Consider the following 142,072-nt stretch of genomic DNA (forward strand, 5'->3'; position numbering starts at 1 on the left):
CAGACTGTGCAAAACAAATAAGGACAGTTTACTATGGGACATCAACAACCAGAGACTAAGCTGCCCCCACAAAATTTGTGCATAAATACATTACACCCAGAAGTCTCACATTTACCTGTAGAAACAGGAAATTGCATGTGTAACTACTCAGTCACTTGTGCAAGTGCAGATTTCTGCACGCAAATCCAGGATAGTGTGCCTTTTCCAGGTACAGCGGCGGTGCTGGAACTAGGGGTGCCGGGGGTGCTGCCACACCTCCTGGCTTGAATTGTTTTCCATCAAATGCAGGGTTTACAGTTTGGTTCAGTGGTTCTCTGCACCACCACTATTCAAATTGTCCCAGGACCCCTGATGCTGGCCAATGAAAATCTGACCCTGTTTGCTCCAAAGGGATTATAGTCCCCAAAACTGAGGCAAGCAAACTTAGTGGACATTTGAAAACTTTGCCCCCATGTAAATAGGGCTTCTGAAATAGTAGATTTTAACAAGTATGTCTTTCATCTTGAAACAACCATATTCCATTTGCCTGGTGCTTTGGTATTTCAGACAATAGCTGTATTTCAAATCAGGTCATAAAAGTAACAATCGTATTTTTTGATCTTCTATAGCACCCTCTAGCTAATGCTCTCAAAGCGCCACATTCTGATACCTTTACTGAGACTGAATGACAGTGGAGTCAGTTGGACTACTCATGGAATGTTTAGACTTTTTTTTCCCATTCCTGCTGCTTCCAACTTCTCTGGCCTCTCCCTTCCCACTGCCCCATCTTTTGAGCAGCACCGCATCTGATGCTCCTCTACCTTCTCCCTCCATGTTGCTGTCATCTACTGTCCATCCAACTCCTCCCCATCAGCCTCTCTCTCCTGCCCCAGCTCCTGGCTCCCTCTCCTTGCAATCTCCCTCACTCATCCTCTGTCTCTTTGGCTTCCATGTCGATGGCCCACCTGACCCCTTCGTTGCATGTTTCCTCACTCTTACCTCTTCTCTTGACCTGCAGCCCTGCTTCAATTTTCCCACTCACCAAAATGGTCAGCCGATTATTTGAACTTCAGCAAGCACTGCTCTCTCTCTTTGATTGTTCTATTGCCAAGCTCCCCCTTTCCAACCATCACTTGGTCTTTTTCAGCATCGCCCAGCAGCCCCTATCCCTCATGCCCTGAGACATTACCCAAGGTAAAAATCTGGACTGATGAACAGCTGTGTCCCCTCAATCCTCCAGAATGGGGTGCTTTTTACACTGCTTTGCTATGAGAGTTACCACTTCTGGTCTGCTCCCACACGGCCTCCAGCATGTAAATTACTCCCAATTACACTGCATGAATGCTATTGCCAGCCACTCATGAATTACACTGCAGAACACCACCAGCAAACTCTCCAGTCCCAGATTTCCTCCAGAAATGTGCATCCTGTACTGCCCAGCCCTCTCCTGGACAATAATACAAGCTCATATAAAGTCTGCCATGTATTAATAGAAAATGATACACAAGAGCCTTATTATCCCAAATGGAGTTTCCGAAACACTTCAATCCAAACACACTGATTTAGATAAAACAATAAAACAAATTTATTAACTAGAAAATTATAGATTTTAAGTGATTAGAAGTAATGAGGCATAAACCTTAGAATTGGTTACCAAGAAATAAAAAATAAAATGGCACAAAATTAGGCAACTAATACCTAACTTAATAGCTACATGAATTCAAAGCAAAAATCTCTCTCATCACATGTCCCAACAGTCTCACTGACTGATCCCCTTTCATACAAGAGCTCTCTCTCACTCCAGTGCTGCTTTCTTTGTTTTTCAGGTGTTGCTGATGCAGTGGGTAGAGAGATAAGGAGGGAGATATTTTGGAAAGTCTGCCTGCCCCATTTATAGCCCTTTCTCTTGCACAAGAATCATCTCCCACTGAGGTTCAGGAGACAGAAGGGAACCTCAAGCTGGTCCTTTGTTCAAGTTGTAGATTTTCTGCACACACCCTTTTTCCTGCCCAAGAGTGGCCACTTCCCTAGGTGATTATCCATTTGATCTTGTCTTAACACTATACAGAGGAATCATATATCTTTTCATGCAATGTTGCTTCACATATTTCACCAGGACAATAATGATCAGCAAATCATGAGCTTTCAAATGATACCTCACAAGGCATACTTTGTACAACACTTCCCATGGTCCTATAAAAAGGGGTGCATGTCGGAGTACAGACCATCACTCTGCCTTTCTGTGTCTTCCAGTCCATCAGCACTGATGACTTTGCTCTCAGCCTTCTCCTCCCTTTCTTTCATTGCCATTGTTGTTGATTCTCCCCATGCTTCACTTTCCTCCACCCTTGACTTTTTTGTCCCTCTCACTCATCACAAAGTCTATCCTGCCAACCCACAGCCCTGGCTCATTCCCTTCAATTTTTCTCTCACGTTGCGAAGCATCACTGGCAGAAATCCTGTGACCAGGCTGACTTCCTCCACTGCACAGTCTTTCTCCTCTCCTTCAGTTCTGCCATCATCCTACCTAAACAACTCTGTCAACTTAACTGAATCCCATTCCCGCCTTAATTCAATCCCAGCTACCTTTGACTCACTTCTCAAACTCTTCCCTCGTCCTGTCTTTGCTTCTGTCTCTACACAGGATCTTGCCAATTTATTCCAAGAGAAAGTTGACAAAATACCGTGTAACTTTCCGTCTCCCCTCAGCTTGCTTTCCCTTTCTCCCCTGTCACAGAAGTTTCTCGTCTGCTCTTCTCTAAACCCTCCACTTTCCTCAGTGACCCCATCCCATCTCCTGATCTCCCTCGATTCCCCTCTCATCCCCTCCCTTGCTCTTCTCCTCACTCTCCTCTAGCTCCTTCCCCTCATAATGCAAACACACTTTATTCTTTCCCACTTTAAAAAAACCCACCCATGACCCCATTTGTGTCTCCAACTACTGGCCCATCTCCCTTTCAGATGTAAGCTTATTGAATGTACTGTCTACAATTGTTGTCTGAGGTCTCATAGAATCATAGAATATCAGGGTTGGAAGGGACCTCAGGAGGTCATCTAGTCCAACCCCCTGCTCAAAGCAGGACCAATCCCCAATTAAGTCATCCCAGCCAGAGCTTTGTCAAGCCTGACTGTAAAAACTTCTAAGGAAGGAGATTCTACCACCTCCCTAGGTAACGCATTCCAGCGTTTCACCACGCTCCTAGTGAAAAGGTTTTTCCTAATATCCAACATAAACCTCCCCCACTGCAACTTGAGACCATTACTCCTTGTCCTGTCATCTTCTACCACTGAGAATAGTCTAGAACCATCCTCTTTGGAACCACCTCTCAGGTAGTTGAAAGCAGCTATCAAATCCCCACTCATTCTTCTCTTCTGCAGAGTAAACAATCCCAGTTCCCTCAGCCTCTCCTCATAAGTCATGTGTTCCAGACCCCTAATCATTTTTGTTGCCCTTCGCTGGACTCTCTCCAATTTCTCCACATCCTTCTTGTAGCGTGGGGCCCAAAACTGGACACAGTACTCCAGATGAGGCCTCACCAATGTTGAATAGAGGGGAACGATCACGTCCCTCGATCTGCTGGCTATGCCCCTACTTATACATCCCAAAATGCCATTGGCCTTCTTGGCAACAAGGGCACACTGTTGACTCATATCCAGCTTCTCGTCCACTGTCACCCCTAGGTCCTTTTCCGCAGAACTGCTGCCTAGCCATTCGGTCCCTAGTCTGTAGCGGTGCATTGGATTCTTCCGTCCTAAGTGGAGGACCCTGCACTTATCCTTGTTGAACCTCATCAGATTTCTTTTGGCCCAATCCTCCAATTTGTCTAGGTCCCTCTGTATCCTATCCCTACCTGCCACCGTATCTACCACTCCTCCTAGTTTAGTGTCATCTGCAAACTTGCTGAGAGTGCAATCCACACCATCCTCCAGATCATTAATGAAGATATTGAACAAAACCAGCCCCAGGACCGACCCTGGGGCACTCCACTTGATACCGGCTGCCAACTAGATATGGAGCCATTGATCACTACCCATTGAGCCCGACAGTCTAGCCAACTTTCTACCCACCTTATAGTGTCTCCTCCAGTTCCAGCCTAGAACTTCTCTAATCCAGCTTCTTCTCCTTGCACTCCACTGAAACCACTGCTACCAAGGCCTGGATAACCTCTTCCTACGGACAGCTCAGAACTCTTACTCCATCCTCACGGTCTTAGACTTGTCAATCACCAACAAGGCCATCAACCATGCTCTTTCTTTCTTGAAATCTTGTCCTCCCTTAGCTTCTATGATTCTGTCCTCTCCTGGTTTTCCTCCTACCTCACAAGTTGCCCCTTCAGATGTCCTCTGGAGGATCCTCCTCATCCCCCCACTCCAACTTTCTGTGGGGGTTCCACACAGGTCAGTCCTTAGTTCCTTTCTCTTCACCCTTTACACTGGATCTCCGAGTAATCTCATCTATTAACACAAATCAATTACCATCTGTAATGACTCACAGATCTCTATTGCTACTACAGACCAGTCTCCTTTTGTCCAAACTAATATCTTGGCCTGTCTCTCAGACATCTACTCATAGATGCCTAACTGTCACCTCAAGATCAGTATGGCTCAAACAGAACTCTTAATCACCCCCCAGTCCCTCCCTGCTACCTCCTTTCTTGATTACTGTGGACAATATCACCATCCTACCTGTCACTAAGGTCCAAAACCTGGGCACCACATTAGACTCCAATTTTTGTCTAGATCTTCACATCCAGGCTAAGTCTAAATCCTGCTGATTGTTTCTGCACAATATCTCTTAAATACGGCCTTCCTATCCATGCACGCACCTAAAACTCTCTTGAAGTCTCTCATGTCTTGATTACCACATCTTTCTCGCTTGCCTTGCTCAAGCTTCCTTGCCTTGCTCATTTCCATTCTGAATGCTGCTGAAAAGATCATTCTCCTAGCCCATCATTTTGACCACCTCATCCCTCTTTTGCATCCCCCCAGTGGCTTTCCCTTTTCTATTACAACAAACATTAGCTCCACGTCTTCATTTTCAAATCTTTTCATACCTATGCATACCCCACCTATCATTTCTCCTTCACTATCAAGAGGTTGACTTCTGCCTTCTATTAGCCCATGATGGGCTTCCATCACCCACTTGTTAAATTTTCAAGCACCCTTCTGCATTCTCCCATGCTGCCCCTTATGCTTGTGAGGATTTCCCCATAATCATCCATAATGCTGCCTCATTATATTCCTTCAAATCTTCCTTAAAACTCTCCTTTGCTGTGAAGCCTATAGAAACCTTGTCAACGATTGGGCCACGGGTGTGCTGAGATGACTGCCTGGCATGCTGACCAATAATGTCTCATTGTTTCCTTGTACTCCCCCATCCGTCTGGTGACTTAGATTATAAATACTTTGGGATAGGGATTGTCTTTTTGTTCTGTTTGTACAGTGCCTGGCATAATGGGGTCCTGGAACATGACTAGGTCTTGTAGGCCCTATCATCATTGCTATGAGCCAGTATGTCAGAATCTGGCCCCAAGTGCTCTGCAAACTTTAATGAATTTAGCCTCCACCTCTTAGCAAGTTGTTAAATGTCATCACTTCATTTTTCAGTTGGAGAAACAGAGACATAATTTAAAGGATTTGCTCAGGATCACACAGGGAGACCATTTCAGAGATAAAAACGCAGCCTAGCAGAAAGGTGCCCTAGCCATAAAATGTGGATCTACAGTTCAATCTAAATATCTCAGAGTTGGAGGGGGGACGAGTGTTTGTATCTACAACTCTGCTTTACTCAGAGTCAAGATTTTCACACTTGGCTGCCTATAGTTAGGGTCCTAAGGCTGTGATTTTCAAGGGGGCCAAATGGCATTAGGAGCCCAAATCTCACAGAAAGTCAATGGGAGCTGGGCACCCAACTCTCCTGGGCACCTTTTAAAATCCCAGCCTAAGATCATTTTTAAGTAGCTGACTAACTAGCCTGAATTTCACTGGTTTCAATTGGTGCTGCAGGGTGCTCAGCATTTTGAAAATTCCACCCTTAAATAAATGGCTTGATTTTTAAATGGAACCTAAGAGAATTAGGTGCCCCAAAAATCCCAATTTAGATGCCTAAATATGGATTTAGGAGCCTAATTTTAGGCAGCCAAGTTTGAAAATCTTGATCCAGCTGTTCCAATTCACTGTCCTGTGCTTTAATTACTAGCCCACGCATCTTGTGCTTAATGATTCAAACTTACACTGGAGGTTACCAAGAATAATTAATAAACGTGAGTGCTATTTATACTGGAAGAACTGATTTAACATTTATCATTAATGAAGCCTGGGACTGGCCCAAACTGAATGTAAAAAGAAATCTGACGCAGCCGAACCTAAATAAAATGTTGCATTTTGTGCTGATAATGCTGGCAGAGCAGATCAGCTGAACTCTATGCTGGCAGTAATAACACACATTGCAGCATATGGGAGCTGCAATCTGTCAATGTTAAATTAGAAGCACCAGCCTGTATTCTTTTTTTAGGTTTTAATTTTAACTTAGAGCAAACACTGCCTAGGATGATACAGTCAATCTATTCAGAAAGCCATAATTATACCATCGTAGCAATGTCAACACAAAAGTGTTTATCACGAACCTGATCACAATTTGAGAGAAACAGCTTCTTTGCACTTCAGTTTTCAACCAAGGAGAAATCTATCCATTTGCTGCTCATAAAGCAAAATAATGCACAACCTAAAATAACTGCTTACCTGAGTGGAAAGACTGGTGCCACAAGGAAACTAAAACATAAGGTTACAAGAAAGCTGCTCAGAGTCCCTTCAGGCAGCAGATAGCTATACTGGAAATCCTTTGCATTCTATTCCAATTTAGAAGAGGCTTGAGCAGAGCTACAGTGTGTGTAATGCAGCTTATTCGAGGCTTGCAGCAGGGAGTACAGTCAGTTCTCTTGGGCTGCATGCAGTCTTAATAAAGTAGCTCAGAACGCCAGGGCAGGAGGAATTCTCCCACATCCCACCCACTTTCATTTAGCTGCTGCTACAGCAGCCCGTACCTTTATGGTCACTCTTGATTGCTAAAGAACTTCATGCACCTTTCAAAGGGCTTCACTGCATAAACTCTGTGGGGGCTGACAGGAGGCCTTTGGCTGTGATGTCAGAGTGAAGAAGGGCAGTGAACTTCTCTTGCTTAACCTCTTTGCTGCTGTTGGATACTTGTATCTTCTCATGCTGCGAGAATTGTATGATATCAATACGTGACCCAATGCTGGGGGCAGACTTAGGGTTACTATAGCCCTGGCAGCTGTCGTGGATGTGGGATACCATTCATGTGGGGTGCAAGGGTTTTGAGTGCAGTCAGGATGGAGTGCTAGGGAGTGGCACGCATGAGGGTGGGCTGCCAGGTACCTCATGTGCACCCCACCCATCCCTCCCTCCAGAAATAGGGTTTCATGTTTTTTGTTTTTTACTGCTCCCCCCGTATATTGTATTTTTCATCCCTCTCCACAGATCTATTGATTGTTTTTAATGCCTCAAATATGTGTTTTCCCCCCCTACTCCCACTTTAGATACCAGGATTTTGTTGCTTTCCCTGATGTATGACATTTTCCAGTTGCCCTTAATACATGAGATTATTTTAATCATATGGAGGGGGGTTGTTTGGATTTTTGGGGGGAGGTCTTACTATCTCCTGCTCTATGGAGTTTTTATAATCCCCTGAAATGTGGGTTTTTTTTTAATTCCTCTTGATATATGGATTGATTTGACTCCTTCTGGATATAGGTTTTTTTTTCATTGATATATGGCTTTTATTACTTCCCAATGATATACAAGTTTATTTATTCCCCTTTCATATAGGGGTTCATTGTATCCCCTGATATATGGGATCTTTTATTGAGATGCTAAAACATCATTTTTACCACATCTGCAAGAGGCTAGTGGGTCAAGCAACCATTTGCACATAAAACAGGAAGCTTTTCACAAGACCAACCAAGTCACTGCACACGCTGCATCTGCTGCCACATGGGAAGAACCGTAACTCCTGATGTGGTACTTAAATGTAAAGAGAAGAACCTTTTTACCAATTCTGCAAGAGGTGGAGGAAAGGGAATTTGAACCTATGGTTACATACAACTTTGCAAACAGCAAATGTTCCCACTAGTCAATGGTATCCCTAGCTCGGGGTAGTGCACACAGACCATGTACATCAGGGAATCCCCTACTCGTACAACACCCACAGTAAGGGATTCCTCCATAGACACACTAACCACCCATTTACACATCCCACTAGAGCAAACGCCCTCTCCACTTCCACAGCAAATTAAATCTTTGACCTCTTGCATACAGAACAAGAACCATACCACTCTGACACCAGCCACCAGACACTCAAGCCATGATTGGATATGTGAGAAGTGTGGTGTTAGTTTTGAGAGTCACTATTAGGCTGGCCACTAGGAGGCACTGTACAAGGAGATGTGCCTATGTAAACAGGAAATAAAGCCATTCACTCAAACCATGATGTCCTGGCTTCCTAGGTCTCTGTAATCACTATCTGGTGGTAGTGTGGGATCAGATGAAGATCCAACAGATCACAGAACACCCCCGTGAAAAGGGAAACAGAAAAACAACCCCTTCATCCCGGCCAGAACACACAAAAATCTATACAGAACATGCAGTAAAACACAGAAGAACCTAAAAACAGAGGCCCCAGAAAGAACCACTAAGGGAGTCCAGGCTCAACAGGGTGTCAGGACAGGAAAGTAAGGAACACTGAAGCTAAGACTAGCACTCCAGCAACCCCAGTTTGCCTCTTTAGAGGGTCACACCACCTTGAAACATGCAAAAAGGCAGGGGCAGGAATCTATAGTCTTAAAATAGTAGAGGCGGTTACTTCTGACCCAGCCTTTTGCTGGTTACAACAGGAAGAACTAAATAAATCATGGCGTCTCTCTCTCTATATATACATACACAAGAGGTTACGGAATGTGTCTGTAAGAGCTGAGCTGGGATGGGAATCTGGGGTATTGTAAACAAAACAGGAAGCTTCGCCTCGAGACCAGCCAAGCCACTATACAATAGAAGTCATCATGGGGCTGTGTAAAATTTGAAAGGAAAAAAGCTGGGAAGAGGGCATCAGTTTTGGTTTTTTTAAAATCACTTCTGAGAGATTGGATCTGAGACTGGTCCCTTGCACATGAATCAGTGGCCTTTCCAGTGGTCCATCAACCAATTGCACCCTGTCCCGTGGCATTCTCACATGGATAGAACTGTGCAACACACACACACACACACACACACACAGAGCTTTGAGCCATGACATAAAACCCTACAGACACTGCTGCTGCCCTGTAGGGGTTAGACACATGCAAGAGGTGCACAGACCCTGCCATCCTGTGGTGAGTTAGGGATATAACATCAGTGTCTCTGTGGAAGCGATGCTGCAGGTGGGATGGGCTGTGGGCAGTCAGTTTCTCTGGGAATATGGCTATGTGCGGGATTTGTTTTTTCCATAGACTCATTTATTAGAAGGCCAGAAGGGACCATTGATCACCTAGTCTGAACTTCTACATAACACCAGGCCACAGAATTTCCCTGAATTAATTCCTGTTTGAGCAAGAGCATAACTTGTAGAAAAACATCCAATCTCAATTTAAAAATCAGCGATGACAGAGAATGGGATATTCTGAAGCAGGGACCCCTTAGTCTCTCCTTTTGAAGTAGTCCTCTGTGGCTAAATAATTAAAGTCATTAGGAGAGAAAGGAGGAGAGAGTGTGAGAGTGCACAAACACAAGAATAACCTTATAGCGTGGGGGCTAGCACACTGATGTGGGAGACCCAGCATCCAGTTCCCCTGCTCCATTGACTTTTTAAAAATGAGTTATTGTCGCTTTCTGGGGTGTAATACTGACCAGTGAGGAGTTGTCACTGCCTGGCCTGTAACCCTAAGTGCCTCGGAAGGCTCAGTCGCTGTAGCGGCCTTTGTCTGGATGTTCCCAGCCAGACACAAGCCTGCACTGAGTGTCTGTGAGCTAAGCAGCTCTGATTCAACAATTCTCATTCCAGTACATGCCTGCTTGTTTCCCGCCGGCCACACACTGGTTACACCTGGCAAGATGACGCCAACACACTCCGAGTCCCAGATTTTCCCCAAACCATGGACTCTGCAATGTCCAACCCTCTCCTGGACCAGAGAGAGAGATTAAGGTTTGTTTGTTCCTTTAAAGATACAGTACCCAGCAGCTTGCCACATTAACTGGAGTGAACATTCACTTTCAATCAAACAGAGCATTGGGTTGGTTTAGATTAAAAGTAAAACGAGTTTATTAACAAAAAGGATAGGATTTTAAGTGAGTTCAAAAAAGAGTTAGAAATGGGCACAAGCAAATAAAATGCTTTCTAGAGGCTGACTTAACAAAACTACAGTCTTATGTTTCTCTTCCCCTCTCTTTATAGTCCAGTGAACCTTGAAAATGGATTCTTCTGAAGGTCACCCCCCCACACACACCCAAAGCAAAGTTCATTCAAGCTGTGGGGAAGGTGACATGAAACACAACATAGTGCACCCGCGGAGAGAGGTTCACAGTCAATGAAAACAGCCCCATCCCCTGCATCGCTTCCAAAGGAACCAAACCCAAGTCCACAATCCAATGAGGAACTGATGTCTCCAGAATCAAGGGAACAGTTCCAGGCTGAGCAGAAAGCAGGTAAAAGCCTCCAGTGAGCTTGGACGGCGACACGGAGCAACCCACCGCCTCTCAGCTCTTCTAATCAATCCAGGTTTGTTGTAGAAAGAGGACTTTTATTCAAGGAAACTCTTTCTGGTGGTCACGAGGAGGACTGGCATCCTCAAAGACAGGTAGTAGTTCCAACTAAGTATCGGGCCAAGCTCTTGAGCTTAGCCCACGATCATCCTACTGGCCATGCTGGGGTGAACAGGACCAAAGACCGTTGTGGGGGCTTCATTCCACTGGGAGGGAATGGGCAAGGACATTTCTACTTATGTTTGGTCTTGTGAGGTTTGCCAAAAAGTGAAAAAAAAACCAAAACCACGTCAAAGCCCCTCTCCAGCCACTCTGCATCATTGAGGTTCCCTTTCAGCAAGTAGCTGTGGATATTTTGGGTCCTTTTCCAAAAAAGACACCCAGAGGAAAGCAGTACATACTGACTTTCATGGATTTTGCCACCCGATGGCCGGAAGCAGTAGCTCTAAGCAACACCAGGGCTAAAAGGTGTGCCAGGCATTAACAGACATTTTTGCCAGGGTAGGTTGGCCCTCTGACATCCTTACAAATTCGGAAACTAATTTCCTGGCAGGGACCATAAAAAGCCTGTGGGAAGCTCATGGGGTGAACCACTTGGTTGCCACCCCTTACCACCATGAAATAAATGGCCTGGTGAAGAAGTTTAATGAAACTTCGGGGGCCATGATACATAAATTTGTAAATAAGCACTCCAATAATTGGGACCTAGTGTTGCAGCAGTTGCTCTTTGCCTACAAAGCTGTACCACATCCCAGTTTAGGGTTTTCACCGTTTGAACTTGTGTATGGCCACGAGGTTAAGGGGCCATTACAGTTGGTGAAACAGCAATGTGAGGGGTTTACGCCTTCTCCAGGAACTAACATTCTGGACTTTGTAAACAACCTACAAAACACCCTCCAAACCTCTTTAACTCTTGCTAAAGAAAACCTAAAAAATGTTCAAAAAGAGCAAAAAGCCTGGTATGATAAACATGCCAGAAAGCATTCCGTCAAAGTAGGGAACTAGGTCATGGTCTTGAAGGCACTCCAGGCCCATAAAATGGAAGCATCATGGGAAGGGCCATTCACGGTCCAAGAGCACCCGGAAGCTGTTAACTATCTCATAGCATCCCCCACCTCAAACCTAAAGCCTAAAGTGTACCATGTTAATTCTCTAAAGCCCTTTTATTCCAGAGAATTTGTTAGTGTACAGCCCAGGGAGGAGATGACGCTGAGTGGCCTGAAGGTGTCTACTACAAAGAAAATAGTAATGGTGGCGTGGAAGAGGTAAACCTCTCCATAACCCTTGAACGTATGCAGCAACAGCAAATCATGAAGCTGTGCACTAGCTTCGCGCCGATGTTCTCAGCCACCCCAGAATGGACCAAACAGGCATACCACTCCATTGACACAGGTAATGCTTGCCCAATTAGAGCCAAACCTTACTGGGTGTCTCCTCAAGCCAAAACTGCTATAGAACTGGAGATCCATGACATGCTACAGATGGGTGTAATCCTCCCCTCTAACAGTGCATGGGCATCTCCAGTGGTTCTAGTTACCAACCAAATGGAGAGATACGCTTTTGTGTGGACTACTGTAAGCTAAATGATGTAACTCACCCAAACAACTATCCAATGCCACGCACAGATGAGCTATTGGAGAAACTGGGACGTGCCCAGTTCATCTCTACCTTAAACTTAACCAAGGGGTACTGGCAAGTACTGCTGAATAAATCTGCCAAGATAAGGTCAGCCTTCCTCACCCATGTAGGGCTGTATAAATTTAATGTGCTCCCTTTTTGGGCTGCAAAATGCACCCTCCACTTTCCAAAAACTGGTAAATAGTCTCCTAGTGGAATTGGAAAAATCTGCAGTTGCCTACCTTAATGATGTGGCCATCTTTTGTAATTCATGGACAAAACACCTGAAGCATCTAAAAAAAGTCTTTAAGTGCACAAGGAAGGCAGGACTAACTGTTAAGGCTAAAAAGTGCCAAATAGGCCTAAACAAAGTAACTTATCTTGAACACCAGGTGAGTCAAAAAACTATCTACCCCCCTACAGACCAAAGTAAATGCTATCCAAAAGTGGCTTGTCCCAAAGTCAAAGAAACGGGTCCAATCCTTTTTAGGCTTGGCCAAATATTACAGGTGATTTGTACCGCACTACAGCCAAATCACCACCCCACTGACAAACCTAACCAAAAAAACCCAAAAACAGCCAAATGCAGTGCAGTGGACTAAACAGTGTCAGAAGGCCTTTAACCAGCTTAAAGCAACACTCATGTCTGACCCAGTGCTAAGGGCCCCAGACTTTAACAAACCCTTCCTAGTAACCACAAATGCGTCCGAGCATGGTATGGAAGCAGTTTTAATGCAGAAAGGACCGAATCAAGAATTCCATCCTGCTGTGTTTCTCAGCAAAAAAAACTGTCTAAGAGGAAAAGCCACTGGTCAATCAGCAAAAAGAAATGCTACGCCATTGTGTATGTGCTAAAAAAGCTATGCCCATACGTTTGGGGATGGCATTTCCACCTACAAACCGACCATGCTGTGCTAAAGTGGCTTCGTACCGTCAAGAACAATAACAAAAAACTTCTTTGGTGGAGTTTAGCTCTTCAAAATTTTAATTTTAAAATACAACACATTTCAGAAGCTTCTAACAAAGTGGCTTAATGCCCTCTCCCGTAAAAGTTTCTCGGAATCAACTGGTTAAAATCGTCCTTAAAATGTAAAAAATATTGTTAGTTTTTATATAATCAGTAGTATATCTAAAGGTGCATGTGTTTTATTAATTGTTTTCTCCTAAAGCTCCAGAAAGAAATCACAGCCAGTGTGGAGCAGGCTGTCCAGCACTGTTTATGATTTGGGGGGAGGTGTCAAAAACATACAGCTAAGGGTAGCATAAAATCCCTCCTTTACCTGTAAAGGGGTTAAGAAGCTTAAATAACCTGGTTGGCACCTAACCAAAAAAACCAATAAGGGGAGAAGATACTTTCCAATCTGTGGGGGAAGGTTTTTGTTTTGTGTTTCTCTGTGTTCTCTCTCAGTGAGGAACCAGGGCAGGAAAAATACATCTCCTAAAGCCATACCTAAACTAAGCATCTAAAATTACAAATTGTAAGTAATAAAAAAAAAAGTGTTAAATTATCATTTGTTTTAGCTTGTAAATTTTCCCTGTGCTAAAAGGGACATTTATCCCTGTTTTTTGTAACTTTAAAGTTTTGCCAAGAGGGAAATCCTCTGTGTTTTAAATCTAATTACCCTGTAAAGTTACCTTCCGTTCTAATTTTACAAACGTGCTATTTTACTTCTTTTTCTTTATAATAAAGTTCTGTTTTTTAAAAATCTAATTGGTTTTTAGTGTCCTAAAAACCCAAGGGTCTGGTCTGTGCTCACCTGGTTTACCTATTTGGTTGGTAAATTAGTCTCAAGCCTCCCCAGGAAAGGGGCTGAAGGGGCTTGGGGGGATATTTTAGGGAAACAAAAACTCCAAGTGGTCCTTTTCCTAAATCTTTGTCTAACTCACTTGGTGGTGGCAGCAGTACACATCCAAAAACAAGGATGGATTTGTGCCTTGGGAAAGTTTTTAACCTAAGCTGGTCAAAATAAGTTCAGGGGGGTCTTTCATGTGGGTCCCCAGATCTGTATCCCAAAGTTCAAAGTGGAGAGGGAACCCTAACAGGAGCTGTCCTGGGCTCCACTGGCCTCTGCTCCCCCCCAAATAGAAGTCAAACTACTCCTATGCCCAAGGCCCCCCCCCTCCCCGACATAGAGCCCTGAGTCTCCCTCCTCACCTGGCTGGGCCATGGAGATTTTAACAGCATGTTGAGGGGTGCCTCAGAAAGAAAAAGGTTGACAGCCCCTGCGCTAGATAGCCTTGAGGCAAACTACAAGGGAGCGAGGGTGCACGTGGGGGCTGAACGGAGACTAAAATCTCCCAGTAGAGGTGCAGGGGTGCAGATACACCTACCCATAGGGACACTCATCTCGCAGAGCCATCATTACTGCAGAAAGTGAGTAACTTCCTCTTTTTCTTGTAACCATTCCTGACTTTTATGCCGCATTACTTGTGTTCACTTAAAATCTCTCTTTATAGTTAATAAACTTGTTTTACTGGTTTATCCTAAACCAGTGTGCTTGGAGAATTCCACCTGTGGTAACAAGATTTGTGCATACAATTTCTGTTAATAAAATGACAGACTTTATAGGAGCTTGTATTGTCCAGGCGAGGGCTGGGCAGTATAAGACGTACAGTTCTGGGCAAAGTCTGAGACTGGGAGCATGCTGGGGTCACCCTGCAGTGCAATTCTGGCTAGTGAAAGCCTGAGTGTGACTGGCAGGCTGCAATTGCACACACACATAGCTGGGAGTGACTTACATGCTAGAAGGGGTGTGTGAGCAATCCAGGAGTGCAGGCAACAATAGCAAAGCAGTGTAACACGACCCGCCGGATCGGCAGGCAGCGATTGATCCAGCGGGGATCGATTTATTGCATCTAGTCTAGACGCAATAAATCGACCCCCGACTGCTCTCCCGTCAACTCCTGTACTCCAGCGCCGCAAGAGGCAAAGGCAGAGTTGACTGGGGAGCAGCAGCAGTCGACTCACCGTAGTGAAGACATCGCGGTGAGTAGGTCTAAGTACGTCGACTTCAGCTATGTTATTCAAGTAGCTGAAGTTGCGTAACTTAGGTCGATTTCCCCCCCACCCCCAGTGTAGACCAGGGCTAAAGGACACCCCAAGTTAGAGGGCAGAGGTGACACAGCTACTACCTAGTCTAGATTGTACTTTGGATATGTCACATGGGACCATTGCTGGGGTCTGTACTGGGAGCGGTGCTGGGGTCAGTGAGAATTTTGCCATTAACCTCAGGAGGAACTGGAGTGGGCCCTAAGTGATTTGTACAAGGTTGCACAGTGCATGTGTGGTAGAGCTGGGGATGGAAACCAGGAGTCCCAGCTCCCAGTCCAGTGCCTTAACTACAAGATCATCCTTCTTCTCTTAAATTCAGACCAAAAGCAATTAAAATATCCCACCTGGAAGTCTAACATGTTGGCTGACATTTATTTATGACAGAATCATTTTTACGTGCCAGATTTGTGTATATACAAACCATAGACATCCTGGAGAGGTTGTTTGTCTGGTTGAAGTGAAGACACCCTAGATAGCTGAGGTCCAAAGAGAAATGTCTACAATGCTGGGAAGAGAGAGCAAGGGGAAAGCATGGAACTAATTTATTTCTTGCTCTTCTTGCCTTTTCCCTTCTTCTTTCTCTTTGACTTTAACAGTGACCTGACCAAGTAGCCCTTCCAGAAGGCCTGAATGTGGATGGCAGCACGGACCATGATAGCCAGTTCCCTCTCAGCTCTTTCCTTCTTCTCTTGGGATAGCCTCCTCTCCTCCTTGATCTGGGAATACTCTTGTTCAAGCACAGCATACTTCTTCTTCAGCTCAGCAAGCTGGGCCTTCTCTTCAGTATAGACAGCATCGACTTCCTCATACTCAGTCTGGTAGGACAGCAAACACCAGACTTATAAATGACATTCATAATATCACCCTACATTTAGTATAGGTAGCATTTTTCCAGAAGGGTTCCAAAGAGCTTTACAGACCCTATACGAATAGGGATTGTTTCATCCATCATAAATGCGTGAGGGTCACTTGCAGCCCTTATTCTTTTCATCTCTTGGGATGGAATTTTCAAAGAGGTCTAAAAGGAGGTGCCCAACTCCAGTGGGAGCTGGGTTCCCAATTCCTTTAAGCTTCTTTAAAAACTGCAGGCATGGTTCCAATTGTTACCATCCATTGCCTTGCAGGCCAGGCAACAATACTCTCAACTTATTAAGCAACTTTTTATCTATGGTATAAACACAATCATCTGGATGATGGTGGTTTATTGTCATTATAACCCATCTGTAGGGATGAAAATAAGCAGTATGGAGATAGCCTGCTTGCATGACAGGGTAAGGGGAATCAGCAACATTTGTGTGTCAGACCTACCAACCCCAATTTATCAAATTCTGCCTCTGCTCTCATGATGATGGCTTCATGAGCAGCCAGGAACCAGCAGGGCTTGGTGCCACAAGCCATCATGTTCTGAGCTCATTTCTGCTTCCGATTACAAGGTTGACAAGGCAGGGACCTACTATTAAGGCCAATCAGCAACAATTTTCCAGGTCCCTCTCCTTAGGCCCTTGCTTTGCTGTTAACCAAGCACCCTGTCTTGATCTGGATAATGAAGCAAACATCCACTAAAATGCCAGGAACATGAGAGGAAATAGTGGATTCTGGGAGGAGTTAGGCAGTGTGGACGTGATTCTAAGACTGTTAAGCTTAATATGGAAGATAGACGATGGATTTGCTGTCACTCTCCAGACTCTGAACTACTTGACTAACAAGTTAGTAGAGATGTGGAAAGAGCACTTGGTTTGTACACTAGGTGGAGCCAGTAGGGCTGAGGAAACAAACATAACAATTCCATCCAACACACTGAGGAAACAATCATCCAGTGCTAGAACAGGATAGGATTTTGCAGCTGACATGACCCTTCTCAATAATGCCTATACAGCAGAGAGCAGCTGAACACAAAAGCAGGGCAGAAAAATGGTTACTTGCCTGATAGTAACTGTGGTTCTTCTTTGAAATGGCTTGTCTGGGTACATCACATGCACCCCTTGCGTGGGATCCACATGGACAAGCCCTCTCGAAGAAGAACCAACTGTCTTGACTGAGAGTACCTGTTTTTCTCCCATGTCAGCATCATATTTCTGGATCCAGTTCTCGATTTCCATCTCCACTTTGTATTTCTTCTAAAATAAATGACACAGGAAAAAATGACATTTACAGGCAGCTGAATATAGAAAAATAACATGCAGTATGCTGGGATGAAAGGAGCTGTTCATTTGAATCCCAGCAGCTAGTATGCTTGTGATGCCTGCTCCTTTTGGAAAGGTTCTTCAGTCCGAGATGTCTTTGACTCTGGGCCTCTAATGGAGAGCAGACATCATTCACCTATAGAATATGGGCATGCTTGGTCTACAGCAAATGGCTGGGATTCAGTTGCAGCACAGAGAGACTATACTGACTATAATGATGGGTGCGGTTAAAATACAGAAATATTTTGGACTGTTGGAAAATGAGCTAAAAATGACTTAACCTCACTGTTTGGTGGAATCCTAGAGAGTTACTGAACGGTTTCCTTCAAGCTGATGGTACCTGCACTCTGTAGAACCGCTCAGATTTTAAGGCCAGAAGATTATCTAGTCTGACCTCCTGTATATTACAGGGCAGAGAATTTCACACAGTTAAGCTTACCCAGTCACTGTTGAGAGACCCAGTTCCCTATTTGACCACCACCTCTTCTGATGGATGGGATAAGAGCCAGGTTTTTGACAGGCCCTGATGACCAGCTCCTGCCTTCATGTGAGGTGGACTGGCCTATGACTGGTCCAAGTTCTTCACACATGAATTCCTCAATCCAATTAAAACATTGGTCATAGGAGAATAGAGCACATAGGAAGGGAAAGGAGACTTCAGTGGTGAGAAAGTGTGTTCTTTGTCTTCCCCTACTCTCTCAGCATGTATAATTGATTGAGCTGAGCAGCTTTTAACAGAAAGCAGAGAAATGACCTGCAGTGAATTTGAGCTGGATGACAACGCAGGCCTAATAATGGATGGGGCTGCTTGGATTTCATACTGCTTTGTAAACTTTCATTTGACACTGCCCCTACACTATAAAACCTTATTCTACCTTGGACTGTACAGTGTTTTGAAAGAGCTAGAGAAGATATATAACGTAAACATCCTTTAAGTAGATGTGTTCTGCCTGCAAATTGGTCTCTGCCCATTTGGACTGAGAACTGATTAGAAAAGAAAAGGTGACGTTTTTAACGCTATAGATTTTTCCTGCACAATTCTGCCACTCTCCAGCAGGAACATTTTGGGACTATGAATTCTGACTGCTTCATTAACCTACTAGAGCACTATCTCACCTGTGCTATATATTGAAAGTGTTTTCAGAGGCAGGCTGGCATCCAGTATGTACATGTCTGGTGGGAGCTATAGGTGACTACGAATAAGACCCTTTGCTGGTGGGTTGCTGTGATGCTGCTTTCCAGTGAAATCAGTGGCATGTTAGATCATAGCTGATATGCTCAGCAGCACAGCAGATACATTCTGCCAGGAATGTCTGTTAGCAGTTAAGTGGTTAAGGTTAGCAGACAATATGAAGAACTCACAGCACTTTAACAGGTCTGCTTGCTTCTCTAGAACTCCCCTCCCTTGGTACCTTTCTGAGAGCCAGCTCTGAGTCTCTATTGTCTATGATGAGAACATTGAGCTGTGCTCTTAGCTGATGTATATCTTGCTGTATCTTGGCACACTTTCCCTGGGAACTTCGCAGCTCCCCTTTTTGGAGTTTCTCTGCTTCCTGCTTGGTGCGTTGGATGTGGCTTTCAGAGTACTTCTCCAGATGAAGTAAGTGGCTTTTGAGATCCTTGATTGCAGCATTCTTTTTCATAATCTAAACCCAGGAAAAAGAAGCACCATAAGGAACTGCAGGGTAGGTCAAGGGGTTTTCAGATCAAACCTACAGGAGAATTAAGGCTTAGTTACAAAGACGCCAGTGTCCTAAAATAAGTAACTGCATTCCAGTGACAGCGAGCACACTGCATTTGCACAGAACTCTGAAATCATTACTGGTGCAACTCCCAATGACTTCAAAGGGAGCAGAGTTAGGCCAATACTGAGGCTCAGTCTACACTAGAGCTTACTACAGTCTAACTTACGTTGTTCAGGGGCGTGAACAATCCACACACCTGAGCGATGTAAATTACACCATCCTAAGTGCTGGTGTGGACAAGCATAACTACCACCTCTCACGGAGGTGGATTTATTTTGCCAGTTGGAGAGTTCCCTCTGGTTGGCAATGAGTGTCTTCACCAGATGTTCTGCAGCTGCGCCGCTGTAGTGCTTCTAGTGTAGACAAGCGCTGAGTGAAATCCCCACCCTCACTGACTCTTTTGTTGGTAGTTTAGCAGACAGGCCAAGGAGTGAATGGGCAGCACTGAAGAACACTGGCTGTGCATCACAGGGAAGCTGGCACAGCTGCTATCCATGCTGGACATGATCCAAAGCCCTTTGAAGTCAGTGGAAAGACTCCTACTGAATTCAATGAGCTTGGGATCAGGCTTATTGTGCCTGTTCTGTGGCCAGACCGGGCAACTAGTCCTATTGGCTGTCTAGAACAGATGAAAATACATCACAGACAAGTGAAATGTATTTCCTTGCTAGCACTGGGCAAACTGCTAAACTGCACTTAAAAATCATGAGTGTATTGAATTACCAGCATGCCTGACCTGAGCTTGAAAATTAGAACCCATCCCCTGATGCCTCAGTTCCTCTGTAGATACCCCCCAAGTGCAAAAAAAGGATGATTATCTTGCCTGACCTACTGCCTTGCTAAGTACACTTTGTCCCCAATCATTCAATTGGACTATTTCCAGTGGACCTTGTGGCTTGTGCAGAGCCCCACTGAAGTTAATGGGGCTCTAAATGCACGCAGGGTCTGCGCACATGGATCCGATTGCAGGATTGTAGCCTTAAATTGTAAAAGAAAAATAACTAGGTACTACTCCTAATAGATCCCTATCAAATCATCACAGAAATGTACCAATTCAAGCCCAAAAGCTACTCAGCTATGCTTCCCTGCAATGATGATAATGAAAAATCTGACCTATCACTTATCCCACAAATATATTTCTCACTCCAGATGAGTGGTTGGATATACTTTTGCAAGGCTCTATTAACAGATTACACTGGATGTCAGATCATTATGGATTAATAGATTACGCTGGATCTTAACTGGTTTTGGTCTAATTAAAGACTACAAGAGTATTGCTATTTTTATTGTACTCTTAATTAATTTTAAAAGAAAGAGATTAAAATTACTTTTTAATTAATCCCTTCTCTGAGCAATGAGAATCATGAGTGCTGCATAATGAACATCCTCATGTCAAACAGCCTGGCTAGAATAGCTGCTCAATGTTCTTCCTCAGAGCTTGTGTATTTACCTTATATTTGGAAAGTCAAGCAGAAAGAGAAGTGATTTTGGTTGGCATGCACGTGTGTGTGTGTGTGTGTTGTCACCCACTGATTGGAATGCAGTAATGGACATTTAGATTGTGGTTTTAAATAGTCACTGTGGAAGTCTTTTGGACAGAAAGGAGTAATTTGGAAACTGCTCCCAGCATTAAAACAAACTAATATACATATATGTTCCAGAAGTTTAGTAGAAATGTTGGGATTTTTCTCCGAGGCCCTTTCCACTTGGTTCCCAAGAAATTAACTCAAATCTGGACTCATCACTGAGGGTTTTTTTTAACTGACACACAGCAACACTACGCTGAAGTGATCAAGCTCAAATGCAGTGGGGTAGGTATGGAGGTTTACCACAGCTTCAAAGCACATAATAATCAATCACATTATACACATATTTGAAAACAAACTAACGAATGTGCATTACATTTTACATTGCATCATGATTTATAATTGGCTTACTAATTTTTGTAACCAGCCCCTGTACAGATCCAGAACTGCTAGTAAGCAAAGCTGCAGCTGTAACATAATGACAGGTTTCAGAGTAACAGCCGTGTTAGTCTGTATTCGCAAAAAGGAGTACTTGTGGCACCTTAGAGACTAACCAATTTATTTGAGCATAAGCTTTCGTGAGCTACAGCTCACTTCATCGAAAGCTTATGCTCAAATAAATTGGTTAGTCTCTAAGGTGCCACAAGTACTCCTTTTCTTTTAGCTGTAAACTTATCACACATCACTCTTCTTACTATGTCTTTATCTACTAACTACATGTTGTTTACAAAAAGAAAAGGAGTACTAGTAGCACCTTAGAGACTAACCAATTTATCTGAGCATAAGCTGTAGCTCACGAAAGCTTATGCTCAAATAAATTGGTTAGTCTCTAAGGTGCCACAAGTCCTCCTTTTCTTTTTGCGAATACAGACTAACACGGCTGCTACTCTGAAACATGTTGTTTACAAGCCCACTTGTGAACTTATGCTTTGTCCATTGCTAATCTGTTTCCTTACTTCAGTTTTCTTTCATTGTTTATGCAAGGCCTACAAGATAGACTGGTACTTAGGGTTGCCAGGCATCCGTTTTTGACCGGAATGCCCGGTCAAAACGGGACTCTGGCGACTCCGGTCAGCACCGCTGACCAGGCTGTTAAAAGTGGTTGGTGGTGCAGAGGGGCTAAGACAGGCTCCCTCTGTCTCCCAGAAGAAGCTGGCATGTCCCTATGGCCCCTAGGTGCAGGGCTGATCAGGGAAGCTCCGTGCACTGCCCCCACCCCGAGCCCTGGGTCTGCAGCATCAATTGGCTGGGAACCTGAGCCCGCTCCTGCACTCCGAACCTCTCGGCTCCAAGTCTGGAGCCCCCTCCTGCATCCCAAATCCCTCATCCCCGGCCCCACCCCACAGCCTGCACCCCCAGCCGGAGCCCTCACCCCCTCCCATACTCCAACCCCCTGCCCCAACCTGGAGCCCCCTCCTGGACCCTGAACCCCACATTTCTGGCCCTACCCTGGAGCCTGCACCCCCAGCTGGAGACCTCACCCCCTCCTGCACCCCAACTCCCTGCCCCAGTCCAGTGAAAGTGAGTGAGGGTGGAGGAGAGCGAGCGACGGAGGGAGGGGGGATGGAGTGAGTGGGGGTGGGGCCTCGGAGAAGGGGTGGGGTGGGGGCAGGGCCTCTGGGGAGGGGTGGGGCAGGGCAGGGCTGGGGCAGGGACTTTTGGTTTTGTGCGATTAGAAAGTTGGCAACCCTACCAGTATCCCATATGAAAATGGAAATGACTAGTTAAATAATTAGGGAGGAAGGAATAGTTTGTGTATACGGCAACGATGGACTGCAAGTCAGGAGATCGGGGTTCTTGTCTTGGCTCTGCCCACCAACCTGTAGTGTAATCTGAGCCTCATTTTCCACAGCTGTAAAATGAAGAAACAATACTGCCTCAGAAGAAGATTGTGAGCCTTAGGGCCAGATCCTTGTAGGTATTTTGGGGAATATCCAGGGGTGAAAGTAACTTAAGGGACTTACCGGTACGCAGGACTGGGGTCCTGAGCAAGATTGGCGGGGGGAGCTCAACCAGAATGGGCAGCGGATTGGGCAGAAGGGGTGAGGCCTTTAAATCCCTGGGTCCTTTAAATCACCGCCAGAGCCCTGGGTCTCCTGGCTGCTGCTGCTACCCTGGGGCTCTGGCGGTGATTTAAAGGGCCCCAGGCTCTGCCTGCGTTAGCAACAGCCGGGAGACCCGGGCCCTTTAAATCACCGCCGGAACCCCATGGTAGTGGTAGCGGCGGCTGGGAGCCCCGGGGCTCTGGCGGCGATTTAAAGGGCCCGGGGCTCCGGCTGCTGCCAGGAGCCCAGGGCCTTTTTAAATTGCCAGCTGGGGAAGCTGCCTCCTGCCGGTACAGTTTACTTTCACCTGAATACCTTTGGGGATGTGGGCCTTAGTTCATTAATGTTCATGAGGTAGAGAGATACTATGATGAAGGCCATAGAAAATGCCTGTAACGAATATGTTAAATAGTGAATGTGGAGTCAGTATTAAAAATGGATTTTTTAAAACAGTTTTTTAGAACTGCCTGTCACTGTTTCACTATCCAGTTACAGGGAATGGTGCTAGTGCTTCTCAGTGAGAGCTGACATTATGGCCGTGACTACGAGGGGCCTTTGTGACTCCTTCTTTGCCACGGTGGCCAATTAGAAGATATAGACCACATATCAGCAGGCCGCACGCTGGTTCCCTTATGGATTTGCACAATGCCCTTCCTTTAGCTATTGAATGGTTCAGACACATTGACTAACATGCTTGACTTCACTGTCACTTTAACTTCAATCGCAATTGAGCTGGCCAATGAAGATGGCATCAAAACATGCTAGAACCATGTTTGAAACCCTCTATCTAAATATGCAGTGATTCATTTTAATTATATTTAGAATGTAACATCTATTTCTAATTCAGAAAATGTTTTAAGAAATATTTCAGCGACTTCCACTTTATGAGAGGCAACAGATTATATTTTAGTTTACTTGCCTTTCCTTCAATGATCTTCCCCTCTAGCCTGAAATGTTTAGTCTTACTACCACTGTACCTCATCGTCTCGACTTTGGATTGCCGCTGCAAGTTCTGTCTCTAAAGCTGCGATGGTTTCAGTGTTTTTCTTATCCCGGAGGGAGATTTCTTCCATGAATTGAATCTTTTCTTGTTCTTCTAAGGGACTAGTCAGGAGTTTCTCAAACAAGAATCCCCGGAACGCTGAAAGGTTTTTAATAAACATTTCAGCTGATAAATCCCTAGCATAGGCCTCATCTCTCACGGCTTGAGAAGCTAGCGGGTCAGCCTGAAAGAGTCTCAGAATATTTCTGATAGAGCTTTTTACAGCTTGCTGATGCAATTGAAGACGGTGGATTTGTTCCTCAGTTCCTACAAGGTCCCCTCTTCCATCTTCCTGCTTCAGGAGACCTTTGCTTTGTAACTGGGTAAGTAGCGCTTCCATGTTGTTTGAAAGTTGCTCATGCTCCTTAAAGGTATCCATGAGCTCAGATCCCAGTATAGTGCTTAAGCCATCCAGAAATTCAGTAATGTGAGTGATCAGACTGATCAGTTCTATCTTAAAGATGGTCTCATCCAAAACAGATATGATCCTCTTCGTCTCAACAGTGGTAAGTTTTGAACGACCTGGATCCAAGAGCTTTAGGGGGCTTGTTTTGATCGCTGACTTTTTTGGAGTCTGACTGTTTCCCACGGAGGACTTGCTGCTTGAATCAGTAGACTCATACGGCAACTGAAGCACGGTAGCTACCTCTGTTGCCATGTTCTCAGCCAAATACTTACAAGTTGAGGGTTCTAAAGTGAAAGGGAGCAAAAATCTTCTATATGGGTAGAGTCACAGAGGACATCTCAATCAAACAACATCTAGATCCCCCCAGTGCTTCAACTGCATACTCTTCTTTTGCAAAACTTATCTTAAAAAAAGTTTGATTTCAGCATTAGCAACACAATATAATTTGGTAAAAATTGAGAATGTTACATTATAGTGGAGCTGTCTCTAGGTTTAAAAGCACATTCAGGATATTGGGTCCTTACACCTAAGACAGCCTGTCTCTGTGTTGGAGGTGAAACTGTATGTTAAGCCTCAGTGGCACTGAGACAGAGTGATGAGCTATTTGTTCCCCATGCTGAAAGGTGGAGGGAAAGCTCCTGAGAAGAGACTGGGATGGTGGTGGGGATCCCTGGTTTCTAGGAGATGGGGGGAAGCTCTTCAGTCTCTCGGAGTCTGGATAAAGAGGCTCCCCTGGTCTCTCTGAAGGTGGGCTGAACAGGGGCTTGACTTTCTGAGCACATGGCCAAGTTGGGCTGTGTGTGGGTCTCTCTTGGGGGGGCGCTGGCCTCTCTGGGGGTGGGATCAGACTGTGGCGAGGGGCTCCCCAGTCTCTTTGGAGAGGGAAGGGGGAGAAGGGTGAAAGGGCTTCCCTGTCCTCCTGGGGGTCCCTCAAGGAGCGGGGGGGAGGCTCCCCGGTCTCTGGGGGGGTCGGGCTGGGGATAAGAGGCTTCGGTTGGGGGCCGAGCTCGCCATCTCCCGGGGGAGGTTCTGCTCACATCAAAGCTGCCGCCGCCGCCTCCCTTCCCATCTGTTTTCAGCGTGTCTCTGTTGCTATGTTACCCATTCACTAACCTTTAACCCCAAACACGGAAGGTGGGGACAGATCCTTACGGATTCTCTCCCCCCTCCGTAACCAATCGCCGCCCTTGCTAGGCACGCTTAGTCCCGCCCCTTCCTTCTCCAGAGAAAGGCGGGGTCTCCAGTATGTGCCTAGCCTTCTGACCAATCAAAAACATCACCGCTCACCTCTACTTTGATGGGCGAGACCTCCGTCCAATGGGAGGACAAAAAGGGAGAAACCCCCGGATCCCCTTCCATGCACCGCGATAGTTGAAGGGCGGGGCAGAGAGGGTGCCAAGGGGCGATTGGCGGCTCTCTGGGATGGGGGAGCTATCAGAAGGCAGCCTGACGGGTGGCGGCCAATGGGCGGTGCCGATGGGCGGGGCTTGGCTTGGCTTGGCTCTCAGTCAGCGGCTGACTGAGGCGAGTTGTCGCAGCGGCTGGGGGTAGTTTGGCGGGTTCGGTTCTGTTGCTGGACTCGCCGGCTGACGCTCGGGGCTCCCCGGGCGGCGGGGGCGTGAACCTTGGCTCCCACGCGCGGGGCTCGCTTGGGCTGGGCGCGGCGTGAAAAGTCCTCGTGAAAAGTGCACAAGGGTCGCCGGGGCGCGCGGGGAGGGCGTCGCTGAGGAGGGGCTCCCGCCAGGTGTGTGTGTGTGACAGAGGGGGGGCCCTGTAGGGCGCGCGCAGGGCGCGAGGGAGTTGCTGGGGCTGGTGCGGAGTCAGCTCGGTGGAGGTGATCCCTGTGACTCTCCTCGGCAAGGTGCAAAGTAGCACACCCCACCCCCCGTACCGTGCGCTGTCTTGCTGGTGCACAGCTACCCGGAAATGCACATTTGCACTTTTTGTCCTGGGAACATGTTACTGTTTGCGTGAGCTGACCCGGCCTTTCCTCTACCGCAGCCCCAGCCGTCACTGTGACTTACCCGCAGCCTCAAAAAAAGAAACAAACCGTAACAACGTTGAGGGGCGGCATCATTAGTAAGGCACTTTTAGGGTAACTTCTGGATTCTTCTTAGGAATTCACAAGTGTTGTAGTAGAGGAAAAGTGTGCGTGCACACTCATCGGACTCCAGTTTTCCCATTCCCCCCTTGGAGTCCAGAGCTTTGAGATGGAAGAACAGAATAGTTTTGGATTTGAAGCCATGTGTGACAGTGTTATATTAACTATATATATGTAGCTCCTGCCTGTTCTTTATTATTAATAAACATTGTGGGATTCACCTAGAATTATTTTCCTTCTGTTCTAAATTAAATCATGAGTATTGCAGCTAAGATCATGAGTATTGTGGTTACGGATAAGTAGCTCAAGTTAGATAAAGTTTTTTTGTTTTAATAGCTAGTGGCTGGATATAAGCTTATGTTGTTAGTGCATTTACTGTTCTGCACCACTCTTTGCAAACAGCTTGATAGATTCTTTTTGGCCTGAGATCCCCTGGAAATGGGTGTATCTTTCTACATATTTTTAAGTCTAGAAGATGCACCTGATGGAGGACTTTCTGAGGAATATTTTTGACAAAGTGTTTTTGAAAGGTGAACTACAAAAGACATTATTTAAAGTTCTTGGAAGAGGAGCCTGAAAGGAAATAGAATGGATGATGACGTTCCCCTCATTCTCACTTTGGATGAGAGTGGAAGCAACACTTCAACACCCAACGAGCAGCTGGATCGGGAGGACCTGCCTAATGAAAGTAAGACCACTTTATGTTTCTTTGGAGCACACAGTTTATTTTCAGTTAGCTGCTGTAATTGTGGTTTGAGGGGTAGGTCTCCCCCCCCTCCATAGCGGTTGCTCTGTATTCTTCCTTCTGGAACCTGAAATCTTACCAAAAAAATTAATCACTCGCAGTATTAAGAGTAGCCTCAAAGAAACCTATTAGGAAATTTTTTATTGTTTACTCAAAACTCTCAGAACTTTAGTGAATGGCTTGGGTGATCAAGGAGTAGATTTGGCTTTATATGAGTCTGTGTGTCATGCAGCCTTTGATACTTTCAGGTAATAAATTGGGACTTTCTTGCCCATAAATTGAAGTTTCCATTTCCATATCTCTGCTCCCGTCATGCCTTTTCTTGGCACTCACACGATGTGCCATGCCATTGGACCAGGCTGACACACAGCAGTTGCAATCATGTCATTTGACGTTTGCCCAGGAACATAAGGTCCTCATCTGTAGCTGCTGTCTTTATTTTTCACTCTTTTGGTTCCAGTCAGGAAATGGATACCTCTTGATGCACTAAGGAACCTAAATAAAGGATTTAGGAAGCATCTTATCTTAACCATCTAATACACTTTTGAATAAAAATTAGCTCTCTCCCAATTAGCCACAGTTATTTGGTAGCTTAATTGGTTTATGACAGGAAGAAAGAAAAACAACTCACAAAGTCATCACTGTGTATTTAATTTCCTGCTATCTTTAAGCTCTCTTTCATTGTGAGGTGACATCTCCTGTTCCTACATACTTAATCACGACTAACTTTTTTCTCAAATTTCCTATCACCAAATTTATTTTAACAATCACTCCCATTAAATAAAGAAATGTCTTTTGACTTCCACATGAGTCCAGGAGGCTGAACAAGTTTTGAGATGCCTCTTCTACTTCTTCTTGCAGTTCAAATAAAGAAATTAATCAGACCAAATAATTGTACTCATAGCTGGGGACCCAGTATTCTAAGCTGTAACAATTTTTTAGTCCCTGGCTTGCAGTCACATCTGTTCCCTTAATTTCCTCTTCCTTTACTCTCCTGAACTCTAACCCTCTGTTCCTGAGTGCATTTTGAGATTTCTCCTTTGGCTAGGCTGCTTGAGTTCTCTTTCTGTAAATCTTGCTTCATTCCTGCTCTGCACAGGTCTGTTGTCGCCACTTAAATTTACTTCCCTGGTTGTTTTTGTTTGTTTTTTTTGCGGGGGAGAGGGGTTAAGTTTTTTTTTAATTTTTTTTAAATAGAGGAGATAATGCTGCTTCTGCCTTTTGGCTTGTTTGTATCCCTTCCTGTGACTGACTCCTTTTTTTTGTTTGTTTTTGTTTTCTCTGGCAGAAGAAAGTATGTATCTGTGGGTCTTAGTGTTAGTCTAAAACCAATAATACTGGAACAAAGCAAAAAATTGAGAATAAGCATTTTTTATTAAATAAAAAAATGAAGATACCCCATATTTAATGTTTAAGTGTATAAAACTTTGGGGATGAGTTCTGTGGAACCTACAGGTCCCCCACTCTTCCTGAGAGCTCATACTGTTGTGCTTTAGATGAGACCAATTTTTTTATATTAAAGAAAAACTATTTTAAATTGATTAAAAATAGATAAAATTGACCCATAATTTGCTTTAAAAGCAAACATTAATGCTCCATTCTTGCTATCTGTAGTATGTGCATGGGCTTCTGTACCCATGCAGAATCCCATGAAGTCAGTTGGACTCTGCACATCCTGATTGCAGAGTCTGCGCACTGTCGCTTATAGGATCAAGACCTAAGGCATAAAGTCCATGAAGGGCTTGAAAAGTCTGTTTAACCCTGGCAAGTGGGAAGCTTAACCTGATGAGGGAAGGGACTTACATCATCATTTACTGCAGAAAATTTGGTTTTCATTAAAAAAAATATTCTAGCCCCTATGACTGCAAAGAGAATTGTGAAATATGATATAGTCTGGTTTCTCTGAGTCTACAGACCACTCTAGTGCCTGCCTTTGCTGCTGCTCAGCTTTTTCCAGTGAGTAGGCGAGTGAAATCAATAACACTAGTTAGTTTCACAGCTGTTCTTCAGAACCCTGTTGATAACTCTAAAGTTGACTAGAGATGTCTGTTTCACTTTATGGATGCTTGGGGAAAGCTGTGAGTAGAAGCAATCACTATTCACAGGGAAAGAGGACCAAAAAAAGGAAAGAGGTCTTTTGTTTCCCTCCTTGTTTTCTGCTCCCTGCTTTCTTTTCAGTCTCTGTCCACCTCCATGAGTGAATTTAGTTCTAGCAACGTTAGCAAAACTAATAGAATTCTGAGGAATTGCATGACAAGGCCTACTTGTCATTGATTCTGATCTCAGATTTCTAAGGGCCTGTCTGTAGTGTAAATACAACCATGTTGGGGGGCTCAATTACTTTATAGTTTGTCTTTCAAAACAGTGGTTCTCAGCCTCTTCTAAATTGGGACTGTCCCATACAATGTAGACAGTAGTCCTGGACGTTCCCACTAACTCAGTGGTTCTCAAATTTTTGTACTGATGACCCCTTTCACATAGCAAGCCTCTTAGTGTGACCCCCCCGTCAAGGTTCCTTCCCCACTCTGAACTCTAGGGTACAGATGTGGGGACCTGCATGAAAACCCCCCTAAGCTTATTTTTACCAGCTTAGGTTAAAACTTTCCCAAGGTACAAACTATTTTACCTTTTGCCCTTGGACTTATTGCTGCCACCACCAAGCGTCTAACAAATATATAACAGGGAAAGAGCCCGTTTGGAAACGTCTTTCCCCCCAGAATCCTCCCAAACCCTACACCCCCTTTCCTGTGGAAGGTTTGATAAAAATCCTCACCAATTTGCATCAGTGAACACAGACCCAAACCCTTGGATCTTAAGAACAATGAAAAAGCAATCAGGTTCTTAAAAGAAGAATTTTAATTGAATAAAAAGTAAAAGAATCACCTCTGTAAAATCAGGATGGTAAATACCTTACTGGGTAATCAGATCCAAAACACAGAGAATCCCTCTATGCAAAACCTTAAGTTACAAAAAAAAAAAAAATACAAACAGGAATATACATTCCATTCAGCACAGCTTATTTTATCAGCCATTTAAACAAAACAGAATCTAACGCATATCTAGCTAGATTACTTACTAAGTTCTAAGACTCCATTCCTTTTCTGTTCCTGGCAAAAACAACACACAGAGTGAACCTTTGTTTCTCCCCCCAGGCTTTGAAAGTATCTTATCTCCTCATTGGTCATTTTGGTCATGTGCCAGCGAGGTTATCCTAGCTTCTTAACACTTTACAGGTGAAAGGGTTTTTCCTCTAGCCAGGAGGGATTTTAAAGGTGTTTACCCTTCCCTTTATATTTGACACCACCCCCAATAAATTAAAAATACTTTTTTATATATTTAACACCATTATAAATGCTGGAGGCAAAGCAGGGTTTGGGGTGGAGGCTGACAGCTCATGACCCCCCGCATGTAATAACCTTGCGACCCCCTGAGGGGTCCTGACCCCCAGTTTGAGAACCCCTGCTCTAACTGTATGGATAGAGCAGGGTGGTTGCAACCTTCTGGCACCTAGCCACAATCTGTAGGTTGAGAATCCTTGTTACAACACTTCAGTTTTACTGTGTAGATGGGATATCTCCATGGTTTGGGAGTATGGGTTAAACCTTGTTATAGTTCTGATCTGTCCCAATGTTGTAGCATAATTCAAGTATGTAGGTGCAACACAGGTGCCATCTACTTTACAACACAGAACCATGGTTTATCTGTTTTAGGCCCTTGTTTAACTCCGTTGTACCTGGGCCTTCAGACGTGGGGGATTTTTTGGTAGTGTTGATAGTCCGTAAAAAGTAGACTGCAATATTTTGTAAGTAGCTACATGCCAATTTTCTCAAAACCATGGTACAAAGCAAAAATCGTAACTTAAATACAGGGGTGTGTTTCTTAAAATTGTTGCAGGAGGGGTGGGCAGGAGGGACCCTTTCTTAATTATTAAGAAAATTAAATGAGGAGACAGAAGCTAGATTTCCTTTTTCAAATAAGAATTTAAAGACAAATTATCTCCTGGTCTAGTTAATTCTTTAAACACTGAATACAGGAAAACCCTTCTGTGAGGAGTACATAAAAGGTTTATAATGACTGCGATTAAGGAAGGCAGGGTTTTATATTGTACTGAAGTATCATGTCTTCCAGGATGCTATCACTTTTGTGCCTCACCAGATTGTCAGAAGTTTGCAAAGCTGACTAGAATTTTGATCCTAATGGATACAGTAGTGAGGTTTTCCCACAATGCAGACAGCAGTCTGAACAAAAAGAATTGCGAGGTTTGATAGTACGTTCTTCAAAACTCCAGCAGTCAAAGGAGACTGAGAGGGAGAAAAGTGCTGTCATCACTTGAGTCTGTTGCTTAAAGAAATTATGTTGCCCTTCCCTAGCGCATCTTGTTTGAGGAACTCAAAGCGCTGAATAAATGCTAATTAAGCTTCACAACCCCTTTGTGAGTTAAATGAGTGTTGTTACCCTCATTTTACTGTGGGGAAAACTAAGAGACAGGAATTAAGTGACCTTATTCAAAGTTACACAGTCAGTCACTAACAGTGTTGGGGAAAAAATAGCCCAGGACCTCCTGACTTTTAGTTCCCTGTTTTAAACACTTGGCTGGCCTAGTGGAAAGAACAGTGGACTGGGACTCAGAAGATATAGGTTTTATTCTTGCTTCTGCCACTGTCCTAGTGGGTGAAATCGGGCAAGTAACTTCACTACTCTGTGCCTCAGTTTCTCCATTTGTTAAATGGGGATAATGATACTGCTCTCCTTTGTAAAGCATTTTGAGATCTACTGATGAAAAGTGCTATATAAGAGCTCAATATTATCTTAATTTTAAAAATATTCTTCCATCATATCTCAAAATCTGAGAGAGCTTTTTTTATATAAAAGCCACATGTAAAGCCTTGCAAGTATTAAACAGCATCTCTCTTGAGCAGCTTGGAATTATAGGCAATAAATGGTGCATACATATGATGATTTACCCCCATTTTAGTTCAGGTTCAAGATATACTCTTCTGTGTGGAAATTCCTGTTGCATCAACTAAGAATGCAGGTCCAGTGCATTCAGAGCAGGACATACAGTACCTATGTTATATAGGCAACCATGTTGTACTATGTTACCACAGTACTTCTACGCTGGTCGATTTATAGCAAATTAGGAAAAGTCATTTTTATACTCTGGTTTGAACAAGAAAAACACTGATTGCTACTGAGGCAAAAATAAATTCTAGTAGACATGTCAGCTGCCACTCTAGGTTTTGAATGAAGCTTCCTGTCTTCAGACAAATGTAATTTTGCAAAAACACTCACACCTTTGCTGAGCCTTTCTAAACTTGGGCTCTACTTAAAGGTGAATCAAAGGAAACTTTAGAAAGCCTGAGCCATTCTGTTCATTTGTAATGGGTGGAAAATAGAGAATTATTACCCAAGCTCACTTCTAAATATGTTCTGGGCCACCCTGAAATTTATGGCATAAGACCTGCCAAGGAGGAAGCTACAGATACTTCACTGTGGTGCACAACCCTCCTGCATGAAGATTATAACCGAGGAACTTTGGATTCATAAGAAGCTGTGCTGCAGTACGCACTTCATGAGTGTTCATCGCAGGCCTCAAAGTATTGGAGAAGGTGCTACCCTTCCATAAGAATATGGAAATAAAGGAGTTCTTTTTATCAAGTACTGTCTGGTCTTAATATTAGAAAAATCCCATAAAGGAATTAGGAGAATGTAATGAGGCTTTCAGCAAAGTTGTCAGACGTGCCGTTCGCTGATGCTCTGTTCAAATAACTCAGAACATTTTTAGCGTATAATTATGGAAGGGCACATCATGTACAATAAACCAGTTCATTTTGAATAGTCTATCTACGTTGCCACTTGTAGGCACGTGTCCAAAACACTGGACTAGAATCTAGCCGAGGAATGGTTGACATAGTTCTGCTGAAATACACAAGCATTCAGGGATGTGAATATCCACTTGCTGACTCCTATAATCAGCATAAAGCTTGAAGGAACACAAATTTCCTTGTATAAATTCTGGTTCAAGAACATATTTGTGTCATCAGTGAAAGAAAAAGGATTTCCCCCTCATACTTAGCAGGGATACCATATCTGGACAGCTAGTGTCTCTTTCGAAAATATCCTTATCTAATAATGTAACTTGTAGTTCAGCCACTGGATGAGAGTTCCCCAGGTGTGAAATTGCACCACATCCTCTGATGTTCCTAGTGGGAACGAGTAGGCAACAGCTTCTTGGCTCTTTTGGAAATGCTATAATCTCCAGCAAACTATCTGTGCTTGTGTTAATACTCTGTTCATTGAGGAAACAGATTCCCTGTCAAGGAGGTCTTTGACTTTGCTGGCTTTGAAAGTAAATGGATACTAAATGTTAGTTTTGTGGAAGACTTAGAAACCTTCCCAGGAAATGAAGGTATTGATCCTCCAAATGGCAGTGAGAGATTTAGAAGATGACATTGCAGACTCAGATTATGTGGAAATTGATGACTGTGACTAAAGTAATGGGGAAGAAGTGAGGGCAGACAAGATGGTTGCATTTGACCTGGTAATTTAAGGGATCTCTGACAGCAGAACCTTAAACTTCCTACATACCATGCAGTATATTCTCCTACAACATGCCTTCTTGTGCCACTGATCTCCTCTTAAATAGCTCCAGTAGTGGTGCTTCAGCTGCTTCATTTGGAGATAAATCATGGCTTGAGCAAAGGACCGGGAACCAGAATTTAGGAGTGCCAACCCCAGTTCTGCCACAGATTCCTTCTTTGACCTAGGATAAGTCACTTAACCTCTCCGTGCTTCAGTTTTCTCGTCAGTAAAATCTGTATTATACCTACCTCACAGTGGGCCTGGGAAGAGTCATTAGTGTTTTATGAAGGACTTATTTTTTTGTAGTGCTGAAGTATTTTTATTTTTCTATTTATTTAAGGGTGAGATTTTTTTTTCAAAAGTGCATAGGGCAGTTTGGTGCCTAATTCCCATTGACTTTCAATGACAGGTATCAAACTGATAAAAATCTCTTCCCAAACTCACAACTCTACAGTCTGAATGTCTGCTGGGGTTCTTGTAATATGCGTCTAGCCCAGATAACTTATAATGGAACTCTTTTCTTAGAAGAGCAAATTGCTCCTGAAGGAAAGCTGTCTCCAGTATGGCTTCCTAAGACAGTGTCTCAACCTGGGGTTCGTGACCCTAGCGGAGGTCGCAGTGAGGGTTTAGGGGGGTTACAAACAGTCAGCATTAGATAGGTTTGCGGGACTTCTGGCTTTTGCGCTGCTTCCTGCCAGTTTACATGTTTCAACCCTGGGCAGCGGGGCTGAAGCCAAAGGCCGAGCTAAGATAGGGTAGAGGGTCTCAATTTTTTCAAGTAGCGGGGTTGCCAGCATTAAAAGGTTGAGAAACACTGCTCTAGGAGATGGAAATTACAGCAAAAGAAATCAGCACACAAAACGTCAGAGTACTGATTTTTCTCTCAGCACTGTTCCCCTCTCACTGTGATTATTGGTGTGATGTGCCCGTGCCCTGTAAACTCAGATGAAGTCTGGAAAGGTTGATTTCCATCTTGCATTCCATTCAGGAGCTGCTGTGTGTCCTCTGATACTGGAGAATACACAGTTGTGTGCTAGACTCCTAACACATCATCCCCTTGTCTCTGCTTTAGTGAGACAGCAGTGCTTTGGTATGGTTTGGTAATTATGCATACTTGCTGTAGTAAGAGAGAGTAATATTGTTAATCTTTTAAATATACACTCTCTCTTGAATTTACAGTGGTGTCCATGCATTACAAAGGCATCCATGGCCAAAAAATAATAATAAAAAAAAAGGTAACCTATGGCCACAGTGCATCATAACTATAGAAGAGTAATTCAACTTAATCAAGTACTGTGACGGATTGTCTTGCAGTTAGCATGAACGCATTGTGCTTGTCTTGTTTTTTCAGTTGAGGGGGGCTTGATCTACATTAATTCAGACATTTTGCCTTTCACGGTAGGGCACTTTGTTGAAAAAGAACAGCTGCACTGTTGAATGTAGTATAATTTTCATAAGTGACTGTCTTGTCTGTCCCCCAATGGTATTTTGAATGGTCCAATTTCCCCCTGCTCCCCAACCTACTTGTTCTGCACAGAAGTAGGATGGACAAGATAATTTCATGGTGTGTTATACAGGGTTCCATTATTTACTCCTGGGGGAATTCTGCGCCACTGCACAATGTTGAATTTTGCAGAAATTAATGTTGTGTGCGCAGAATTTCCCTTTTTTCCCCAAAGAAATGTGTTGCAGAGCTGTTGGCCGCCATTAGGGGCCACTGGACCTGGCAGAGCCCAGCTCACAAATAGAAGAGAAGGTCAGAGGAAGGGAACTGGAGGGTTCCCCGCAGCTGCAGTTCCCAGCATGCCCTGAAGGAAGGCGGTGGTGACATGCAGGAAACGCCGTGCTAGCCCGGGACTCTGTATCAGACTGTTTCTTCTTCTGGATCCCTGGACTCTGGAGGGAAGGGGCTGTGAGTAGCTGGGCCAGGGGGGACCTGTGGCTGGGCTCTGGGGAATAGGTGGTGTGAGTGTCAGACCCCCCAGCTGGGCTCTGAGGGGTAGGGGGAAGAGAAGCTGGAACTGGGTTGTCGTAGGGGTTTCTTTAACTCTTTACTCCTGGGGAATTTTTGTGTGTGTCTGTATTGCTAGACATACTTGCTGTCAGGTATTTTGAAATAAGTTACCAAAATAATTGAAACTGGCATGATTATATAGTGTTTTGACAAATAAAATTTGCAGCATTTGAAAATATTGTATGCTGAATTTTTAATTTTTTGGTGCAGAATTCCCCCAGGAGTAATTATTCTAAAGTAAAACCCTTCTCTTCACCACTCCACCCCCAGAATTATAAACACGTATCCAGTTTTATACACACATAACATAAGTCATTAAGGGTATGACAAATGGGGATTGAAGAATCTGGAAGCCACTCATTTCCCCTTTTGTGTAGAAGTCGACAGTGACCTTGATGCTTTGAGAGAGCCATCTGCATCTTTCTTCAGCACGTCTTCGCTCTGCGTGATACGAGAACAGAAAAACAGGCTAAGTGTTTCCTTCCCAGGCTGATGGCTTGTGTTGAGGGATGCGTAGAGACGTGCATATGTATAGTGGTGTCAGAGTATTTGAACAGGTGGTCCTGGAACTATAAAAGGTTTTTAAAGAGCTAGAAAACATTCAGACTGTGGTTCTGAAATGACAACAGGAAACCCAACAACAGTTGGAAACAAATAGTTATTAGCTTTTCATGGCTTCCCAGGGAAGTCATCAGTTTGTTTTTCCTCTTTTTTTTATGGTTCCTGTGGATTTTTAGAGCATTTTAGAAGCAGGATGTTTGGTATGGCCAAGTTTGCTTACTGGCAGATTAAAATGAACAAAAGCTGAGCATGCTGAGTTAACTCATCATAACCAATATGATGCTCCTCAGAACTTCCTTTACCCTTGGTGTCTTCACCGAGGGATCCTGCCTGCTGCCCTCAGCCCCCCCTGTGTTGAAATCCCATTTTATCCATCCGAATGCTTTAAGAAGCGTTGTATAAACTAAACAGCAGCATCTGTGTAGTGGTTAGAGTTCTTGTTGATTGCCTTTTCCTTATTGCCTCTGGGGTTCTAAGCTCACATTCACCAGGAGTAGAATTTATGAGCCAGAACACTCAATTTCTGATCCTCTAAATTGGGGAAAATGGAATGAGTTTGAGGGGTCTCCGTTTTCTCTGACAGGCTCTGGCTTTAGATCTGCACCTTCCAAGGGTTTCCATGTGTTTATAGCATGATTGTGCAATATGTTTTGTATTATAGGATGAACACTTCCTTTTTATTAATCTGAGTAGTTCTTTAGGTGCAACTTTATGTGAACTGTGGAGTGGCTCTGGGATTCTATTGGTACGCTACTGAGCATTTGAATGAAAAGCTCAGACTCCCACATGCCATGTAGGAGACATGGGAACTCTTTCCCTTTGGGAAAAAAATAAAATGTATCTGGTTCAACCCCAAGTTGCTCTGCATTGATGGTGGATGACTTCACAAATGACAAGGAGGTGCTCTTACAAACCAAGATCAAATCCGAATTTTAAGTGGCTTGTGTCAAGGTCATTGGGGAAGAAAAAAACCACTGCTTACTACATGTGAGAGAGCTATGCTGACCTAGTGAAACCTATTGATAACAATGCTTTTATTCTTGCATAAAAGGAAATAAAAAATTATGGACCATATATCAATACAATTAGATATGAGACACTCAGATGATGATAGGTGCGTTAGAAATATAAACAAAACTAGCCCCGGGTACATGGTTATATGTTACGTGCTTTTGTTTTTTCTGTAAATCATAATCTGGTAATCTCTGCTGTCCTCTGTGAATTTTATGAGAACAAAATGCAGTTTGTGGCGTTTACTTTTACCAGCCACAAAACGTGCAGGGGAAAGCTGCATGCAGGAAGATAGCATAACCCATTAAATGAAAGGCATGGAATACATAAATGCTTCTGTGCATTGGGTTAAATGAGGGCGATGCCCATAAAACTGAGACGTGAGCACATAATTCCATATGTAGGAGCAATGAAAAAATCTCCAGGGTCCAGCCATTTTAGTGAGTTTGGCCTCGTCCTATTTCTAAATGCAGATTACATTGCCATTTAAGAGAGAGCCAGACATGTAAGGAGGTAAAGAGAAGCATTATCTCCTCTAGAGCTAATTCCAATCCATCAAATGCAGTCACTGGGCTTCAGAAGGCATAGGACTATGTTGCACTATTTCTAAGCAGGGGGAGGAATCCTCAGAAGAATGGTGGGTCTTAGTAGAATGGTATTTCCCCACACACTCCCGCTTCCTTCATTGACCTGGCAACCCTGTTTGAGGGTATCCATCTTTAGTGCTTTCTTGAATAGTAACTGAAGTATTGAGCCATAGTCTAATCCTGCTTGCTTTATTCATGTAAGTCGTCCCGTTGATGTCAGTGGGATTGCTTGCCTGGGTGAGGTGAGCAGCATTTGGCACCACAGTAGTTAATGCCCTCACAAATGTGTATCTTGAGGAAGGCCATCCATAGCCAAAATGCTGTCCTCTTCACTTAATGTTCCTACGAGGTGAAACTGCTAAATCGAGTTGATTATTTTATTAATTTGTCAACAGTAAGTCATCACTGAAACTTGAAAGTACTACTCGTATTGGACAGTCACACCTCTTTACTGATGCATGGTTGGGGCAGAGAAGTAGTGTGATGGTCATTCCAGAACAACTGGAAATGTGACAACAAATATTGCAAACTTGCTGAGTGTTACGTGGCCATGTCACTTTATTCTTTAAAAAGAAAAGGAGTACTTGTGGCACCTTAGAGACTAACAAATTTATTTGAGCATAAGCTTTTGTGCATCCAATAAAGTGAGCTGTAGCTCACGAAAGCTTATGCTCAAATAAATTTTCGTCTCTAAGGTGCCACAAGTACTCCTTTTCTTTTTGCGAATACAGACTAACAGGGCTCCTACTCTGAAACCTCACTTTATTCTTTGACTCTGCTTTGCAACCTGCATGTGCATTAAGTGTTCTGCTTTTGGGAAAGTAAAACCAGCTAAAAAACAAACATAACAAATGGCGGGGAAAGGGGAAAATTTCTAGTACTGAATGTAAAATAGAAGCTAGGAAACTAGAAAATTGGTAAAGCAAAAAGACACAGAAATCCATGGCCAGCAAAGTTAAGGATAATATGGACGAGTTTAAGTATATTAGGAACAAAAGGAATGCTAACAGTGGGATTAGTCCGTTATTAAATGGAAATGGTAGAATTTTCATTAATGCTGAAAAGGGAGAAATGTTCAGTAAATATTTCTGTTCTGTATTTGGGGAAAAGCCAGATAATGTATTCAAATCATATGTTGATCTACTTTTCCATTCCAACAATAACTAAGGATGTTAAAGAGCAGCTATTAAAGGCAGATATTTTTAAATAAGCAGGTTCAGATAACTTTCATCCAGACATTAAAAGAATTGGATGAGAAGCTCTCTGGAATGTTAATGTTGGTGTTTGTGTGTTTTCTCACCCAATATGTCTTGGAACACTGGGGAAGTTCCAGAGGACTGGAAGAAAGCTACTGTTGTGCCCATATTTAAAAAGTAAATGGGGTGGCTCAGGTAATTATAGGCCTGTAATCAGGAATGGCTGGTACAGGACTTCTTTATTAATGCCAATATACATGGATTTATGGAAAATAGATCTTGTCAAATTAACCTTATTTTTTTATGACATTACAAGTTTTGTTAATAAAGAGAATAGTGTTGATGTAATAGACTTCTGTATGGCATTTGACTTGGTAGCATTATGATATCTTGATTAAGAAACTAAAATGATATAAGATCAACATGACACTGGCTTTTGGCCCTATGTTGTTGAACATCTTTGTCAATGACCTGGAAGGAAAACAAAATCATTACTGATAAAGTTTGCAATGATCCAAAGATTGAGGACTGGTAAATAATGAAAAGGACAGGTCACTGATACAGAATAATCTGGGTCACTTGTTAAGCAGGGTGCAAGCAAACAGTATGGATTTCACTATAGCCATATTTAAGGTCATACATCTAGGAACAATGAATGTAGGCCATACTTACAGGATTGGGTACTGTATCCTGGGAATCTGTTGTTCTAGAAAAATACTTGAGGGGCATAGTAGATAATCCAGTGAACACAAGCTCCCAAGGCAATGCTCCCAAAAAGGTGAATGTGATCCTTAGATGCCTGAACTCAGTGCTCCCCAGTTCACGTTACTTCTGTATTTGGCACTGATGTGACCACTACTGGAATACTTTAAACAACAGCATTGGACAGCATTCAAGAAGGATGTTGAAACATTTGAGAGGGTTCAGAGAAAAGCCACAAGAACCACTAAAGGATTGGAAAACCTGTCTTTTATTATAAAAGATTCAAGGAGTTAAATCTGTTTACCTTATCAAAGAGAAAAGTATTGGGTGACTTGATCACAGCTGTAAGTATTTACATGTGGAACCAGAAATTTGGTAATAGAGGGCTCTTCAGACTAGCAGACAAAAGTACAACGAGCCAATGGGCACAAGTTGAAGTTTGACAACTTCAGACTAGAAATAGCGTGACTGTTTTTTTAACAGTGATGGCAATTAACCATTAGAACAATTTATCAAGAGCTATTGTGGATTCTCTATCACTAGCAATTTTTACATCAAGATTGGATGGTTTTTCTAAATTATATGCTTTAGCAACCACAGATAAGCAGAAGTTAATTCAGGGAAGTCCTATTACCAGAGTCACACAAGAGGTCAGATTAGATGTTTATAATCCCTCATGACCTAAAAACAATTTATAAATCTTGCAGTTGTGGGTGAGCCTCTGGAAGACAGAATCTTTACTCCCTGTTAAATCTTGTTGGAGCCGCTCTCATGCGGTTCCTCTTTATTTTCCTTAAGCAGCAGTTTAGTGAGACAAGAAGTCAGGGATTCTCCTTATTCCTTTGTATGCAGCCTCATGAGATATTAGCAACTTCTCTTCTCCAGTTCTGCCAGAGTAGAGAAGGAAGAGGAGGTGATAATTGCTGTGTTCCACAAGTATTCGCACTCTGGAACATATTTTTAATACCACAGAGCTTTATCACTATAATTAAGGGTTTCAGAGTAGCAGCAGTGTTAGTCTGTATTGGCAAAAAGAAAAGGAGGACTTGTGGCACCTTAGAGACTAACAAATTTATTTGAGCATAAGCTTTCGTGGGCTACAGCTCACTTCATTGGATGTATTCAGTGGAAAATACAGTGGGGAGATTTATATACATAGAGAACATGAAACAATGGGTGTTACCATACATACTGTAAAGAGAGTGATCACTTAAGGTGAACTATTACCAGGGGGAGAGCGGGAGTAGGGGGGGAACCTTTTGTAGTGATAATCAAGGTGGGCCATTTCCAGGAGTTGACAAGAACGTCTGAGGAACAGTGGGAGGTGGGGGAATAAACATGGGGAAATAGTTTTACTTTGTGTAATGACCCATCCACTCCCAGTCTTTATTCAAGCCTAAGTTAATTGTATCCAGTTTGCAAATTAATTCCAATTCAGCAGTCTCTTGTTGGAGTCTGTTTTTGAAGTTTTTTGTTGAAGAATTGCAACTTTTAGGTCTGTAATCAAGTGACCAAGAGATTGAAGTGTTCTCCGACTGGTTTATGAATGTTATAATTCTTGACATCTGATTTGTGTCCATTTATTCTTTTACATAGAGACTGTCCAGTTTGACCAATGTACATGCCAGAGGGGCATGCTTTGTAAAATTGAGTTTCGCTAGCAAAGAGATAATTTATAAACAGGTTCTTTTGGATTCAGTTTTTACTGATTAATGCAGATTTCCCCACAAAATTTTCAAATTTCGGATTTTTCCAGTCTCTATTTTTCTACATTTCTTTTTTCATTGCCCGTTTTGGATTACCTCTTTCTGATTTCATCTTAAGAAATAGTCAGTGCTGACATCTGAAAGCATTACATTAGAAGTGAGCAACACAACTGGAGAGAATATCTAACATTCATTTTAACTTACTGTATTAAAGACATACAGTAGTTAGGGGATTCAGATACGGTCTTTCTGGATTCCTGTCTGACGCCTATTAAAAACTCTGTTCATGCATTCTTTGACTGACCCTTCTGCATTTGCACCATTAGAGGGAGCTTGCCTTTCTCCTACTGAATTCGGTAGGTTAGCTATATGCTTAAGTAGTAGTCTTGGAAACATGGATCTTACAACTTAAGTTGATTATTTTTCCCCCCGCCTGTTGGAAACAAATTTGCAAACCCTGCCTTCACCTCAGGAGTTAAGATTAGTCAGTTGTAAGAATTTATGTATGTATTTATGATGTGGTATCAGAGGCCTAATAGGATTACATAAGCATACTACCATTCGAAAGAACAGACAAAATGACCATCAAAATCACTTTGTGGAGACTAATTTATTTTTTATTGTGGTTTGAGGGTTCTCCTTTTTGCAGGATTGATTTTGATCTGTTATGGCAAAATAAAGGATCTGAAACTTACAGTAGTTTGGGATTTTAAATATATGCAAAAAGGATCTAGTTTGTGTTTTTTGCGCCCCAACATGTAGAAATAAGTGGGGCTATGTATCTTGCTAGTCAGAATCCCCTGAATTAAAACAACATGACTTCAGCAACTGGAGCAGTGCAGAAAGAAGCAGGTACTTCATCATCAGACTTTGGATGTAAGAGTATTGAAATCTGCCCCTTCTTATACTAGTTAATCTCCTGTGTGATGTTACATCCAGAAAGCCTCTGTGTAGGAATTGAATGCCAAACTGGAAAAGGTTCTGTGGAAAAGGGCTAGGTATGTGACTCTTCCAGTGTGGCTCTGTGAAGGCAATGTAGATGGAAAGCGAGAGCTACTGGTGATAAGTAACCTATTTTTTTTTTTTTTAATGGGATGCAACCTTTCATAAATTGTCTCCTGTAATTTTGCTGACTGCCCAGTTTTGATCCCAGGAAAATCAGATCACTGTTGAATTTTCAGACACACACACACACCCTAGATTCACAGGAGCCATGCGGGGCATATAGAAACGCTTTCCCTCCTTCATACTTTATATACGAACTATGAATGAACTCAGCGGCTCTCAAACTGTAATATGCGTATACCAGTGGTCCATAGAAAGCGTCTAATTGGTCCATGGAGCAGCTTCTGTCATAGTGAAGCATCAGTCAGAGTTCAGCCAATGATGCCTGGGGATAGTAGTAGTCTAGGACTCTTCAGGATTTCCAGAGGTGTTTTGGACCAGCTAAATGAAAGAGGGAAAGCGTTTCTGTATGCCTCGCATGGCTCCTGTGAATCTAGGGGGTGTGTGTCTGAAAATTCAACAGTGATCAGCTTTTCCTGGGATCAAAACTGGGCAGTCAGCAAAACTACAAGAGACAAACCACAGAGTGACTCAGAGAGAGTGAGGGAGCAGGCAACAAGTTGGGATTCTGTATTAATAAGCATCAGTGCAGCACGCAAAATGAGGCAACAAACAGCACAGATGCATAAGGGGGGTGTACGTGTCTTAATGCAGTGGTTCTCAAACTTTTGTACTAGTGACCCCTTTCACACAGCAAGCCTCTAAGGGCCCCCTCCTTCTTAAAAATGTTTGTTTTTTTTTAATTTATATCTATTTAACACCATTATAAATGTTAGATGCAAAGTGGGGTTTGAGGTGGAGGCTGGCAGCTCGCAATCTCCCATGTAATAACCTCACAATCCTCTGAGGGGTCCCAAACCTCAGTTTGAGAACCCCTATCTTAATGCAATAACTGAGGTTGCTTGGTTAAGTTTTTATTTTCATCTTTGCTCTTTTATGCTGTCCTTTCCATTGGTTTTTCATGTGAAAATGCACTGTACTTGCCACAGGGAAATGGGTTTGGATAGGAGATGGTTTGTAAGAAGATCTTTCTTAAGTTTTTCATCATTTGAAATTGTTTACAAGTAATTAAACTGTTAATATTAAGATGTAACATGTATATCAGATAATGTGGTATCTCCTACTGCAATAGTGCACTAGGAACACTGTTGTACCAAAAATGAGAATTGTCTTTGGTTCCCTAAACATGTTAATGTTAGCATACCAATATTTTAAGTGTGTGTAGCACAAACGTTACCACAGATACCATAGACGTATCTAGTCAAACAGTGCAGTTTCTGTTTGTGTTGTGTTTGAAATGAGGAGTTAGGCAGCATGGTTTATAAAAGAGGTGATAATATATTTAAAATAGCTTTCCGTGCTGGGGAGGGGGTCTGTTAATCCTTCAGCATGTGTATTCAACTCCCATTTAAAATTTTCGTAATCCAGTCGTTTGGATGTTAACTTGAGTGTGCCTCATGTTGAGGTAATTGTACTGTGGACTAAATACTGAGGCAGAAGGCGAGGCTGCTTTATAGTCCTGGTTACAGTTGTTAACAGGAAGTATCATCCAGTTGTTCTATGCTAAAATATCTGAAAATTTAAATATTTTTGAGACAGCTGCATTGAAAGAGACACTGAGGTGACTGTATTATTTTGTTGTCTATAGAGGGTGTGGGGAGTAGCTAATGAGAGAGCAGGGATTTACATACTTTGTGGCTGCTAACAATTGTGATTGGCTGAAACCAACCATTCTTTTTAATGACACAGTGTCTGCATATCAGGCTAACCGTTCAAGTCAACCTATTATTTCTCTTGAAACAGAGTGGCATGACAGTGACTGTCATTGGGGACACACTGTATGTTCTGGGCACTGAAATTATAATAGTAAGCTGTTTAGGCTACTCTGGAGACTTTAAAAAAAAATCTCTGCTCCAGAGGGGTGCCATGCATGCTTATTGCACTTATTATTTAAGGTGCTCAACTCATAGGATTCAGGTACCAATATATGAATTTAAAGTACGTCAGGTCTTCTCACATGGCTCTCATCCCCTGTCTCCCAGTAACAAAGCCACTGGCTCAAAAAACCAAACCAATAAAAAACCTCAGGTGACTTGCTTCCCATAGTGCCCAGCCATTATTGTTCCTCCGTCATCTGGTATGAGAGAGCGAGCTTGCAGGACAGTGGTATGAGAGTGCTGATATGTTCCCTGTAGGTAGCAGGGTTTGGGTTCAGCTTGATCTCTGAGAGTGACTTCTACCTTCGTGGGTCTTACCTGTTTGGAGCTGGGTACCATCAGCCACACGCAGCATTCCTGTCAAATGCAGTTGCCACAATGAGTGGGAAAGAGGATGTGTGCAATAGGCCATTTCTGCACTGTTGGGGCTCTAGTATATGCAGAGCTTTAAATATGAGGTCCAAAATCTTGAAATTAGATGTAAAATTTAACTGGCAGTCAAACATGTGAAGCACTGGTGAGTTGTGCTCTCATTGGCGCACACTACCTATACGATGGTCAACTAAATGTCAAATTGGCAGTGCTTTCCAGGTGGGTTTCAGTGTTATCTCCCACAGGGTGAGACTAGTCTTGAAATGTCAGAAGTATAGACTATCATGACTCAGTCAAAATCTGAGAAGGGCGGGTGCAGTCTCTAAGCCGGAGAGTCCAGGAGCAGAGATAAGTCCATCAAGATCAATGTTGGCATTTGGAAGGTAGACTTCTTCATGATGCTGGTGTGACTTCATCACTCCTGATGCTTCTTCAGGATGCTTCTTCCTTTCAACAGCCATCACCTCTGTTTTTTCCTGGATTGAACTCTTCTTTTATTCAGGTCTCTACTTCAGGCTTTGGGGTAGAAGGGCATCTGTACTGTTTTGAATTTAAGAAGGATGTTAATCCACTACAGTCCCATACTTTCTTGCAGTATCCTTCCAGTGACATCACATGTGCTTGAACAGAAGGACCAGTAGTGCTGATCCCTCTACTGGTAAGGGCTTTCAGAGAAGAACTGTCTCTGACCTCTCTCTGAAGGAAATGAATGAAGCCTGCCTAATGCAACCATATCCATCCTTACCAGGCCATCAGGGGAGATAAGGCCACCAGTAGAGCCAACAGCATTAGCCAGGATGTATGAACTTTGTCCTTAGCCACAAGGAGATTGCCCATCGGAACAGCCAGTGCTGTCTTTGTGCCTAACTGCAAGGGTTCCAAGATAGAGAAGAAAATTCAGGTGTTTCTGGAATTGTTTCCCTACTTGAGTGCCTGTCATTTAGTGCTGCTGGATGCTGCCCTCCCTCAGTGAAGCACTCCTGATCTGTCAGCAGTTGATTTAGACAACCAAATATTCCAACATGATGGAGGAATGGTGGGCCAAAGTAGATAACTGAGCACTGGCAAATGGTAACAATGTAAACACGGAAGATAAACCTCAGATTGAATGGAATTTTTAAGTGGGCATATGTACGGAAAATGGTAGGTTAGATAGCAATCAAAAGCCCTGTTAAGGCACACCTCAGTGGTGCCCCTAGGACAGGGGTCGGCAACCTGTGGCACGCGAGCCGATTTGTAATTGCACGCTGCTGCCTCCCGGGTCCCAGCAGCTGGCCCCGCCTAGCCCGCTGCCGATCCCAGGCCGGCAGTGGGCTGAGCGGGGCCATCGGCCAGGACCCTGGCAGGCAGCAGCGTGCCATTAAAAATCCTGCCTGCCCCGGCCCGCTCTTCTCTGCCCCCAGCCCCTTCCCTCAGCATGCTGGGTTCCTGCCCCTCCTCCTCTCCTTCCCTGTTGCCAATCAACTGATGGCCCTTGCGAGGGAGGGGGAGAAGCGGAGCCCCAGCGCGCTCGCTGCTCTGGGGAGGAGGCGGAGATGAGGTATGGGTGGGGACTTGGGGAGCAGGGTTGGAATCAGGGCATATCCCCTCCAGCCCCATGCCTGTAAGCTGCTCTAGGCAGGGGGCTGGGAGCACCCCCACAACCCTAGCCCACACCCCCAGCCCTCTGCCCTGACCCGTGCACCCCCTTCACACACACCCCAGCCTCTTGCCTTGCACCCCTCACGACTCCAGCCCTCACTCCAGCCCCCCACACACATACCCAGCCCCCCACACACATACCCAGCCCCCCATTCCCCATGCCCTGACTCCTGCACCCCCTCACATGCCCCCAGCCCTCTGCCCTGACTCCTGCACCACCTCATATACCCAGCCCCCTCACACCCCATGCCCTGACTCTTGCACCTTGCACATTCGCACCCCCACCCTGAGCACCAAACGGGAGCTCCAGCACCACCCCCACCCCTACCACATTCCCCCTTGCACCAAATGGGAGCTGCCCAGGTAAGCACTCCACACCCAAACCTCCTGCCCCAACCCTGAGCCCCCTCCCTCATTCTAGCTCCTGGCCAGACCCTACACCCCAACCCCCCAGCCTGTTCCTTCACCCCCAGCCCTGTGCTCAGTGCACTCCCACCCTCAGCTCAGTGCAGAGAGAGAGGAAGAGAATGGACTAGAACCAGGGAGAAGGTAGGTACCTATTCTATGTGGGCAGGGCCAGGATCCCAGACCAGCAGTGGGCTGGCAGGGGCCGGCAGCCAGGACCCGGGCCGGCAGCCGGGACCCGGGCCGGCAGCTGGGACCCGGGCCGGCAGCGTAAGATCAGCATTTTAATTTAATTTTAAATGAAGCTTCTTAAACATTTTGAAAACCTTGTTTACTGTACATACGACAATAGTTTAGTTATATGTAGACTTCTAAAAAATGTTAAATGTATTACTGGCACGCGAAACCTTAAATTAAAGTGAATAAATTAAAACTTGGCACACCACTTCTGAAAGGTTGCTGACCCCTGCCCTAGGGGGTGGCCTTACTGAGTGGCCTTAATTCATAGCCAGGGTTTGTAGTTAGCTGGGGAGCGAACTAGAAGCAGCTAAGGCTATTTTGCTTCAACACCTTAAATGGTATATTACACCCAGAAAAGAGAAAATCACAGGGGAAGTGGTAAGCAGAAGCCAGGCATGGAGCTCTGGGGAAATATGAGAGAGACTCTGTATGGTTTGTATTATAACTTTATATTTATCAGTTTGCTCATTGTGGGGAGGAGGGGTTTAGAGAAAAACAAACCACCCTACATCAAAGAAATGCAGTTGAAGACTTTTGCCAAATTGATATCAACTTGGATTGAAATCCAGAATGGGGAAGGAGATTTGTCCCAACCCACAGGGGGACTTCCTTGTTCATTGCTCCACTCCTGGTTCTGTCATATGGACCAGCATACTTACTGCTGGTTTACACCTGGCCTTGTGCTGGCATTGATCCATTTCTGAAAGCAGCGTACCTCTTACCCAAATCTCAGTGGCAGAAGTTGCTTACACTGCTGACCAATAGTTTTCTTTCTCTCGTGGCAGGGAACTTTGTTTAATAAAAGGAGCTGTTTGGCATGAGGAAAGTTTTCTTATTTGTGTCCCTCCTTTCTCTCTAATTTTTTTTTTATTTTTAATGATGGCATATGGAAGCTATTTACACTGGAGCATGCTGTGCTCTGGTGAATGAAAATGTTGGAATCCCTGCAGTATCATTCTGGATGCCTTGTGTAAGCAGACCAGCTGGCTTTTATTTATTTATTTATTTTTATTAAGGGAACTTCTGTGATAAGTTACATCAGTGTGGAGGAAATATTACCATCTGTGTGAGAAGTTCAGCTGGTTTATTTCTTTGCCCCCTTTGTACTATGAACTTCACAAAAAAATTGCAAATGTTTTTGGTTGGGAGAGGGTTCTTTACATTGATCACTCAGCACTTTGCAGAAAGTACGCTTGTGGGGGTGAGCAGATTCTGATGTGTGCCAAGAAAAGAAGGGGAAAGTGCAAATGAGTCATTGCTTTATAATTAGAATTAATTTAAGAAACTCTTCATCCAGTGGCTAAGCCTTCTGAAAAATCAAAGCATCCTGTTTCTGGTATGGCGGGGATGAACTTTTAACTGAGGCCTTGAGCCACTTTCCACATGGGAACAAGTTGTTTTATTTGTGGGTTTTGTTTTGCAGAGAGTAAAAGGGAATCTAGTTTGTTTAGCTTTTGTTAAAACCTTGAGTAAGCTCTGAAGGTGAAAAGAAACTTTCAGACAACAGAGAGGGGAGAACTTAAGTTGTTTGACTCTTCTCCATCTGCCTACTTCCATCTCCAAATATCCTGCATCTGCATCCTGAGGCAAAGGCTGACATGCAGTGGTGGAGGCAGCCTGCTATCCACTTGGAAAATTGCTAGAGTCCCGTGGAGAGATCCTCTTATCTGACTGAGCCTGACATGAATGGTAAATGCCGTTGGGGCTGTTCCACAGCATGGTCTGAGCAGAGTGAAGAGTTGCATTAGTCTGTGTCATTGTTATCGGGGGAGCAGCTGAGGAAATAACCTTACCTGGATGGCTGCCAAGCAAGAGTCAGAGTCACATTTTAAATTTATTATTATTTTAGACAGATGATACTAGTGCCTTTGGATTCTAGATCAACCTTCTGGAACCCAATGGGAATAAACAGATAGAGTAAATGGAGTTCTGCAATGGGACGCTTCACTAATCAGTTTTCCAGTCTATGTGAGACTAGCATGGAGATGTTTGTTTGGGCAGAGAGAATCCATAGCAGTCTCCAAAGTTTTTGTTTCTGACTCATGGCTCTGAGACCTGTTGTGGTATTTGCACTTGTTCCCCCAGGAACATCTCATTTGTATTTCAGCAGTGAGCATCTTGTGTATGAAATGTTGGAAAAGTTTTTGTTTACCCAAGTGCTGCCTTTTCTTTCCATTCAAAATGTTGGTGTGATTCCATTCAAGGAAAGGTTTCTCTTTCAAAAACCATTATTTTAGAGATTAAAGGAAAAGCTTCTAATGCTATAAACCTGTGGCTAAATTGATCTGACCTTAAGTTTTGATGCTCTTAAATGTTGTGGGTATTATCAAGTTTTGGTGGTGGTGAAATATTTTTGAAAAAGAGAAATGAAATAAATCAGTTCTGATATTTTGAAAGCCTTCCAGTCGTTTTAGGACTTGCATCAAACTGAACAAGTCTGAGTGAGTGGATGATCAATGGCTCCATGTCTAGTTGGCAGCCGGTGTCAAGTGGAGTGCCCCAGGCGTCGGTCCTGGGGCCGGTTTTGTTCAATATCTTCATAAATGATCTGGAGAATGGTGTGGATTGCACTCTCAGCAAATTTGCGGACGATACTAAACTGGGAGGAGTGGTAGATATGCTGGAGGGCAGGGATAGGATACAGAGGGACCTAGACAAATTGGAGGATTGGGCCAAAAGAAATCTGATGAGGTTCAACAAGGATAAGTGCAGGGTCCTGCACTTAGGACGGAAGAACCCAATGCACAGCTACAGACTAGGGACTGAATGGCTAGGCAGCAGTTCTGCGGAAAAGGACCTAGGGGTGACGGTGGACGAGAAGCTGGATATGAGTCAGCAGTGTGCCCTTGTTGCCAAGAAGGCAAATGGCATTTTGGGATGTATAAGTAGGGGCATAGCAAGCAGATCGAGGGATGTGATCATCCCCCTCTATTCGACATTGGTGAGGCCTCATCTGGAGTACTGTGTCCAGTTTTGGGCCCCACACTACAAGAAGGATGTGGATAAATTGGAGAGAGTCCAGCGAAGGGCAACAAAAATGATTAGGGGTCTGGAACACATGACTTATGAGGAGAGGCTGAGGGAACTGGGGTTGTTTAGTCTGCAGAAGAGAAGAATGAGGGGGGATTTGATAGCTGCTTTCAACTACCTGAGAGGTGGTTCCAGAGAGGATGGTTCTAGACTATTCTCAGTGGTAGAAGAGGACAGGACAAGGAGTAATGGTCTCAAGTTGCAGTGGGGGAGGTTTAGGTTGGATATTAGGAAAAACTTTTTCACTAAGAGGGTGGTGAAACACTGGAATGCGTTACCTAGGGAGGTGGTGGAATCTCCTTCCTTGGAAGTTTTTAAGGTCAGGCTTGACAAAGCCCTGGCTGGGATGATTTAACTGGGAATTGGTCCTGCTTCGAGCAGGGGGTTGGACTAGATGACCTTCAGGGGTCCCTTCCAACCCTGATATTCTATGATTCTATGAGGCACCTGGACACAAGCCCAAACTGCAGTTGGCCCACGTGTCCTGGTGATATTTCACGGTGGTGGCAAATAAGAACGGTATTAATTTACCTGTCTTCAGAAAGTAGCCATGTCCCCTCAGCCAGTTGATACCAGCAGTTAAGAGGATTCCCGCAGCTCACCCATTACCCTCAGTTCCAGGTCAATTTTTATAGCTTCTCAGAGGTCCCTTTTTATTCCTAACATCCTGCCATAGGTAAAATGGACGTTTATTGCTAATGCGTTAAGTTCATTTTTGAGTTTCCACTTCTGTTAATATTTTGTTGGCAGGATATATTTTCAGAAATTTTGTCCTCACAGGTGTTAAGCAAATTATAATAATATATTTAGCAAAGACCTATATTAATGCAGGGTTAGGATTATGAATTTAAACACTTAAGAAATGCAGAAGTAGTAGGTGCCAGTTACAAAACTGTGTAGTTAAGGTAACAAACTAGGGTGGAAATGGCCCACCTTGATTATCATACATACTGTAAGGAGAGTGGTCACTTTAGATAAGCTATTACCAGCAGGAGAGTGGGGTGGGGGAGGTATTTTTTCATGCTTTGTGCGTATAAAAAGATCTTCTACACTTTCCACAGTATGCATCTGATGAAGTGAGCTGTAGCTCACAAAAGCTTATGCTCAAATAAATTGGTTAGTCTCTAAGGTGCCACAAGTACTCCTCTTCTTTTAGGTTTCCATTATAATTCTCAAAAAGAACAGGAGTACTTGTGGCACCTTAGAGACTAACCAATTTATTTGAGCATAAGCTTTCGTGGACGAAAACCCACTTCATCGGATGCATGCAGTGGAAAATACAGTAGGAAGATATACACAGAGAACATGAAACAATGGGTGTTATCCTATGCACTATAATGAGAGTGATCAGTTAAGGTGAGCTGTTACCGGGGGGGGGGGAGGAACCTTTTTGTAGTGATAATGAAGATGGGCCATTTCCAGCAGTTGACAAGAACATGTGAGGAAGGGGGTGGGAAATAAACATGGGGAAATAGTTTTACTTTGTGTAATGACACATCCACTCGGTCTTTACTCAAGCCTAATTTAATGGTGTCCAGTTTGCAAATTAATTCCAATTCAGCAGTCTCTTGCTGGAGTCTGTTTGTGAAGTTTTTTTGTTGTAATAATGCGACTTTTAGGTCTGTAATCGAGTGACCAGGGAGATTGAAGTGTTCTCCAAGCCAGGAACCTATCCTTGCAACAAGGCCCGTTGCCAGCTGTGTCCACATATCTATTCAGGGGACACCATCATAGGATCTAATCACATCAGCCACACTATCAGAGGCTCATTCACCTGCACATCTACCAATGTGATATATGCCATCATGTGCCAGCAATGCCCCTCTGCCATGTACATTGGCCAAACTGGACAGTCTCTACATAAAAGAATAAATGGACACAAATCAGACATCAAGAATTATAACATTCAAAAAACCAGTCGGAGAACACTTCAATCTCCCTGGTCACTCAATTACAGACCTAAAATTTGCAATTCTTCAACAAAAAAACTTCAAAAACAGGCTCCAGCGAGAGACTGTTGAATTGGAATTAATTTGCAAACTGGACACCATTAATTTAGGCTTGAATAAAGACTGGGAGTGGATGTGTCATTAAACATGGGGAAATAGTTTTACTTTGTGTATTTCCCCCCCACCCACACTGTTCCTCACACATTCTTGTCAACTGCTGGAAATGGCCCATCTTGATTATCACTACAAAAGGTTTTTTTTCTCTCTCCTGTTGGTAATAGCTCACTTTAACTGATCACTCTCGTTATAGTGCGTAGGATAACACCCATTGTTTCATGTTCTGTGTGTGTGTGTGTGTGTATGTGTATATATATATATATATATATATAAAAGATATGATCTTCCTACTGTATTTTCCACTGCATGCATCCGATGAAGTGGGTTTTAGTCCGCAAAAGCTTATGCTCAAATACATTTTTTAGTCTCTAAGGTGCCACAAGTCCTCCTGTTCTTTTTGCGGATACAGACTAACACGGCTGCTACTCTGAAACCTGTCATTATAAACCTGTTTCCTTTGCATGCTGATAACTTTTCTAAACATTTCACCATTCTGGGCTTGAAATTTCCATTTTAGTCTGTGCTCCAAGAGAGAGGGGTGGGTGGGTGTAACTGGGGAAAAAACCCTTCATTCATTTGGGTCATGGGATGAAGTTTGGACCTTATGCTGGGCAGAGTTCCCAATGAGGTCTTTGCTTTGTTTGGGCTGGGGATTTGAAAATATAGTTTTTTATATTGACTGAAAAATGTATATGTGGTGAGAGGTGAGCATATACTGATGAAACCATGGTCCCTCTGTAATTCCACTAAACATTCTCTCTGACCAGGATACTTGGAGGCTTCTGCTGTCAGCCTAAAATTTACATAAGGGAGTTCACGTCTCCTTGAAATATGCACGCACAATCCTTTTAAAAATAATAATTAACCAGATCCCACATTTAAAGGTCTCTCCGAAATTTTTGCAGATTATAATCTTTCATTTAAAAAAATGCTGCACCTGTTATGCGGATAAATAGAAGACTTTGGGCTTCAGCATTCTGTAGCATTGCATTCACAGAGGCTTCAGTGGAGGAGAGGATTAAATAGTCACCAAATTCATCCACATCTTGAAAAAGAAAAAGAATAGATAGACAGACTGACTGACTGAACATTGCATGTTTAGATCACTTTGAAGTCTGGGATCCAAAGCTCTTTATGGTCACTCTGCAGCTGTGTTTATGTTCATTTGATTCCGGGTTAGAATGCAGTTGTCATGCTGCACTGACACAAGGGCTGTCAGTCCCTTGCATGCCATATCCTTTCAGGCAGCTACTTTCAATGACTTCTCTTTGGTGTGCTCCAGAATATTTGTCAGGTCTACCCCGGTGCTTCCAGAGGGATACTACAGGAACTGAATCTTCAGTTTATGGGGTTATTCTGGCATTTGAGAAGGACCTTGCTGCAAAGTGCCTCAGCAAATCTGCATGAACATTATAGCAAGGAGAGAAGAAATAAAAGCACAGTCACAATTTCCCCTTACCCCCAGATAAGGTCTCATAATTCACAGTCTATTCTGGTCAATTTCATGGCCATAGGATTTGAAAATTAGTTAATTGCATGGTTTAAGATGCTTACATCTGAAATTTCAGGGTGTTGTAACCATGGGGGTCCTGACCCAAAAGAGGGTCATGGGGTGGAGGGTGTCCAAAAGCTGTTGTAGAGGGGTCGCGGGATTGCCACCATCACTTCTCTGCTGCCTTCAGATGTGGAATCTCAAGGCAGCCTCCCCCCCCCCCCCCCCCCGGGAGTTTCCTGTGGCCACAGGAAGTTGCTGGAGGTTTAAGTGGGTCTGATCTCCCCCGTGCTGGGAGCACCCCAGCCAAGAGTTCCTAGCTGCTAGCCCCAGCTAGGGTGAGTTGGGACAGGACTTGCTCTTCCCCTGCGTGGCCGCTCTCTGGAGGAGATCAGACCTATCTACACCTCTGGCAACCTCTTGGGCTGCTGCCTAATCCCAGAGCTTTCTGCAGCTTCAGGAAGTACCTGGAGATGGGTCTGATCTCCCTCAAAGTGCAGCCATGCTGGGGAAGAGCAAGTCCTGTCCCTCCCCAGCCCAGCTGGGATTAGCAGCTAGGAGCCCCTGGCTGGGGCACTCCCAGCAGCATTGGGAAGATCAGACCCACTTCCGGCAACTTTCTGCAGCTTGGGTAGGTATCCAGAGGTGGGTCTGATCTCCTCCCTGGAGTGGCTGTGCAGGGGAAGAGTAAGTCCCATCTCTTCCCAGCCCAGAGGGGACTAGCAGCTGGAGCAGGGGGCATGGTAGGAACCCTTCACTTGGCACACACCACAGCCCTGTCCCTCCCTTACAATAGCTATATTTCACAGGGGAGGTCTGATTTCATGGTCCGTGACACTTTTTCCACAGCCGTGAATTTGGTAGGGCCCTACTCATAACACAGAGATTAAGAACTGCTGCATAGCAACTTTGAAACAACAGGACTGGGGCTTTTGTAGAGGAAAATCCTTCTACTTCCCATGCTGGGACTCAGCAAAACTATTTTTATGTGTACCTCTGTAAGAAAACTACCAAGGAGGAAGAATGTCACTGTCATAAGAAGTTTGCTGTGTAGTGTCCCATAACTTGTTTCCTTGCTTTTTAGGATTTGAGTTGGGGGAAAATATTGCAGTTATTCCTAATACCCTTTTTTTATACAAGGATTTTTGTCTACGGAATCTTAAACAAATGATAGAGCACTCTTCGTTTCTGTGGTTCTTTAGAGATTAAAAAGACCCCAAAAGTTTTAAAGTAACCTAGGACATGAAGATAGACAATTAACTTTCTCTCTTAGGCTATAAGATGGGGATATGGATATTTACTTGTATTGCAGGAGTGTTGTGCAGATGAATTAATGACTACAGAGCACTCTGAAAATATAATGCTGTCTATAATGTTAAGTATTATGATTTAGTTTCTGTTGCTTGCTGTAACCCGTTACTCTTCCTGAGTCTTCCCTAGTATTCAGTCTAAAAAGAAAGTTTTGCGGTATTTTTGTTTTGTTTTTTCTGGGTTGTATGCCCCCAAAGAGGCTTTCAGAAGTTTGTCATCTCCTCTTAATTTGTTTCTCTTGATGGTAGAGGTATGAACCTGAAAGCATTAATATCATGAACCAAGAGACCTTCTTATGTTAAATGGGCAGGTGACTCTGTTTTGAGAGAATCCAGCGTGTCCTATTATAAGATGCTCATGTTCAAACATTCAGAAGTTCTTAACTGCTGAGTTCAAGAGTGCTGATCATAACATGCTAGTTTTTGAAAGCTGCTTCTTGGGAAGAATTGATTGGCCAGTGTCTACATTGTCACTTGGTATTCAGGTGTCACTTGATGCTTGTCACTTGTCTTATTACATGATACTTGACCTGCTTGCGTTCCAGAAAAGGCTGGTGCATTCTCCCTGATCAAACTGGGCCTACTTAATTGTACATACCTCTCTCTTTCTCTCTCTGCCCTGTCCTATGGATACAGATGGAGGCAGCTATGACCTTGTTAACGATGTGTCTAGCCCAGCAACAGGGGACTACCATTCTCAGCAAAGATCTGCCAGACACAACTGGGAAATGAACTACCAAGAGGCAGCAATCTACCTCCAGGTGAGGCCTGCTATTCAGTGTTGTGGTAGAAGTATCCACCCTGTGTTTGAAATTGCTCATCAAGGGCTTGTGAACAGGGGAGTAACCCTTTGATGTGTAAATTGGTAACGTGGACTTTTAAATCATGATCTATATTAAATATAGAAAACTGCATTTGTGAAGTTTCCTGGTTGCAGGGTTGATTCTCTAAATGGGAGTGTCTCCTTACTGTTAGAGAAAAAAAGATGAGGACTTGGGAGATTTAGGTTCTATTCCTAACTGTGCCAGACTCACTGTGTGATCTTGAGCAAATCATTCAACCTCATTCAAGTCTAATGTGAACTCATGTTTATAATGGAAGTTCACTGAGTTAATACATTGTCTGATTATGGCACATACAGTAGGCTAAGCCCTCTAGATTGAAGAATTATTCTTGTTGCTGTCTTGACCAATTACCATGTTGATGATGTCCTTGAAATGAAGTAGACATAACTTAAATAGCACTCAGATTGTTTATCCAAATTAGCAGCTTCAGGCTAGAGTTTGCTATCTGAATAAGAGGGCTTAGCTGCCCAAGAATGTCTTGAATTGCATCCAATGAAGTGAGCTGTAGCTCACGAACGCTTATGCTCAAATAAATTGGTTAGTCTCTAAGGTGCCACAAGTACTCCTTTTCTTTTTGCGAATACAGACTAACATGGCTGCTACTCTGAAACTTGAATTGGTTAGTTACCAAAAGACAAAATTTGGCTCTTTTTTTCATTCTGTAAGTTTGTTTGGGTCACGCCTGGATAAGAATGCCCTACTGATGTAAAGCTAGCTCTGTCTCTGAGTGGGAGCTTGAGTTTAATCTGGGTTAGGTTTTTTCTGTCCTGTTTGCAATGTGGATCACCGAACTGACTGTTATATATAAGTTAAACAGAACATAAGCTTGAACTTAACTATTGAGAATTGGCTCTTTTCTTGTGAGATGATTAAATGGAACAAAGTTGTTACATAAGAATGGCCATACTGGGTCAGACCAAATGTCTGTCTAGCCCAGTATCCTGTCTTCTGTCAGTGGCCAATGCCAGGTGCCCCAGAGGGAATGAACAGAACAGGTAATCATCAAGTGATCCATTCCTGTCGCCCATTCCCAGCTTCTGGCAAACAGAGGCTAGGGACACATTCCCTGCCAATCCTGGCTAATTGCTGGACCTATCATCCATGAGTTTGTCTATTTCTGTTTAGAACCCTGTTACAGTCTTGGCCTTCACAACATCCTCTGGTACAGAGTTCCACAGGTTGACTGTGCGTTGTGTGAAGAAATACCTCCTTTTGTTAGTTTTAAACCTGATGCCTGTTAATTTCATTTGGTGACCCCTAGTTCTTGTGTTTATGAGAAGGAGTAAATAATACTTCCTTATTTACTTTCTCCACACCAGTCAAGATTATGTAGACCTCAGTCATATCCTCCCTTAGTCGTCTCTTTTCCAAGCTGAAAAGTCCTAGTCTTGTTAATCTCTCATCATATGGCAGCCATTCCATATCCCTAATAATTTTTGTTGCCCTTTTCCGCACCTTTTCCAATTCCATTATATCTTTTTTGAGATGGGGCAACCACATCTGCACACAGTATTCAAGATGTGGGCGTACCATGAATTTATATAGAGGCAATATGATATTTTCTGTCTTATTCACTATCCCTTTCTTGATGATACCCAACATTCTGTTCGCTTTTTTGACTGCCGCTGCACATTGAGTGGATGTTTTCCTGAACTATCCACAATGACTCCAAGGTCTCTTTCTTGAGTGGTAACAGCTAATTTAGACCCCATCTTTTTATATGTATAGTTGGGATTGTTAGCTCACATTTATAGTGTGGATCACCTCTTAATGGAAAAACTGTCTTGTGGACCTGACCTCACTTCCCACTCTTGACCACAGCCTCCCATCCATAATTGCTTAATATCCTCATAGTAACTGCAGCAATTGCTTGCCTTACCTAGAAATGTAATGTTAGAGATGTACTTAACTGTCCCAGTTGGAAAAAACTAGACAGCACCAAGTGACATCTTCAGACAAACCAGCAAGTGCTCTGCAGGTCACCACTGGTCCACAGTGAGAACCTCTAGCTTAAACAATAGAAGTGGCTGTTTGATGGTCCTATATTGAAAGACTGAGACCTATTTAAACGTAAGCTCATTGGTACCAGAGCAGTCTTTTCCTTACGAGCTAAAGTAGTAGTAAAGCTACTGCTGTAAATCATTTGCAAGCAAACTGTTGGAGTGTTGAGCATGTATGCTCAAATAAATTGGTTAGTCTCTAAGGTACCACAAGTACTCCTTTTCTTTTTGCGAATACAGACTAACACGGCTGCTACTGTGAAACCTGAACTTTAATGTTAAGATCTTGAAGCAAGAGGGAATGACACATCAGCATATAGACTGCCTTAATTTTTCATGAGCTCCAGCTTCCCACATTCCTTTCCAGAATGTACTGGACAGTATTTGTGTTCTACGAAAGGATTTTCCGTGCATAGTCATTTTGCAAGGTCAAGATAAGAAACCATGACTGTTAAGCTCAGGGCCAACTGGTTATCTGAGTTCTTTAGAGTTCTATCATGGAGAAGTTGATCAGTTTGATGTGGGAAGTCACAAATGTGGAAATAATTAAAAATAAACAACATCCCAGAGTTTTTCAAGTGCTAGCTAAATTTCTTTGGCTATCCTGCAAAATGACCTGGGCACTTCCTTTTCCTAAGAAACTAATAGCTTTCTAAGTTGGAAGCTCACAGCTGTTAATGTAATCCGTACTACTGAAATATACACACAGAAAAAAGTGGGTTTGCTTTGTGTATAATATATGCCATGTCACCTAGTGGTTAGAGCATTGCCTCGGGATCCAGAGCTTCTGAGTTCTAGTCCTATTTCTGCCACTTGGAGAAGACACTTAACCACTCAATGAATCAGCTTACCAGTCTGTAAAATGGGAATAACACTACTTCCCCCACAGGGCAGTTATGAAACTAACTTGATGTATGTAAGATCAGATGGAAGGTGCTCTTGTAGTGTAAAACATTACTAATGTTGCTGCTATTATTTTCTATAGGAAGGAGAAAACAATGATAAATTCCTCACCCACCCCAAGAATGCCAAAGCGCTGGCTGCCTACCTCTTTGTACACAATCATCTTTTCTACCTAATGGAGCTGACCACGGCATTGCTGCTCCTGCTGCTGTCCCTCTGCGAGGCCCCTGCTGTCCCCATTCTTCGCCTTGGCATCTATGTATGTAGTTCAGTCACAGAATGATGATGTGAGTGGATGGGCACAGAGAAAGAAGGCAGCAGCATCAGAAATACTATGTGGTTTGTTTAAGGGCATGGGGGGAGCAGAAGCAGTGTTGTTTTCACTGGATGTGGAGAGATCAGGCTCCCTCAGGTCAACAATCAAGACACGACATATGTATGATGCTTTTAAGGGTCACCATCATCCCAGACCTATACTACCCATGATGTATTCAAACTGAATCATTAGCAGCTCTTAGAATGCGAACATTTCAGATCCTTGTCCCCTGGCATGTTTGAGAATAGCGTTCTAATCCCAGCTCTTGCTCAGATTCCTCCTGTGATGTGGACAAGTAGCTGAAGCTCTGTGCCTCAGTTTCCCAAGGTTTATAATGGATATAAAGATATTTACCTTGCTTCTCCGTATTTGTGAGAATTAATTTTAAAGTGCTTTGAAGCTTTATGGTTAGATTTTTTTCAAAGGCCCAGCCTCCCTTTCTGTGAGTGTAGTGTGTTTGCAAAAATGAATTATGAGTGCAAATCAGAGGGTTTGTGTCACTACCTCTTTGTGGCTACAGATCAGATAGTGAGAAGTGCAAACACTCTGATTTGTGAGTGCAGCTTGCACCTGCAAACAGAGAAGCTGACCCTAATAATTAAGTGCTAAGGGTTATTACCATGGTTGTTCAGGGTTCTATTTCTGATCATCCATTACTTTTTCATATATGCAAGCTCTTTTTCCATCCAGCTCTTATTCCCGTACTGCATTGTGGGGTATATGCAGACTTGGATCTTTCAAAAAGAGCCATTTCTGAGTTACAGATTTGCAAAAAGTGTACTGAGGTAATTACATGGAAATAAATACTTACCATACATCAGTCGCTCATCAAAAATTGCAAAATCGTTTTCACTGAATGTTTTATCACACATTGTTTCTGGGATAAAACCAAAAAATAAAATTTCAATCAAAAGTAAGCCTTTTTAGAGAAAGTGCTAAGTGATGTGAGGCTGGATTTTTCCAGTGCTCAGCAGCTGTTGTCAATTAATGCTGAACATTAATTTAACCCTTAGAATATTAGTGCCAGGCTAACTTTAAGAATATTTAAGGATGTTTAAAAGACAGAGGACTGTTTGTTCTGATGTTTTCAATATATATTCAGGTCTTCTATCTCTGTAGGAAAAGCCTGACTGCTACAAAGCAGAGGTTTGTTACAGAAGCCACAAGCTTCTTGAGACGGGAGGGTAAAACCCTGGTTTCTGGAACCAGTGAAAATGAGAGGTTAAATTTATTGGTGGTCTGATTGCAGATCCACGCCACCCTGGAGCTCTTTGCATTAGTGGTTGTGGTCTTTGAACTTTCCATGAAGATGAGATGGATGGGCTTCTACACCTATATCAGACACAAAAGAACCATGGTTAAGGTAAGCTGCCTGCCCCACTGCCTGTCTTTTTCTTCAGTATTCTTTCTCCTTCAATGTCTTCTGTAACCACAGAACCAGAAGAAATATTGGGCTATTAAATATAGGGCATTTATTGAGTTGTCTCCCAACTTCCATCTGATATTACGTGAGCTATTGTCCATGTCTGAATTTTGGGGTTCTTTTCACTTCCTTAAAATCTTTTTCCCTGGTTATTAGTCACAAAACACATGGAACACAACTGGTATCCATGTGTACTGTCTATGAACTCGTACCACTCTGGATACACTTCCACAACTTCTGTTTCCTTCACTCTCCGAACGCTATTCCATTGCCTGGCTGTTGGGAAATGGCATAAGAGTAATGCCAGCCATGCTTTCTATGTCTGTGCCTGAACACTACAACTCTGCTCTTTTGCTTTTCTTTATACTGTCTGTCAAATGTACAGTTCAGCCAACGTTACTAATCAGGAACGGGGAGGGAAGAAGAGGAAGTTACCTTTGTAATGCTGATCACTTCCTCTTTTTTTTTTTTTTTTTTTTTTTTCCCCCTCCTCTTGCAGACCTGTGTGCTGTTAGTGCAGTTTGTAGAAGCAATAGTGGTTTTGGTGCGTCAGACCTCGCACGTCAGGATAACAAGAGCTTTGCGGTGTATCTTCTTGGTGGACTGTCGCTACTGTGGAGCGGTCAGAAGGTGACTGGCTACCTGGCCGACTGGCTACCTGGCCGACTGGCTGATTCCTGCAGTCATGGCTGAGAAAGAGATCAAACTAAAGCTTTGTGGTTGTCCAGGCTTTTTTCATAGAGACTTCATATTTACCCTGGAGATTTGTAAGAGTGCAGAATTGTAGCAAGGCAGTCTCAGAAATGTTACTGTATCTTAGAATGCTCTTGTTTTGGCCCTATTGGGAGGCTGTATGTCTTAACCCTGCAGAAAGAAATTGACACAGTGAAACTAAAGTTCATGCTCAAATAAATTGGTTAGTCTCTAAGGTGCCACAAGTACTCCTTTTCTTTTTGCGAATACAGACTAACACGGCTGTTACTCGGAAACAGTGAAACTAGTATCACATGTTACCTGAAGGCTGACTGCAAAGAAACTAAATATGGCTTGGAAAATTACTCGATGTTCTGGGGACCATGTAGCATTGTACTGCTGCATGGGAGACCTGGGTCTAGGGAATGAGTTTGAGATTCTTATTTCTCAGAGCTAACAGAACTTCACAATGTGCTAGAAATCCTGAGCATTCCATTCCCAATCATTGAAGTGAGAGATGGAAAAAGACTGACTAGATTCTCCAGTTTATCTGCTTGCCAATGTAGAATTGAGCCATCCTCACTTTCTGGTGCGCATACACAGGTTTCAGTTTAAAGTATGGAGTAAATGTTTCCTCCTTTTCAGAAATCTGCGGCAGATCTTCCAGTCTCTCCCTCCCTTCATTGACATCCTCCTCCTCCTTCTTTTCTTCATGGTGATCTTTGCCATCCTAGGTAAGTTGCCTTTGTGTAAGTTTAAGCTGTCTGCTTTCTTGTATGGTACCTTGCAATAATTATTGTCCATGTGCCACAAAAGAGCAAGGGGAATGTAAAGCTGATTGGACGTAAGATGTTTTGACAGGCTCTTCACTTCCTTTCTGTCTGATTCATTTCATAATTAGCTGGGAGGTGAGGACAGGTGAAGAGTTGGAAAACATAGGAATTAGGGATTTCAGCCCCGTAAGGTAACATCACGAGTGACAAGGGAAATAAGTAACTTTGCCAAAAGGAGTTCTTGTATGCTTTGTGTGCGACTTCCAAGTTCTGCTTAATCAACTTCAGTCTGCAAGTTCAATTTAAACTTCTGAAAATTACTGTCTGTACTGTGCCTTGTACAATGCCATCCTCGGAGAGTATCAGAGAATTTGCTTTCCGGAGGGGTCATTTGAAACATATACAATACCTTTTCACCTTCATGGTATTAGAAAACTTAACAGTTGCGTTAGGTTTGCCAAGGATGGTGAACTTTTGGCATGCAATGCCTCTTCTGCAAAACAGTCACTGCCCAGCCTAAGGGCCAGCCAGCGTGTCCAAGCTTACGGCATGCCAGGTCTTCAGTCAAATCATGGGACTTTGTGAAATGAGAGAACGCTCTCTGGGTCTCTTGACCCTTTGTAGCACCAGCTGGGAAAGGATATGAAAGTAGAGGGGATCTTCAACTATGGGAGCAGGTGCCAAATCTTTGGACTGAAGAACCTCTTGCTGTTTTGGAGAAGGAGAGAGAGGAGGGGAGAAAAGGGAATAAGAAAAGCAGGAAGGAGAAGGAGAGGAAGCAGAGGTTTGAGAAAGGGAAGAGAGAATAAAACCAATCAAGATGGAATAAAATCACTAATGAAAGGGGACAAGAGGAAAGGAATGGCAGATCAGGAAAAAAGGATTCACAAACCCAAATCCTGCTCTCTTCTGCAGAAGCATGTTAGTGAGGCTGGAGACAAGGGCATGGGACACCTTTTTCTCTCCCTCAACCACCTTCTTTCCTGATGTCCTCTGTCCGTCATCTTCCATGCTGCTCCTTATGTTTAGAACAGTGTTCCAGATTAATCTGGGGTGGGGACTGTGGGCCTGATTCTCACACCTTCTTGTCCTTTACAATTGTATAAAAATGTGTGTACAATGCTACCAAATTAGGATTCCCCACTCACTTGAACCCATTTAACATAGGTATAAATGCTGATACAAGGTGCCTGTGCAATGGAGAATGAGATCCTATATCTTCATCCTCTCTAAAGCACTGCGCACATGCATTATGCTGCATACAGATATTAAATAATAACAGAGTATTTAGCTGATGATCTGAAGTTTCATAGCCGTGATTTGAGGACAGGGACTCTTCGTTATTCTGTTGCTTGAAATTAATGTCCTTTTTTTTTTTTGTTTTTCCCCCTTCCCATTTTCTCCTTCCATTTCTTTAGGTTTTTATCTGTTTTCCTCTAACCACTCAGATCCCGTAAGTAAACAACAAATACTTCAGACTTCGCTTTTTAAGACCCATTTGGTCATCTTGAAAACCAAATTCAAATAGTATATATAAGGTATAGATATAGTTTTTCTCCTGAATGGATTGTCTCTGGTTTTTAACTGGAGTTAGCACTAAGAAGGGCAGAGGGCCATGACTGACCATTTATTTTTGTAACATAGTTAACCAAGGATCAGAACCAATGGGAAATAGTAAATGGTCCCCCCCTCAATGTCAGGAGATCCAAAAGGGGACATTACATTTGTCACCCCTCTTCTTGATGTCTCAGTCCAATCAGGGCCAGCCAAATCTCCCACTACCCACAACTGCATCTATAGTGCAGTGCACCACACCTGTGGGCTGGCATATAAATGTCCTTGATGTACTTTGCTGCTCTGCTATTAGTGCTTCTGCCTGGATAGGTAAGTGAATATACCCAATAAAGAGTTGTGATCCCAGCACAGCTGCTGGCAACCTCTTGTGATACACCAAAACTTCTTGTGATACACTTGATCACAGATCTAAGGAAAATAGTACTTTTCCATCCCAAGTGGGAGGCAGTTGGGTCTGCAGTGAAAGAGTGGTATAAGAAATCCTATTCTCGTCCTCCCAACTTATGCTGGCCTTACTGCTCAACAGCCACAGGTTCCAGCTGCCAAGTCTGACCACAGGGTGATAAAAGTATTGGGAGTAACCTACAGGAATGTTCAGACAAGCTTTCATTTTTTAACTTTTGACATGCCACACCTTTCTGTTTGCCTACAGAAGGGGCATGCAATTACATGTCAAGAACTACTAAGAAAGGTCAGGAAATTAGTTAATTAGTTAAGGAATTATAACCTTGACAGTGTCAATGTGGGGCTGGTTTGTATTTGTTTTCTCTTTCAGTATTTCAGTACCTTAGAGAACAGCCTTGTGAATCTCTTCGTTCTTCTGACCACTTCAAAGTAAGTCCATGCTTCCTTCTACTGGGACTCCCTCCCTTCCCATCATCTCTGGGGAAAAAGTCTCTCACAGCAAATCTTTTATTTGTGAAACCTCTGGGGCTGCAGCTGTGACCTCTTCTTTGTAGCATGAGAGCGATGTTTCCCGGTGGGGAACCTGTACTTCATTGCAGCCTAATGTGCAATGACCTGCCCCGAAGGAACTGCTGTAGTTCACCATTAAGTATTATGAAGCCACTAAAGGGGAAGGATGGTCTCACTGTTAAGGAACAGGTCTAAGAATACAGAGGTCTGAGTTATGCTCCTTTGTCTGGCACTAACACATTATACAGGCATGGGAAAGTCACTTCACCACCTCTCTCTGCCTCTTTTTCCCATCTGTAAAATGGGGATAATGATGCTTGTGCATTTTCTAGGATGATTGTGAGGATTAATTAACTTAAAATCCTTGGAATAAGATCTCTGTAGAACTGCAAAATATTACTGTTGATTAAAACATAAATAAACCATAGATACTTTGTAAGTCCCTGTTGCCCATCAAACTTTTGGGATGTTTAGGGATACATAATCTTCACTGCATTTCAAACTCTTGCAGCTAATGTATACGCAAAAGACTAAGTCTAATATACAGACTAACACGGCTTCTACTCTGAAAGGTAATGTATAGGTTCATAATCTGTATATTGTGTATAGCTACTTAGTCTGCATAACTATATGAGGATGGTGATTTGTGTATGCATATACACAGTTCCTGTACATAGTATGATCATCTAGTCAGTGTGAAATGCTGCATGAATGAGACTATTGTGATTGCTAATAAGTTGGCTTGTATGTTTTGGGGGGGCAGTTTCCCTGATGTGATGATGCCATCTTACTCCCAGAATCCCTGGTCCTGTGTCTTCTTCATAGTATACCTCTCCATTGAGCTCTACTTCATTATGAATTTGGTAAGTTTCTTACTGCAGCTGGGACTCACTCCCCTTCCTCTCATTTTGATATTGCAGTAGAGTTCTTCACCTGTCGCAATGGTTTGGTAATAGAGTGCCTGTTCTCTTTTGTGTTATGATGATTTCTTAACAGGGTCTATCTCATTAAAAACAATTCTACCCGTAACAAGGTCTCTTTGGTAATGTTCAGCCATCTTTGCAATCTCTTGTAACAACACTGCAATGACCTCTTCAGGGATTTTTGATCATTTAAGATGTGTCACATCGGTGGTCTGCTCATTGTGATAAGGCCCCTTTTGAAATCTCTTGTCATAACGGGGGTATCGGGATCCCTATCGGAATTATCACCTAGTAATAGCATTTTAATATCTTAACCAACCTGGAACCCTTTTAAATTGCCAATCAGAGTCTGAAATGGTTAAAACTGGTAACTCTGACAGGACTTTAATTGTAGCAGCACTAACATTAGCTCTGCAATCCATGTATACGTCCTCATATGTCACCTACACATAGTTAGATCTCCTTAGTGGGTGCTTGTTTATAGGTGTGTCTGCGTATTGAAAGATTTAAATAGGGAGCACAGCTGTAGCCATAGAATAGCATGAGTCTATTAATTCAGTCACAACTGGAGCTTTCAGGCTCACTTTGGCTTGTCCAAACCAATACAAGGCTCCGGAAATCCATCTACAGAAGCTGTATGCTGTATTACCTTGCAACACTATCTATTGATGAATACTGATGTCATTACATCTGGGCCTTATAGAAGCTAGCCAGTTGAGGGTATACTTGACAAAGCTTCAGTTGAAGGTATAAAGGCAGAAAGTAGCCCTCTTTCCCCTCTTCTTCTGAGCTTACTGTCCTGGTATGAACAGGCATCGTACAAACTTTTTTATGTGACTCTCATTAATGATGATAGGAGCTGTGTAGCCAAATACCTATGCACCATTTAAAAAATGTAACTGTGGGTGTGTGCTCTTGTTAATCCTTTGGTGTCCAGGTTGCTTAGAGATTCTTATTAACTCTACTATACCCTGTTTTAGCACAGCACCTAGCAAAATCCATACTGCTGGCATCTATTGTGCCTCTCTGTGGTGCTTATTCATAAGTGTCTAGATGCAATGTAGCATAAGAGGCCATATGCTGTAGCGATCAAAGCCTGACTTCCTCTTTGTCTCATCTGTTTCTTTTCAGCTTCTTGCTGTGGTGTTTGACACTTTCAGTGATATTGAAAAGAGGAAGTTCAAGTCCCTGCTGCTGCACAAACGCACAGCCATACAACATGCCTACCGCCTGCTTGTCAGCAAGCAGGTAGGGAATATTCTGTGTATGTGCAAGAAATACCTAGCCTGTGTCACTGGAACCGGTTACTGACGCCCACCAGTAGCTCATCGGAAGACACTGAGTGTTTAAAGAGGTGGTGTCCCACCAGCAGTAATTGATGACAAAGTTCAGTGTGATCAGAAACCTGAAGGATTCAATAGATAGAGGATGGCTAAGTGACAACTAGCAGGAATGTTAAGCCTATAAATATATTTTGCAGATTGTGCAGAACCAGGGAGAAAAGGAATGATTTAGCATAGTGAATTGAGGGTATAACGAAGAGTAATGGAATGAAATTCAAAAGGGAGAGCCATAGGTTAAGTATCAGTAAAAGTATCCTGGCAGTGAGCTCTGTTAGACAGTGGAACAGTTTTCCAAGGGAAGTGGTGGAAGACCTAATACTTGGCACTTAAACTGAACAGAACTTCAGTGCAAGATTGTTCTCTGTTCTTCCACTAATCAGGAGATCAAGTAGAGGAGCTAATCCCAGGAGACTTTCCCTATATCTAGGTTCTAGAGTAATAAGTGAGTGTGTGCCTTCTAGAGGTGGTAGTAACAGCATCTTATCCTGACATTTAAATCTTGCTTAGAAGCAGTCCTAAGAGAGAGTTAAATACAGTGGCCTATATGTTCCTATGCTTCCTCCTACAGCATCACTTATGGCAACCCCTTTCTGTGTTTCTAGAGACCATCTGGTATCTCCTTCAAGCAGTTTGAAGGGCTCATGCGGTTTTATACGCCTCGGATGTGCGCCAGAGAGCGTTATCTCACTTTCAAAGCACTGAATCAAAGCAATACAGCTTTAGTCAGGTAGGAGCTGGTGCTGTAACCGAGAAAAGGGGTGGCATTTTACAGGATTCATGACACTCTGGGTCCATACCATATGTCAGAGGGAATGGTGTGGCTTATGAAGGAAAATCAATCCCAGAATACAGGCTTAGATGCAGCCTGGGGTCGGGGAACACTTCTGGGATTCTTGCCTTCTTAGGCTATTGGAGGTGAACTTGGGCTTGGAAGGGGCGTCAAAGTGATAATCCCCTGCTGCTTTATGATCTGCTCCTTGATGACTGGCTTTCCCTTCTGCCCCGTTGGAGAGACAATACTGCGATGACAGCCATTAAGCAGAGGGAGATAGGTGTAAGACAGAGGTCCTTGGAATAAAAGAGTGGGGAAACAGAGGACCCTATCTGGACATGAGACACCCAAAGAAAGGAGAACTTCTGCACATGCAATGCAACTTTAGCTTAACGCTTTCCCAGGTAACCAGCAATTGGTTATGTCCCCGGCATTTCACTAAAGCACCACTCTCCTGGAGTTCCTAAAAAGACTGCAGAACCCTGCATTAAGATTCAGAGTAATTATTGCTGAATCATGCTGTTGGGTGAGTCCAGTTAACTCCAACCTGGGTATAAAGAGATGAGTGTGTCTTTGGGCGAGAGAGACCTAGAATGATAGGACAAGGAAACCCCGAAGGGAAACTCAGGGCATAGCTAAGCTTGGGGTGAAATCTTTGCATGATGCTAATCTGGTGGTAGATAATGGTTTTCATTTCCCAATAAAGCTAAACCCCCAGGAAGGGAGTGAATCTGGATGCTAGTTCAGCATCTGTGTGCTCTGTTGAGGATGGGGTAGGTACCAAGAGTCAGATTGTTCAAGGTGTTTAGGTGCCTAAAGGTGCAACTAGGCACCAAGTAAGATTTTTTCAAATCTGCGTCTTTAGGCATCTAAACACCTTTAAAAATCTGGCCCAAGCTGATTGTCAGTCGTTTTCATTTCATATGCTTACAGGGTTCTCTTATCTCATGTCTTTGCACCAGTTTTATTGTTGCTCAAAAGTTTAAAACTATCTTTTTAAAACAACCAACCAAAACCAAGCAGGAAAGGAATAGTTAGTAGTAAATGAGGAATTAAAATGTACTTCCAGGATGGTTCAAGTCCAATTATTTGTAAATGGCATTTTACAAACCGCACAACTGATCACCCAGCTATCAACCATGAGGCTTATGTAAACCTTAATATCGGTGATATCTTACTGTATTTATTTATATGCATGTAGTACATGCAAGTAAACACTGTACCCCTAAGACCTTACACTATAAGTGGAAATTCTGATTCCATTGAAGTCCATAGCAAAACTCTCCTTGAGTTCAGTGGAGCCGAGATTTCACCCTAAGACTGTATCAGTCTTTGTCAGGCCTTGCTGCAGAAACGTGGTAGTCTTTACTCTCTCCTAAGGCTCACTTGCATTTAGGAAAACCTGAGACACAAACAATGGAATAGCTGAACGTTGATTTTTCATATAGTTTGAACAAGGAGTTAACAAGAGAAATTAAGGGGACTTCTCCTGAAAAGAAGGTCTGGCATGGAAAATGTTCCCCCATCCCACAATCAGGGGACACAGTTAGGCACTTGATACACTTAAATAGTGAAACATTTGTTACCCATGATGGCAAAATCCAAATACCACAGAGATTTTGATCTGATTCACCCTTTTATCTTTCTCTTACAGCCTACAGGATTTCTACAATTTCTATGAAGTTGTTGGCTTAAAATGGAAGGCAAGTGTTAAATGGAAGAGAGTGTGAGGAGAGAAGGGGATGAGGACTGGAGGGAAGTTGGAGGTGAAAGAGAAGGTGGAGGAGAAATAAAGACTATGTGGAACAAGACCAAAATGACACGGGGAGAAGATGGGTCTTGTTCCTTTCTCTTATGGATGTAATTTTGACCTACTTAGATAAATCTCTGCTCATACCTCCCACTGATCAGGTCTGTTCCACTTCCAGGCAAAACGAAACCGCGAGCACTGGTTTGATGACCTTCCACGGACAGCGTTTCTTATATTTAAAGGTAATTTGCTCTACAGATCACTTGATGATTACCCTGTTCTGTTCATTCCCTTTGAAGCATCTGGCATTGGCCGTTGTCTGATGACGGGATACTGGGCTAAATGGACTATTGGTCTGACCCAGTTTGGCCGTTCTTATGTTTTAAATTCTACATGTGCAGAAGCATGTACCTGTTGGAAAATCATCTCTTTTCAAAAAAAAAAAAAAGGCCTTCTGAAAGAACACATTCTCTCTACAGTACCCCAAGCGTAAATACAGTAACAGTCTAAATGCTCCAGATAAACTGCTGAGATGGGCAAAGTCGCTAACTGCCGATCCACTCAAAGGGCACAGAGCAGCAGCCGTGTTAGTCTGTATCCGCAAAATGAAAAGGAGGACTTGTGGCACCTTAGAGACTAACAAATTTATTTGAGCATAAGCTTTTATGAGCTACAGCTCACTTCATCGGATGCATTCAGTGAGCTATTATTAATAGTAATAATAGCTCACCTTACCTGATCACTCTTGTTACAGTGTGTATTGTAACACCCATTGTTTCATGTTCTCTGTGTATATAAATCTCCCCACTGTATTTTCCACTGAATGCATCCGATGAAGTGAGCTGTAGCTCACAAAAGCTTATGCTCAAATAAATTTGTTAGACTCTAAGGTGCCACAAGTCCTCCTTTTCATTTTTCAAAGGCACAGTGTTCTGGCCTGTTGGAGGACATCTGTTACACAAATATATATTCTGTGCACTGACCCGGAAACCAACTTGATAAAATAAGGAAAGCTTCTTAGCAAATACCTTGTAATAGACTAAGTCTTGAGCCCACCCATTGCTGGATTCATCTTCTGGTACAGCATGCAGGAGAGTCTGACGCAGCGCTCCAGCTTGCTGGGACTGGCCGAGTCTAGGAGATTCGTTTGTCAGTATCCAAGGCTGCAGCTCTCCTCCAACAGCAGCTGGCTGTGGAGTGGATTTGTAGTCTCCCAGGGGTTGCTGGTCTTCATAATCTCAGGTGGATGCAGCATTTGCACAGAGCATGTGCAGCTGCTGTAAAGGAGAAAATAGAGGTTATAATGTGGCCTAGATACAGCCTTAAATGTAATATACCCTCTACATGCCACTATTGCAAATGTTCCAGTTTTTCTTTACCAGTTTGTATCCCTGGATAATTTTTTTCTTAATATATATGTATGTTAGTGAGGGACAACTAGCCTGAACCAAGGATAGTGCAGGCAGCTACTGGTACAAGATCCCTATGCAGCTGTGCTAATGCACTTTAGCCCCACATTAGGACACTTCCACTGTTCCAGGACTGGGCAGTGACTGACATCTCCATTTGAACTGTGCACTAGTTTCAAGATGTGGGCAAATTTTGGAACTGCAGTAGGGTGAGAACTGTCACATCACTGTCACTTGAGTTGTGGGTCAGGATTTGAAGTCAAGGCATAAGAAGTGAAAGACATGTAAGTGCACTATTGCCCACTGTGCTACCTATACCCTGTGCTGAGAATGAATATGAAAAATGAGCCCAGTTAATGTCAGGGAGGTTATTGAATAGATATGGAGGAAGAAGAGGGAGTATTTGAGTTTATTTTTAAGTATTTTTTGTAACGAACATCTATTCGTAATATTTCACTTCTTCATACAGGCATTAACATTCTGGTGAAGTCCCGAGCATTCCAGTATGCCATGTGTAAGTGTGAAAAACAAAATCTCATGATTTTACGTACTCAGCTTTCTTTGTTCTTCAGGGCAGGGATTCTCTCTCTGTGTTTGTACGCTGCCTAGTGCAATGGCACCAGATCTCTGATTGGAGACACAATGCACAATAATTCCTGTGCTTGTCTGCAATCAGGGAAGGAGTTCTTGTATCTGTGCGTGTAGGATTCTTATAAGGACTAGTTTATACATTACTTTGAAGTGTGTTTTATGGGACTGGTTTCTTCAGAAGCTGGCTATTGCATCCTCTGAAATGCAACAGGATGTGTGATTACACTTCACATGGTTTCAGTTTTGACACTGCAGCTGAGGATGTTAATGCAAGAACCTGACTTGACACACAATGCTCCCATGGTTTGCTGTACTTCAGAAAGTGCAAACAGCTTAATTCCAAGGGGTATTGCTTGGAATTTGTACTGAACAGAGCTGTCAAGTTTCTCTAGAGAGGAGGGCAAGTTTGACTCCTGGTCCCATTTGTTACGCTAATCTCTAATTTTGATTGATTTTTATTCTGTAAGGAAGTGCCCTTTTTGCTGATTATGATGGTAGAATGAAGGGAGAAAAAAGGAGTGAAGGGGAGATTTCCTACATCTTGGATCCTCTGTGTCGCAATGCCTTAATGGTGGGCGCTACAAGAAGGCCTGTAGGAGCTTTGTGATGGTGCTGTATCCTTCCTGCATTGTAACTGACCTAGGAGCTATATACAGTCCTGGAACAATTCTGCAAAGATGGAAAAAAACTGGAATATTGAAGTAATACTAGGGCAATGTAGGGAATAATGTACCAGGAAAAATAACTGCATGTCAGACTGAGATTCAACAATACACTTTTTCTTCCGAGGATCTCAAAGCATTTTACATAGGTGGATAAATTATTATACTCATTTTATATACTGGGAAACTGAAGCATAGAATGTAGAGGGCTTTACCAGTGAATGGGATGTGTAACCTTGGGAGAGTTGGAAACAGAGCTTGGCTCTTCTGATGCCTAGTCCTGTGCCCTAACCATTAGCCCACACTGCCTGCCTAAAAGTTTAGAAGATTAACATCTGATTATCCAGCAACTTTTGATTGCAGCAGTGTATTTTGTTTTCCAGATACTGTGGTAGCTGTGAATGGGATCTGGATTCTAATTCAAACCTTCATGCTGCAAGGTAGGTGCATGGTTCATGGTTCATTTCTTGACTTGTCTTCCATAAGTTTGATCAGCCCTCTGAGAAGGTGCTGTTTCTGTGCCTTGCAGGTGGGAACTTCTTCCCCAGAGATGTCCCGTGGAGTTATATTGTCTTCCTCACGAGTAAGTTGCTGTGCCAGACCGGCACTGCCTTGTTCCATTACATCTGGGAAAGGGTATATTGGGGCTTCTCAGTTGCGCATTTTAGTCATTCAAGGTATTAAAGGATCCATTTCCTTGGAAGCCATTTTTCTCAGTGCCTGGGATCTGTAAAGATTTTATTGGCCTTGCTTGCTTGTAAGAAATGCGTCTGGTGACCTTGGTGCTGAAGAGGGAACTTCTTGCACCCCTGCTATCTATGTAATGAGATGCATCTAAATGGGAATGTAGTTCTGACTCAGCCCCTAGTAACATTGCCCCAAAACCAGACACACATCTAGTCTTCCATTTTCACCCCAACCGTAAACTGTTGGGCATTTACTGACACCCGTCCACAAACACAACTCACATTACTGTCAGTGCAGACTGGATACATTGCATAGCCCTCTTGGTAGAATTATCATATTGAAAGCGTATCTCAAACCAAGACCCTATTTATTTCCTGCTCTGTTAATTGTTATTTTGTGGAATCCTCCTCTTTCTTTATTTTCACCTGGAAGCTCCTTCCATTTTCCTCCATTGTACTGCCCTTCCCTAACTTTGACTCTGAGCTGTCCTCCTTCCATTTTGGAGGTGGTGACTCTTTTGAGCCTATCAGCACCACTTCAAAGAAATCAGAGGGGCTCTTGAGAGATCTGTATACTCCTGTCCCTCCCACAGAGGCTGACTGTACTGTCTTTCTAGTACTCCTGAAAATAACAAGTCAAGAGTGAGCCTGATCATAGATCCCTACATGCCAGTGTGTTGCTCGGCCATGGAACTCATTACTTATCCAAGTTAGTTCATCCTCCCCTATAGGTCGTGGTTGTTTTTCACTGCTGCTGCTGAGCAATTCTACTGAACAGAGCTAAAGCTGACAAATGCAATAAAGGTGACTTTGGGAGAAACCAAATACACGTTTGCTAACCTCTCACTTAACTGCATGGAGAGCTCTTTGGCTACAGTTGCCAGCAGAGGAGTTATCAGAAAAGTTGGAGTTAGAGAAAATGTCCATTCTTTGTTTTGTTAAGATGTGGTGACTTATTTTTGTTTTCCCTGTGGCTGTCCTAATTAGTGACATCACATAAAGGCAGAAAACTAAATATTGACAAATTTTATAGGGCTTGTATGCTAATGCAAGAAGTCTAAATACTAACAGGGGTGAACTTGAGTTCCTGGTATTAAATGCGGATATTAATAGAATAGGCAAACAGAAATTTGCTAGAACAATGATAATCAATGGGGGACACAATACTAGGGTACAAAATATATAGCAATGACAGAGTAGGTTGTGCTGGGGTGAGTGGCACTGTATGTGAAAGAAAGCATGGAGTCAAATATAGTAAAAATCTTAAATGAGTCAGACAGTACCATAGAATTTTTGTGGATAGAAATTCCATGCTTGAATAATAAGAGTATAGCAGTCGGAATATACTACTGACAATCTGACCAGGATGGTGACTCTGATTGTGAAATATTCAGGGAGGTTAGAGAGGCTACAAAAACAGAAAACCCAATAATAATGGGGGATTTCATTTATCCCCATAGTGACTGGGTTCATGTCACCTCAGGATTGGGTGCAGAGATAAAATTTCTAGACGCTATTAATGACTGCTTCTTGGAGCAGCTAGTTCTGGAACCCACAATGGGAGAGGCAATTCTTGGTTTAGTCCTAAGTGAGCACAGCATCTGGTCCAAGAGGTGAATATAACTGAACCACTCGGTAATAATGACTATAATGTAATTAAATTTAACATCCTTGTTGGGAGGAAAATTCCAGAGAAACCCACCACAGTCGCATTTAACTTCAAAAAGGAGAACTAAACAAAAATGAAGCTAGTTAAATGGAAATTAAAAGGAACAGTAAAAAGAGTGAGCTGCCTGTAAGCTGCATGGAAGCTTTTTTAAAATACCATAATAGAGGATCAAACTAAATGCGGTTCCTCCCCCCCACCCCAAAAAAAAGAAGGTTACAGGACCAAGAAATGCCACTGTGGCTAAAGAACATACTAAAAGAGGTGGTTAGAGACAAAAAGACATCTTTTAAAAGTTGGAAGGCAAATCCTACTGAGAAAAATAAAGGAGTATAAACTCTGGCAAGTCAAGTGTAAAAGTATAATTAGGCAGGCCAAGAAAGAACTTGAAGAGCAGCTGGTTTTTGCTAACAGCAAAAAATGCTTTAAGTACATTAGAAGCAGGAAGCCTGCCAACAAGGGCCACTGGATGATTGAGGGCCACTGGACAGTCTAGGTGCTAAAGGAGCAGTCAAGGAAGACAAGTCTGTTGCAGAGAAGCTAAATAAATTTTTTGCATCGGCCTTCACTGCAAAGGATGCAAGGGGGATTCCTAAACCTGAGCAGTTCTTTTTAGGTGACAGATCTGAGGAACTGTCCCAGATTGTGGTGTCTATAGAGGACATTTTGGAAGAAATTGATAAATTAAACAGTAATAAGTCACCAGGACCAGATAGGTTACATACCACAGTTAGTATTTCTGCAATTTCACATTTGAGTTCCTTCAGAACTGTTGGGTGAATCCTATCACTTAAATTAGCCTCTGTAGCAGGTGACTGGCAGATAGCTAATGTAATGCTGATTGATTGATTTGATTTATTTTTAAGGCTCCAAAGGCAATTTCAGGCCAATGAGCCTAATTTCAGTGCTAGGCAAATTGGCTGAAACTATAGTAAAGAACAGAATGATCAGACACATAAATGAACACAATATGTTGGGGAAGAGTCCACACAACTTTTGTAAAGGGAAATCATGCTTTACCAATCTTAGAATTCTTTGAGGGTGTCAGCAAACATGGACAAGGTTGACCTAGTGGATGTAGTATACTTGGACTTTCAGAAAGCCTTTGACAAGGTCCCTCACCAAAGGCTCTTAAGCAAAATGGGCAGTAATGGGGTAAGAGGTAAGGTCCTCTCATGATCAGTAACTAGCTAAAATACAGGACACAAGAGTAGGAATAAATGGTCAGTTTTCATAGTGGAGAAATAGAAATAGCAGGTTCTCCCAAGGATCTGTACTAGGACCAGCTCTGTTCAACATATCCATAAATGATCTAGAAAAAGGGGTAAACAGTGAGGTGGCAAAGTTTGCAGATGACACACAATTATTCAAGATAGTTAAGTCCAAAGCTGACTGCGAAGAGTTACAAAGGGATCTCACAAACCTGGATAATTGAGACACAAAATGGCAGATGAAATTCAGTGTTGATTAAATGCAAAGTAATGCACCTTGGAAAACATAATCCCAACTACACATGAAAAATGATGGGGTCTAAATTTTCTTTTACCACTCAAGAAAGAGATCTTGGAGTCATTGTGGGTAGTCCTCTGAAAATATCTTCTCAATGTGCAGTAGCAGTCAAAAAGCTAACAGATGTTAGGAGCCATTAGAAAAGAGCTAGGTAATGAGACAGAAAATACCATAATGCCACCATATAAATCCATAGTATGCCCACACCTCGAATATTGTATGCAATTCTGGTCACGCCCTCTCAAAAAAGATATATTGGAAATGGAAAAAGTACAGGGTAGGGGAACAAAAATGATCAGGGTTATGGAATATTTTCTGTATGAGGAGAGATTAAAAAGACTGGGACTGTTCAGTTTAGAAAAGATTTATGGGGGAGATGATAGAAGTCTATAAAATCATGAATGGTGTGGAGAAAGTCAATAAGGAAGTGTTATTTACCCTTTCACATAACGCGTGACTCCGGGTCACCCAATGAAATTAATAGGCATAAAGTTTAAAACAAGTACCTCTTCACAGAATTCACAGTCAACCTGTGAAACTTGTTGCCAGGGGATGTTGTGAAAGCCAAAAGTAGAACTGGATTCAAAAAAGAATTCAATAAGCTCAGGGAGGATAGGTCCATCAGTGGCTCTTAGCCAAGATGGTTAGGTACACAACCCCTTGCTCTGGATGTCCATAAACCTCTGACTGCCAGAAGCTGGAGATGGATCACTCGATAAATTGCCGTGTTTTGTTCATTCACTCTGAAGTATCTGGTCTGGCCATTGTTGGACGACAGGATACTGGGCTAGATGGATCACTGGTCTGACCAAGTATGGCCATTTTTATGTTTTTATTCCCAGATATACAGAAATACTTTGATCACTGAACTGTTGCCTGATGTCCTAATGTTCTACTAATTCAAGAACTTCACAAAGTGCCATCTTGGCAGTGTATGAAACAAGCAGCCTTCCTTCACTCTGTTTGAAAATATCTCCCATGGTCCCATGAGCTTGTATATATGATTCTTTATACATTCCATTGAGGCTAAATTGGGCAAGTAAGTGGGAGTGAGTATGTGCCCTGAAGTTCCTCCTGATGACTGACTAACCTTTCTTTAAGGCATTCACTCTTGTCCAAATGTTTGGCACAGTAGCTAAGTTGAACTCCATTCAGCAGCAGTGGGGAGAGATCACCACCCAAGTACAGGGAGAAGTTGGGAAGTGGGGTCCACTTAGCATCCCCTTGAGGATAAACATGAAGGAAGGGAATGGGAGCCTATTAAACCTACAGTCAACAAACCTAAGAGTTCAAGCTGTACATATGGAATGGTTATGGTGGGGCTCATTTAAGGGTTGATATTAGATGCTCTCTTGTTTTGCAGTCTATGGGGTAGAGCTGCTCCTGAAAACCACTGGCCTGGGACCCATTGAGTATCTGTCTTCTGGATGGAATCTGTAAGTGTGCCTCTTGTGAACAGTGAATGGGGGCTGGAGGCATAACACCCAGAGCTGTTGTGCTATCCTGCACTGTGTCAGTGTCACTTGAGCAGTCTGAATTTGAATCAGCTGAACTTGGTGGGGATCTACTGAGAGAGAACTCAGAATTACAGGATTTGAGGGACATGGTGATAGTTGCTGGGATATAGTTGCCTTCTTTCAAAAACTGCCTTAGGCTGATAGGTTAGAAAACTTCATTTCAATAGATTTCAGAGTAACAGCCGTGTTAGTCTGTATTCGCAAAAAGAAAAGGAGTCCTTGTGGCACCTTAGAGACTAACCAATTTATTTGAGCATGAGCTTTCGTGAGCTACAGCTCACTTCATCAGATGCATACCGTGGAAACTGCCACTCCACGGTATGCATCTGATGAAGTGAGCTGTAGCTCACGAAAGCTCATGCTCAAATAAATTGGTTAGTCTCTAAGGTGCCACAAGGACTCCTTTTCTCATTTCAATAGAGGTTCTTCAGACAATTCCAGTACCCCTCCACCTTTCCCTTTGTCTTCTTTTGAACTAGAGTACAAGGAGCACTCTGCCCCTTGCAAGGCTAAACCGGGCCATTTCTGCTCTCCCTCTTCCTTTTCCAGCTTTGATTTTTCAGTCACCTTGTTTGCATTTCTGGGTCTCCTGGCGCTGGCATTTAACATGGAACCATTCTACTTCATCGTTGTCCTGCGACCCCTTCAACTGCTGAGGTGAGACAGAAAAGGCATATGGGGAATGGGAAAATAGCCAAAGCAGCAGAGCTAGGGAGACTTGTTTTTCTTCCAACCCAATCAAGAGCTCATCTCATTGGCAGGATCCAACTGGGAGGGTTGCATGGGTACATGACCATATCAGAAAGGAAGTGGAAACCTCTCTGGGTAATGAGATTATCTTGAGTTATCAGAATTAATTATGACAAACTTTGGAAGGGATATTAAAGCTCATGCTTCAGGGTTTAACCCAGCCTCTGTTAGAATCCAGGGTGGGACGTGATGTGGGGGCAGATTATCTCACATCTGCTTCTGTAGGGGTTCTTATATCTGTCTCTGAAATACCTGTTGCTGGCCACTGTTGTTCAGGATCCTGGGCTAGACAGACCTGAGGTCTGATCCCGTCTTTCAGTTCCTGTGTTCCTATGTGCAGAGTGCTGTAGCTCCCAGAAATGCCAGTCACTGAGGCAAATTGTTGTCTACTGGTTAGAGCAAGTTGCATGAGTTCTCTTCCCAGTTCTGATACTTGCAGTGACTCCTTGGTCAGGTAATTTATCTTCTCTGTCCCTCAGTAAAACGGGTATGATAATGTCTGCCTCAGAAGGTTTTTGTAAAGATTCCTTCATCTTTGTAGAGTGCTTTGAGATCATCAAATGGAAGTTCTATAGAAGACAAAGTATTCTTTTACTAAAGATGAACTAATACCTAGTTCTCATATAGCACTTTTCATCAGTAGATCTCAAAATGCTTTACGGAGAAGGTCAGTATTGTATTATCCCCATTTTACAGATGGGCAAACTAAGGCCCAAAGAGGAGACATGACTTGCCCAAGGTCAACCAGGAAACCTGTCAGAGCTGGGAATAGAACCTGGGTCCCAGTCCAGTTCTCTATCCACTAGGTCATACTGTCTAGGATCCCCACTTGCTAATGGAGCACATGTGATGATTTAAACAATTGGGTTAATTACATTTTAAAAGAAACCATTTTCTCCTTTACTCATCTGCCAAATCCTGCACTCAGAAGTCTGTTTTTCCTCTTGTATTGATTGATGTGTGAGGAATGCAGCTTTCTCCCATTGATTGTTGCAGGGGAAAAACAGAACTGAATTTGTGTCTTGGTAAGTGAGCGCACCTTTAGAATGTGTTCTGTAAATTCCAAGCATACAGGTGTTAATGATGTAGGAGCTCGCCATTTATAAATGTAATTTATTTATGTATGATGCTTTATAGGTAAAACACTATCCTTATCCTGAGAAGCATAATCCTGCAAACACTTATTCATACAGCTTGTTCTTCCTCACATGAGACAGAGGGGCTTACCCACAGGAGTAAAGACTATTTGAGTAAATATGGTCTGGATCAGGAACTGGGAGTCCTTACCTCTCCACTTTTAATGTGTCTAAAGTCTAAGTATCCCAACCAAGTGAAGGGAAGCAGTGTGTGGTGGAAAATTAACCACTCATTGTTTTAGGAATCAGAATTGCCTGAGGCTTTTTATTTTATGCGAGCATATATGCAAGGAGAGTCAGCATAGCTGCACGCAGGGTGGCAAGCGGTTCTGCTTTCCATACACTTCAACGAACTTATATAGGGTTTTCAGTGGCATTTCGAACAATACACCTCTGCATGGGTACTTTTCCAACAGACCCTACCAATTATGCCTTATAAGGACAATATCCTACGTATTGCATCAATAAGCAACTTTTCTAGGTTGAGCAAGCTTTGAGGTTAAACAATAGGCCAAGTGCGGTTGACTGTAGGCCATGGGTTGTATATTGCAATATTGCAGTCAGGGGTTTTTTAAGCAGAACCGGTTGGATAGTCAGGGGCTTTTAGAAATTGCCCTGCTGTCATAGCATCTCTTGGCCACCCACACAGTCAGACTGGTCAAGCTAGCCAAACTTTGACCAAAGTCCAGGCCCACTCAATTTTGCCTCCACAAGTGTAACCTAGTGGATAGAGGATTGATACTTGGGAGATCTGTGTCTGAGTCTGTCACTGACTTACTGTGTGACCTGGGCAAGTCATTTCCTCTGCCCCGTGCCTCAGTTTCCCCATATGTTAAATAGGGATAATGATACAGACCTCCTGTGTGAAGTGCTTTGAGATCTACTGATGAAAAGAGCAGTGTCCCACTCCACCTCTGGGGAAATTATTGGTGAATAATGGAAGTGCAAAACAATTCATAGATTCCAAGGCCAGAAGGGAACATTGTGATCATCTAGTCTGACCTCCTGTATAACACAGGCCATAGAAATTCCCCCAAAATAATTCTTAGAGCAGATCTCTTAGGAAACATCCAGTCTTGATTTAAAAGTTGGCAGTGGTGGAGAATCCACCACGATCCTTGGTAAGTTGTTCCAATGATTAATTACCCTCACTGTTTTAAAAAAAAATTATGCTGTATTTCAGATCCAAATTTGTCTAGCTTCAACTTCCAGCCATTGGATCATGTTATATCTTTTCCTTCTATCAGTACTCCCCTGTCTAAATGCAGGTGCACAGTCCCCAGATTCTCATTTAGTAGCATCACAGCGAGGAATGCCTCCATATGGACCCTGGCTGTGCCTGTATTCAAAATGCTTCTCTCGAGGCTTTGTTTTGCTGCTACATGCTACTTGTCTTTATGCGGCTAATAACAAAACAGGAAGGAAGTGTCTTCCAGTAAGTAACCACTGGCTTTTCGTCCCTTCTTCAGGCTCTTTAAATTGAAGAAGCGCTACAGGAATGTCCTGGACACAATGTTTGAGTTATTCCCTAGGATGGCAAGGTATTGCACAGCCCCCCTTGGAGGGGGAAAAATGGGCAACATCCCAAAGGAGCGTGTACTAATATGACACTGCCATTTCCAGGGTAATGAATACCTGGGCTGGGGTCACGGTAGGAGCGATCACTTTTTTCTTTCTTTGCAGTGCAGCACAAAGAAATACATAAAGAGTTCTCTAGCACACTAGGCCTAGCACCTGATGCACAATAACCCCTTTGTGCTGAGCACAGGGGCAACCCCACTTTGGCACTTGTTTGGTTTTTAAGAAATGATGTTTTTTGTGCAAAGAAAGTTTCACAAAGAAGATATATATACCCAGTGTTGCCTCATGTCCTTGGTACAATAGGGGACCAGATGGGTTACAATTATTTCAAAATGATGTGGAATGCCCGTTTAATTAGTCACTGAGATAAGTAGCCATTGTCAGTCTATGACATCACAGTATCTTATTCCCCTGCTGCAAAACTAGCTAGGTGTTCAGACATGTTAACGAACTATCCTTATTCTTGAAGCTGTTCTGACATCACTGCTGATGGTCAAGGAAACAAAGAGGATACAGCTATGTTGGCTTGTGCTTCATTAGAGAAACTGGGTGGTGGGGAGGGGGAATAAATATGTAATGGCTTAATGGAAAGGAGCAAGTCTGTAAGGAAAGAAGGGTTATCTTCAAGTTTCTCAGAGGTTATTTCTCATCAAGGGAGTGGTACAGAACTCCATGACTTGAGACTTCTAAAACTAGACAAACACTGCACATGTTCCATAGGAAACAAAACAGAATTGCAGGGAGGTGGTCAGATACTACACTGGGGTTTACGGTAGATGGTAGAGATGGAAAACTGCTTAGAGAACAGCCAGTCTGAGTGACTTTGCTTTTTTCTCTGTCCTACCAATTGGCGAATAACAGAATTAGGCTACGTCCACAGTGCGCTCCTTACAATGGTGCAGCTGTGCTGTTACAGCCACGCTGTTGTTGGGCACGCAGTTTAGCCGCTCTTTGTCACCAGGAGAGAGCTCTCCTGACGACGATATCAAATCACCCCAAACAAGGGGGGATAGCGTCATCGGCCGGAGAGCATCTCCCACCGACAAAGCGCTGTCCACACTGGTGTGTTTCATCGTTAAAACTTCTGTCGTTCAGGGGTTGTTTTTTTCACACTAGAGGGACAAAAGTTTTAACAATGAAGGTGCAGTGTAGACAAGGTCTTACTTTTGTTTCTCTCTCCTCAAGCCTGGGCTTAACCCTACTTATCTTCTACTACTCCTTCGCCATTGTCGGCATGGAATTCTTCTCTGGGGTTGTCTACCCAAACTGCTGCAAGTGAGTATCCAGCAACCACCTTCCTCTGAAACAGCCTTGTTAATAGCCTGGTTCAATGCCAAGCCAGGAGCATCGTGTGTCATATCTGTATTTTCCTATCAAGAAAAGGCCAGTGGATGTGTGTTTACGAAGAGTGGTTGTTCTGAATTGAGATTCACAGTAAAAGGGAGACTTATCACTTCTCTTGCTGAGACTCAGTGCAATGATCTTTACTTACAGTTTGAGAAGGGAGAGGGGTAGTATTGTGCTGCTTGGTAGTGCTGGGTATTTGAATCGCTGCCTGAAGCAGCTGGGCTGGGATGGTTGCTCTATAATGGCACCACAGCAAAGCCCCCATGTAATAGGTATGATGCTGCAGTGCCCTTGCCTGGGGGGTACCACTTTAGAGAATGGCATTCAAAATGCAACAAGTGTTGGCAAGAAGGAAAAATAGCCTCCCTGCCCACAGGTCTCTCAGCATGCCTGTGTCTGTCAGCACCTGGAGCGTTGCACATCTTTCCAGAGCACCTCTCATTGTATGTTCTGGCTTCTCTAATCAGCACGAGTACAGTTGCAGATGCCTATCGCTGGGTGAATCACACGGTTGGAAACAAGACAGTGGTGGAAGAAGGTTACTATTATCTCAACAACTTTGACAACATTTTGAACAGCTTTGGTAAGAGGAATATTTACATCTTGGTTCTTATCTTAATTGTTGTAATACTCGCATCTACTGCTGCTGATTGCAGAATGACCCTGTGTGAATCTGGTGCTTCTGTAGGGGTGAGACTCTTAACATACCTTGCATAAACACCTGCCCATGCTTCCTTCTAGTCCCCAGAATTCTACCAATGCGTGTCAGCCCTGGTCCTCCGTACCCCTTCCCATTCTAACCCTGCCACCTGCAAGTGGCTCTGCCAAGTGACCTGTAACACCCCTGCTCTGGATCCCTAATCCTACTTATACTGTACACCTCAAACCTGCAGCAGTATCGTTTTGCTGTCCTGGGTTCTGCTGCTGGCTAAGAGAATCCAACTGTGTGGTGATTTTACAAGGTAAACATATCCTGGAGACAAGCATGAAACCTGCCGACTTGTTTTGACATGTGATCTGAACCAGTTTTGAATCCATGTTTCCAGAGATGAATAAAGAGAGCAACTCCACTATCCTGCTGAGCCTCTAACACTGATCTTGTCACTCTTTTTTTTTTTTTTTCTGACTTTAAACATGAGTCTGGCCTGCAGGAGGAGGAGGATAGTGGTGATTTTTTTTCTTTTTTTTTCTTTGTGGATCTCTCAAGAGTCTTGCTTAGTGTGGCCTGGTATGGCAGACTCTGGTTCTACTAAGAAATGTGGGCCAAACTGTGCTCTTTGTTATACCATTATAACACTAGAGTCACTCCATTGTCATCAGTAGGGTGACTTCAGATTAACTCTGGTATGACTGAGAGTAGAATCTGTCTTCTGTCATCAGCACTCAAGTATTTCAGTCTCTGTTGGCTATCCTGAATGAGGTATCTTATGAAGAAAGTGGGAGAAAGCACATAATAGGGGAAACAGAGGCATTGAAATGACTTTGAAACTGGTCAGGCTGGCTAAAGCACTTCTTGTTTTGTCCTTTCTGTCTCCATACAGTTACGCTGTTTGAGTTGACCGTTGTCAATGATTGGTACATCATCATGGTATGTAGATCTCGGGGTACTTAAATGTATTCTTGTGTATACCACAGAATTCTTGCCAGCAAGGTAAAGAAGTATGGGCTGGATGAATGGATTATAAGGTGGATAGAAAGCTGGCTAGATCGTCGGGCTCAACGGGTAGTGATCAATGGCTCCATGTCTAGTTGGCAGCCGGTATCAAGTGGAGTGCCCCAAGGGTCAGTCCTAGGGCCAGTTTTGTTCAATATCTTCATTAATGATCTGGATGATGGTGTGGACTGCATCCTCAGTAAGTTTGCAGATGACACTGAACTGGGAGGAGTGGTAGATACGTTGGAGGGTAGGGATAGGATACAGAGGGATCTAGACAAATTAGAGGATTGGGCCAAAAGAACTCTGAGGTTCAACAAGTCCTGTACTTAGGATGGAAGAATCCCATGCACCGCTACAGACTAGGGACCGAATGGCTAGGCAGCAGTTCTGCAGAAAAGGACCTAGGGGTTACAGTGGACAAGAAGCTGGATCTGAGTCAACAGTGTGCCCTTGTTGCCAAGAAGGCCAATGACATTTTGGGATGTATAAGTAGGGGCATTGCCAGCAGATCGAGGGACGTGATTGTTCCCCTCTATTTGACATTGGTGAGGCCTCATCTGGAGTACGGTGTCCAGTTTTGGGCCCTGTACTACAAGAAGGATGTGGAAAAATTGGAAAACGTCCAGCAGAGGGCAACACAAATGATTAGGGGACTGGAACACATGACTTATGAGGAGAAGCTGAGGGAACTGGGTTTGTTTAGTCTGCGGAAGAGAAGAATGAGGGGGGTTTTGATAGCTGCTTTCAACTACCCGAAAGGGGGTTCCAAAGAGGATGGATCTAGACTGTTCTCAGTGGTAGCAGATGACAGAACAAGGAGTAATGGTCTCAAGTTGCAGTAGGGGAGGTTTAAGGTTACATATTAGGAAAATCTTTTTCACTAGGAGGGTGGTGAAGCACTGGAATGCGTTACCTAGGGAGGTGGTGGAATCTCCTTCCTTAGAAGTTTTTAAGGTCAGGCTTGACAAAGTCCTGTCTGGGATGATTTAGTTGGGGATTGGTCCTGCTTTGAGCAGGGGTTTGGACTAGATGACCTCCTGAGGTCCCTTCCAACCCTGATATTCTATGATTCTATAGTCAGCACTAGGGCTTTGTCATCAATTCTTAATCACTCTGCAGCGCAAGATTCTCTTTAACACAGATCCTTTTTCATCACTCTGATGGAAAGTGGGTAACTTTTGGCTGACATGGATGGGATGAGAGGGTGGCACTGTTAGCTGCCTGCCAGGAGCTGTCCTCCCCAGTAACATCACTCAGATATTCTGACAGACAGGTTGCCACTGGCTGGCTCTGCGCTGTACCTTTTGGCTGTTATACAGCATGTGGCAGCTATTGAGCAATTCTGAATGGTTTAGGGAGAAGATGGAAGGTTCTGAATGCTGCCCTTTTACCTCATGTATTTCTCAATGAGGTTTCTCATCAGTCGTCTTATTTCTTCTCTCCTCCTCCCTGTCTCCTCTTTCTCCCCCTACCCCCACCCTCCCACCTTGCTATGTATGGTTGAATGGCAGCCATTCTCTGTAATGCTACGCAGGAAATCTGCACTAGGAATAACCTCAGGATCCTTGATCTAATTAATTCTGAATGCAGCATGGCAGACCTGTTGTACCTTTGGTGTAAGGGTGTTAGTGCCCTCACTCTTCAAGCACTTCTGTACTATAGCTTGTTGTCGCAGGCACTATGCTGTATATTGGTAGCTAGATATGTAACCAGATAGCTATCTCTACACTTTTCTGTAACACTCGTCACCATTGTGTGAGTATTTACACATCAAAGTAATATATGGGAATCTGTGTTTAATCCTTTAGGGGAAGGGCTTCAGGCCTAGGGGCCAGCCGGGGCTTTGAGTATGGTAGAGGCAGTCCCTGGGGTTAGATACGTGAGGTGCACTACTTGTCCTGTATTTCATGAGGTACAGATTTATATTTGGGGGTGGGGGGACGTGCTGCTTTGTCTGCTCTCAAGGGGACTAATGCAGCTTCCCTCCTCTTTGCCTGCCACTGAACTCCTGCCTCTCTTGTCCCTAGGAAGGGGTGACCTCACAAACCTCTCACTGGAGCCGCCTCTACTTCATGATCTTCTATATTGTGACCATGGTAGGTCCTCAATGCACTTTTGATGGAAAATCTCTAAATGCCAGCGGCAGTCTTGCTATGCTCTAGTGGAAGAATCCACAGCCAATTAGGGACGTTCTCTTTATGAAACGTAGCTCAGAACGACGCATGTGTCCAAATCACTTTCACTGGCTTTGATATGGCAAGAACTACAAGTGTTGCCAGAGTAGACTCATTATTATGTAGCTGAATGTGAGTTATAGTGGTGTGTAATGATACCTCCATCTTGTCATACCTCCCATTCCCAGTTCACTGGCAGGCTGTTACACAAACACATCGCCTAGACTCATGGATTAGGATTTGTACACTCCCTCTGCTGAAAGGAGGGGTGAGGGGAAGCAGCAAGAATTCAGGTGCAGTTCAATTAGAACCAGACTTGGAAGGATGCTGCAGTTACAAACCCTGTGACGCTCTCTACTCATTCTGGCTCCCTTCCCAGGTGGTGATGACGATCATTGTGGCCTTTATACTGGAGGCTTTTGTGTTCCGCATGAACTACACCCGAAAGAACCAAGGTTCAGAAGGTCAGTGCCAGGCCTGGCCAGCCTGCTGGTCTGTATAACTTTGCTCCCAAAGTCTGGCTTGTGTGTATGAGAGAAAACAACTGAACAGGAAAGGCCTGATTTTATAACCTCCTCACGTGCACCCACAATTCTGTAGTTGCAAATAACTGCAGTTGCTGTATTTAAATATCAAGCTACCCGATTACACCCAGCTCAGATAGCTGGATATCCAATGGCAGCAGTTGTAACTGCGGTTATTTGCATTCCCAATTGAGTGCGCACAAAATAGGCTATGAGGTGTAGGTCCTTTTTTTAAAAATCAGACCTTTGGCCCCAAACATCCTCGGAACTAGAAAAACCCTCCCAATCCAACATACCTGCCATCACCTTATTGATTGTTCTTTTCTAACTTGTTGGTAAGATTGCCATCTCCCAGTCTGAAGAGCTTAACAGTCTCCCACAGTATTCTTGCCAGCAAGTTGAAGTAGTATGGGCTGGATGAATGGACTATAAGGTGGATAGAAAGCTGGCTACATTGTCGGGCTCAATGGGTAGTGATCAATGGCTCCAAGTCTAGTTGGCAGCCGGTATCAAGCGGAGTGCCCCAAGGGTCAGTCCTCTGGCCAGTTTTGTTCAATATCGTCGTTAATAATCTGGAGGATGTTGTGGACTACACCCTCAGTAAGTTTGCAGATGACATTAAACTGGGAGCAGAGGTAGATACGCTGGAGGGTAGGGATAGGATACAGAGGGACCTAGACAAATTAGAGGATTGGGCCAAAAGAAATCTGATGAGGTTCAACAAGGACAAGTGCAGAGTCCTGCACTTAGGACGGAAGAATCCCATGCACCGCTACAGACTAGGGACCGAATGGCTAGGCAGCAGTTCTGCAGAAAAGGACCTAGGGGTTACAGTGGACGAGAAGTTGGATCTGAGTCAACAGTGTGCCCTTGTTGCCAAGAAGGCCAATGGCATTTTGGGATGTATAAGTAGGGGCATTGCCAGCAGATTGAGGGACGTGATCATTCCCCTCTATTCGACATTGGTGAAGCCTCATCTGGAGTACTGTGTGCAGTTTTGGGCCCCACACTACAAGAAGGATGTGAAAAAATTGGAAAACGTCCAGCAGAGGGCAACACAAATGATTAGGGGACTGGAACACATGACTTATGAGGAGAGGCTGAGGGAACTGGGATTGTTTAGTCTGCAGAAGAGAAGAATGAGAGGGGATTTGATAGCTGCTTTCAACTACCCGAAAGGGGGTTCCAAAGAGGATGGATCTAGACTGTTCTCAGTGGTAGCAGATGACAGAACGAGGGGTTATGGTCTCAAGTTGCAGTGGAGGAGCTTTAGGTTGGATATTAGGAAAAACTTTTTCAGTAGGAGGGTGGTGAAGCACTGGAATGCGCTACCTAGGGAGGTGGTGGAATCTCCCTCCTTAGAAGTTTTTAAGGTCAGTCTTGACAAAGCCCTGTCTGGGATGATTTAGTTGGAGATTGGTCCTGCTTTGAGCAGGGGGTTGGACTAGATGACCACCTGAGGTCCCTTCCAACCCTGATATTCTGTGATTCTATATGCCTCTAAAGGAATAAGTCAGCACCTTGACTGGTCCTGTTTGTTCCTGTACAGCCAGCTTTGTGCTATGAAGCTTCAGAAGAGTCTCACAGAAATGATTAAAGGATTGGGAAGCAAGCCTTATAGTGATAGTCTCAGGGAGTTTGATCTATTTAGTGTAATAAGGGAAGGCCAAGGGTTTACTTGATTATGGTTTACAAGTACCTACACGGGCAACAACAATTTGATAATGGGTTCTTCAGTCTAACAGACAAAGATATAACAAGATCCAGTGGCTGGAAACTGAAGCTAGAGAAACTTTTAACAGTGAGGGTAATTAGCCATTGGAACAATTTACCAAGGATTGTGATGGATTCTCCCTCATTGGCAGGTTTTAAATAAAGATTGGATGTTTTTTCTAAAAGATACGCTCTAGTTCAAACAAGAATTAATTCAGGGAAGTTCTCTTGCCTATGCTATATGGGTGGTCAGTCTAGATGATCACAGTGGTCCCTTCTGACTGTATAATTTCTGAAAACCCCGTTAGGATTATTGCCATTGCTGATTAAAACTGTGACTCCCAATGTCTTCTCCTTGTTTTCTTTCCCTCCCTCTGAAGAAGACAATGGCATTGTCCTGGAGAAGGAGATCTCCAAGGAGGAAATGGCAGGTGTAATTGAGCTCTTCAGACGGAATTGTGCTGCCTCTGAAACTGCTCCGCTGCAGAAGGTCGTTGCACAAATGGACAAATATGAGGTACGGAGAGAAGCTGGGATTCAGGCCACAATGCCTGCACTTCTGTGGTGCAACATCCAGGGTCACAGCTGTGGGATTTAAAGGAGCTCTTCTGCTATGGTGCAGAGAAAAGCCTCTTTCCACATATGCCCTTGGCTCTTGTTAGAATCTGCTCTGTTGAAGGGACTCTGGATCGGTGCCCTGCAGATTAGCACTTAAAACTCATTGCACTGAAGAAACTGCAGTTGAATTCCCAGGGCACTGGCCTGAATTCCCACTGTATTCCTGAGATTAAGACTTATCTCACCATACAGAATAAACATTGCTAAGAGGCATCCTGGCCAGCTCACCCCACTGGAAGGAGCATTCTGGTTTTTGCGAGTTCCTAATACTGCAGTTACTGTCCTATAATTCACCTGTGCTGCCCAATCTGTTTTCTACCTGACCCACTACTGTACAGCTGTCCATACAGTTCTGAAGCATTGTGCCATAATATAACTGTCAGTTCCAAGTTTCAAGCTTACTTCTCTGAAGATGATGGCAATTACTTTTACCACTGGTATCACAAAAGGGATATTGTCAAGCCTGAAAATGAAGATACCTTGAAAACTGTCCCACGCTGTAGCTCTTCCCTTCGAGAGCTCTGTGTCTCATGATGCTGGGAGACTTTAAACTGATTTTTGTAATAGCTGGAATTTGCCCCTTCCATCCCACCCCTCGAATTGTAGACCCCAAACTTGCTGTACTAGATGACAGCACGTTTGTATCAGTTGGCTTGCTGTGTCTCTCATTGCTTGGGTATTGAAATGTTGAGCAATTGTACACATAGAAAAAATTCAGAACTGGAATCTTGAAGGTTATATCTGCCAAAGAGGCAGTTTTCAAGATATTAAGTCTAAAAATGGCTCTAACCTCAACCATGTCCATTTAAAAGAAACATCTAAATAACTGTTTAAATAAGAAAGTTAAACCAGTAACTGTAAGGATATTCTTAATACTCCTCAATTATAAATAACCCAAAATGATCCCACAGTAACTTAGGCTGTTACTCTCTGCTTGTGTGAGTTGAAACTAACAAGACCCCTTGAGTAACCTGGCGGGTATAGGTGAAATGAGGAAAGTTTAGTTAGGCACAGTCTCCCTCAGGAAGTTTGGGTTCTCATTTCACCACTGATCTAGCTGTCACCTAGTGGGGCAGGGAGTTGTTGGAGGACCTGGGTTCTTTTTCCCATTTTATTAATATCTCTATACTTTTGTCTTCTCAGCAAACATCGATGCTGTTTCTGGGACGGAGATCAAGGACCAAAAGTGACTTAAGTATGAAAATGTACGAGGAGGAGATACAGGTAGGAAACATCGAGTTGCAAACGTCCTCATAAGTTTCTGATTAGTAATGGACATTTTCCATTGGTTAGAATGTTTAATCTTTCTTTAAATGTTGGGAGTCTGCCACCCAGAAGAACCAGACAGCCAGATGCTCTGCAGAATATATAGTATTTAAAGGGCATCTCACAATATTTATAACCTCTTACATTTATGTAGCCCCTTAAAAGCCAAAGTGCTTCACAAACTGGTGCATGCCACTGAAATGAAGTACTCTCCAGGGTGAAACGCAACACATATTTACCAGTGCCATCAACACCACCTGGCAGTTCAGGGCAGGAGGTGAAAAATAAGGATTAGAAACACCTAAACTGTGTCTACACTACGCAGCTTACAGTGGCACAGCTGCTGGTGCAGATGCTCTAAACTGATGGGAGAGAGTTCTCTCATCGACTTAATTACTCCATTATGCAATTACTTAATTACCGCGAGTGGCAGGAGAAGCTCTCCTGCCAAAACAGCACTGTCTACACTGACGCTTAGGTCGGTATAATTTATGTCACTCGAGGGTGGCTTATTCACACCTCTGAGTGACACAAATTATACCAACGTAGGCTGTAGTGTAAACATAGACCTAGATTAACTGATTAAGCAGTTCCTGCTAATATTCTTCAACCATAGGAGGTCTCTGCTGCAAAGGACAGTTGTTTTCATGCTTCTATCTTTACCAATTTCTTTCTTGTCAGTTATTAGTCTTATTTACTCCATTGAATAGCACCGTGATAGGGTACCCTTGTCCATCTCAGATGGACAGACCATGGTCTTCATGGTTATGGAGGCTGAACTCCCCTCTTTACCCTGAGGTGCTCTTACCATGCCAATCCTGAGCATATTGGTGAAGAAACCCCCGCAGTCAGTCTGTTGAGCTGTGGGCATAGACGATTATACCACTTGAGCCAGTGGGGGTGGCATCATCCTTCCTTCTCTTGAGCCTGCCCTCCCCTGCCCAACCACTCCTGGGTCAGTCGGAGGGGGCTCACTAATGAGCAGTGCGAACTGTAGGTGCACTTCCCCCATTTTATTTCCTTGGAGGCTTAGTATGAAATCACCAGGGCTGACTGGAAAACAAGCATTCCATTTGATGAAAAATTAACAGTTTGAAATGGGTAACAAATGTTGATCTAAACAAAGACCTTTCAGAAACGAGAGAGCAAGAGACTGACCACGCGCTCCAAGCTAGTTAATAGCAGTGTGATTAGGGCATCTCCATGTTCAAGGTCCTGCCCTGCCTGATTGAGCAGGGACTTGAACCTGGATCTCTCATGTCCCAGGTGAGTGCCCAAACCACCGGGCAACTAGCTGTTCCGAGGGTGTTTGGGCACTCACTCTCCCCACTGGAAGTTTAGGCGAAACCAAAACATTTCCACAAAATTTTGGTTTCAACAAAAGCCTTTTGCTGAAAAGCTGCTGACTCGCTCTAAACATGAGGAGCCTTTTCAAACACAGGTAAGCTCATTAATACATAGACCAAAGGAACTGATCAGGTCACTGGAACATCCCATGCTGTGCACTGAGAGGAGTGCACCAGAAAAATCCCTCTCTGGAGGGAAGGGGCCTTTAACTCCACAGGAATTTGTCATGACTAATTTGATGATGATGGATACCAAAGGAGTTAATCTCTGCATCTTTCTGGTGTCCCTTCTGTTGCTAGCAGTGGGATGACCTGTGGCTCCCACAATGAGTGTAACCCTGGAGCTATTCTTTAATGTTGGTCAGAATCTGCTGAGACTCTTCTAGTTTATAGCGAGTGAAATGACCAGTCTGTCCTTAGCAAATGAATCTTAAATGACTGCAAAGGAGGCATGTCACTGAAAGATTAAACGTCCTCACCAGGATTTCCCAGTGCATCCTGCTGTAGCAAACTGCATATGAAGTGATGGGGTGATAGTTAATGCTTTGGACCCAGGAGCTGAGAGCTCAGTGCTTCCATTCTGCAAATGTTACAGCAATGCTCTAGTTAACCCTTTCCTGACAGCAGCTCCAGTTGTATCCAAACTTCACAGTGGAGGAAAAACAGATGTTTATAGAAGCCTGAAAAGAGACAACTAACTAAGCCCTCGCCATTTACTACTGCCAAAGCATCTGAGATGTATCGCACCCCTGGGTTCTCTTGTGTTTCACAGGGAAGGGGGAGAGGGTGGCTTTTCAGGACAACGAGAGGGGCATGGGGGAGAATAGAATGGTATGGTGAAGAGACTTCTCTCATTGGGTATGTTCTTCCCTCTGTTCAGGAGTGGTATGAAGAGCATTCCAGAAAAGAAGAATATCAGTGGCAAGAAGATGTCTTCCCATCCGGCAACCCCATGCCATCCTCGGGCCTCAGGCAGCGCTCACAGACAGTTATCTAGGCCAAGCTAATGCAAACCATCTTTCTATGCAATAACCCCATAGTATTATTTTATAATGTATATAGATATATTCAGTATATCAGTCAAATTTGGAGTTTAAACATCTCTTCCCCTGGAACGCATCATGAGTTGCTTTGAATAAATGAAAAGCAAAGACCCAGAGGACTCAAAATAGGACTGCTGGAACCAAAAAATAAATATATAACTCTTCAGCAAGACCCTATGCTGCAACTGTAACTAATGAGCATCTAGTACAGAATACTCAGTTGTTCTTCCTGGCCTATGCTTCCCCGACACGGGCCTACAACTAGTCTTACCAGTCGGAAACCATGGGTGAGGGATATTTAATCCTTTGGAAGAAGGAAATAATACTGAACCCACCTGCTAATATTGAAGTCCGGTACTTAAAATATATTTTCTTTAACCCATTAATTCTTAAGTAAAAGGATCAGGGGGCAAGTTTGTATTTCCCTCCCCATCTAGTATCCAGCAAGATGGGCTTGGATGAGAAGTTACCACTTTAATCTAAACCCATTCTGCCTCTTCCTAACTACCTAGGCTTATTGACGGTTCTAGAGACACTCCCAAGAGCGGTTTCTTTCCTGAATAGCTCATTCAACCTCTTAAATCTGTTCTTTGGAGGAAGGCTGTTGGACTGAGCTCCAGTAATTCTGTGGATCCTTACTAAAAGTTATGAGACTTGACAGAGTTCGGGAGCAATGCCCTTGCTGAAGCGATCAGAGTTCAGTACTGATGTCTGTGCTACGCAGTGTCTCTGCTATGCCATTTGACAAATCCCAAAACTCCGGCGATCTGATAGTAGGTGAGATGCAAATTCCACAGGACGGTGATTCTGAGCCTTTGCCATTCCACCCTCCAGTTTACAAGCGGAATATCTTTGCCTGGTATGAGAATGAGACTGGCTTCTGCAGCACAAGGTTGGTGACTGAGCTTCATGTGGGGCTGCATTGAGAAGTGCTGGGGAGGCATGTGCGCATATGCATGCACACCTCTGTGCAATCACCAACTGGGTAATGTCGCCTTTGCTTTCCCAGTCAGGTTGACGTGACCTAGGGTGACCAGATGTCCCTATTTTATAGGGATGGTCCCGATTTTTGGGTCTTTTTTTTATATAGGCTCCTATTACCACCCACACCCTGTCCCGATTTTTCACATTTGCTGTTTGGTCACCCTAACATGACCACAAGGGAACTTTTCTCCTTGTTTGCCTTCTCTCTGGCAAAAACTTTGCCAGCTCTGGGAACCACTAATTTAGGAATCAGGGCCAGTTTGGGAAATTTTTCTAATGGCAGAACTGAACTTAGAGATGTGGAAAACAACTCTTCCATCCGCCTGCCCTTCTGTATCATACATAGAGGCAGCCTCTGTTCTCTGCTCTGTCACTAACCTGTTCCGTGACCATGGACAAGGTCACTTAATCTCTCAGTGCTTCTGTTTCCACAAAATGGGAGGAACGAAGCTCGCTTGCGTAAAGCACGCCAAGGTCTGTGGATGGAAAGTGCTAAGTATTATAAAAGCATGTAGTCATGGCACATGTGCATTGGCAGATCAAAGGAGAGGTTGTCATGGCATCTTACCTTTGAAATTTGCTGTCACCAGTGGGTGCGCCCCTCTAAATGAAGGTGAGAGCTTTTGGGAATCCTGTTGGCAGTCTGCACTCCAAAACTATTGCATAGGAGACTGCCTCCCTCCTAAAGCAGACAGCATTAATCCTAAGGTAATACCCCCTTGTCCTTGGAGTTATAGACCCACTGTGAAGGACCATATTGCACTAGAGAAGGGAAGGGGAAGAGTTTCTACAGCTGGCTGCACTGTTCATTTAGGAGCTGCTTTGTCATTCCCATTATGGCCTGTGGTGAGATTTTTCAAAAGCGTCTTAGTCTTAAGAGCCCAGTTCCCAATGATTTAAGTCTCACATGCTTTTGACAGCCTCCCCCTTGATGGGAGTGGTTCAGAGAGGTCTGACTAAGTGAAGGAGATGGTAGTCACCATGCCTGCATCCACTGCACGCTACTTGTCCTCACTGCTGCATTATGGAATTCATCGGATACTCAGATGAAACTCTCTGCTTCCTTTTTGTGTGCAATGGGCTCCATAGTTATGACGTGACACCTGAGCCCTGCCGAGCTTCCCTCTTGAGAAATGGCGGCCATTTTCCAAATTGTGTATATCACATCCAGGACGCTCCCTAATGAGCAGCACTGGAAAGAGCACATCTGTTGTTGCTTCTACACATGGAATCCTATCTCTGGTGTTTCACTCTACACTAATCTCTAGATGCTGCAAAAGCACAACTTCTGTTAGTTGCTGGCAGGATGGAAAGCCCCAGGATTGTAAGGGTTTAAAACAAATGCAGCTGTTAGGGAAGTAAAAAAAGATGATTTTCAAAGCCATCATTCAGGCCTTTTTGCACTTCTGGGGGGCAGGGGGACTATATAAAGGGGGCATGAACCTGCAGAACATGGAGTGGAGTTTTCAAGAGAGCCCTCATGTGATGAAGGGTGCACAGGATTGCTGAAAGACTAAAAGTCCTACTCTGCCTTCTGTGGTTTTATTGCTGAGATTTTGATCTGGCCTGAAATATGCACTGTATTTTTTTTTAAACTGAGGTGGTTTGTAGAGGTTACTTTTTCCAAATGACTTAACAGTCACAAGGAAAAAAAAGTTTGAGTACGGGGCATCCCCTTCCAATTGTCCTCCCCATCCCTGTCTTAGACATTGACTTACCGTAACTACAAAGACAATCATTTTGTAGGGATAAGGGAGGAAACGCTGCAGGGTTTTGTATGCTGGTGGTTTGTTTATAAGTAACTTTATGGACATGTCTGTACAACAGCATGTAGATTTTCTGGCACATTAATAAAAACATCCTCTGCTACATAGACAGCTGCCTCAGCTGCTCTTTCCTGTGTCTGTTTCAATAACCAGTTGGTTTGTGGGTGAGCTATTGCCAAACTGAGAGGATCCCTGTCCTCCTTAGATTGCAGTCACTAGGCCCCACTCTAAAAGTTGCCATAAACTTCTGCAGCGATACATTTGAAATGCGAAGTGACCCTAGGATTTTGTAAACTGGCTGCTCCCTTCCTCCAACCCATGAGAGTTGTCCCTTGTGGTCTAGAGTGAAATTTTCAGAAGTGCCTAGATTCCATTTTTGTATGTGACTTAGGAGCCCACGTCTCACTGACTTTCAGTGTGATTTAAGATCTTAAGTGCCTGTCACTTTTGAAAATGGGCTTTTTCAAATATCACTTTTAGATGGTTTTTACATCTTGTGCAGATTTGGCACCTGAGAACAATCCCTTAGAATGTTGCAGTTCACTTTTCTGGGCATTTGAAGCTGCCACAACTCCAACCCTTAAGCAGGGTACTTTTATTCATGTTCCCCACTATTTCCTCTCCCCCTCGTGCTGTCTCCACTCCTTGGGTTGCCTGTGTGTTGATGGATAAGTTTATTTCACCAGGCTTCTTGCCATCCCTGTTGCACAAGGCCCAGTGACTAACCCTTGTGGTCACTCAGTCCAAGCACAGTGCTGACACAGGATTAAAGAAAGCCATGACAATGCAATTTCCTAGGAAACCAGGAGGATTTTCTTCTTCTTTAATGGCAAACTAATCCACACGGGTGACTGCTGTTCAGGGGCCCTTCACTACTGAAGGGAGACTATTGCTACTTCCCATCAGCACTAGAGCAAGTTAAATGTACTCACAGCACAGCTGGGTATGGTACAAGCTTCTGCCACAGCGCTGCTTCATTTGCCTTCCCTGTGTATGTCATTCCTGCTACATCACTACAGGGGCTGCATTTCCCCACTGCTCCATGGATGGACAGATGAACTATAATAGCTCCTGTGAGCCCCAGTCATGGACCACGATCCCACTACGCTAGGCGCTGCACAAAGAGTCACTAGGCAGAGATCACTGAACATTTTAATTTGTAACCCTTCCATAAAGCATCTGAGCCTAACCTAGGTTTCCAGAGGCTAAAAGGGTACATCTCAAAGCCACTGGAGCACTGAGAAGTCTTTCAAAGCTGCACTGAAACAGTAATTTCACGGAGTCGCTTTATTGTGCCATGAACAATGATCACTTGTCCTGGGGGGAGGCTAAAAAACCTGCCCGTAACCCCCCTTTCTGTGCAGCTGCAAAATGCCTCTTAAGGCAGCAGGGATTTAAACTGATCCCCATTTAAAATGCAGTGCAAAGCCTTCCTTTGAAACCAATCTTTCTTTAATTAACAACCCCCCCATCCTACATTCTAAATCTAAATAATCCCTTTCCTTAAAAAAATCAATTGGAAGTTAATACTGGCAGTGGAGTCCCAGGAATGATGTCCCGGCAGCCCTGGGTTGAGCTCTCATTTGGCTGGGTAGCCCCTGGGCTAGAGGCTGTATAAACCAAGCAGCAATGTAGCCTCAACTCCTGCTGCACCAGTTTCCTTTCCTGGGGTGGCAGGGTCACGGGAACCTTAGCATACAGGATCCAAAGCACGCGCCCTCCAGGTGGGAAGTTCCAATTGTCCTAATGCCTTCAGCGTAGAGAAATGGCCATGTTTCCAGAGGTGTGCTCACCAGGAAGGGAGCTGTCTCCCTCACCTACCAGTGGCATGTCCTTCAGTGATTCACTGGGAATAGAACTGGCCCAGCCAGCGAATGTGGAAAGTCTCAAGCCAGTTGCTTGCCTGCATCTGGCTGTCGCACCATCACCTTTTGCCCCTTCACAATCAGCAGGTTGGTCCAAGCCCTGCAGGCTCGTCAACTCGCTCCCACCATTCTCGCCAGAGGTGCTAAGAAACAAGATGGCGTCCGACAGCAATGCCATCAGAGGGTGGTGAGCCGGATCACCTTGAACTCCGTCAGCAAAGCTACTGTGAGGAAGGCCAGGTAGTAGAGGAGGAGGCAGACACCGTACCCTCGGCCCAGCTGGAAGCACTGAGCTGGCACTAATATGAAGGAAAACACCAGGCTCAGCCCCAGTGCTCCAGCCAGAATCCAGACCAGAAGACCATCCAGCTCCAGCTGAGAAATGAAAGGCAAGAGTTAATTTTTAGTGCCACATGGTTACTTCAGGGGCCAGTACATCAATACAGTGCATCAGCACTCTGGGTTTCTATACCACCAGCTAACCTTGTACAGCCAGGAGCCGCCCGCCAGAAATAGGTGCCCTCATGAGACTCCAAGAACAGGGGTTCCCGAAGTAAATCCTAAAAGGGCCAGGATAATCCTTGTCTTCAATGAGGGGCCCGCTGTTCTGACTCTAAATGTGGAAATGGTCTCTCCCTCCTCTCTCAGCTGTGTCTGCACCCACAGCTCCCCCATAAAGCAATGGGTGTTCACCCCAATGTACGGCTACACGGGAAAATTCAGCGCAACCATTTCCCACCACAGTAGCCGAAGCTGTAGCATGGACACTGGTGGTGTGAAGCCAGTGCATCTGAGCAGGGGAGTAGAAACAAGGCAAGCCCGCTCCCGGCGCACAGGGGAGCACGGAGTCCGAGAGAGCCAGCCCTACCTTTACCACCAGCTGGCCGCTTGTCAGCTGCAGCAGACAGCCCAGTCCCACTCCCACCAGCATGTCTGTGGCTAGGCTCAGGGGAAACCCCGCACGAAATGGAATTAGACACTAGGGGGCAAAAGTGGGCCCACAAACAGCTGGATTGTCTGGTGAGAAATGGGCCTGACCAGCCTAACCTGGCGAAGGAGGGAAGGAACAGACAGCTGAGCCCTGTCGGCACTGATTCCCTGGAGAAAGGGCTTGTTTCCCCACAGAGTCCTACAGGCCAGGGCCTGCAAATGGCTCAGAGGCCTGGCTGCAGGCTGGCTGCACCCCAGCTCTCAGCTGTTACAATGATGGGGGACCCTACAACTGCTCAGTTCATCTCTCGGGTAGGAGTAAAAAGGGCACCTCTAGTGCTGAGTCCGGATGGCTCCTCCTGGGGTGCACAAGTTCCTCCCCTGGGCAAATGGGCTCTGCTGAGCCTGGGTTTTCCTTTCCTAGCCAGAATCCCTGATCGCAGAGGGGGCTGCCTCATGGAAGGCTGCGAACAAAAGCAGATGCTGAATGTGTATCTTTCAGCACAGCTAGGGGAAGCAGTGTGTAGACCCATAAACTGGGGAAGCCTAGGGTCTGGGTGCCAGGAACTCCTGGGGTCTAATCCTGCTCCTGGCACTAATTTGCCATGTGGCTTGAGCCAAGTCTGTCTCTCTCTCTCTCTCCCCTCCCCCCCCCCCCCCCCCGCCGTTTTTCCATCTCTGCAGTATGTCCACTGCTGCCTACTGGCCATGGGTACTGCGAGGGTTAACAGTCTGTGTGAAAACCGGAAGTTCTAAGTCCAACTTAATCTGTGATTTACGATTTGGCTTGGTTTGTGACTGTTGGGCAGGGATGGCAGGTGGGTCATTGCACTAAAAATCAAAGCTCAGCCCATGCTAACACCAGGCAGAGTTCATGTAAGTTTCCTCGGCACAGTTCTGCCAACATGCCTCAATCGTACGTCCCCAAGGCTCCTTCCTAACCTAGTCTTCACTGGAAACAAAGCTCGTGCATCTAGCCGCCCTACCCACAATCACACCTCCTGTGAGGGGTCCTGGACCAAGTGCAGTTGCGTGGGACTTCTATACATGTCAGCATGCAGAGCTACAAACTCCTAGGAGATGAGCGTGGGGTCTGCACCGGTCCATGATCCTGACCCCTGTAGCTACAGAGCTAGATGGAAAAGAAACAGGGAGTTGTAAACTATTGTGCAGAGGAAAATCCCTGGGTAAAGTTTAATAACACCTAGCTTTTATCAGCTCTCAAAGCGCTTTGCAAAGGAGGTCAGTATTGTTATCCCTGTTTTACAGATGGGGAAATAGAGGCACAGAGACTTGCCCAAAGTCACCCAGCAGGTCAGTGACAGCTGTGGACAGAACCCAGGAGTCCTGAGGCCCAGTCCAGAGCTCTATCCACTAGGCCATTCTGCCTGATTTAGCAATTGCCCAAAGGAGCTCAAGCTTGAAAGGATACTGAAGATGATCCCCCCAAAGCAAGCGGAGAAGGCCATGCGGGGGTATCCGTGCCGTGCCATGGTGAGGTCCGAGAAAGTGTCTGCAATGGAAGAACAACGAACATTGTCTGCATGCCCCAGTGTTGCAGATGGCAACCTCTAAGCTCATGAGACCCAGTGCGAGGAAGGCTCAATCTCTAGAGGTGGGCTTCTCCTGAGGTGTCCCTAAGTGGGATTTGGATGTGGCATAGATGTTTTTGTGGTTAAGGACTGACCCTCCTCAGTTATGCACTTCCCAGCCATGCTACACGGAGGTGGGTGTGTATCCAAACGTGCATTGGCAAAGTCCTGGGGGAGATGAAGCTCTCACCTCCTGGTTTAGATGCAGGTTGCACCAGCAAACCCTGACTCTCATGCCTGAATTGATGCAACCTGCTGGGAATGGAGCCCTAGCACCTCCGTGGAGACAAGCAGAGGACACAGGCTAACAACTAAATGATCTGCAGCACTGAAAGCTGCTTCCCTGCCATAACCTCCTGCTGGAAATGCCACCATGTAGCTACCGCCATCAAGAGCAGCGAGATCAATACAATGGCAAAGTCCTGGATCTCCCAATACATGGCAGCCTTCATACCCTGCAGCACAATATGCACTACGGGGAACCAGTCGCATGCTACAGCTGTGGTTAAACAAGATTGAAAGGGCGGGAGTAACCCTAGAGTGGGGAGTGTGGCAATGAAGCCTTCCTACCTTAAACACAAGTGACCCCTCTCCTCCTGAACTGGAGCTAGGCTGTAGGGGGCAGGGCTGAAGGGGACGCCACGTGTGTGCAAATCAGCTGGCGGCTGCTCTTGGTGTAACGGTGGCAATGGAAGCCACAAAAATATTGCCACTGGGAGGCATGAATTCCAGGCTTAACCCACCATATCCTCTTGCTGGAGAACAGGGGGGTGTGCTGCCAAGGTCGCTGCACTGGGGTTTGGACACAGCCGACTACAAGTCGGACCCAGATTAAAGTTTCTGCTGCTTGGCCTGCTCCTGGCTCTAGAACCAGCAAATCCTGGCCAGGACCAGCCAGCCTGTGCTGGGAAATCCCCCTCTCTGCTGCACATGTGGATCCACTCACCGCCAATGCTGTTCCCCCAGGCCAGCAGCGTCAGGCCCAGCACAGTGTTGCTCAGCTGGAAGACCACGCCTAAGGTCCGCAGGACATTGACCACCTCTGTGGCGACTGTGTTAATCCACAGGGCACTGACCAAGAAACCCAGGAAGGTGAACACCTGCCAGGAGAGAGAGAGAGCAGGGCCACAGTGTGAGATCAGTGCCTCCAGGGTGTGCGGAAGAGCCTCCGGGCAGCTCTGTAATGCCCTCCTCACCCCAGCACTGGGGAATAGCCTGGCTCCCTCCCTCCCTCTCAATGGGCAGTTTACCAGCTAGCACTGACTTGCAGTCAGGCTGGGGTCCAGTCCCAGCCTGGCTTTCTCCACAGGCAGCCACAACACAAGCTCAGCTCCAGGCACGCAGCCTGTGGCTCTTCCCAGACGTGGGCTGGGTGGAGAGGGGCAGATGGGCATGGGTAGGGTCCTTGTGGACACAGAGCTGAAGGGCAGATGGGGGACGGTGTCCCTGCAGCCACAGAGCTAAAGGGTGGGGAGGAGTCCCCCCCCCCCCACCTCAGCCACAGAGCTGACCCTCAGGCAGGGGCGGATGGAGGCTGTGATGCCAGGGGTCCTTACACAGTGATACTTGGGTGGTTCCTCATTCTTTGTAGTGCAGAAGACAATAGCAGCCAGGAAAGCACCAATCAGGAGTCCCAGGCCCCAGACTGGGAAGACCCCCTGGATTTTATACAGCCCATCTGCACGGGAGTGGGGAGAGAGAAAGCCACGGTGAGGATCAGCATGTCCCAGTGCTGGGAAAGCCAACTGCCCCTCAGAGACCATGGCGGGACCCACCGAGAACCCATGGAAGAAAGCAGGGTCTCAGTCCTCTGCTCAGCTCAAGGACAAGCTGCCCAGGGGTTCCACGCCTCTGGATTTGTGGCTGGTCAGAATCCTTCGTACAAGTTAAATTAACCTAAGAGCTTATTCTGGTCCCCCAGGGGCAATTCTGCTGGCGAGGACTGCCAGAGCACAGTGCGCTTCACTCACCCCACCTCTTCCCCCAACACCTCTTGCATGGGTGGGGGTGGTCAGAGCAGCTGCAGCAAAGCCAAACATACCAGCAGGTGAGGATTTCCCCCAGCACTGAAATGCAGCCACCTCTGGGTGTGTTGGTGTGGTGGGAGGAATGGTGCTGATAGAAACAGTACACAACTATACTGGATTGGGGACATCATGGGTTAAAACCTCTCATCTTGAACTTTTTTTCTTTTTTCCCCTGCCCCGGCAAACAGCTTCTGCTCTCCTAGCAGCCCCTGGCACAATGCTCAGTTCCTCTAGCTCAGAGCCGAGAAAGACCAAGCGGCACCCGGCAGAAGCTGAGACTCGAGAGGTTCTGTAACTGATCTAACCCATCTTCCTCCTGCCCACCCCATCCCCATGAGAGGGAAGTGAGCCCAGCCTAGACTTCCTGAGCGATCATTCCAGCGGCCTTGGCCCCAGACACGTGGTACAGCTGCTGAGCTTTCTCCCTTTGATTTCAGCTGCAAAGCCAGGCGAGCTGCACCGCCTACAGCTATGGAATGCCCACCCATGGGACTAGGGCTCTGCCATGGGGGTACTGCTGGGAGCATGCTAGGTTCTTACAGGCTCCAGATTTCAACGTGAGGATGCAGACCAAAGGGCTGGTGATCAGGTGCAGGCAGTTGAGAGGTCTCTTCCAGTTGTGGTCCTCCTGATCGGGATCCACCACAGGCACCGTGAGCAGCATCACAAACTCCACTGGCATCTGGGAAGAGACCGCCCCCAAGGAGGCAGCTTACATGGGGTTGAACTTTCAGGTGAGCTTTAGAGAGCAGCCTTCTCCACGTGGACCCCAGCCTCACAGAACTCCCGCTCTCCAAAGCCGGAGGTTTGTGGGGTGAGCTCTCATGTGGCCCCAGCAGATCTCCACAGAAACAGTGGCCAACATTTTCAAAGGCAGATCCCTGCCAGCCTAGTGCTGGCCTGTTCTCGGGGATGGGGGGCCTCCCTTTTTGAAAACAGGCCATTTTACAGAGGTGCCCAACCATGGATTTTGGCTGCGTCCCTTTAAGTACCTAAGTTTCACTGTTTGAGCCGCGACTTCTGCACTTGGCCTTCACCTGCCTGGAGAGTTCTCTCAGCTAAGAGTAGTTTGAAGAGCTCAGTGCAGCCCTGGGGGACCTGGCCAGGCTCCTGTCGAGTGACGTAGATACTTTGCCGGCGAATGGGGAGTGAGGCCCTAGAAAGCGATTGGTGAAGTGATGGGAGCCAGGAGCCTTTCACTTCTATCCCCAGTTCACATCCAGGCCAGCTCCAAGAGATTTGTCTACTGGACCAGCAATCCCATGTTAATATCCAGCAGACACAGGGTATGCTGCTCTGAGGATGCATCATAGCAGGCTCCTGACAGCTCAGCCAGATTGCTCAAGCATCCAACCTTCACAAGCTGCACTCTGAGAGGTTGGTCCCCTCCCTGTGCTGAAGGGAGACCTAGGATGATTCTCTGCCCACATTGGGAGTGGGCTGGCAGAACGAGAGAGGGGACCTGTTGTGTCCGCAGCAGGGACGTTCTGCTTCCCTGGGTGTCCCATGTCTACTGCACCCCAAGCCCAGCCTCCTGCCCCACACGCTAGAGGAGTAATGAGGGGCTACAACTAAGGCACCTTGAAAACCTTGAGGAATCTCCAGTAGCAGGATTTCCTCCTCCACTTCCTGCGATCCAGAGGGTTCACGGACTTGGCCAGGATCTGTAGTGTCCCCTCCTCGGAGGGGAGCAGGGGCCGGTATTCCTCCTCTGCAAGAGAGGCGCAAAGGCTGAGCTCAGTTGGGTTTCTTTAGCTTCAGAGACTACAGGGACCCTCGGCGCTAAGCTGGAGCTGCTCCCTATATCATACCCGGGTCTGTGACTGCACCAGCTCCTTTGGGAGTCTCTTCTTCTGCCCAAAGTTTGCCAATGGGAGCTGTGCGTGCTCAGACCCTTTGAGGACACAGGTGTAGGTGCCAATTCTTCAGCCCAGCTCTGGCCTGGGACCACTCTGGCCTGACACACAAGGACAATCCATTCTCCCTGTTCACCAAGTCCCAGGCTTCCCACTGATTGATCACAAGCATGGCCGGTCGGGGAGCCACTGAAGTCACAGATGCTCATGACCCACTTGGCCAACTCATAACGATGGAGGTGAACAATGCTGAGCATGTCCCCGCTGGCCCCTGCAGCCCCAGCTAGCCAGGAAAAGACCTACCGTACTCCCTACTGTGAATGCTGGAGGAGGGGGACTCCTCATCTTCCGGGTCGGACACATGCTCTGGAGGAGACGAGAGAATAGGGAGGTGGGTATGGTTGAAGGAGCTCGAGAGCGTGAGTGGTTTGTGGGGACCTAAGAGGCCTGATGAGTCCCCTGTATAGCAGCTCCCTTACCTGGCTGTCCAGAGCCAGCAGTGGACAACCCTTCCCCACGCTGTCTCCTGTGAATCCAGGTGCAGATCACAACTGTTAGAACGTAGAAGATGTACAGCCCGAGGTAGCCTGGCCAGAGGGTGAGAGAGGGGGGGAAATAGCTTCACTTTCAGCCTCCCCTGCCCATGCAGCCCCCCTCAGCCATGAGATCTCACTCTCCACCAGCTGCCCCTTGCACTCATCAAAAGCGCTCCCACTGGTGGTGGTGATGGCCACAGGCTCTCTGCCCGCCAGATCTGCCTGCTGCAGGCCGGTGACTTACTCAGCGCCCCCGCCAGGGTGATCCTCCGGAAGTACAGCATTGTGAAGGTCAGGAACACGGCCACCATGTAGAAGACAGCGTCCCTGAGGAACGGCCTGGAGGCCACCGTGAAGGGCTTGAGCAGGGCGATCCCGCCGGCCACCACTGTGGTCACAAACACGCCTGCGCCTGTGAACACAAACAGGGCCAAGTCAGCACCACTGGACAGCTGGCAGGAGACCCTCTCCCACCCGGCTCCCTGGCACTAAACCGCTGGCTACCTCCTGCTGCACTGGCAAGTTTGTGTGTGGGCAGCTGGAGAATGGAACACACCTGGCATCAAGCCCAGGATGGAGGGACTGGGTTGCAAAGCCACGACGGAGTTCCTGCTGCCTCGGGGGACCAGACCTGTCCAAGTGAAGAGCTGACAAGCACTCTGACCCTACAGCACCACCTGCTGGCCAGGCCCTGCATCAGCACCAACAATGACCTCAGGAGGCCACCCCGCTTAGTAGAGAGTGGAGCTGGCGGGACAAAAGTAGGGACACCATGCCCAATGCATAAGGATAGTCTGTGCTGAGATGCTCGGGGCAAGGGAGAGTTGGTTAGCAAGGCACCATGCAGCAGGCTGGTGCTATGAAATCATCGGGCCTGGAACGGACCCAGGGAAAGTACCCCAGGAAGGAAGCTAGGCCATGGGCAGTAGAGGGTGGAGATGTGCATGGAGAGGGACTGGGGGTCCTTGAGGAGTGGGAGGTGCTGTTCCATACCAAAGAGGGCGCCGATAGCCAGCCCGGCAGTCCGGGGGTCAGAGAAAGCCACCACCGCACTGAAGACATCAGGTGCTCCATTCCCAAAGGCCAGGAAGGTGACACCATGGAGACAAGAACGTCAAGGAATCATAGAAGATTAGGGTTGGAAGAGACCTCAGGAGGTTACCTAGTCCAACCCCCTGTTCAAAGCAGGACCAACACCAACTAAATCATCCCAGCCAGGGTTTTGTCAAGCTGGGTCTTAAAAACCTCTAAGGATGGAGATTCCACCACCTCCCTAGGTGACCCATTCCAGTGCTTCACCACACTTCTAGTGGAAGTGTTTTCTAATATCCAACCTAGACCTCCCGCACTCCACTTGAGACCATTACTCCTTGTTCTGTCATCTGCCACCACTAACAGCTCAGCTCTATCCTCTTTGGAACCTCCCTTCAGGTAGTTGAAAGCTGCCATCAAATCCCCCCTCACTTTTCTGCAGACTAAATAACGCCAGGAAGGGCTGTCACTTCACTGTCTCCAATCTCTTCCCCTCCCTCGCTCCCACCATGTGCAGATAAGCAGGCCCCGGGCACGCAGGGAGTTGCATTGAGGACAGCTCTGCTGCCTGCTCCAGCAATCCGGACCCTTCCTGAGCAATGCCCATGGGGGGAGGCAATCTGGTCTAGCGTGCAGCACACTGGACTGGGAACTAGGAGCTCCAGGTTGCACGCCCCATGCTGTCACTGGCCAACTGGGTGACACCGGGCAAGTGACTTCTGTGCCTCAGTTATCCCTTCTGTAAACTGGGGATAATGCTGCAGCCCTCCTTTGGGAAACGTATCTCTGGATGGAAGCTGCAACAGAAGTGCAGGGGACTGGAGCGTGAACTGCCACAGCGATCAGAGCTGCACAGCCCCTGGCCTGGCTCTACATGAGAGTCTGGAAAGCGCTGCCCTAGCTCTGCTTCCATGGGAGTCCAGGGCAAAACTCAACCCTGGCTTCAAAGGGAGCAGAGCTAGAGTCAGACCGGCACTGAGGCCTTTTGCAAATCCCCTGCCCCCTTACGATCTCTTGGCCGTAGATCTCTGAACTCTTTGCACAGGATGGTGAACAGCAGCAAAGACTTCATTGCACCTGGACTCCTAGAGGCCACCCACTCTTACATACCAGCTCCTGGCTCACAGGTTAGTCCTTGGCCTAGCCCAGGTAATGAAGGTTAATGTTCTAATGGGCTCCCCGCAAACAATCATTTCCATGGCTTGGAAAATTTATCAAACAGCTCTTTGGCCAGGTGGCCCCTTCCAGCACAGCCCTGGCACGAATGCCCCCCTCACCCATAACACAGCAGAGCCAGGGCTGGTCTCCCACTACCTCCCTCTCTGTCCGTTCCCAGCACGTTTCACTTCCTCAGGCGCTTCCCCCACGTTCTTGCAGTTGCTCTGTGGTTGAAGCTGGCCCTCACTGGTTTCCCTCCCCCCAGCCCACAGAAAGATCAATTCTCCTAGCCTTTGTGCCCCTGGGAGAGGGGTGAGCGGAAGGATACTGCTACGTTGTGGGCCAGTCTCAGATTGGTGGAGATCGCAGATAAGTTGGGGCAAAAGCTGGAAAGAGAAGGCAAACGCAGGTACAATAGAATGATTCACAAGTCCTGGAGCCACCGTGGGGACAATCCAGTCTGTTCAGCAACGAGTGAAGGCCAAGGCTTGTCACAGGCAGGCGCTGGTTACCCTGGCTCCAGCCAGTGAGGGGTAAACAAGGTGCTGGAGAAATCTCCTGTGCCCCAGTGCATAGACTCCCCTGCTGCTACTCCAGTACCAGCCTCCCTCCACCCCCAGCTCTGCTGATGCCCCTCAGTCCTAACCTGCAGCCCCCTGGCATTGCCGCCTTGCAGCTTAAGTGCACACCAACAGGCCCGAGGGTCCTCAACAGAGCCCATCAACCTCATTTGGGCTGTGACTTAGTTTAAGGGCCCACATCTCCGTAGGTGACTGCTGATAGAGCAGGAGTCAGACACTGCCAGCAGAGCACGGATCTGAAATCCCTCTCTCAGGCAGACAGAGGCACACCAAAGGGGGCCATGCCTGGGAAATGAGGGTTTGAGGCAGCTCTTGCCACTACTGCATCCAGGATAGGGGTTGCAGGGAGCATAACCACACTGCTGGCCCCTAGAACGGGTCAGTTTCTAGCCCTGCTCGGGCCTTAATGTTGGCTAGACAGAGAAGTGAAGCTGTCCGGACTGCGCGAGGCTGGGGGGAGTTCTCTGCCCGCAGCACCCCGCTCCCTCTTAGGGGAGGAACCGGGCCGAGCAGCTACTCACAACTTCTCAGCTGTCACTCCGAGGATGAGAAACAGATACAGCAGCCAGAGCGCCTGCAATAAGCCAACGGCGAATTAGCAAAGGGCAGGACAGGGGCAAAGATGAAACTCAGGGACTTCTGAGTAATCCCCCCAAAACAGCAGCGGGAGAAAAGGTGGGCAGGGAGAAGCTACTAATGTTCGACACTTAGCTGGACCGAGCCTCCCCTTGTGACTCTCCCTGCTCACCCCTGGGTGTCCATAGGACGAGGGGGCAAGGTCCCACCATGGTGTGTAATGCCCTGCCTATCTGTAACACTCGCCACCTCCTTGCCAGTTGGTGAGTCACTTCCTCCCTCCAGATCTCCCTTCACAACCTTCCCTCAATCCCTCCCTGCAGGGCCTCCCCCTCTCTTTCCCCCCGTCCCCCCAGCGCGAAGATCCTTACGTATAAGGTCACCACCAGCGGCAGCAGGGCCGAGGGGAAGACGCAGAAGATCCCGTCCAGGTAGTTGAGGAAGCCGCTGTCCATTTGGCAGTCCGGGTTGGTCTGGATGAAGTGGCACCACTCAGAGCTGTTTCGGGTCCGCACTTCCCGGCACTGACAACAGAGAAGGAGTCATGAGTCAATTGCCAGCCACACGCTCTGGAAAGCCAGCGTGCAGCTGAGGCCTACCCTCAAAAGCAGGCTGACTGGCTGCCTGGGCACTCTGAGCTGGTAGGCAAATGGCTGCAGGATGGTGTTTGTTGCCCTGTAGCATTATGCTCATTAAGAGGCAGCATAGCCTAGTGGGTATGGTACTGGCTTGTGGGCTCAGGAGACCTGGGTTCTATTCCTGGCTCTGACTCTAACCTGCTGCGTGACTTTGAGCAAGTCACTTCCTCTTTCTGTGCCTCAGTTTCCCCAACTGTAAAATGGGGATAATGATAGCGGCTTCTCTTGTTAAGTGCTTTGATTTCTAGGGCAGTGGGGAGTGAACCTGGGATCTCTGAATCTTAACCCATGAGCCTCTGCTGCTGGTATGACGTATTATTTGTATTATCGTAGTGCCTAGGAGCTGTCCCAGTCATGGATCAGGACTCCCTTGAGCTAGGCGCTGTACACACACAGAAAGGAAAGACAATCCCCGTAGGGGGACAGAACACCACCCTGAGTGGGTGTTGGTCATACATATGCCAGAGAAAGGAACCAGGTCTGTAACTAGGCAACGGGAGGAACTGAGCTGTACTCAGGTTCCCCGACATCGTGGTATTTCTAGGGCAGACTGGTCCTGATGAGACTTTTTCACCCTCCGAGCTCCCGTCTGGGTAGAGGAATTTCTTAAATTCTTCCAGCACTGGCCTCATAGGGTCATTACACACACCCACGCTCTCTCTCTGAAGGACTGTTGTGCCAGCCAGAACACACTGAGTGACTCTGGGGCAGCCCTTTGGGCAACACCAGGTAGGGGCAGGGCATGTTCCCCGCTCTTCGCATGTCAGTGGAGAGTGTGAACACGGGGAATGCTGGGGTGTTTTTGCCTATCCTGGAGCATGCAATGCCCCTTTGGAATACAATGAGCAACTAAGGGGAAGCCAGAACTTTGACATTGTGACATGAGTGCAGTCTGCCTGGCTTCTGGTGTTTTAACCACCCTGCCACCTGGAGACCTGCTGGGTTAGAAAGTCCTCAATGTAGACAGGATAATCCAGGCAGAGCTGTGTTTAGAGCCTGCATCCAGCCAAAAACTCCTGCACAAAGACAAAGGTGACCGGGGCATTAACCTCCCAGCCTCCTTATTCACCATTTAAATACAATTCCAGCATCCTTAATCATCTGATCCCATCTCAGAAACACCCAGCTGATGTGCGGGGTTAGGCAGGCCCAGCACTGCCTGGCCTGACTGCATTCCCACACGTGCGGGGAGCAGCCAGTCACATATCGGTTTGATTCATTCATAAGTTACAGGGTTGCTGCAGTCCTGAGGACTAAGGGCAGAAACCAAGCCACCTGGTTCAGTCAAAATGGGGCAGAAGGCCTAAAAGTGAGTCACCACGGCGCCTGGGTCTGCACTGGCAGTCTGCTATTACAAGGTAATACTTCGCTCTTACTTAGCTCCTCCCATCAGTAGATCCCAAAGGTTAGTATCTTTATTCCCACTTTACAGATGGGGAAACAGACAGCTGGCCTCCACTATAAAATTAGATCGACCCAGCTCCCTCACTTTGGGGGAAGAAGGGGTTCACATCCTTGAGTGATGTAGTTACATTGGCCTAACCCTTGGTGTAAGCAGTGTTCAGATGGCAGAAGAATTCTTTCATTGACCTAGCTACCCCCTCCACTGGAGGTGGATTAACCACAGCGACCGGAGCACCCCTCCCTTCTAGGCAGGGAATGTCTACACAGAAGTGCTGCAGCTGTAGCATTTCAAATGTACATAAGCCCTGAGACACAGAGGGGAACTGACTTGCCCAAGGTCACTCCGCAGGTCAGAGCCAAGAACAGAACCCAGGTCTCCCGCATCACAGCCCTCTATCCACTTTGCCATCCGCAGCGAGGTCAGCCCCACTGGGCTTTGAACCCCTGGTTTTATCGTTTCAAACCTTACATTTGGCCCTGTAAGCCATCCTCTGTGGCTTTATAGAGCTGCATGAATCTTGGTGTCTTTGGTATGAAAATGTCATGGCAGGGGGACGTAGGGAAGACTAAAGAAAGGACACGCCCGGTCCGTTCTGCCTCATGCCCATCACCACAAAGGAAGAACTGCACTGATTTGTTTTCAGCTGCTGAGTTAAGCTGCTCTGGGGAGGGAAGGCTGCCTACAGTCAGTAAGTCTTTGAGCTAGTGCTAGATGCTAATGAACTGAATCAAACTGGATAGCCCAAGGTAACTGTCAGAAGAGATCAAGCTCCTAGGAATTCCCATAAGTCTGTGGATGCTGCTGGCATCCTTTCCAAGCCTTTCCTCATCAGAGAGGCCAGGATGAATGCACAGCTCTCTCCCTCTCTGCTCCACAAGGACAGTTTCTGCTGGGGATCTTCAAAAACCATCAGGAGCCATCAGCCGTAAGGCGATGGATGGATTTCTAGCCATGTGCTCAGCCAGCAAGACCAAGAGTTTGCAGAATGCCATCCTGCAACAGCACCGCTTTAAAGGGGGCAGTGGTCTTGCAAATCCGGAGAGCTAGACTTGGATCTGTGCTTTCCAGTGGCATAAAGCGTTTGTCTCGGGCCTGGCTCTGTCTTGAGATAAGAAACTTTAATCCCGTCAGTTTGATTACTATCTTCCTTCCATGTTAACACCCTAGGGATTACAGCAGTGGGTGTTCTAGGAACCCCCAGATATAGAAATTAATGCTCCATACCCTCCAAAAGCAGCATGTAACCCCAGCCTTTACAATTGCTTTTACTAATGCTACCCTGGATCTCCCTGAGTCGGATTGTCTTGAAAATTGCCAAGTGTGCATGTGGATTTTACCACATTTGGAAAAATCCTGTGCTTGACAGAACGCTGGTGGTAACTTTAGCTACCCCCACCCCCGATAACGGAGGAACAGCGTTCACTTCCGCTCACCAGCAGTTTCAGAGCAACTTCCTGACAAAAAGCACATGGAAAGACTGTGGCAAAAGGCCCTGGCTTGCCAAACAAGCATTAAAAAAACAAAACGAAACAGGATCAGCAAATTTCTGCAACTGATAGCCTTGGACCACCGTGGGGGGAGGGGAACGTCCAGCCAAGGGAGGGGCTGGATACACAGCCCCTGGAGCCCTAGACTACCTGCCCCAGCACTGGCCAGCCTGGGGAATTCATAACGCTGTAATTCATAAAGATGTATTCCTATGACCAGGTTAATGATGGCTAACGCCAAAGCATTAATGTGCTGTTGGGAAGCAATTGCACTGCTCCCCAGCAGCCTGTCTCAATCATTTCCTCTCCTTAATGGCATAATATTACACCGCACTCTAACAAATCGGTAAATGGAACCTCTGCTTGGCTGGCTGCTCCCTGGGTCTGACATCAATATGGTGAATCAGCAGGGAGTGCCTAAAAACACTGTGACTGAATCAAGCAGGACAGGTAAATATGTTAATGAGCTTTGACCAGAACCAGCTTTCCTTCCCTCCAGGCCTCTCTACACGGGGATTGTGTGCAGGGGCAGGTCACTCACCCTTCCCTTGTATCCTATCACTCATTTATTTACAAGCATGAACATTGACCTCACTTCTCTTATTAATACAGATGTGATACATGCAGTGCCCAGTCAGTATCCTGCCGGCTCACTTGCCCATGACAACTTCTGGATAGGTGCAGGCGCAAATGTCTTTCCTCAATTTGTCTTCGAACTGCAAATGCTGCCCTTGCTTCCAGATAATCTCTCCTGGTCTCTGCAATCCAAGTGCAGCACGGCTGATGCACCAGGATAATAATACCAGCTCTTAGCTAGTGCTTTCCATCCGTATATCTCAGAGCACTTTACAAACAGGTCAGGTTTTAGAGACCCAGTGAAGACCTGTAAAAGTCCCACCCCTATGTTTTGCTGGGGCAATTTCGTCCTCTTTTCGTCCCCTATGTTTTGCTGGGGCAATTTCGTCCTCTGGAGGAGACACATTAGGTACCACAGGGAGGGATGTATTATACATGCACTAGAAGTTATTCTCAGCTGATGCCAATGTGGCTCTGCTGATTTACACCAGCTTAGAATCTGGCCCCAGATCTTTAACATCCTGAGGAAGTTTTCTAACACTTTTCTAGTGCTCTGTCAATGTGAACTATCCCTGTACCCAAACATCTCAGATACTTACATCTACAGGCCTGCCCTGGTGCTTGGCATCCCGGATGCCATCAGACTCCCTCCGGATTTCCAATAGGGGGGGCATTCGGCTCCCAACACCCCGTGATCGTGGTGATCCAGCGTCAGGTCCTGAAGTACCAGCACCGCAGCTCAGCATCCAAAGCACACCCAGAATGCAGAAAGCCCTCCCACTCGCAGGCCACAGGGCCATCCCGATGCAGCGTCTGGGTTCACTACACCTCGTTCTCACCCTAAAGCCAGACCCTTGGGTTAGGACACCTCAGCTTCTCTTCCTGGATCAGTTGCCGCCAACATCTGTTTCCTTGGGTGTCTCAGTTTGTTTGGTAAATTTTGCAAGCTGGGACGTTTCAGCCGTTGATGGAAATAGAGAAGTAACACAGGGGCTAATGAATGTTTTTTACCGCTGCAATGCCTGGGATTCTTTTATGCACCGCTTTCCTTGCGGAAAGAAAAAAGGCAAAGAAACTAACGTAGGCAGAGCTCCTTAACTCCACTTTCAGCATCCATGCAAGAGCCAAAAATGAACAAATACAAACACAGGGAAGTTTTTTGTTTTTTTTTTTTTTAAATACTACAGCAGAAGTAAAACAGGCAGAATGTCCTCACCATCAAACCAACACTGTCTTTTCCACAGCATGCCAGGAAAGGCAGCTGGCTCCTGTCTGAACAGCACCACGATCCTTTTGCAGGAACACAGAGCGGGCTGGGGGGGCGGAGTCACAGCCTGGCTTCCCTGCCTTGTTCCTTGTCATTTGAAGTTGGCAGCGACTGGGGCTTCGGCACCTTGCAGCACAGGGGAGTGCTGTCGGGCTGGGTGTTTATATACAGGCTGCAGAACGCCTCAGGGAGGCGAAGGATTAAAAGGAAAAATCTGGTCCTTCCAGCTTGAAAGGTGTCATCAAAGCCTATGGGATTTTCTTCCTTTCCAGGGCTTGCCAAATCCCACCCTCAGCACGCCGGGGACTAAACAAGGCTGGGGGGGAGGGGGGCGGCGGCGGTTGTTTCAACCATCCATGACCCAAGTCGCCCCCACTTCAGGATAAAACTTGGATATTGCAAAAGCTGAACCGGGCTACCCCTGAGCTCACTGGCTTTGGAGCCTGGGCCGCGGCCACGAGGGCACCCGGCCTGGGGAAGCTCTGGCACGTTTAAGCCAGGCCATAAACTTTGCAAATACGAACCCCCAGGACAGGAGCGAGCCTCCCTCCCTGCAATGGACTTCGCTTCCCCCCGCAGAGGCGGCTCCCAGGGGCGAGCTTTCAATCCCTGCACGCTGGCTTCCTGCGAGGGGCCGGTGTTTGGCCTGCGGCGGCTGAGCTGGGCTAATATGTGTCCAGGCGGCTCATTCTCTGCGAGCAAACAAGCAGCTACCCCCTCCGCCTCTTTCCTCCCCAGACTCTGCCAGGGCCAGCCTCTCTTAAAGAGACAGGCTCCTTTTCCCCCTTGAACAGACTGAGATTTTCCTCTCGCTTGGTGTCGCCCTCCCAGATCTCCACAAGGACTTTGAACAGAAATATTTGGGGGGAGTCATGCATCTGGAATTTAATAACTTCCTCTTTATGCCTCCCCCATTCCTCTTCTAATAATCACCTTAGCCACCTCAGCCTGCTTCACAAAGGTGGGTCAATATCAACATCCTCCTTCTCATGAGGAAACTGAGGCACAGAGAGGGGCACTGGTGACAGCAGGTAGGTAGCCAGTGACAGAGCTGGGGATGGCATTTGAGCAGATTGGAGATGCACAGGGAACGGTTTTCCCATCCAGTCACATTTCTGAGATTTTGGAAATTTTTCCCATCCCAACATGGGACGAAATATCTAAATTTTGAAAATTTTCATAGACTGAAAATCCCCCCCAAAAAGTTGGTTCAGGTCAATCCAAATGATTTTTTTGGATTTCAACCATTTTTTTTAAAATACTATAATTAGTTTACATTTTACAAACTGGAAAACTGAAAATTTTCATGTAGAAAATGTTGAAACGGGACATTCCAATGATTTTGAAGCTTTTTATTTTTCAAACATTCTTCAAGTTGAGAAATTTGTCAGGACTGACCATTGCCCACGAAAGGTTTTGGTTTTGGCAAACTGGCTTTGCCGATGAAAAATTCCCAACTGGCTCTCGCCCTGAGCTTGCAAACGGACAATGGGACTGCTCATTTGAGTAGTTAACGCACTTGCAGGATCGGGGCCTCTCCTACTATACCGGGTCATATTTTAATGAAACCTTACAGTAAACAGAACCTGCTCATAAGGGACTCATAGTGAAACTCCTTTGTTAGGAAGTTAGAATAAAAACCCAGGCTTGCTTCATTGCACTGCAAGGAGCAAATTGCAGCTCTGCTTTGAGGGAAGCTGTGCAAGGAAAAGTCCTGTCAACACTACCCCTACAGATGAGCCAGGAGGGCTTGCTTACAAGATGCTTGAAAGCTACATAGCCAAGATCAAGCTGCAGTCAAACCCTTAAGAGTCCAGGCTTTATTAGCCCGATCATGGCAGTCCAGTGAGGCCCAGTCTATGCTACGGCTTTTAACTGAATTGCATCCAGGATCCGTTCTTGTTGCCGTGACAGAGGAAGGGGGCCTAGGAGGACTCCACCATAGCACATGGTAGGGCAGTTATATTGGAGTGCCTTGCCTCCAGCCTGATTGAATCCCTGAGGCCTCAGCCCATCTCAGCTTGCCCAAGCATGGTGGGTGGCTGCCTCTATATGTCTATACACCAGTATATGCAGTACATTCTATGATTATCCTGATATTCTATGATTCTATTCTATGATTCATTCCCCATATTAATTACCTGTAGGAGTCCCAGGGACGGCCCAAGGCCCCATTGTGCTAGGCACTGCACATAGCCACAGATCGATACAGCTTTATGGAGATATACAAGGGGCTGCTAAGCTGTGGAATATGTGTGGTGTTCAGGAGCCACTCCGGGCACAATGTGCTTGAACAAAATCCTCTTTCTTCAGTGATCCAGTTCCCATGCCTCTGCATAACAGAACATGGGCTTCGGCAGCACCCTTCTCCCCACATTTCCCAGCTAGGAAACTAAACCACAGTTCTCAAGACCCCAGTATGAAATAGGAAGGAAGATTTGGCGTGTCTCATTGAAATGCACTCAAGAAGCCCTGGAAAGACTGCCTAAAAATGCATCCAACATGAGAGTGTCTCCATGTAAAGGGCAGGCAGGGGGGATGGGTGGGATAATGCCAGTTGGCAGCCAAGCATTTCCTTAATCCGCACCTTTGTCAGGCCAATAAAGTTACTGACACTGAAAACTGTAGAGCCCTTCTGTGAGTCAGCCCTGGTTCCCATCCTCATTCCCCCTTGGAGCTGTACACTCCTTTCTCCCTTGGGCCAATTTCCTGCTCTCCCCAGTCCTTCAGCTTGTGGAATTTTCACTTGGCTTGCTTTGCAGTGCTTTAAGGGCTCTCTGCTTCTGGCTCTGCTGTCTCCCTGAACTCTAGAGGGTGGGGCTGTCAATGTGCGGGGACAGCCTGTCTGAACTAGAGAGGGGTTGTGATTAGGTGTTGTTGTCGCCTGGTCATTAATTCATGCCTCTCCCTATCCCCCTCCACCCCTCACACAGTGCCCTAGTTTTCACAGGTCTGGAGCACATTGAAGAAGCCTGGAATTACTCCAGATAAAATGCAGCATAGTCTCCTAGTGCTGCAGCTCCTCACTTCTTCCTGCATCCAGGTCTGGGTTGGGCAGCCCAGTCCGTTCCTTTGCCCACTAAGGGCAGTAAAATGCTAAATGATAAGTCCCCAAACTCTACTGTGACCCCTAACCTGGGCAGTCACTTGCAGCTAGAATTCCAGATGACTTAGGGGTACAACAGTGCATGCAATCTGTGGGCACGATTTACTACGTGGCTAATTTGCAAGCACAATTACTGTGACCAGATGTGCAAATCAGATCATTTCACAGGATTCTGATCATTTGTGCATCCAATTTGCAAGCTGCTTAGGAACACAGGACTGGAAGGGGCCTCCCTGGGTCATCAAATTCAGTCCCCTGCTAGGGCAGGCAACCACATCATGTGCTCAGGCTTGATAGCTGCCCGTGCAAATAAGACCTGTCACGGCAGACACATTCTGCATCTGTGGCTCCATGCATTCTGTGACAGGGTATCCATTAAGCCTTAGGGGGACGAGAAGACCCTGCTTCAGGGAGGATGGTGTGAACACAAGCTTAGAAAACGGCCAAAACTGGAAGAGAGGAGGTAGTCCCAGGGACTTAGCAGTGGGATGGAACATTGTCACTTTAGAGGCCAGGGATGAGGAGCCCTGTAGTGCAGGGTGGGAGCAGGACTCCCCAACCTTCCAGCCAACTGGGCGAGGCTTTCAGAAGGATCGTACCATATATGCCACCTTCCCTCTGAAAAGAGTGCACAGGGATGGAGGAAGGAAGGCTGAGCCAGGAGGCTAAACTGCTGCTGAGCAGGAGAAGGGGTCCATGGAAGGCAGGAGCGTTGGTGATGGGTGTGAACTATGGTGCTGCTATGGTGTACTTCGCGTTTGGGACACTGAGGATTATTTTGAATTACTTTGGGCTACTGACCTGAGAGAGAGCCCTGCGAGAGCCTATACCGCACTCTCAGTGACCCCCGAAGAGATGGGGGGGCGGGGCGGGGAGGCCTGCGGAAACACCTCTGTCCACAAGGGGGTGCCTGACAAATGGCCACTCCGTAATGCCTACGTTTGAAAATCTGGCTCTGGGTGGGCTGTCCTGGCGTCTGACAGATAGACAATGTCACCATCTATTAAACTTTAGCGATAGCTGGATAGCTTGGCTCCAAGCGTGGGGGGTGAGGGGGGGTGGATCTAAGTCCACCAGTGCACATCACAGCTTACAGAGACTTTGCCTGTCTGCATGAGGGTTTGTATCTGTATAGCTACACTGGAGTGGCTATAAATGGGATGCTCTCTGGCTGATTGTGTGAATCATGGCTAGGGAGACCAGATGTCCCGATTTTAGAGGGGTCTTTTTCTTAGATAGGCTCCTATTACCCCCACCCCCGTCCCGATTTTTCACTCTTGCTGTCTGGTCACCCTAACCATGGCCTCTTTGACTATCACACAACTAGCAATCCAAAGGCCTCCTTCCAGCTGAAACCAGGTCAGCAGCACATCCCTGCCACTTTCCGCTCTTCCAACTTCCCCAACGTGCCTCCAACTTCAGCACACGTTCTGCTCTTCCAACTGCCCCAGTAACGCTGTGTCTGCAAACCTGAGAGGTGCTGAACTGAGCCTCCGTGACAGTCACATGCAGGATACACACGCACCTGGTGCAGCCACCGGATAGGGGCCTCCACCAACTGGTTAAACCTAGTGCCCCACTCAACCCATCGCGTGCGATTCTTCCCTGAGGACGGTAAGTAGAGCTTATCCAGATCCTTCCAGGACAATTTGGGATGATCCCAATGTTGGCTCTGAAGTTCTTATGAATCAAGACTGACAGAGATGCCCACACCAGGAGGAAGCATTTTCCAGCAGTTAGAGCAGGGGACAGGAAGTCAGGACACTGGGTTCCATTCCTACCTCTGGGGAGCAGCAGCAACCCCAAGGGATTGGAACAAAGCTTAAGGGCACGGTGATGACAAGGGGCCATCACTGATTGTGTCTTCAGCCCCTTTATAGAGCAAATGGGTGGAGCTGGGGCAGAGGCGCTATTAGCTAAATGTTAATGACTATCATTGATGTCAGGCCTATCGGCCCCAGTAACATTGTGCTAGGTGCTGTATGGACACAGGACAAAAAGACAGCTCACATGGAGAGTCACGGGTTTCTGGGAGCTCCTTACATCAGGCACTGAGACTTGATGGTGAGGTGCCTGGCAAGGTTTGCATTGCATCGGCATCTACACAGCAGCCACTAACGCCTTCTCCTGTTATGCACTAGGCTCAGCATAAATTCTGGGATGGTTTTGCATGAAAGGTCACAACCCAAGCCCGGGTTGCTGTTCTACTCGGGTTCATGTACTACACTCATCCCCGTGATAGCTGAACCCCGGAGAACATGCTATCAGGATATTACACATTGGGCTGCTTAGGCCATACCAAACAAACAAGAGGGCATGTGACAATGCCTGTAGGAGACCTTTGCTTTAGAATGGTCCATAGCAAGTATTGGACCCAGCCATCTATCTCCTGTTCAGGGGCAGAGGCGGGGATGGGGTGGCATGTTCTTTATGAGCTGATTCACCCCAAATGGCACCTTCTTTTTCTTCCACATAACAAGGCAGAAGGTCTTCAGCCAAAGGCACCAATTCAGGGATCTTCCAGCAAGAGGCACTGCAGTCATCTCTGGCCCTGCCCCTCCTTCCTTGGCAACCAAACCTAAACCATCTTGCATCTCCAGCCTGCCCTGTTCCCACCTCCCCAGTCTGGGAAGAAGATCGTCCACCACAATTGATTCTCCTGCGTTGCCAGCGTGAGGCCAAGTCATTGTGCTTGGCTTTGATTTTGTGCTTCCTGCTTCCTCCCCCGCCCAGTGCTCATGGGACAACACTGATCAGATAAGAGACCTCTCAGCCCAGCCAAGGGAGCTGATAATGGGAAAACAGAAGCCTGACTGTTGGCGACATAAGAGCCTTAAGAGCTTAAAGGGTCAGTTTCCCACCTTGTTAAACTGCCCACTAAAATCACATGCCTTTAAGGGGAAAAACTGAGCAAAGAATGAACCCAGCCACCCTGGGGCACTGGGTTTGTTGTGTTCAGGAAAGTTACAAATGCCTTTGCTGTACAGCTCAAGCCTCCTTGAGAGCTCAGAACTGCAAAAATGTGCCCCGGTGCCCATCAGAGAGAGCTCACAGCAGGATCGCCAACCACTGACGTGATTTCAAAGCAACACCCCTTGCTCCATGCCACTGGCATCACAAGGCAATGTCAGGAAAGCTTTCTCCATGCTGTGCAGTTCTCACCCCAGGGAAGAGGCACAGATTCCGACTCACCCTTTTGTGCAATATTTCCTGTTCCTGGGCAGCTGGACTGGGACTCAGGACACCTGGTTCTATTGCCATTGACACAGGCAATTTGCCCCTCTCTGGGCCTGTCTGTTTCCCCTCCCACCTTCTGTCTGACTTGTCTCTTTAGACTGTAAGCGCTCCAGGGCAGGGACCGTCCAACGCTGTATGCTAGCACAGTGGGATCTCTATTTTAAATGGGGCCTTTAGGAGCTTCTGGAATAGAAATAACAAATACTAATAAGGCTCATTAAAAATAGGCTAGCAGGCCTAAAGGGGCAGGATATGACCTAGGAGTCTGAGGATAACTGGAGTTGAACTAGAACACTGATTCTCAATCAGGGGTACGCAGAGCTCTTCCAGGGGGTACATCAACTCATCCCGATATTTGCCTAGTTTTACAACAGGCTACAGGAAAAGCACTAGAACAGTTAGTACAAACTAAAATTTCATATGGACATTGGCTTGTTTATACGGCTCTATTATACTATACATTGAAATGTAAGGACAATACTTATATTTCAATTTTATAATTACTATTTTATAGTATTTTGGTGTGCTGTCCCAACTCTGCTGGTATTAATTTAATAACGTAAAGCCTTTTTTATTACTTTTTATTAACTTTATTTTAAAACTGTGCTATGTGGTAATAAGGAAAGCCCATGTCTCAAATATTAGTTAGTGCTTAGGGTAGAAGCAAAGTCTGCATTTTTGTTGCTTTGCAACCATATCTTTAAGAAAGTTAGGCGTAATTCCAGCTGTTGCATTTCTGAAGGGTTAAAATAAATAATTTATGGGATTTATTTAAAGTAAAAATTTTCCCTTGTTTTCTCTTTGTTGTTTTGTTCGGTTTTCAATTGTTTTATATTCTGGAGGTTTTTGTAAAAACTATAACTTTAAACTTTTAAAACAAAGAGAGAGAGCAGAAGTGAAGAGAAATGGGGGAAGGGGATGAAGAGCAACCTAGGAAGGCAGGGAGACCTGAGCCAAGAGAGATTAACTGTATTAAGGTGTGTTAAAATACAGGCAGCAGCTGCAAGTTTAGCAAACTGAGAAAGGATGTAAAGGAAAACTTAACCGATATGTAGAAATATTTGAGAAAGAAGGGTCTATTTGTAGCTGGGAACGTGCAGTGTGGTTCCGTGGGACAAAGCAGTTTGGAACTTGCACCCCAGGTTTTTATAGTAATAGTGTGCTGTGACACTTCTGTATTTTTATGACCGATTTTGTAAGCCAGTCATTTTTAAGTGAGGTGAACCGTGGGGGTCTGCAAGGCAAATCAGACTCCTGAAAGGGGGACAGTCGTCTAGAAAGGCTGAGAGCCACTGGACTAGAAGGTGAGGAGAGCAAGGTCTTAAAGGGCCAGTGTACTTCCAAGGGACCTCCTGAGGCCAGGGAGAGGGGCTGAGCTCCCATGAACCCTCTTTGGCTTCTCTAACAAAAGCCTGACATTTTTTGTTTTGCTTTCTCAAGTGCCTATACCAATGGCAGCTGCATGGGGAGGGACGCAGCTCTCAGACAACCAGGTCCCAAACGACTGAGGGCTTTAAAACCATTCCACTTGGAAACATACTGGAACCAATGCAGATCCCAGAGCCCACGCATGCTGGCGTGGGCAGTGTTTGTACTGAGTCCATCCAGCAGGGGGCCCTGGAAACCCCATCTCAGCTGCATGTGAGTCAGAGAGCGAAGGTCACAAGTCATCAACTGTCCTGAAGCACCAAGTGTCTCCCCGGAGTGGATACAGTCTCTGCATGTTTTTTGTTACAGTTGGCAGGGCTGGTTCAAGCAAATCTCGGGCGCTCTTCAAACCACCCAATCGCACTGCAGTGGCAGGAGCCAAGATCAATCATGGGGTAAAACACAGCCCTATTGAAGTCAAGGGCAAAACTCCCTCTGTTTTTTTAAATAGAGCCAGGATTTCATCTATTGTGCCACCCTCCCTGCCCAAACTGCTCTGCCAGGGCTGCTTGGAGTACTTGGTACGTATCACCTGGACCCCCACCTGGACCCTCCATGGTATCACCCCATCAGCACAAAGCCGCTTGTACGCCATGCCTTGTAGCACTGGATCTAGGTAATAAAACCACCCGTTCTCTGGTGGGTGAATCTCCCATTACCTGTGGGCCTTCTTGTGGCTAACCTGGCTCTGATCCATGCGCTTGTACTGCATCCCTGCCCAGTCTGGACCTTTCGGACCCACTCACGATCATCCTTACACCATGCCCATCGTACCCATTGAGATGTTCCCTCAGTTGCAGAGTTGTCTTGCTCAGGGGCTCAGAGATTGGACTGTCTTTAAATGTCACGGAATCTGCTGGTCTGCAAAGAAGCCAAGAACCAACCCTGATGACAAGGAACAGCCCACCTGTAGGACAGCCTTGCCCCTCGGTCCCTGGCAACTCAACTCTGCCACTGGCTTCTCCCTGCTTGGCCTGCTCTGTTGCCAACCCCAAATGGTCAAAAATCACGTGTGGGGCTCACCAACAATCACAAGATTGCCTTTAAAAGCATAAGATTATGTAAAAATACTAGATTTGCTGTTCTTTCATTTCCCCTCTGCTCTTTGAGCCAATAGGGGGCACCTGGGTCCAGGGGCGAGATGTCCAATAAGCTGGGGAAGGCTGTGCCTCCCCAAACACCCCCGCATGACCCCACCCATGCTCCTCCCTGAAGCTCCCTCCTGCTTGCCCTGCTCCTGGCGCACTGGGACTGAGGCGGGTGGGGGGCTGGCGACCACGGGGTTGGGGGCTCCGGGCTCCAGTTGTGGAAGGGGGCAGCTGGTGGTTCACCCGCCGCCCATGCTGGGGTCACATTTTGAAGCTTTCTCCACAGCCACGAGGGCTAGAAACTTACTTTTGCTTTAAGAACAAAGGCTGAAATCATCACACTTCCACTTGACTCCAGGAGCTGGGGCTTTAAGGAAAACAATAATGATCATTAGACTCATGACAGAATCATGAGAGTTGGCAACACTGGCACCCAGTTTCCCTGCAGTTGTGCTTGGTGCAGCAGAGAGACAGGGTGAGTGAGGTCATATCTTTTATTGGATCAACCTGGGTTGATGAGGGAGACAAGCTTTGGAGCTACACAGAGCTCTTCTTCAGCTCTGGGAAACTAACTCAGAGTGTCACAGATAGTTTAGCATAAGTAGTTAATACTCATTTCGAGGGACCATTCAAGATAAAGTGTCCCATTAACACCCCTGTCATAGGGAGAAAAGGAAGGGTGGGGAGAAGCAGCTGTTGGGGTTATTAGTGGGTTACAGATTGTTCTACTAAGCCATGAATCCAGCGTGTCTATTTGATCCGTGATTTGTAGTGTCTAGCAAAGTTATGAATTTAAGCTCCCAGGTTCGTCTTTTGAAGGTGTTGTGCAGGTTTCCTTTGAGGATGCGACCGGATAGGTCAGATGTAGAGTGATTGCTTTGTGAAAAAAGTGTTCCCCCACAGGTGATAGGAGAAGAGAAGACTGAGAGGGGACATAACAGTTTTCAAGTACATAAAAGGTTGTTACAAGGAGGAGTGAGTTTAACGTCTGAGAACAGGACAAGACGCAATGGGCTTAAATTGCAGCAAGGGCGGTTTACGTTGGACATTAGGAAACACTTCCTGTCAGGGTGGTTAAGCACAGGAATAAATTGCCTAGGGACGCTGCGGAATCTCCATCATTGGGGATTTTTAAGAGCAGGTTAGACAAACACCTGTCAGGGATGGTCTAGAAGACAATACTTAGTCCTGTCTTGAGTGCAGGGAACTGGACTAGATACCTCTCGAGCTCCCTATGAGTCTATGTGTCTGTCTTTTATCATTTCCCTTTGTGAGTTCATTTGAGAGAATCATGATTATCTGGTATCACCAACACAGTTGTTATTGGGGCATTTAGGGCACTGGATGAGGTACACCACAGGTTGCGATCTCTTGAAAGATGTGAATGGGGATGTTGATCATCGGAGCAGTAGAAAGATGTCTGCAGGTTTTGCATCTGTTGTTCTGGCAGGGTCTGGTGCCGCTTTGAGTTGGGGTGTCCTGGTCTATGGGGAGCTTGCGTCAGATGAGGTACTTCAGGGGTTGTTTGAAGGTCAGAAGACAAGGCTTTCAGGATGGGGTCCCCATGGAGGATGGGGTGCTGGTGTTTGATGACACCCGCACTGGGGCCCATGCACTGGAAGATGATGTCTGTGGGGGTGCAGTTGGAAGTGCAGCATGCAGAGGCAGCATGCCAGCCTAACACAGCCCTGCCCAGCATTCGTTCAGCACATGGGGCTCTCTGGCCCTCATTCTCCCTGGCACGTACTTCAGGAGGTGAGGGTCGCTTTACCGCCCACTGCTCGGGCCTACCTCGACCAGGTTCTGCGGGACAGCGCCCGCCGCACACCCTACACCCAGGCCCTCTGGACCGTCTCATCAGGCCCCTGCCCCGTGGACCCACCTGGCCATCCTGCCCCTTCACCGTGAGCCGGCTGCACAAATTGCAGCTGGTTCGTTTCCGGATCGCACCAAGGAAACAGCTGTACACACTCATGCTCCACACCCTTCACGTCCTCACCCTCGCGTCCCGCCCTGACACGAAGTGGCGGGACCTCCTGCCACCTCTGGAGGGTGAGAAATCCCGGTGGGCCGGCCTATATTCCACCCTGGTCCCAAAGCCCGCCGGGGGTATCAGTTGGTGGCTCCTTCATGGAGCTGTGAGTGTGGGCCTGTTCTTGCCGTGGTTCACCCCCATCCTAGACACCTGCCCTTTCTGCAGCGTGAGGGAAACCCTGGCGCACGTGAATCTGGAGTGTGCCAGGTTGCAGCCCCTATTCTGGCTCCTCTTAGATATCCTATTGCATTTTTGGCTGCACTTTTCCCCTCACCTCCTTATCTACACACTCCCTATCCGTGGCCCCACAAAGTTGTGGGACTTCCTTGTCAACCTACTCCTAGCACTGGCCAAAGTGGCCATCTACAAGACCAGGGAGAGGAGGTTGGCCAATGGGGTCTCCTGTGACTGTGGGGCCTATTCCCGATCCTCCGTCTGCTCGCGAATCCCGGGGGAGTTCCTCTGGGCAGCGTCCGCTGCCTCCCTTGACGCCTTGGAGGAGCAGCGGGCGCTGCCCGGGGTTCTCTGCTCAGCTTCCCCGTCCGGTTCCCTTTGTTTAGCCAAGACCGCACTCCCGTCCCTGTTACACCTTCAGCTGCCCCCGGCGGTTAATCGAGATCCGGACCTTGCGGCTCCTCCCCTTAGGCTGGGGGAGGGTCCTTTAGCGGTGGGCGGGCGATCCCCAGGGGCCAGCCCTGCCTGGTGTCTACCGCTCCGGGGCCTCTGCCAGCTCCTCCCCCGCTCGCCCCAGGCGCCGCGCTTAAGGGGCCCGGTGGCTTTAAGAGGGGCGCCCCAGCCCCGCCCCCAGCCGCCCGTCCCGCCTCCCGCAGAGCTTTGCGGCGGAGCAGGCCGGCGGCTGCAGCAGGGGCTGGGGCAATGGCAATGGCAATGGCAATGGCAATGGCAATGAGCGCCCGCCGCTGCCCCCGCCTGCCCCTGGCCCTGCTGCTGCTCCTGCTCCTCCTGGGCCTCCTGCCGCCCGCCCGGCCGCTCTCCGGGCCCGAGACGCGCCGCAGCTCGGTGCTGCTGGACCCCGCCTCGGGCCAGCTGCGGATCGTGCCGGGCTGGGACCCCGCCGCCGTCGCCTGGGCCAACCTCACCGACCGGATCCAAGACACGGGGTAGGGGGGCCCCGCGTGGGGGCCTGGGGGGTGTGTACATACACTAGGTCCCGATCCTGCGCCGGGCCAGTCCCGATCCGGCGGATCCCGGGGACGCCGGGCGAGCTCAGACCCGGCTGCTGGGAGCGAGCGAGCCTGGGTTGGGGTCTCCATTGCCGATGGGTGGGGGGCTCCCTCGCCGCTCTCGAGACTGGGGTGCGGCAGGGCGCGAGGGTCGGGTCCTGGAGCTGCCCTGCCTGGGTGAGTTTCTGCTCAGGGGCTGTTTTGGCTGGTTTCTCTGGCCCTCTTCCATCTCCGCCCCCCCCCGCCCCGCCCTGTACTCACAAAAACATCTGTCAACAAGATCTAACTGTATCTTTTCTCCTCACCCTTTCACTTCTGCTATTCAGTGACGCTGGAGTGCCCCTAACCAGGGGCTCATGCCATTTCTGCCGCTTCTGCAGCATCAGGCGTGTTTGCGCCACCTTCCTGCAGTCCGGTAGCCAGGGCCTTTTGTTCCAGTCTCGATGGCCCCACACGCATATGATTTCATTTTCCATTGCGGTTATTGCATTCCACTTGTTGCAAAACCCTTTGCAAATTGCTGGCGGAGGAGAAATCCCCTCTTGCTGTTAAAGGGGGAGTAATGCGGCGTGTCTAGCATCCGTGCAGTTTCACCCTTGAGATCACTTTGTGTATGTCTACCTAGTATAGAATCATGGAAAATCAGGGTTGGAAGGGACCTCAGGAGGTCATCTAGTCCAACCCCCTGCTCAAAGCAGGACCAACCCTAACTAAATCATCCCAGCCAGGGCTATGTCAAGCCTGACCTTAAAAACGTCTAAGGAAGGCGATTCCACCACCTCCCTAGGTAACGCATTCCAGTGTTTCACCACCCTCCTAGTGAAAAAGTTTTTCCTAATATCCAACCTAAATCTCCCCCACTGCAACTTGAGACCATTACTCCTTGTCCTGTCATCTGCTACCATTGAGAACAGTCTAGATCCATCCTCTTTGGAACCCCCTTTCAGATAGTTGAAAGCAGCTATCATATCCCCCCTCATTCTTCTCTTCCGCAGACTAAACAATCCCAGCCTCTCCTCCTAAGGATAGTAGCTGGGATGGTGCTTTCCGGTGTAGGTAGATGCGGGCCCTCGCTGCGCTGGAGCAAATGAGCTAGCAGTTGCAGTGTGGCTGGAGTGGCGCAGGCGGTGGCTTTGGCTAGCCGCCCAAATACAGTGCCTGGATCCCTTGCGACCCTTGCAGTGCATTCTTGCTCCGCTAATCCAAGCTGCCTCCAGTGCCACACTGCTACCTTCAGTGCACTGGCTGGAGCAGAACGAACGCCTCTGTCTACCTGCAGTAGGAAGGACCCTGCCAGCTGCGGTGTGGGTAAGGCCTTGCGGGCACTTTCCATCCACATGCATGCTTAGATGGGGGCGTGCACATCCCTCTGCGTTGCTTGTGAAAGGGACACTGTCGAGTGGCTCTTCCTCCTTGTGTTTTGGACATTATTACTCCCCTTGCCCTAGCATCAAGAGGCTCCACTTCGATTGAGCCTGTCTTAAAGCTTTATGCTGCTGCCCAACACCTGGAGCCCCACTGTGCCAGGTGCTGTACAAGCACATGTCAAGCAACAGCCCATGCCCTGAAGAGCTTATGATCTAGAACAGTGCTTCTCAACCAGGGGTACGTGTACTCCTGGGGCTACGCAGAGGTCTTCCAGGGGGCACATCAACTCGTGTAGAGATTTGCCTGGTTGTACAACAGGCTACATAAAAAGCACTAGTGAAGTCAGTACAAACTAAAATTTAATACGGACGACGACTTGTTTATACTGCTCTATGTACTGTACCCAAATGTAAGTACAATATTTATAGTCCAAGTGGTTTATTTTATACTATGGTAAATATGAGACCATCAGCAATTTCTCAGTAATAGTGTGCTGCGACACTTCTGTATTTTTATGCCCAGTTTTGAAGGGAAGTAGTTTTTTAGTGAGGTGAAACGTGGGGGTCTGCAAGACCAATCAGACTCCTGAAAGGGGTACAGTCGTCTGGAAAGGTTGAGAGCCACTGGTCCGGAATAAGAGTCTGAAAGGGGATGGGGTAAAGATATATAACTATATTGCCATGATGATTATTTTGAAACTGAAGCTGCTTCAGCTTTTCTCCTCAATTTGAAATAACTGAGTACAGGAAAGAAGCAGCCGCCTTTTTGGTACAGTCATTGCTCTCAAAACTCTGGTGCTGCTTATGCTAGTATCAGACTCCTGTTGCTGCGTAGTGCCTCTTATTCAGGGAACCTCTAAAAAAAAGAACAAGAGTACTTGTGGCACCTTAGAGACTAACACATTTATTTGAGCATAAGCTTTCGTGAGCTACAGCTCACTTCATCGGATGCATTCAGCTGTAGATCACGAAAGCTTATGCTCAAATAAATGTGTTAGTCTCTAAGGTGCCATTATGGGACATCAACTAGCTGAGCAGAGTCACAGTGCGGGTCTAGCAAAGCAGCAGGCTGCAGACGATAAATGCCCCTTCAGTGCAATTAGCACAGTTACGGAGGCAAGAGGCTACTTCTCATCTTCTGGGTTAGGCTGGACATGTTGGGCAGTTCCCTCTCCCAGGTCAAAAACTGGCCCAGAGAGCAATAAATACCTGCATTTCACTAGCCCACCGCAAGCCTGTCATTGGTGGCATTTTCCTTCACCCCGTGTAGTAGAAATAGTTGTGATGCTTCACCATGCGCAGGTAAAGAGCAATCCCGCTGTGCCTCGGCTGAGCTGGCTTATTTCAGATTTAAGCAAAGCAATAAACACAGTCTCTTTAGATGAGAGAACAGTCCCTGTTGCTAATCCCAGGTATTCAGAAGTCATGTTAAACCCTCCAAAAAATCACGAGTGGCATAAAAATCATGAGATTTAAAAATAATAATAATAAAAAATAACTTTAGGGTTCTTTTTATTTGTCTTCTGGTGTCGTAGCCCTGAGGCTGTCACATTTTCAAGCTTTTCTCTGCAACTGTGAGGCCTGGAAACTTACCTTTTAAAATAAATAAATAAAATAAAGCGGAGACTCTCATGATCACGTGACTCCAGGAGCTTGGGCTTCACGAAGAGCACCCAGTGTTGTTGGAGTTGGCAGTACTGCATTTGTTGCTCCCTCTGGAACTGTCTGCAGCATGCAGTGACCGCTGTCTCCCAGCAGCAGCCACTCTGCTGTGTTTAGATGTAATGGTGATGTACCTAGGTCAGTTGGAAGAAGGAAGTTTGGATGCTGGTTCTGGCAGGGGTGTGGCATTCAGGTCTGATTTGCTGTGTGACCTTGGTCAAGCCTCTTCTGTGTACCTAATACTGGAGGGGTTAAGGTGCGCCTAGCACTCGGAAATACTTAGCGCCAGTAAGGCCTGGATGAGTATTGTGCTATCGAGTCACCAATAATGGGATCCTGCTGATTACCAAGTGGAATCCCATTTAGGGTTGACTCCCCCACCAGTAGGGGAAGCTCACAGCGCCAGTGCCCCTGCGGTACCTGTCCTATGGGCCCTCTGTCTCCAGGGCAGTCCAGCTGCCACCAGTGCTGTTTCTTTTATAAATCACTCTCCATTGGGCGGGGCCCGTTAGCCAGCCGCAGTGGAGCAGTGCATTATCTTGGTGTGAATATCTGTCTGCCTGAGCCAATCGGAGTTGCTGACTCCCTCCTGCACTGACCTTCAGTATTGCTTACTGATCTCAGCAGGGCTGACTCTGGGGCGTGAGCTGCTGGCCCTGTTCTGTAGGCCGGGCTGAGAGGCAGGAGGCTCCAAAGTGATCGAATGAGCTTTGGGCGGGGGGGGAGCTGCTGTCCGCTCTCCAAAGTGACCCAGTAGCTCTGTGGGTACTGAACGTCCCAGGTGCTGCTGCCTGGTGGGTTTCATTTGCTGTCAGAGGCTGATCCACCCGTGACCTATCCGGGGACTGGAGAACTGTGCCGCAAAGGGGTGCCTATGAGACAGATGGCCCTGAGCCAGCTGCCAAAGGCCCTGCCCCCTTGTATCTCCGCTGGCCCCTGTGGAGCGCCCCCCAGAATAGACAACCTCTGTCCACTGCTAATCTTGGGGGGAGGGGTTGAATTAGCAAAGGTTTGTGTCCCTTCCAACCCTGATATTTGACGATTCTAAGTGCAGAGTACTGTGTGTGGAAGACCCTGCAGTGCTGGATGCCATGGTAACGCCAGTACCTATGTAAGGGACAATGGTTGTGCAGATCCTTTAAGGGAGAGCAGAAGCTTGTCTGGTCCCCCATCCTCTTCTGTTTCCCCTTGATGTCCCCCTTATGGAGGAAGACCCTGGTAAGCACCTCCCCTGGCTCCAGGGTGTCTTTAGCCCCAGCTGTGGCACAGGGATTCTTGGGAGCAGCTCCAGACGGCAAACAACAGAGAGGCCCAGAGAGTAGTTTGCTTTGTCTGATTGGAGCCTTTATCTGAAGGACGCTTCAGATAAAGTAAGATACAAACACAGCCCCAGGGAGCCCGGGTGGAGGGAGTGCATTGCCATGGGCCGCATGGGGACTTTCCATTGTGTGTGATCTTTCCCCTGTTCGTTCAGTGTCCTCTTTGCTTGGTGCAGGTGGTCCTTCCTGGAGTTGGCCACCAGCGAGAAGTACAATGACAGCCTGCAGGCCTATGCTGCAGGACTGGCCGAAGCCACTGTGTCTGAGCAGGTAAATGCTGGTGCATGGCAGGGGACAGTCAGACCCGCAGATCCTGGAGCTCTGCTAGGGTTGGTCTGCAGAGCCCCCTTGTGTCCCAGTCCTAGGCTCCCCCCACCCTGCTATGCCACTGGACCTCAATCTAGACTCAGGCTCAGTTTAGTCCATTCCTGGGCCTCTCCGATCCGTAGTGCTGCACGTTAATGGCTCACTTGTGCCCAGTGGAGGCGAGGCTGAGATTCTCAAGCTCATTTCACTTATGAGCTAAGCTTGGCCTAGACTGAAGCCTGTGGAAACACAGGGTGACTGGGGTTGCCTATCTGCACTCCCACCCCGTTCGGCTTGTCTCTAGCTCTCCAGCCATCCAATCGGAGATGCCTTAGCGAGGAAAGCCTGACTTTACCCAGAGGTGATAGAGAACCAGCCCCTCACTCGAGGACATTAAGTGGATAGAAAGGGGTGAGCAGGCTGGGTCTTCAGATTGGCCTGTCCCATTGTTACACTGTGCCCCCTTCTTCCTCCAGCTCATCTACATGCACTGGATGAACACCATGGTGGGCTATTGCGGCCCCTTTAAATACCAGACTGTCTACTGCGAGAAGCTGAAGAGCTACATTGAGACCAACCTGGCCTGGATGGAGGAGCAAATGGAGAAAGGAGATCTGGAGTACTGGTACCAGGTGGGTGTGTGCTGCTAGGCGGCAGTGCCTTGCGTATATATGGTGTGCTGGTTAAGTTAACCCAGGAGTCCTGGCCAAATTCCAGCTGGGGTGAGTAGATCCGTCTTTTGTAACTTTCATCTTTGGAGCTTCAGTTGGAGAAGTTCCTCCTCACTTCCCCTCCTACAGGACCTTGTCTGGGCAGCATGGTCTGGGTAGCTCTGTATGTGCATGAGGATGGATTTGGGGGCAAGCCATAGAGAGCCTGATCTGTCGCTGAGTTCTCACTCACTTGGTCCAGGTTTTGGAGTGGTAGCTGTGTTAGTGTGTATGAGCAAAAACAACTAGGCGTCCTTGTGGTACCTTAGAGACTAACAAATTTATTTGAGCATATGCTTTCGTGGGCTAAAACCCACTTCATCAGATGCATGGAGTGAAAAATACAGTAAGCAGTATATACACATAGCACATGAAAAGATGGGGGTTGCCTTACCAAGTGGGGGGGGGTCAGTGCTAATGAGGCCAATTCAATTGAGGTGGAAGTGGCCTATTCTCAGCAGTTGACAATAAGAGGTGAATATCAAGAGAGGGAAGATTACTTTTGTAGTGCTAATGAGGCCAATGCAGTCAAGGTGCACAGTTGGCCATTTCCAACAGTTGATAAGTCACACCATGTGGGGTGAGATCTCAGACCCTGGCCTGCTCGCCAGTGCCTGTGCATGGGGGGCCTCACCATGTGCCTGTCCCTCCACTGACAGGTGCGTCTGGCTCTGCTGCAGCTCAAGGGCCTGGAGGATGGTTATAACGGGCGAGTGGCTTTCCCAACTGGACGGTTCTCAGTCACCCCGTTTGGCTTCCTGTAAGTCCCTTTGGGCATGAGGGCGGGAGCTGGGTGATTGGACTTAACCCTGGCAGTCCTGGCTGATGGCAGGAGCAAAGGGGAACTGGAGAGATGGGGTGGAGTGAATGGGGCAGGTCCAGCACAGTGGGGCTGGGGGAAGCAGATGGGTGTTGGCCTGGTACGTGCTCAGCAGCTGCAGTTCACTGGTGGCTGTAGGGAGGAGCTGGGGCTGCATCCCATAGACATGCAGCAAAGGGACGCTGTAGGTTTTAGGGACCCATTATTACCCGCATTTTACAGAGGGAAACTGAGGCACAGAAAGGTGCTGTAATTTGGTCATCTAGTGGGTCGGCAACAGCACTGGCAGTAGAACCAGGAGCTCTGACTCCGTGCTTCTGCTCTGAGCTCTAGATAGCTTCCCCACCACATGATCTTTAAAATACAGTGTCCTGATTGGATATGGTGACTTGTTGCTGTACCCCCTGTCTCTGCAGAACCCCCAGCCCCCATCTGCTTAGCTTGCTGACCCCCCCAGTGTGCCCTGGCTCTTGTTGGCCCTGCAGAGCCAAGGTTGCTGAAGAAGCGTGAGGCCAGATTTGCTACTGCCTCACATATTGCGTGCTGGGTTCTGAAAGCAGGCCCCCTCCTGGTCAACCTGTCTCCATGCCTCAGTTTCCCCATCTGTAAACAAGGGAGAGGAGTTGCCTCCTCCCAAGGTGCTGAGAACAGCTTGTTAATGTTTGCATGATGCCTTGGTGACTTCTTTGGGCCGACTCCCCAGCATGGAGAGGACCTCCCGTTTTAATTAAAATATAATGCAGTCCAGCAGCTCTTTAGAGTACCTCTGCCCGGACCCTCTTAGCCCTTCCTACCCACAATGCATTTATACCCACACAGCAGGGCAGATTGCTCCCAAATACATATATGCTCCAGCCTTGGTCTCTAACAGCATACTGTTTCATTAGCCCCTGAGGCTGAGGCAAGGCCTGAGTCACTGAAGCCAAAGGTTGGAAGTTCTGCCCCCCATGCCCTGTGTCTGCAGTTGCGTCAGGCTGCAGTTTTATGGCAGTCACTAGGCTTGCAGCTTATCCATGGTCAGATAAGGGAGTCCTGGCTGCAGGGAGAACCTGTGGGGACAAAGAAGGGATCATTACGGCCATCCCATGCAAATGGCCAGGATCAGGAGGGTAGAGTTTCCTGCTTCCTCCAGCCCGGGGAGTGGGCATAGCTGAGGTAACCAATAGCAGGATTCCAGCCAAGGTGAGGGTAGGTGGCCCGAGGGTCTGCTCTGCTTTGGCCAATCCAGGGGCCTCTGTCTAAGCTGCCTGGGATTGTTATGAGCCCATGTGTCTCTGTTTCCCCCCTCCAGCTTGTTCCAGCTGGGTGGGGACCTGGAGGACCTGGAATCAGCCTTGAACAGAACGGAAAGGAAGCACACACTGGGCTCAGGGTCTTGCTCCGCGCTCATCAAACTGCTGCCGGGGAACCAGGAGCTCTTGGTCTCCCATGACACCTGGAACACTTACCAGTCCATGCTGCGAATCATCAAGAAATACATGCTGCCCTTCCGGACCTCAGCCCACAGTGCGTAATGCGGGCGGGGGCCTGGGAGATAGCTGTGTGGGCTGTTGCCAGGATCGGTGCTCCTTAGCCCAGGGCAGGAGGAGGGAGGGCAGGACGAGGGGGTGATAAGACAGCAGCAGTAAGCATGTATGTGCCTCCCAGGAAGCAGGATTGGCTGTCCCATAGGAAGGGCAAGAGAGGTAGCCACCAGACTGGAGCTTCCAGAGCCCACTAAGATGGTGTGTAAGCTTCCCTGCTCCTTATGCAAAGAGAGAGGGGTCCTGCTCCCCCTGCCGCTGGATCTTGCTGCCACTCCTGGAGTGGAGTTTGCTGTGGGAAGCTGGCAGGGCCCATCTCTGGAGGTGATGGGATGTGGCAGCTGCACCCCGATGGCTCTCTGCCATTTGCTTCCCCAGGTGACGACATGATCTCGGGGCACATCCAGACGTTCTCATCCTATCCCGGCACCATCTTCTCAGGAGACGACTTCTACATCTTGAGCAGTGGCTTGGTGAGCAGCTGCTGCCTGGATCCTCCTCCCCTGCCTCCCTCCCCCATGGTCTAGCTGTCCCTGGGTTCTGCCAGCCAGGGGTTGAGTCTCCTGTCCCATTGCTGCTTTGGGATTCAAGGGGGTTGTATGCAGCAGGGCCCTGGGTCACTGTCTACACCAGGAATCCTATCATCTCAGTGCAGAACCCAAATCTTCCTCTGCCTATGTACTGCTCTACGACTGCACTCTTCACGTGGGCAATGGGGCAGGTTGCCCCTCCAGTTCTGCCTATGTCACTCTCCTGCCCCATTGCCAGGAGCCCAGGTCTGGCCTCTGTTAGGTCACACGCACCCTTACCTGGATTTGCTTATGACTCTGTACCCGGCAGGTGACTTTGGAAACCACCATTGGGAACAGCAATGCTGCCTTGTGGAAGTACATCCATCCGGAAGGGAGTGTCCTGGAGTGGCTGAGAAATATAGTGGCAAACCGGCTAGCCAGGAGTGGGGCCGAGTGGGCTGCCATCTTCCAGCAGTTCAATAGTGGCACGTAAGTCAACTAGCAGTCATCCAGACCGTCCTTTGTGTCCCCCTCTCCCCTCCCTTTGGCAGCGATGGGATGGGTGAGTTCAGTCAAGCAGGAAGATCTAACCTGTCTCTGACGTCCAGTTATTGCACAAGGCACTCTGTGGTGATGGCACAATATCATGGGACATCACGTGACCTTGTGACATGCTTTGGCCATGTGGTGTCGCATGTTGGTTAATGTGTTGTGTTTTGTCACATTGCATGATGTCAGTGGCACTGAGACCAAGCAGCAAAGTTTAGGGAGTCTCTCCTCTTATGCAGACAGAAGCGGCTTCTGGTTTTGAAGGAGGAGGACCCGAGTTCCATCTCTGTTGTTGCTTTGAAACTCGGGCTCTGTGAGGTGGTCCAGGGACAGTCGGGAGGTCCTAGTCACCATGGATTTGTAACAATAACTGCGTCCATTGCTCCTGCCACAGGGAAGTTTGCTTGGCTCTCAGAGCCACCTGCAGGCATTGCTTATGGAACAACAACTTCTGATGTCTCTGCAGTTTGTTCTGAAACCAGCCCCAAATAATGTCCAGACCTGGCATGGCGAGGGGATGAGAAGTGGGGGCGAATGAGTGAAAATTCCAGAGTAGGAGGGAATCTTTGTTTGAAACCTTGACCTGTGTTCAGTTTTGTTCCTCACTTTGGTGTCAGTTTGTCCACTGCAGTCACGTGAGAGTTGCCTACACTGTAGCCACACAGAGATCCTTCAAACCGGAGCATAACAATGGCCATTCTGGGTCAGACCAATGGTCCATCTAGCCCAGTATCCTGTCCCTGACTGTGGCCAGTCCCAGGTGCTTCAGAGGGAATGAACAGAACAGGACAATTTTTGAGTGATCGACTGTCATCCAGTCCCAGCTTCTGGCAGTCTGAGGTTTAGGGACAGCCAGAGCAAGGGGATGCGCCCTTCACCGTCTTGGCTAACAGCCATTGATGGATCTATCCTCCATGAACTTATCTGATTCTTTTTTGAACCCAGTTGTACTTTGAGCCTTCACAACACACCCTGGCAACAAGGTCCACAGGTTGACTGTGTACATTTATTAACAGTAAGGAAATCACACACCAAAGAGTATAGTTACCTTGAGTAGCCACGTGGTGGCAGCGTAAGTACACCAGGACAATTGCTTGACATTTACTACCATGGTGCGAGGGCACTGAACTCCAAACGCTTCCCCTCTCGTCTCTTGTCCAGGTACAACAACCAGTGGATGATTGTAGATTATAACACCTTCCTGCCAGGCAAAGCTGGCCTCCAGCAGGGGGTGCTCACGGTGCTGGAGCAGATCCCGTAAGTGCCTTCAAAAGGGAACATCCAGCTGTAATGTCATCAAGCTGTGAACTCGCTCCTTCTCCCAGGCCTCCTCATGGGCTCTGGAGAGCGATAGGATGATGCCGGGTTTGTTACAGCTTCACCCGCTGATATGGAGTCTGCTGCCCCCGCTCTGGGTTTAGCTGTGACACTTGTGTTTACAGCACAGCCTTGACTGGCTGAGACCCCCCGTTGCTGAGACGAGGTCACGTTCCTTGTCTTTAATGCTGAGGCTGTCGCCTGGATAGAGGGGTGGCGGGGTTTGATGGAGGTCTGGCTGCCCCTGACCGGGCTCCCCTGCAGGGTTGTGGTTCAATCGTTCTAGGCACTGAGTGGGTGGGTGAGATTCTGTGGCCTGCGTTGTGCAGGTGGTCAGACTAGATGATCATAATGGTCCCTTCTGACCTTAGTATCTATGAATCAAACACGGAAGCCCTGCTGAGCCAGAGGACCTTGGGGGAGCCAGCTGGCTGCCTGTGCTTGGGCCAGCTGCTCATTGGATCTGGCCCCCTGATTGTCTGGCTTTTTGGTTATCCAAGGTGGAGGCCGCACTCCTGCTTTCCCAGCATGCAATCTGCTTCCCGTTTGTGTTCCGGTCTCTCATGCCCTCCCTCTCTCTCTCTCTCTCAGGGGGCTGGTGGTCGTGGCTGACAAAACAGAGGAGCTGTACCAGAAGGGGTACTGGGCCAGTTACAATGTGCCGTAAGGAGGTTCTCCTCTCTCTCCATTCCAGCCCCTTAGCTTCGGGCATCTTACTCTGCGGGGGGGGGGTCAGCTGGGTGAACAGGCACCCAACCCCTGGTGCCGTCTTGCCCACTGTGGGGTGGTCTTCCAACCACAGTGAGGGCCTGATCCAAACCCCGTTGGGCTTATGAGGAGCATTCTCCTCTGCCCCCCAGCCAGCTGGGGCTGGGAGTGATGTGCTCTCAGGGAGCTGTGCTGCCTGGTTCCAGAAGGGGGCAGCATTCAGCTGTTAAGAGGGACTCCGCCTTTAATTGCTGGCTGGGGTTGGCATGGGGTGGGCTTGGCAGCTGGGTGAGAACCAGGTGGAAATTCCCCTTTAGAAAGGGCCTTGCCCTGATAGGCTGTTCTAATAACATCTTGCTGAGTGGGTCTCAGAGCACTTTACCGCCTGTGATTTCTCCTCACGACCCCCCTGAGGCAGGGTAGGGCTGTTATCCCCCTTCTATAGGTGGGAAACCGAGGCACAGAGAGGCTAAGTGACTTGCCTCCAGTCACACTGGAGGTCTGGGACAGAGCAGGGAGCTGAACCTCCAAGTCCGAGGCAAGTGCTCCTAACCACCAAGGCATCCATTACCTTCCCCCATCCCTTTGGCACCTGGCCCGGCCTCTCTGGGGTGGGGGTGGGATTCCTTGAGGCACATGTACAAAGGCAGGAGGGGTCTCTGCTCAACCTGTGTGTTACTCCCTCCCCCACATCCCCAGGTACTTTGAGCAGATCTTCAATGCCAGTGGCCAGCTGGAGCTGGTGAAGAAATACGGCGACTGGTTCACCTACGACAAAAGCCCCCGGGCCCAGATCTTCAGGCGCAATCAGACGCTCGTCCAAGACATAGACTCCATGATCCAGCTCATGAGGTGAGGGCTTCTCTGTGTGGAGAGGGAGCTTAGCGACGTCTAGTGCCGGGAGGGCTGTATCACTCGTAGGAAGAGCGGACCTCAAAACACAAGTGTTCCACGCCCTCCGGCACCTTGGCCTGGGAAAAGGTGCGCAAGGGAGACCGGCACAGATCGGGGAGTCAAGCTGTGTGTTTGCGTGGGGGCAGAGGGAGAGTGTTAAGGGCTCTGTTATTGTAGGGTTGCCCCTTATCCTGATGTCGACAAGGCAGCTGTGCGTGTTTGGAATGCTAACTGTGGGTCCTGGAGCATCCTTGGAGCTGATGCGCTGTCACTGCGTCTCGACAATGTGTGGTGTCACGGCAGTGATCGTGTCATGGCATGATGAGGCACTATGGCTATTGTCTGGGCGGAGCCAGCCCGTCCTCTTGGTCAGGCTGGGGGACAGCTGGGGCAGGTGCAGTTACACAGAGAGGTGGCCTCAAAAAGCCAGATCAGGAGCACCCTTCAGCGTGGAGATGTTCAGATCCTGAGGGTTTCCTGAGGATTGTCTCTAGTTACCAGGCTAAATTCTCAGCGCTTTCCTCTCCTGGGGCTGATCGCTAGATCGCCCCTGACCACAATCTCCGCTTCCCTCTGCCCCCTAATCCAGCAAGATCTAACCTCGGCACGAGCGAGGGCTGAGGTTAGATCCCACCTCCATAGCTCCAGGAGCCTGATCCAACGCTCACTGAAGGTAATGAGACTCCGTCCTGACAACGCTGGCTTTTTGGTCAGGCTCTGAGGGCAGCTGCTACACCAGGCTCGTCACTGTAAGAGCCTAGACAGAGCAGAATAGCTCCCCTCCATCCCTGGTTCAAACCCAGCCTAGGGTCTTCCCCCTCCCTTCCAGGGCAGAGCTGCCCCAGTGCTCATCCAGGCGTACACCAGGTGGGGCCCAGCTCCTCACCCCTTGGGGCTGCTTCCGTTGAACGTGTTCGTGCTGCTTCTCAGGTTCAACGACTTCCTGAAGGACCCACTGTCCCGGTGCCAGGGCTGCGACCCGCCCCAGAACGCCGAAAACGCCATCGCCGCCAGGTCCGATCTGAACCCTGCCAACGGGACCTACCCCTTTGCCGCACTGCGCCAGCGGTCGCACGGAGGCACGGATATGAAGGTGAGGGCCGCAGGGGGAGGTGATGGGCAAATCTGATGGGTGAGCGCACGCTCCTGCAGGGGGGACGCCTACTGCAGCTTTGGCTAACAGATCCAGAAGAGCTGCTCTGACAGTGGATCCAGAGATTGTCGGTTCGATCCCTGCTGCTGACAACTTAGGTCTGGGGGCGTGGCATTATAATCTGTATATGTGTGTGCGCTCCAGCTTCGTGGACTCAGCCCAGCTCAAGTGTTTCTGCCTGTCTTGTCCCCTGGAGGCCATCTGGCAGGACCTGTGCCAGAGATGCTCCCGCTGAGTCTGCGGAAATCATCAGATGCTGGGTTTTCTCTCCCTAGATCACATCCTATGCGATGGCCAAGGGCTACAGCCTGATAGCCGCCTGCGGGCCCACCTGGGATGATGTCCCCCCTTTTCAGTGGAGCACCTCTCCCTACAGCAACCTGCTTCACATGGGGCACCCCGACCTCTGGAAGTTCCCCCCTATCAAGATCTGGTGGGACTGAAGTGGAGACTGGATCCCCTGGCACATGTGGTCGAATGAGTTGGAGCAGGGGTGCTGATGGTGTGTCTCATCTCCCTCTCTGTCTCCGTATAGTCTGGACTCTGGTCTATCCCCTGTGGGGCTGCTCCATCCCCAGCAGCAGTTCCCCTGAGAAATAAGGGAAGAATGTATCTCTTTTCACGGGGAACAGAGGGGATACCTGGGATAGGGGTGAAATGACAGAGGGGGCAGCATGATGATTTTGAGTACAGTGCAGCTACTAAAATTTAGCCCCGTCGTAAGTGGCTGGAGCTCAGTGAAGCCGATGGCCATTGCACCTGCTTCTGCCAGACCTTGGTTTGGCCCACTGGATGTAGCTTGTCATTTTGCTGCATTATCTTAGCTTGCAAACTGGCTTCTCGCCCTCTGAACAAACTGTGATGCTCCCCAGAAGCTAGGGGAACCCCAGCCTCTTCTCCTGCCCCCCAGCTCCCCTCCTTTCCTGCCCCGCTGGTTGTTCGGTTACTGTTACTCCCGCCTCCGAAGACCAGAGCTGCCACCAGGTCCCACCGCAAGGAGGAGCTGCCTGCTGGGAGGGTGAAGCTGGGCCCCCCCGGGCTGCCAACTCCTGTGCTGGTCACCGAGGCGGTGACCCACAGGAAGGAGCACTATCGTTCTCTGTAGTGGAGTCGGAGCTATCACCGCTGAAGGTAATGCACAGAGGCAGGTTTGCCTCTCCATCCCCTAACCCTCAGTGCTGGACCTTGGGGGTGCGTCGTCCCAGCTGGTGTCTGGCAGCCCCAGGAAGATCCCTGGCAAAGTGCCCCCTCCTTCGCTGCATCTCTCTGCACTGCACTCCAGTGCCTGGGGGTGACGGCCCGTGCTGCCTTTGAATCTTCCACTGCTGTGTGATGCACCTGAGCCACAGGTGATGCCCTTGCCCCTTGCTTTGCTGCCTCTATCCCAAAGGAAAAGCCCCGCAGGCTGCACGCAGGGTGCAGCCTCAACCTGAAATCTCTCTGCTTTTGTGCCTATTGTACCTACTGCCTCCTGAGGCCTGGACCCACAGGGTGCCACGGGCATGTGGCTTGTGCATGTGAGGAAGTTTTTGCCTGTTAAAGGGAAATGGAGCAGGGTTAGTCTGGAGGCCACCAGGGCAGACCTCACTCCCCTTGAAAAGTGACAACAAGGAAGGCTTAAAGCCAGGCTCAGATGCTGCAGATGCCCCTGGCTCCCTGAGCGGAGGTGTTCTCACCCCCTTGGCTTAGCTGCCAGCTGGCCTCAAGTGGAACTGCAGCACAGGGCTTGTTCTGTGGCCCCAGTGCAAACTCAGGAGTTCTGGGCTCATGTGCAAATGAGATTAAAAGAGCTGTTTGGCTTGGTTTTAGTAATAAAACTCGCTGAGTTGTTTCTTGCCTGGATCTCGCGCTGAGAGGAGGCGGGTTGGGGTTTCAGCTGGCGTGAAGACTCCTAGATTGGTAAGGCCCAAAGGGACCATTCTGACCACCCAGCCTGACCTTGTATTGCACAGGCTGGAGAACTTCACCCCAGGATTCCTGCTCCAGGCCCTTAATGTCTGGCTGAGCTCGTGTATAGGGCGCAGAAGATCTCCCGTGAGGTCGCTTTTCCAGCTCGCAGCAAGGGCTCCTTGCTTCTGTCTGCTACACCTTCCTCACACCATCACAACCCCCCCAGCCCTCTCTGGCGTGAGCATGAGGAAGTCCCTGAATATGCATCACTCAGCCCCTCCCCTTACACCAAGCTCTGATGCTCTTACTGCTAACACAGTTGGGTGTATCCATGAAAGCAGCAATTCAGCACAACGGGGTCAGTGGGTCCATGCTGCTCAACTGCCAGAACATGATGGGACGGAAAAGCTGGCCAGCTGCTGGGGCCAGGGGCAAGAGATGGGGTGGGTGCATTTTGGGATAGCCATACAGTGTGATGTGGGAGGCCTGCCTAACCCATCTCAGAGACTCAGTCCCGTGGTGGCTGCAGATGAACTGTGTTAAAAGCCGACTGCTGCCCGAGGGCTGTTTTGGGGCCAGGGCCAAAGCATGAATCATAGAATATCAGGGTTGGAAGGGACCTCAGGAGGTCATCTAGTCCAACCCTCTGCTCAAAGCAGGACCAATCCCCAACTAAAGCATCCCAGCCAGGGCTTTGTCAAGCCTGACCTTAAAAACTTCTAAGGAAGGAGATTCCACCACCTCCCTAGGTAACACAGTCCAGGGTTCACCACCCTCCTAGTGAAAAAGTTTTTCCCAATATCCAACCTAAACCTCCCCCACTGCAACTTGAGACCATTACTCCTTGTTCTGTCAAAACATGGCATGGTATGGCCATAAGGTGTGTGGGGCGGCAACTGTGTTCCAGCCTTCATGCCGACCTGTAGCATCGAGCCTCATCTGCCCAGCTGAGCTACTGGGACTACTTTGGAGAAGAGCAAGGAATGCCGCATGGGTTGTGCACTAACCTGCAACTTAGAGACCTGCATTCAGTTCCCTGTTCCAGCACAAACTTCCTGTGTGGCCTTGGGAAAGTGAGGAAGCTGCTCTGTGCCTCAGTTTTCTCATCTCTGCGATGGGTATAATAGCCCTGCCCTACTTCTCAGGGGTAGTATGAAGATAAATACCTTTAAAGACAAGGAGGTATTCGGTGATGGGAGACCTGTAAGTACCAGAGCTAGAGAGATGGTAACGGGCCCAATAGTGATATTTCTAGTGGTCATAAAATGATTGCAAAGTCCTCTCAATCTAGGTGCCTTGATCTGCTCTGGCAGGCATTGAGCAGTTGGGAGTAATCACTTCGTTGGTTTGGAATTAATTGGCTAATGTTTGTAAAGTGTGTTGAAGGTTTTTATAAAGGGCTCACCAAGGGCTAAGTCCATCTGGCTCTACAGAGCAACTAGATCGTAGGGGAGAGATTTCCTTTTAGGGGCTTTCAATTTTGTCTAATTAGCTGCCCCCTCTGGCTTAGATTCTTGGATTAGGACATGGGGCAAACAAGTGGCAATGTATTCATCATGCCCTTCAGAAGCCCCTCCATAAATTCAGTCCACGCTAAAGGATCCGCACCCTCTAAATGTCTCATCTTTGGTATCCTCTTTCTACACATGGGAACATATGGGAAGAAACGACATGAATATCTTTCATTGGACTAACTTCTGTTGCTAAAGAGACATGTTTTATGTATCATAGTCTCTATGCTGCTAACTGTTGAGGGAGATTCTCTCAGCACAAGTGGTAGAGAATTGTCAAGTTTTTGTCTTGCCGGTTTTTGCTGGAGGACTCCTTCGAGGTCTTGGGGATCAAGGCTGTGGACCTGATTCTCGTCTGTCTTACCCTGGTGTGACTTCATTTCTCTTGACAGATGTGTGGTGAGAGGAGAATCCAGCCTTGGGAGCCTTCTCAGCCTTTGACTGAAAGGACAAGGTGCTGAGTCTCTAAGAGAAAAATCTCTTCCCCTTCCCCACGTGCACGTGTCTGTGTTGAATAGGTGGCAACAGACGGGGAGTTTTATTCGTACTCTTCCCTCCTCAGTTAGGACCTGATCTAAAGCCCATTGAAGACTCCCATGGGCTTGGGTCCTTTTCTTGTATGGCAACCCTTCCAACTGCTCCATAGCAAGTCACTTCACCCCCTGTGCCTCGGTTTCCCCATCTGTAAAATGAGGCTAATGATGCTAACCTCCTTTGTAAAGTGCTATGAGATATTAAAGGCACATTCTTCAGCAGTGCCTCTCAAAGAACAAACCTGGCTGGCCTGCAGTGAAATATTCCATATGTGGCCTTTTGGGCATGGTGCAGACAGCTGGAAAGGCAGCAGGCATCCGATCCCAGGTGCTGCCCAGCAGCGGGTCTCCTTGGGCTGGAACCAGTACTTCCTGCAAGGGGGCTGGTTGATTGATGGGAAGGGGAGGAGG

At 46.6% G+C, this 142,072-nt stretch overlaps 4 protein-coding genes across 11 annotated transcripts; 2 read left to right on the plus strand and 2 right to left on the minus strand.

Moving 5' to 3' along the window:
• Positions 1 to 15,699: 15,699 nt before the first annotated feature.
• Positions 15,700 to 24,596, minus strand: DRC10 (dynein regulatory complex subunit 10). Its single transcript, XM_077834794.1, has 4 exons — positions 23,874 to 24,596; positions 18,993 to 19,226; positions 17,443 to 17,514; positions 15,700 to 16,212 (listed from the first exon to the last, which is right to left on the minus strand). The coding sequence occupies exons 1-4, from the start codon at positions 24,594 to 24,596 to the stop codon at positions 15,940 to 15,942; spliced, it is 1,302 nt and encodes a 433-aa protein (XP_077690920.1). The 3' UTR covers positions 15,700 to 15,939.
• A 1,277-nt stretch (positions 24,597 to 25,873) lies between these two features.
• TPCN1 (two pore segment channel 1) lies at positions 25,874 to 95,392 on the plus strand. Of its 4 annotated transcripts, XM_077834791.1 has the most exons (28): positions 25,874 to 26,088; positions 26,976 to 27,133; positions 55,744 to 55,868; positions 58,938 to 59,114; positions 60,421 to 60,534; positions 61,094 to 61,224; positions 61,933 to 62,021; positions 63,479 to 63,513; positions 64,411 to 64,469; positions 65,314 to 65,413; positions 66,605 to 66,721; positions 67,419 to 67,543; positions 69,243 to 69,291; positions 69,517 to 69,580; positions 71,217 to 71,261; positions 72,384 to 72,440; positions 72,530 to 72,583; positions 77,225 to 77,297; positions 77,928 to 78,035; positions 80,734 to 80,805; positions 82,031 to 82,120; positions 82,660 to 82,775; positions 83,734 to 83,780; positions 85,877 to 85,945; positions 86,403 to 86,487; positions 88,641 to 88,777; positions 90,022 to 90,102; positions 92,371 to 95,392. In XM_077834791.1, exons 2-28 carry the CDS (start codon positions 27,034 to 27,036, stop codon positions 92,485 to 92,487), a joined length of 2,436 nt encoding a protein of 811 aa, XP_077690917.1. In that variant the 5' UTR covers positions 25,874 to 26,088; positions 26,976 to 27,033; the 3' UTR covers positions 92,488 to 95,392. The 4 variants fall into 4 exon arrangements, with proteins under 4 accessions (XP_077690917.1, XP_077690916.1, XP_077690919.1 ...); XM_077834790.1 differs by having other exon boundaries at positions 25,874 to 27,133; XM_077834793.1 differs by lacking the exons at positions 55,744 to 55,868; positions 58,938 to 59,114.
• A 744-nt stretch (positions 95,393 to 96,136) lies between these two features.
• SLC8B1 (solute carrier family 8 member B1) lies at positions 96,137 to 113,473 on the minus strand. Of its 5 annotated transcripts, none has more exons than XM_077835382.1 (15): positions 112,142 to 113,473; positions 107,808 to 107,960; positions 107,382 to 107,434; positions 106,607 to 106,665; positions 105,083 to 105,187; positions 104,334 to 104,501; positions 104,033 to 104,140; positions 103,857 to 103,919; positions 103,278 to 103,408; positions 102,238 to 102,379; positions 101,227 to 101,348; positions 100,617 to 100,770; positions 99,511 to 99,591; positions 98,017 to 98,081; positions 96,137 to 97,523 (listed from the first exon to the last, which is right to left on the minus strand). In XM_077835382.1, the coding sequence occupies exons 1-15, from the start codon at positions 112,340 to 112,342 to the stop codon at positions 97,326 to 97,328; spliced, it is 1,803 nt and encodes a 600-aa protein (XP_077691508.1). In that variant the 5' UTR covers positions 112,343 to 113,473; the 3' UTR covers positions 96,137 to 97,325. The 5 variants fall into 5 exon arrangements, 2 of the variants coding, with proteins under 2 accessions (XP_077691508.1, XP_077691507.1); XR_013348115.1 differs by lacking the exon at positions 98,017 to 98,081 and adding an exon at positions 98,410 to 98,542 and having other exon boundaries at positions 97,387 to 97,523; positions 99,077 to 99,591; XM_077835381.1 differs by having other exon boundaries at positions 97,387 to 98,081.
• A 10,986-nt stretch (positions 113,474 to 124,459) lies between these two features.
• On the plus strand, positions 124,460 to 139,558 carry PLBD2 (phospholipase B domain containing 2). Its single transcript, XM_077835384.1, has 12 exons — positions 124,460 to 124,824; positions 129,412 to 129,505; positions 130,018 to 130,173; positions 130,911 to 131,011; positions 132,363 to 132,577; positions 132,973 to 133,067; positions 133,435 to 133,595; positions 134,817 to 134,912; positions 135,564 to 135,635; positions 136,380 to 136,532; positions 137,505 to 137,667; positions 138,003 to 139,558. The coding sequence occupies exons 1-12, from the start codon at positions 124,580 to 124,582 to the stop codon at positions 138,168 to 138,170; spliced, it is 1,719 nt and encodes a 572-aa protein (XP_077691510.1). The 5' UTR covers positions 124,460 to 124,579; the 3' UTR covers positions 138,171 to 139,558.
• The last annotated feature ends 2,514 nt before the right edge of the window (positions 139,559 to 142,072 follow it).

The sequence above is a fragment of the Eretmochelys imbricata genome, chromosome 15 (assembly GCF_965152235.1).
Source record: "Eretmochelys imbricata isolate rEreImb1 chromosome 15, rEreImb1.hap1, whole genome shotgun sequence".
Lineage (NCBI taxonomy): Eukaryota > Metazoa > Chordata > Testudines > Cheloniidae > Eretmochelys > Eretmochelys imbricata.

Excerpts from the sequence above, each read along its gene's own strand:
- SLC8B1 (XM_077835381.1), bottom strand. The coding sequence starts at position 112,342 with ATGGCCCTGTGGCCTGCGAGTGGGAGGGCTTTCTGCATTCTGGGTGTG. Across the intron at positions 107,961-112,141 it reads ACCAGGGCAGGCCTGTAGAT|TGCCGGGAAGTGCGGACCCG; the intron begins GTAAGTATCTGA and ends CTCTGTTGTCAG. Across the intron at positions 105,188-106,606 it reads ACTGGCCCACAACGTAGCAG|GTGTCACCTTCCTGGCCTTT; the intron begins TATCCTTCCGCT and ends CTTGTCTCCATG.
- PLBD2 (XM_077835384.1), top strand. The coding sequence starts at position 124,580 with ATGGCAATGGCAATGGCAATGGCAATGGCAATGAGCGCCCGCCGCTGC. Across the intron at positions 129,506-130,017 it reads AAGCCACTGTGTCTGAGCAG|CTCATCTACATGCACTGGAT; the intron begins GTAAATGCTGGT and ends TTCTTCCTCCAG. Across the intron at positions 133,068-133,434 it reads ACATCTTGAGCAGTGGCTTG|GTGACTTTGGAAACCACCAT; the intron begins GTGAGCAGCTGC and ends TGTACCCGGCAG.
- TPCN1 (XM_077834790.1), top strand. The coding sequence starts at position 27,034 with ATGGATGATGACGTTCCCCTCATTCTCACTTTGGATGAGAGTGGAAGC. Across the intron at positions 65,414-66,604 it reads TCTACTTCATTATGAATTTG|CTTCTTGCTGTGGTGTTTGA; the intron begins GTAAGTTTCTTA and ends GTTTCTTTTCAG. Across the intron at positions 88,778-90,021 it reads CACAAATGGACAAATATGAG|CAAACATCGATGCTGTTTCT; the intron begins GTACGGAGAGAA and ends TTGTCTTCTCAG.
- DRC10 (XM_077834794.1), bottom strand. The coding sequence starts at position 24,596 with ATGGCAACAGAGGTAGCTACCGTGCTTCAGTTGCCGTATGAGTCTACT. Across the intron at positions 19,227-23,873 it reads TCCAAAGTCGAGACGATGAG|ATTATGAAAAAGAATGCTGC; the intron begins GTACAGTGGTAG and ends TCCTGGGTTTAG. Across the intron at positions 16,213-17,442 it reads CTGACATGGGAGAAAAACAG|ACTGAGTATGAGGAAGTCGA; the intron begins GTACTCTCAGTC and ends CTGTCCTACCAG.